Source organism: Salvelinus fontinalis, chromosome 34, assembly GCF_029448725.1.
Source record: "Salvelinus fontinalis isolate EN_2023a chromosome 34, ASM2944872v1, whole genome shotgun sequence".
Classification (NCBI taxonomy): domain Eukaryota; kingdom Metazoa; phylum Chordata; class Actinopteri; order Salmoniformes; family Salmonidae; genus Salvelinus; species Salvelinus fontinalis.
Window position 1 is genome coordinate 38,036,862 of NC_074698.1, and position 104,630 is coordinate 38,141,491.

General features: G+C 42.9%; 6 protein-coding genes and 1 non-coding gene across 16 annotated transcripts in view; 5 read left to right on the plus strand and 2 right to left on the minus strand.

Annotated features, from left to right (window-relative positions):
* Positions 1-1,540, minus strand: part of LOC129833837 (arf-GAP with dual PH domain-containing protein 1-like) — a 42,446-nt gene extending 40,906 nt beyond the window's left edge. The window contains exon 1 of one of the 3 annotated variants that reach the window (XM_055898664.1): positions 1,457-1,540. Coding sequence is in view for 2 of the 3 variants with exons in the window: in XM_055898661.1 (XP_055754636.1) it covers positions 895-985 (91 nt within the window). In the remaining variant the exon portion in view is untranslated. The other 2 variants (XM_055898661.1, XM_055898662.1) reach the window with 2 other exon arrangements.
* A 7,153-nt stretch (positions 1,541-8,693) lies between these two features.
* Positions 8,694-12,438, plus strand: LOC129833840 (uncharacterized). 2 transcript variants are annotated; one of them, XM_055898667.1, is made up of 6 exons: positions 8,694-8,814; positions 8,986-9,033; positions 9,143-9,165; positions 10,185-10,329; positions 10,500-10,670; positions 10,829-12,438. In XM_055898667.1, exons 2-6 carry the CDS (start codon positions 9,022-9,024, stop codon positions 11,453-11,455), a joined length of 978 nt encoding a protein of 325 aa, XP_055754642.1. In that variant the 5' UTR covers positions 8,694-8,814; positions 8,986-9,021; the 3' UTR covers positions 11,456-12,438. The 2 variants fall into 2 exon arrangements, with proteins under 2 accessions (XP_055754642.1, XP_055754641.1); XM_055898666.1 differs by having other exon boundaries at positions 8,694-9,033.
* Positions 12,439-14,794: 2,356 nt separating this feature from the next.
* On the plus strand, positions 14,795-30,396 carry LOC129833841 (uncharacterized). 4 transcript variants are annotated; one of them, XM_055898669.1, is made up of 6 exons: positions 14,795-16,207; positions 18,343-18,394; positions 18,645-18,697; positions 27,593-27,981; positions 28,220-28,348; positions 28,822-30,396. In XM_055898669.1, coding segments are annotated over exons 2-6 (942 nt in total). In that variant the 5' UTR covers positions 14,795-16,207; positions 18,343-18,392; the 3' UTR covers positions 29,191-30,396. The 4 variants fall into 4 exon arrangements, with proteins under 4 accessions (XP_055754644.1, XP_055754643.1, XP_055754646.1 ...); XM_055898668.1 differs by having other exon boundaries at positions 18,343-18,369; XM_055898670.1 differs by lacking the exons at positions 14,795-16,207; positions 18,343-18,394; positions 18,645-18,697 and adding an exon at positions 22,607-22,741.
* A 4,384-nt stretch (positions 30,397-34,780) lies between these two features.
* On the minus strand, positions 34,781-41,224 carry LOC129833845 (RNA-binding protein with serine-rich domain 1-like). The gene is made up of 7 exons (XM_055898677.1): positions 41,143-41,224; positions 40,412-40,558; positions 39,985-40,152; positions 39,563-39,668; positions 36,407-36,560; positions 35,673-35,814; positions 34,781-35,333 (listed from the first exon to the last, which is right to left on the minus strand). Coding segments are annotated over exons 1-7 (819 nt in total). The 5' UTR covers positions 41,145-41,224; the 3' UTR covers positions 34,781-35,233.
* An 11-nt stretch (positions 41,225-41,235) lies between these two features.
* On the plus strand, positions 41,236-49,188 carry LOC129833843 (uncharacterized). Of its 3 annotated transcripts, none has more exons than XM_055898674.1 (4): positions 41,236-41,432; positions 42,045-42,771; positions 43,869-43,997; positions 47,283-49,188. In XM_055898674.1, exons 2-4 carry the CDS (start codon positions 42,115-42,117, stop codon positions 48,312-48,314), a joined length of 1,818 nt encoding a protein of 605 aa, XP_055754649.1. In that variant the 5' UTR covers positions 41,236-41,432; positions 42,045-42,114; the 3' UTR covers positions 48,315-49,188. The 3 variants fall into 3 exon arrangements, with proteins under 3 accessions (XP_055754649.1, XP_055754648.1, XP_055754647.1); XM_055898673.1 differs by having other exon boundaries at positions 41,237-41,432; positions 42,016-42,771; positions 43,848-43,997; XM_055898672.1 differs by having other exon boundaries at positions 41,237-41,432; positions 43,848-43,997.
* trnaa-ugc (transfer RNA alanine (anticodon UGC)) lies at positions 44,437-44,512 on the plus strand. Its single transcript has one exon. It is a non-coding gene; the product is annotated as a tRNA-Ala (tRNA).
* A 15,169-nt stretch (positions 49,189-64,357) lies between the features above and the next one.
* LOC129833844 (cytochrome P450 2K1-like) lies at positions 64,358-94,926 on the plus strand. Of its 2 annotated transcripts, XM_055898675.1 has the most exons (8): positions 64,358-64,623; positions 71,231-71,393; positions 71,569-71,718; positions 71,818-71,978; positions 72,132-72,311; positions 84,620-84,761; positions 92,994-93,320; positions 93,521-94,926. In XM_055898675.1, the coding sequence occupies exons 1-8, from the start codon at positions 64,420-64,422 to the stop codon at positions 93,706-93,708; spliced, it is 1,515 nt and encodes a 504-aa protein (XP_055754650.1). In that variant the 5' UTR covers positions 64,358-64,419; the 3' UTR covers positions 93,709-94,926. The 2 variants fall into 2 exon arrangements, with proteins under 2 accessions (XP_055754650.1, XP_055754651.1); XM_055898676.1 differs by lacking the exon at positions 71,569-71,718.
* The last annotated feature ends 9,704 nt before the right edge of the window (positions 94,927-104,630 follow it).

A 104,630-nucleotide genomic window follows, 5' to 3' on the forward strand; every position in this document is an offset into this window, starting at 1 on the left:
ACTACCCTGAAAATAAATAACACTATTTGACTTCGAGCCTTGACTCGTATAGCATAGTAACTGCTACAGTGGATGGAACCAGGGGATTAATATAGCATAGATCGAGGTTAATGGCAGGGCACGTCAACTTGAATGAGTCATAGCATTAAGAAATCATGAATAGTCTGTAACGTACTTCCTGGTCAGTGGACACAATAAGCTTATGGAGACTGTATTACAACCTACATTATGATTAGATGCAGGTGTCACTCTGTTGAGGTAGATAAAGTTATAGACTGGCATTGGTCAGATGGGCAGTGTGCCAGGGAGAGAGAGAGAGAGCCTGGGGAACTCACACAGGGAATTAGGCCTAAATCCCAAAATATGATGTTATTCTGTCAGTCAGCCTGTCACTCTCTCAAGGTTCCAGTCTCTTGCTCTCTCTCTCTGATACAAACATTTAAATGTTCACCACATTTCACTCTATTGTTATGCAATGACACCAGGTTGACTTCACTAGAGTGTAAACAGACACATATAACTCTGAAAACAGCAAACAACTGAGCACTCCAGTAGCCTACTGTACTTGCATGTCAGCATCTCGGATTTACATACAGAATAATACGAAATCCTCTGAGACCAGGCTGTGCAGTGAACATAATCGCTAGACTCCAATCACCCAAATCAAAACACATTTACACCCTCAAGACAGATAATTCCTATATTAACCTACCCGCAACTTGATGGTATATGGTCTGTGATTAAATAATCCATTATCTAATGTGAGAAAGTAGCGCTGCTTGCGTGGCAAAACGCAACGATCTTGTTCATAGCCTACCTGTATGGAGATTCGCGCGCGCCATCTGACCTGACATACTTGAGACATTGATGCGACCATAGTAGCCTAGACTGTACCTGCAGCTCCGCAATCCACACAGCTCCCGTTCCCTGGTCTCTCCAACAGCTTTAACAAAATCTGTTTATTCTTTTCTTGATCCGTAGCCATGTTGAGAATGTATTTTCTAATTAAATTAATTGATCGACTCCAAAACCTCGAAAGTGAAGGCTGAAGGCTGTTCGAGCGTTGTTAAATAAAATCCACTGTAGTTGTCACTCACTGGACACCGGGGGCAGTGATGTGATGAAAACACGATCACATCTGAAACATGGGAAATATTGTCCACGTCGCAATAATTATTATGAAAACATATATCCAACGAAATGTACAGCTGAATATTCCGTGTGAATTCTACCCTACTCTTACTCCCAGTTCCTGCTCTCTACACATCAGTGTTCTCTATATCTCTCTCTCAAAAGTGAGACCTCAAGCGGACATTCAGTTCTTGAAAACATTTTCCAAGGCACTCCCATTACAAACAATTTCCCTTCCGTTTTGCTTAATCTTAATCGATAACTTTATTGATTTTCTGTAGCTCAGGCTGGCTGAAATGTCATGTTGGCAAAAACGGGCATTTACCTGTTCTGGAATGTTTAGTCCGCTGAAAAGTATAATGGAATTTGTGCAACCAACTGACTAAAATGTAAATTCGGTAGAAAAAGACTAATCAGTAGGTGCCCATTCACATCACTTGGGGGTGAGTGGGGCATCAGTCACACACTGTAAGGATACTACATTATTTATGGCTCTGCTCCCTCCATCCTTTCCTTCAGATGAATAATCCTGAACACTAGAGGGCGGTAGAGCTGCATTTTGGCGTTTTATTCCCGCTCTCTTGACAACTCACCGGCATCCAGCAAATTTAGTGACGTCTCCATTTCAAGAGAATGTAGACCTAAACTTTAAACCAGCAATGAATCCACAGAACACTAAAATGTCAGTATGAAGATGACTCTTTCTGGTCATCCTCAAGAGCTTTACTGCGCATCATTTTATTTATTTAGACTTTATTTAACCAGGAAACTACTGTAGGAACCTTGTTTGCAAGAGGTCACCAGGAAATAGTCAAAGTTGCATTGAATATTTGAAAAAAATTGTATTTTTGTTTGACGTTTGGATGTAGAGTGTTGCATTCAGAAGAATTAATACAAGTAGGCAGCAGGCCAACAATAATATATTTTATCATTCGGCAAACAGTGTTACGAAACCACCTAGCTAGTCTACTGATTTTGCTACACTCCTTATGTCTATGGATCCTAGGCATAGCTAAATGGTCTGTAACCTGATTGAATATTGTGTGCATTTACATGAGAAGTCAGAGTATGCAGGCCGTGTTGTATGCATGTGCCTCCATGAAACAGCAACCTTACCTAGGTCCAGGTCCAGCTCCGTCTCCTTGGTCGGCCGGCCCAAGCAGATTATTGTGTGTTCAGTTGATGGTGACAAAAGTACAGTGGGGTCCAAAATGATGGGATCCCTTGATAAAGATGAGTAAAAAAGACTGCATTAAATAAATAATACAAATACTGAGCTATATTGTACGCTCAATAAAATGGCAATGTTTTATTATTTTACACTAATACAATTGCTCAGAGAAAGAGATTATTTTAACAAGTAATTTAAAAAGAAGTTTCCAATCCATGTGCCAATGCCTTTTAGCAAACTCCAGGCGGTGCCATGGTCAGATGACATGAAATTAGAGCTCTCAGGCCACGAACACCAAGAGTGGGTCTGGCCTTCAAAAGAACAACGCATATGCAGAAAATTCTTCCTCCCTACAGAATACAAAGGGAAGCACAGCCGCGAGCTGCCCAGTGACACGAGCTTACCAGATGAGCAAAAATCACTTATATGCTCGCTTCGAGGCAAGAAACACTGAGGCATGCATGAGAGCATCAGCTGTTCAGGATGCCTGTGTGATCACGCTCTCCATAGCCGACGTGAGTAAGACCTTTAAACAGGTCAACATTTACAAGGCCCCTGAGCCAGACGGATTACCAGGACGTGTGCTCCGGGCATGTGCTGACCAACTGGCAGGTGTCTTCACTGACATTTTCAAAATATCCCTGATTGAGTCTGTCATACCAACATGTTTCAAGCAGACCACCATAGACCCTTTGCCCAAGAACACTAAGGCAACCTGCCTAAATGACTACAGACCCGTAGCACCTACGTCCGTAGCCATGAAGTGCTTTGGAAGGCTGGTAAGGGTTCCCATTAATACAATTATCTCAGAAACCTTAGACCCACTCCAATTTGCATATCGCTCAAACAGATCCACAGATGATGCAATCTCTATTGCACTCCACACTGCCCTTTCCCACCTGGACAAAAGGAACACCTATGTGAGAATGCTATTCATTGACTACAGCTCAGCGTTCAACACCATAGTGCCCTCAAAGCTCAACACTAAGCTAAGGATCCTGGGAATAAACACCTCCCTCTGCCACTGGATCCTGGACTTCCTGACGGGCCGCCCCCAGGTGGTGAGGGTAGGTAGCAACACATTTGCCACGCTGATCCTCAACATCCTCCTGTACTCTCTGTTCATCCATGACTACATGGCCAGGCACGACTCCAACACCATCATTAAGTTTGCAGACGACACAACAGTGGTAGGCCTGATCACCGACAACGACGAGACAGCCTATAAGAAGGAGGTCAGAGACCTGGTCGGGTGGTGCCAGAATAACAACCTATCCCTCAACGTAATCAAGATAAAGGAGATGATTGTGGACTACAGGAAAAGGAGGACCGAGCACGTCCCCTTTCTCATCGATGGGGCTGAGGTGGAGAAGGTTGAGAGCGTCAAGTTCCTTGGTGTCCAAATCGCCAACAAACTAGAATGGTCTAAACACACCAAGACAGTCGTGAAGAGGGCACGACAAAACATATTCCCCCTCAGGAAACTGAAAAGATTTGTCATGGTTCCTCAGATCCTAAAAAGGTTCTACAGCTGCAACATCAAAAGCATTCTGACCGGTTGTGTCACTGCCTGGTATGGCAACTGCTCGGCCTCCAACCACAAGGCACTACAGAGTGTAGTGCGTACGGCCTAGTACATCACTAGGGCTAAGCTGCCTGCCATCCAGGACGTCTACACCAGGCGGTGTCAGAGGAAGGCCCTAAAAATTGTCAAAGACCCCAGCCACCCCAGTCATAGACTGTTCTCTCTGCTACCGCAGGCGGTACCAGAGCGTCAAGTCTAGGACCAAAAGGCTTCTCAACAGCTTTTACCCCCAAGCCATAAGACTCCTGAACAGGTAATCAAATGGCTACCCGGACTATTTGCATTGTGTCCCGCCACCCTCCCAACCCCTCTTTTACGCTGCTGCTACTCTCTGTTTCTCATGTATGCTCAGTCACTTTAACTATACATTCATGTACATATTAACTCAATTAGCCGACTAACCGGTGCCCCCACACATTGGCTACCTGGACTATTTGCATTGTGTCCCGCCACCCCCCTCCCACCAACCCCTCTTTTATGCTGATGCTGCTCTCTGTTTATCATCTATGCATAGTCACTTTAACGATACCTACATGTACATATTACCTCAATTAGCCCGACTAACCGGCGCCCACGCACATCGAGTCTGTACCGGTACCACCTATATATAGCCTCGCTACTGTTATTTTCACTGTCATTTTAATGTTTTTTTTGTTTTTTTTTAAATGTCTATTGTTTACCTAATACCTATTTTTTACTTAAAAATTGCACTGTTGGTTAGGGCTTGTAAGTAAGCATTTCACTGTAAGGTCTACCTACACCTGTTGTATTCGGCGCACGTGTCAAATAAACTTTGATTTGATTTGAAATATGGTGGTGGATCTTTGATGTTATGGGGCTATTTTGCTTCCACTGGTCCTGGGGCCCTTGTTAAGGTCTACGGCATCATGAACTTTACCCAGTACCAGGACATTTACAAATACCTGGTTGCCTCTGTCAGGAAGCTGAAACGTGGCCGCAAGTGGATCTTCCAGCAAGACAATAACCCCAAGCACACATCAAAATCCACAAAGAAATAGTTTACTGACCATAAAATCAACATTTTGCAATAGCCATCTCAGTCTCCGGACTTGAACCTCATTAAAACCTGTGGTCTGAATTGAAGAGGGCAGTCCATAAGCACAGACAAATGATATCAAGGATCTGGAAGGATTCTGTATGGAGGAATGGTCTAAGATCCTTCCCGATGTGTTCTTCAATCTCATAAAACATTAGAGAAAAAGGCTCAACGCTGTTGAAAACAGGGGATCCAATCATTCCTATCCTTTTGAGATTTGTTTTATTACTTGTTAAACAAAATGTCTTTCTCTGAGCAAATATGTTAATATAAAAAATATAAAAATTAAATGTTGAGCATACAAGATAGCTCAGTATTTGTATTTGTTTTTATATAGTATTTTTTGCTCATCTTTATCAAAGGATCCAATAATTTTGTAGTGTCATGCAACTAATAACTAAACCGCCTAACCTATTCCATAACAGAATGTGTGTCTAGCTAGCCAATAAACTTAGGGTGGCATATAGACTTACAGAATCCACTGAAATTATTATTTAAATTATTTGAGTGTTTGTAAACTAATAATATTGTTATTTACGACAGAAGGAAGGGTCGACACTATCTGGCCAAGTTGCAAAGTCAAAGCGATTAACCACGTGTGTGAATAAAAACATTCTTACAAGCAGTTTATGAAAACAATTTCAGGGGCAACTTTAACCAGCAGCATCGAGTAAACCTTGCACCAGGGACATTAGGGATGTAATCATTATGCCGAAAACGTTTACTCCAAACGGAAAACGCAAACGATCGTTTATTGGACAAATCCAGGTAGGTTCCTCCCCGCTTCGTTACATTTGCTCTGTTTACTTTTGTTCAGTTTTTATTTAAGAATTAACCCAGTTTCATCAAGTCTGCACTGCTCTGTGTTTTCATTTTACACCACCTGATGGCAGTATCTTCCCCACTTGATATCTCTCCAAATTCACTATGAGCCCTGTACAAGTAGGTGAGATGAGATTAGCAGTTTCTTTGACACCAGAAATGAACTGGCTTTACGTTCTAATTCTGGAAGCTTTTTGGACCTAGACTTGGCGGACTGAGCACGCACACCTGAGAGGCCCCCGTGTTGAGATTCAGAGTGGCGGATGTGTTGATACCTATCACCTGGGGGGTGGCCCGTCAGGAAGTCCAGGATCCAGTTGCAGAGGGAGGTGTTTAGTCCCAGGGTCCTTAGCTTAGTGATGAGTTTGAGGGCACTATAGTGTTGAACGCTGAGCTGTAGTCAATGAATAGCATTCTCACATAGGTGTTCCTTTTGTCCAGGTGGGAAAGGGCAGTGTGGAGTGCAATAGATATTGCATCATCTGTGATCTGCTGGGGCGGAATGCAAATTTGAGGGTGTCCAGAGTTTCTGGGATAATGGTGTTGATGAGCCATGACCAGCCTTTCAAAGCACTGTAGTCATTTAGGCAGGTTACCTTTGTGTTCTTGGGAACAGGGACTATGGTGGTCTGCTTGAAACATGTTGGTATTACAGACTCTGACAGGGAGAGGTTGAAAATGTCAGTGAAGACACTTGCCAGTTGGTCAGCGCATGCTCGGAGTACACGTTCTGGTAATCCGTCTGGCCCAGCGGCCTTGTGAATGTTGACCTGTTTAAAGGTCTTACTCACATTGGCATAGGAGAGCTTGATCACACAGTCGTCCGGAACAGCTTATGTACTCATGCATATTTCAGTGTTACTTGCCTCTAAGCGAACATAGAAGTAAATGAGCTCGTCTGGTAGGCTTGTGTCACTGGACAGCTCGCGGCTGTGCTTCCCTTTGTAGTCTGTAATAGTTTGCAAGCCCTGCCACATCCGACGAGCATTGGAGCTGGTGTAGTACGATTCGATCTCAGTTCTGTATTGACACTTTGCCTGTTTGAGGGTTCGTCTGAGGGCATAGCAGGATTTCTTATAATCTTCCGGTTTAGAGTCCTGCTCCTTGAAAGCGGCAGCTCTACACTTTAGCTCAGTGTGGATGTGGCCTGTAAACCGTGGCTTCTGGTTGGGGTATGTACGTACAGTCACTGTGGGGACGACGTCCTTGATGCACTTATTGATAAAGCCAGTGACTGATGTGGTGTACTCCTCAATGCCATCGGAAGAATCCCGGAACATATTCCAGTCTGTGCTAGCAGAACAGTCCTGTAGCTGACCACTTTTTTATTGACCGAATTGCTGGTGGTTCCTGCTTTAGTTTTTGCTTGTAAGCAGGAATCAGGAGGATAGAATTATGGTCAGATTTGCCAGATGGAGGGCGAGAGAGAGCTTTGTACGTGTCTCTGTGTGTGTAGTAAACGTGGTCTAGAGTTTTTTTCCTATGGTTGCATATTTAACATACTGGTAGAAATGAGGTAAATGGATTTAAGTTTCCTGCAAAAAGTCCCCAGCCACTAGGAGCGCCGCCTCTGTATGAGCGTTTTCCTGTTTGCTTATAGCCGTATACAGTTCATTGAGTGCGGTCTTGTTGCCAGCATCGATTTGGGGTGGTAAATAGACAGCTACGAAGAATATAGATGAAAACTCTCTCGGTAAATAGTGTGGTCTACAGCTTATCATGACATACTTTACCTCAGGCTAACAAAACCTCAAGACTTCCATAGAAATCATGCACCAGCTGTTGTTTACAAATATACATAGACCGCCACCCCATGTCTTACCAGAGGCTGCTGTTCTATCCTTCCGATACAGTGTATAACCCGCCAGCTGTATTTTATTCATGTCATCATTCAGCTACGACTCTGTGAAACTTAACCCTCTATGGCATGGTGTTGCCCTCGGGCAACAAACCCCCTTTTTGGACCTCACACCGCCCCTTGAATTTTTTTAAATTAAATTATATTTTTGGGAACAGAAAAATGTATTGAGATCAGATGCTTCATCGATGAGAATAATAGCAGAATGTGGGCCCAGTTTCACCTACTTCCACCCTCTCCCATGCACCACTTCCACCTACTTCCATCCTCTCCCATGCACCACTTCCACCTACTTCCATCCTCTCCCATGCACCACTTCCACCTACTTCCATCCTCTCCCATGCACCACTTCCACCTACTTCCATCCTCTCCCATGCACCACTTCCACCTACTTCCATCCTCTCCCATGCACCACTTCCACCTACTTCCATCCTCTCCCATGCACCACTTCCACCTACTTCCATCCTCTCCCATGCACCACTTCCACCTACTTCCATCCTCTCCCATGCACCACTTCCACCTACTTCCATCCTCTCCCATGCACCACTTCCACCTACTTCCATCCTCTCCCATGCATTACTTCCACCTACTTCCATCCTCTCCCATGCATTACTTCCACCTACTTCCATCCTCTCCCATGCACCACTTCCACCTACTTCCATCCTCTCCCATGCATTACTTCCACCTACTTCCATCCTCTCCCATGCACCACTTCCACCTACTTCCATCCTCTCCCATGCATTACTTCCACCTACTTCCACCCTCTCCCATGCACCACTTCCACCTACTTCCATCCTCTCCCATGCATTACTTCCACCTACTTCCATCCTCTCCCATGCACCACTTCCACCTACTTCCATCCTCTCCCATGCACCACTTCCACCTACTTCCATCCTCTCCCATGCACCACTTCCACCTACTTCCATCCTCTCCCATGCACCACTTCCACCTACTTCCATCCTCTCCCATGCACGACTGGACTTCCTCTCACTACCGTAGATGTAAGGGCATGCTTCAGCTTTATAGCCCTGTGATGTTTCTGGGTTACAACTTCTATCTGTAATACTACTTGTCAGTGAGCACTGCAGTAAGGTTTGAAAGCGTAACATGCACCAAACGGCTACTGGCTTTCCGGAACCTTCACGTTAATTTATTCTTTTGGGTTTCATATACAAACATAAGTTAATGGGGTAAACTCTGCTTATTTTGTTATTATTATTATTTCATTTTGCCTATCGATTTACTATCTTACAGAAAAACATAACTGCAGCTGAGTAAGTTAATATGTTCAAATCTTTATGGATGTTACTTCATTCTTCTCTTCTTTTCTATGCCCCGCCCTAAAACATTTTAACTCCCAGTCATTAATTTGCTAGGCTTCAGCACCCACGGCAATCATGAGCAGCTCCGTAAGTAGAAATCAATAATACAAATTACAATATGAATCATCTAAATATTACTATTAATACCATATTAAAATTACATTAAGTTGTTAAATATTTGTTTTTCTATTTACAGGGGCAGGTACCACCTACAAAAAGGTTAGTGTCAATTGTGATCACTTATGATAGTGCAAGATACATATAGACTAAAATGATTTTTGCATTTGTGAGATAATTGTAGATATTATTAAAATAGTTAGTTCAGCAACTGTGTTGAAAGCAGTCTATGGACAAGTGCAGACTGCAATCCACACTTTTATTTGATTAACTAGCTCGTTACAACTAATGCTAATAAGCATTTTAGGACCAAAAAATAAAGATGGCCCTTTACCCCTTTCAGTATGTTTTAAATTTCATGTACAAATCATCTCTTAAACTGATTGTCACTCAATGACTTGGTTTTACAGTATTTTGCAATGATTATGGCATGATTTAATGCGATACTTAGGCATTTTGGCAATGCGGCCCTTTATCTACTTCCTGAGAGTCAGATGAACTTGGAGATACACATTTTATGTCTCTGTGTCCATCTAGTATGAAGGAAGTTCGAGGTTGTTTCGCGAGCTTGGAGTCTATAGGTATCGACTAGCATGGTAGTCGATACCCATGTGAGGTTGACTTGAATGTAAGGTAGTGGCAAATGAGAGGTTACTGTCATTTGTTATCAGTGGCTAGTTAATTGAAACCAAATTGTAGATTACAGTCAGTTCTTATTCACGTATTGCATTCAAGGTAAGAAAACAAATATCTAAAATGTAATTACGCTGAACTATCCCTTTAAGCTGTTCAGTAGTAGTTAACATGCAGATTTATTTCCAGAGTAAAAAGCAAAAGTTTGTACAGCAAGATTATCTAGTATTGTAGTTGATCAGAGTTGTTAAATTGCTTAACTAGTGAAATTGCACAACTATAACAAATGATGCCCATTTGTGTACTCAAGAAAACGAAAAAGACTGAAAAATAAAGAAACTCAACTTGCTTTCTCATTATGCAGGGGAAATGGGATAACACAGCTCAAACGGAGTAGGGCTGCTTGAATTGGGTTTGAACAGCATTTTAGAAATATATATTATTTACTGTACATTAACTTTATTACACTTTACAATACCACTTTTAAGGAGACCAACAGATACATACAAAAATTGGATGAAAAGAAATGATGGAAGCTTAAAGTCATCAGGTACAGCTTTCATTAGAAAGCTTGTGAAGACTTGGAGAGAACACCAGGATAAACATCACAAAATAAACATTTATATGAATAAGGTACATATCCCCTAATTAAAATGCATTAATCATCACCTAAAATACATTCCCACACATTGTGTATATTTTTAGGTTACTAAACATTTGATCATGTTACAAATGAATTATTTCTAGAACAAAAAGTTATTATTAATTGTTCAATGTAATTAATTATTCATGTTTGTTAAAAGTTGCTTCATAGCATCTTTTTCTTAGGTCACATTCATAAGGCCCGTCTTCCTCCAACTGCCTTCTTTGAGTCTCCAGAGGTGATGTACGATTTAAAAAGAAGATTTCCACAGGCATTCAATAATTACAAGTGTCCACCCCACCAGACTCCATTCTCCATTCTTCTGGATTTGGTAAGTGTGTAAATAGAATAGATTTAACTTGAAGCTTTTGTCCCTGACAAATTTCCACATCAACAAAATGAACAATAAACAATGACAATAAAACATGCATTTTCCATGTAGCTTATAATTTGTTGAATATTGCATGTTTCACTTTGTTTGTTTTTCAGGCTGTCAGGATTTGTCGATGTGAAGGGGAAGAGGAAAGGGGAATAAAAACATTTCTTCTAAGTTTCCTGGAAGCATTGAAATTGCCCCCCAAAATAAAAGGCGAGAGTAACTACACAAACTACTACACTCTGGAGGCTACTGTCATTGCTGTGTGCTACAACGAAACCCCTGGAGCCCTCAGACCAGACAAGTACTATGGAGCATCCCTGTCCTGTAGAGGGGAGAGAGAAAAGAACATTGTGATCAATTGGTCATGTCTAAAAGTGTGGCATGACTATGTGTCTTATGCAGTGTTGTCATTCAGACATGATGAACAGGGAAACGGTATCAGATTCCCTGTCTCTGTAAAATGCAGAGCATTCTACAGGAATCACCAGACCAATTGTTATGAAGACCGAAGGCCGTGCAAGAACTGTGGGGATCTTTTCTCTCTCTCAAACCCTGAGACAGACAGAAATGACTTTCCCTACGGAAACTGTGCCGAAACGGAGTGCCTGAGTAAACTTATTTTAAATGATCAGGATGTCCGGAGCAATATGATTTTGGGAATCTACTGCACAAGGGAAACCCTAAAAGGTCTTAGAGAAAAGGCAGGAATAGCTTTGGAACATGGTCTTAAGGCATAGGTCTACTTAGCACCTCTGAACAGTGTGCATTTGGCCGTCATTTTCAAACCAAGTCCAAACTGTGACTGTGTAAACTTCTATTATGTGATCAGGATGTCTGCAGCAATATGAGTTTTGGAGACTACACAAGAGAAAATGTCTTAGAAATATGGTACAAAACGCTTTTGAACATTTAGGTTTTGTTTCACATAGGTTTTATACATGGTGTTTTTACTGTGTTTGACTTGGAAGTTTCCTCTGCCTCAACTATAGGGGGGAGGGTTTTGTTTTTAACCCTCTTTCTCTGTGGTTACAAACTAAGGTGCTGCTGTTGGCTCTCTGCAGAACCCAATAACAATTGTCAACGCCCTCATGTTCTCTCCACTGTTGCACAGAGGAAACCTCAGAGCAGCCTCACATCCTGTTGCGAAACCATGTAATAACAACCGCCACTCTGAAAAACTGCCAGCAGTATGATGAGAAAAGTTTCCAAGTGTCACAATACACATCTGACTAGAATTTGTTTATAAGGTTACATTTTAAGATAAAATGCTACAAATTACAACTGGAATTGTAAAACATAAGTGGGGATGAGTGATAAAAGGCTGTGTTTGTGTTTGTTATGTAAATGTACTCTGACCTAGAGGTCCATATGAGGGAATTTATCTTTATTGACTCATCATATGAATGTACCAATATCCTGTGATGTACTGTAATCTCTTTCTAAGACCAAATAATAGCAGCCTCCACTCTGAAAAGAAACAAAGGCATCCCGAAAATCGGTCTTCTCACAAAATCGCATGCAGCATCCGAACGGGTTGACCTACAAACTTTTATGACCCCTCTCTGGAAAGATGAGACTCTCAAGAACATGATGGTGTTTGAATAGCACTTGCGAAGTTTGAATAGCACTTGCAAACAATTGCAACCAGTACATTTAGCAGGTGATCTACCAAAAAACTAAAATGCTACATACTCCAGCCACATTAAAATACTACAGACAACCTGTTTTGTTCACGACTATATCTTGCTGGGTAAACTTAAAAGAAGAGATATCAAGTTCAAGTTCCGAGTTTAACTTCATTATTCCATACTGAAATTTGGTTTGGATGATGAACACGAATAAAAAAAATATACACACTGTAAAAACAATAATTAAATTAATGAATATGCATGTGATCACATGATTACTCTCCAGAAATACATTCTCATAGGTACTCTTGCATATTGAATGCATATCTGACATTTTATTTTATCTGTATTTACATTTTTTTTAAATGGTTGGATTTTCTTCTGGAAGAAGCACAGCTGTGGTGGAACAATACATTTTAGTTTATCGTAGAGCTTAATTAACAGACCTTTGTCAGGTGCTGGCCCTGCAGATTTTAACATTTGACTTCCCCCTGAAACTGCAAAAACAATTGTGATCTTTGCTCACTCAACTGTGACTAAGGTAACTGTGCTAAAGTCACAATGCCTAGGCAAATGGTTATGAATTACAGCTTGGACTCCAAACAAGAAAAATATTACCTGTAATAGCAGACATAGAAAACATCAACCATGGGAATTCATTGTGAAATCGTTTTATTTTTGGTTTAGTCTTTTTTTTATTACTGTAATAAGCTATCAACTTTTTCCATTATCAAATACCCTGCCATGTGTTTTGTGTAACAGTGGAAATTGTATGCACATTTTTGATGTAACATGAAGTTGGAGCTGCAACGTGGTCCCAGAGCATTTAGAAATATTCTTTGCGTAAATCCTAGACACTCCATTTAGTATGATATGTTACGTTTCGTATGGTATTTATTAATTTGTTGATGTCCATCACCCATTTCATATGATATGTTATGAATTACAATTAGTATTATATGTTACGAATTTGCAAAACGTAATATATGTTACATATTTGAAAAAATTACAATATGTTATGATATTTCAAATTGTATGATATGCTACGAATTATAGCTAAGTGGCTAAAGTTAGCTAGCTGGCTAACATTAGTTAGGTTTAGGGGTTAGGGTTCATTTTAGGAGTTAGGTTAAGGTTAGGGTTACGGTTAGTGTTAGGGAAAGGGTAGAGCAAAGGGGTTAGGGTTAGGGACGAGTTAGCTAACATGCTAATTAGTATATATATTAACTAAAATGCTAGTTGTTCGTGATGAGATTCGACTTCGCAACCTTTGGGTTGCTAGACGTTCACGTTATGTGCCAACCCATCCACCCCGATAAACCATCCCACTTTTGTTTTTGCCTTAAGTACACATCTATTTTACGTGACCAAACCAAACGTTACATATCATACTAATTTAAGAGTCCCCGCATTTACGTTTACTATGATACCAGGCTAGCAGAAAGGGTGTGACACTGAACTTGTGTAACACCGGAGAATTATAGACAGCATGATTGATGTTATTTTATGAAAAAAACTTATATTGTAAATATTTTTGATCCATTATCAAAATAGAATTCCTGAAAGTTGGTTGGTTAAAATAAAATAAATAAGCAGATTTTGGGGCTTCCCAGCTGGACGAGGTGGCTAAAGGGGGCTTAGCCCTACTCAGTTCAAAATGTAATGCCCTCAGTTTTAGTTTTATGTCCCTATATAAAAATAGCAAAAAAGTAAAAAATGATTGAGTGCCAGGTTGACGCAAAAACAATCTGTATCTCCGATGCGCTGTGTCTGCGCAATGGACAAGGAGCCCCACGGTTATGTCTAAAATTGAATAAATTATTACTTTTTCCTCATCAATCTACATTCTACACACTATGACAAAGCGAAAACAGGGTTCTGGAATGCTTGCAAATGTATTAAAAACCTGAGCAATCGGGGGAGAAGGGCCTTGGTCAGGGAGGTGACCAAGAACCCAATGGTCACTCTGACAGAGGACAAATGTTTGTAAAACCTGTTTTTACTTTGTCATTGTGGGGTATTGTGTTTAGATTGATGAGGGAAAAAAACAAATTAATACATTTTAGAATAAGGCTGTAATGTAACAAAATGTGGAAAAGGTCAAGGGGTCTGAATACTTTCCGAATGCACTGTCTATTGCCAAAAATAATGGTTACATGTAAAAAAATATATATATAACATGTTTCCTGATTTTTCTTATATATCTCAGATATAGGACAAACACTTCAGAACAAACTTCCTGTAGATTTCTTGGGAGGGACTGTTCTTTCATGTAGTGACTCCGTTATTCAATGCATTTGTATGGGCTATTAGCAGTAAGGCCAAATAAAATGTTCACCAAATAATTTTATATATATTTTTTTATACTTCATGGTCTTAAGGATCCGCCCCCTTTTTATTTTTTTTCCGCCTGAAATGACCCAAATCTAACTGCCTGTAGCTCAGGCCCTGAAGCAAGGATATGCATATTCTTGGTATCATTTGAAAGGAAACACTTTGAAGTTTGTGGAAATGTGAAAGGGGTGTAGGAGAATATAACACAATAGATCTAGTAAAAGATAATACAAAGAAAAAAAAATGTTCTTATGTATTTTTTTTTTTGTACCATCACCTTCGAAATGCAAGAGAAAGGCCATAATGTATTATTCCAGCCCAGGTGCAATTTAGATTTTGGCCACTAGATGACAGCAGTATATGTGCAAAGTTTTAGACTGATCCAATGAACCATTATATTTCTGTTCAAAATGTTGTATCAAGACTACCCAAATGTGCCTAATTTGTTTATTAATAACTTTTCATGTTCAAAACTGTGCACTCTCCTCAAACAATAGCATGGTATTCTTTCACTTTAGTAGCTACTGTAAATTGGACAGTTCAGTTAGATTAACAAGAATTTAACCTTTCTGACAATATCAGATATGTCTATGTCCTGGGAAATATTCTTGTTACTTACAACCTCATGCTAATCGCACTAGCCTGCGTTAGCTCAACCGTCCTGTGGAAGGGACACCTGATCCCGAAGAAGTTTTTAAATTCCAAACCTAATAGCAACATTTTCTTTGGTATGACCTTCCTAAAATAATTCCACATAGCTTAATCGAACCCTGTTCTGAGCCGACTTCGCCATCCACTCAAAAGGGGCATTTGGTTCACACCCGGGGAAGCAGCCCAATTACAAAACGAAGGCAATAATTTTCACATTTTTCAGAGAAACAACATGTCAGCAACCTGTGAGCAGGCAAAGAGCTGCATTTCCAGGCTGGCCCAGGGTGTCAAAATCGCATTAACCGTTCTGGCAAGCTATACCAGTTGCACTTAAAAAGTCTCTAACATAGGTCAAGCGTATTAACACAGATAGCACAACATATCTATGCGTATCATGGTATCCAATTAATTTGTTATACTGGCATAAGTGGTATAAGAATAGTCTAACCAACATTTCTGTCAAATTAAATCAAACCAATATATTGTTGTACACAATAGATGGTTCAAAGGAGAAGCGATCCCTCAAAAGTGTTGTTTTATTGACAACTTAAAAAGTGCCTTTGCCTCCACGTCTTTTTCTAAAGTGAAAGTTGGTTATAACTAGTATAACTAGCTACTAGTCTAAAGCTCATGCCTCAGTTTATTTTTTAGTCATGAGCCTTTAATGAAATATGACGCACACAGCACATTGCCTACAGTAATTTTCCACTGAATTGTACTGTCGTCTCAAGCTCTTCCGTGTTCAGTCAAGAAGAAAATAACAAATACTTGTCAAGACACTTCTTACGCAACAGCCCAAAAGAAGCAATTCAAACGTTGTTTTTTGTTTTGTTGGTAAATTGCCTTTACATTTCTTACAGACTACATTTGAATCTGGTAAGCTACGTTACGATAGACTTGTTTGTAATATAAGCGTTTCATTGAAGGGGTGATAGCCTTCCGGAAATTTATGATGTTTATTTTGTTCTAATTACTATTACCAGAAATATTGGTCCTATGGTATCGGTTCCTCAGTAGGCTAATAAAAATAAAAATATGTCTGCTGAAGAAACGTGTCTTTGGTGAGAAGAAAGTGTTTTATAGTTTGGCTCGAGAAATCCATTAGATACATTAGAGAAGTAGCATATGCTGCGTTCTCGTGCTATCGGAGTTATCGGAAATTCTGACTGGGAAGTTTCACTTGAATGACCCTTCATATCAGAATTACAATTCGGGAAACTGTGTGAGCTACCCAATTGTGACAACTGACCTTTTACATTTTGAACAAAAGACGATAACAATCCGTTTTTGACAAGCACAAGATAGGTACGGCATAAGGTAGCTAGTTTAATCATATTGATCATATTATCAATGTTAATCAAGCTAGCTAACTTAATTATAAGCAACGCTAGTTAGCTTATCAAGGTAGTTCAAATACTTTTGGTTGAAGAATTGTTCCAACCAAAATGCATATGAATGAAACAAAGTCAAATTTCCAACATCGCATTTAGGAAATAGAACGCTCCAACGACTACATTAACGCAGCATTAACCTACGTGGAATTACGATCGCTCCCTCTACTCAAGCATGTGGAATGCGTTTATAGAAATAAATTACTATAAAAACGTGTCAAACTGTTGGGATGCAGAAACTACAATCCTTGCCAAATTAGGAGAGTTTTATCACGACTTCAAAATGGACTGGTTGACTGAAGTAGGGAAATATGTATTCCAGCAATGAGCTGCAGTTTTGGAAGAACTGCGTCCTTTTCAGTTTAGGTGACTTTGCGGGGGAACCTAGTTATCACAGTCACAAAGTCAGCATTGTCTATATCGTAAATATTCATATAAAAAAGCTTAAGGTCAGGTTTAGGCACAAGGTTAACAGTGTGATTAAGGTTAGGGTTAAGGGTTAGGTTTCAAATCTGATTTTAAGAAGCGAAGTGTAGAAACAAGCAGGGTTTCGGACTTTGTGGCTGTGGGAACTATTGTCGACCCTACATTGCGAACCGCTAGTGGCATTTAGAATTGGTTAGCCTTGGCTATCACCACCCTGCATATAGACAGCATCCACACTGGAAATATGCAAAAACATTAGTTTGATAAAGACAAAGAGCGTATTTTCATCAGAACCGTTAAGCCTACTCACCAGACAGACGGCCTACTCCCCAAACATATGTCGTGACCCTAATTCATCCCAATGCAGTGTTCAATGAAAATTTGTTAATACGTTTAGATCATTCCAAGGAACCGCATAATGAACTAAATTGAACGTCTGTATATCAATAAGAAGACAGATTTAGGTTTGTAACCCTGAAAAATATGTCTTTCAACTTGCCAAATTGAGATCCGTTTCAAATGACCATTCGTTGTGAATAACTCTGTTCAGACGCGAGATGCGAATCATTTCGCACTATTCTGTTCTATTTTAATCTCTTATATTACATCATGCTTTTATTATAAAATAAGTGTATTGACTGTGATAAGTGCTCGGGAAATAAGAGCGTCTATATTAGCAAAACAAGGCTGTCATTGCACAGCTATAGGCTTCTATAAGCAAGCTCCACTCTTCTGAGGTTACTACCTTATTGAAGATGTGTTCCAGGATACACAATAACTAGTTGATATTACAGTTTCAATAAATTAATCTTAAATGTGTTTTTTTATATGACTGAATTGACCTACATGAAACTATTTAGCTATTAGGATTCCTAACCTGTAATTGTTATGATAAATTGTACATTTGTACAAATGCCCATCCCTAGGTTTATACGGAATGTTTAGGTGTATGCAACTATTTAATGTAAGCCTATTTCAACTTTATTAGGTGTGTTTCACTCAAATAAACTATTTATTGGAATGACATTTAAAATTATAATTGTCATGTTGATTTGATGGGATGGTAGACCCCATAAATTGTTTTGATCTATATTATTCATGAGTAGTGTTTATTCATTTTGGTGTGGATTCTTCAAGTTGAAGTGCTTTTTTTGCCCTACTTGTTCACCAGCATTTGTATTGTTTTCCCAACAGTCATCGGGGAATCATCACATCAATGGGGTAAAGATATTTCAATTATAAAAATGTAAGAGATAATATATATATATATTCTATATATATATGAGGCTCCAGGTTATTTAAATGACGTTGGCCCACACTTTGTTTATTACATTTATTGACTTGCTGAATTTAATTTGTTTAAGAATTTACTCAGGGCATGTCTGGGTTCCTTACCTAGTTTGCAAATGTGTAGTTCTTGTTGTTTTAGTTCAATTAATAAATAATTGTACAGTTTAATAAAACAATACTTATATTGTTTTTATCATTTTATACAGGTTGTTGAAGAAGATAAAGACTGAGTTTCTTCTCTGTGAGAGGGGAAAAGAAGGTACCAGCCGACTTTCTTTATGTAGTGTATTGTCATCCAATGGCCTTTGTATTCAGACACTTTAAAAGGAAATGTCTGATTCAGTTGACATATGCAGCATTTACTGTGAATGCGATCTCCGTGAACTCGGGAACATTGCCTTTAAAAGCCGCATTGCCTATTACCCGCAATTGGATTGAATCCCGGGTTTAGACAACACTAGACCTCATATTTTATTTTTCAATAAACAATTTCCATAAACATTCACATTTCATGATAGAGAAATTGTCAGGTTCCTGACCTTATTTGCCTTTGTTTTACTTTGTTTCGTTGGTCAGGACGTGAGCTGGGTGGGTAGTCTATGTTATGTGTTTCTATTTTGGGTTAAATGTGTTGCCTGATATGGTTCTCAATTAGAGGCAGGTGTTTGACGTTTCCTCTGATTGAGAACCATATTAAGGTAGGCTGTTCTCACTGTTTGTTTGTGGGTGATTGTTTCCTGTCTCTGTGTTTGTGTTCTGCACCAGATAGGACTGTCTCGGTTTTCACGTTTGTTAGTTTGTAGTTGGTATAGTGTTCACGTTATTGTCTTTCTTTATTAAACATGTTGAACACTAACTGCGCTGAATTTTGGTCCGACCCTTACTCCTCCTCCTCATCCGAGGAGGAGGCATTAGACAGCCACTACAGAACCACCCACCTAACCCGGACCAAGCAGCAGCAGCAGCAGCAGCAGGAGAGGCTGCAGCAGCAGCAGGAGAGGCTGCACTATTTGGAGAAATGGACATGGGAGGACGACCTAGACGGCAAAGGACACTGGGCAGAGCCAGGGGAATATCGCCGCCCCAAAGAAGAGCTGGAGGCAGCGAAGGCGGAGAGGCGCTATTATGAGGCGCTAGCACGGCAGAGCGGCTGGAGGCCCGAGAGGCAGCCCCAAAAATGTCTTTGGGGGGGCACGGGGAGTGTGGCAGAGTCAGGAGTCAGACCTGAGCCAACTCCCCCTGCTTACCGTAAGGAGCCGGTCAGGGCGGAATTGGAGGTGAGTGACGCAGAGACAGTGAAGGAGTTAATGGGGAAATTGGAGGAGAGAGTTATGAGGGAGGTGCTGGTTTGGTGCATAAGGCACGACATCCGCCTGACTGAACGTGTCGGGGAGTTGATGTCGACGGGAACAGCTCTCCATACTCGTCCTGAGGTGCGTGCTAGCCGTCTGGTTAAGACTGTGCCAGCCTCACGCACCAGGCCTCCTGTGCGCCTTCCTAGCCCTGCACGTCCTCTGCCAGCTCGCCGCTACAACTCTCCCAGCCGTGCTTCCAGTGGAGAGAGAGGGCGTCGTCCTGGGCAGGCACCGTGTTATGCGGTGGAGCGCACGGTGTCCCCGGTGCGTGTGCTTAGCCCGGTGCGCAACATCTCAGCTCCCCACATCTGCCGGGCTAGGGTGAAGATCCAGCCAGGGCGGATGGTGCCAGCCCTGCTCTCAAGACCTCCAGTGCGTCTTCACGGTCCGGTCTGTCCAGTACCACCAGTGCCTACACCACGCACCATGTTTCCAGTGCGTCTCCAGAGCCCAGTTCCTCCTCCACACACTCTCCCTACGGTGCGTGCCCTCAGTCCGGTACCACCAGTTCCGGCACCACGCACCAGGCCTATAGTGCGCTTTGAGAAACCAGTGTGCCCTGTTCCTGCTCCCCGCACTAGCCTTGAGGTGCGTGTCTCCAGTCCGGTACCACCAGTTCCGGCACCACGCACCAGGCCTACTGTGCGCCTCAGCAGGTCAGAGTCGGCCGTCTGCCCAACGCCGCCTGCACTGCTTGTCTGCCCAGCACCGTCTGTACTGCCTGCCTGCCCAGCACCATCTGAGCCATCCGTCTGCCCAGCGCCATCTGAGTCATCCGTCTGCCCAACGGCGCCTGAACTGCCCGTCTGCCCAACGGTGCCTGAACTGCCCGTCTGCCCAACGCCGTCTGAGCTGTCCGTCTGCCAAGCGCCGCATGAACTGCCCGTCTGTACTGTACCTGCAAAGCCGCCAGTCTGTACTGAGCCTTCAAAGCCGCCCGTCTGTCATGAGCCTTCAGAGCCATCTGCCAGACAGGAGCCGCTAGAGCCTTCCGCCAGACAGGAGCAGCCAGAGCCTTCCGCCAGACAGGAGCAGCCAGAGCCTTCCGCCAGCCATGAGCAGCCAGAGCCGCCAGCCAGCCATGAGCAGCCAGAGCCGCCAGCCAGCCATGAGCAGCCAGAGCCGCCAGCCAGCCATGAGCAGCCAGAGCCGCCAGCCAGCCATGAGCAGCCAGAGCAAGCCAGCCAGGATCCGCCAGAGCCAGCCAGCCAGGATCCGCCAGAGCCCTCCAGTCATGAGCTGTCCTCCAGTCATGAGCTGCCCTCCAGTCATGAGCTGCCCTCCAGTCATGGGTTTCCCCTCAGCCCGGAGCTGCCCCTCAACCCGGAGCTGCCCCTCAGTCCGGAGCTGCCAGTAGTCCAGAGTTGCCCCTCTGTCCTAAGCTACCTCTCTGTCCTGAGCTACTTCTCTGTCCTGAGCTACCTCTCTGTCCTGAGCTACCTCTCTGTCATGAGCTACCTCTCTGTCCTGAGCTACCTCTCTGTCCTGAGTTATTTAGGGGGGACCTGTGTTAAGGTTCCTAGACCAGGGTCGGGGGCGAGGATTGCCACTCAAAGGACGCTAAGGAGGGGGACAAAGACAATGGTGGAGTGGTATCCTCGTCCTGCGCCGGAGCCGCCACCGTGGACAGATGCCCACCCAGACCCTCCCCTTGAGGTTCAGTTTTGCGGCCGGAGTCCGCATCTTGGGGGGGGAACTGTCACGTTCCTGACCTTATTTGCCTTTGTTTTACTTTGTTTAGTTGGTCAGGACGTGAGCTGGGTGGGTAGTCTATGTTATGTGTTTCTATGTTGGGTTAAATGTGCTGCCTGATATGGTTCTCAATTAGAGGCAGGTGATTCACGTTTCCTCTGATTGAGAACCATATTAAGGTAGGCTGTTCTCACTGTTTGTTTGTGGGTGATTGTTTCCTGTCTCTGTGTTTGTGTTCTGCACCAGATAGGACCGTCTCGGTTTTCACGTTTGTTATTTTGTAGTTGGTATAGTGTTCACGTTATTGTCTTTCTTTATTAAACATGTTGAACACTAACTGCGCTGAATTTTGGTCCTCTCCTTCATCCCAGGAAGAAAGCCATTACAGAAATTGAATGTCATAAGAAGATAAAGTTGCTTGCTTACTGGTGACTTGTGGCCACTAGGGCCCCTCCTTCACTATATGAAAACAGTGTCTTCATGTTTTATGATTGGTTGTCATTCTATACTATATAAGGCCCAAGGCCGATTCTTTAAAAATCCACAAGGAAATCAAAAAGCTAGCTGATCCCATAGATTTCCATTCGTTGCGCTGATTCTATTTAGCATTCCCTCCAGAAACAACCTTCAACTTCCTTCAAACTGCATGTAGAGACATAAAAATGGTATCCATGAGTTCATATGACTCTGGGTAAGTAGAACAATTGCCAAAATCTCAAACTATTCCTTTAAGTGGATTTCAAAGTTATGGGCCTTTCAGAATTCAGTGTTCCAAACAACCTCCATTTGTAATGTGTTCGTATCTCAGATGTCCTACTGTACATTTGGGACCCATTAAAACAAGCACTACTGACTAGTCATGGTTCTAAATGGGAACACATCAAGTCTATGAAGTTTGTCTGATTTATGCCACAACATATTGACAATTGTTTATAACACATCTTTGCTGCTATCTTTTCAGAGTTTTCGTCAGAGCTTTTTCTTCCTCTGTCGTATTAATGCATAGTGGTTGAATTCCTATGTTGAGATATACTAGTGATTCAAACATGTCCATTAAATCACCACATGTGCCTGTGTGAGACTTGTACGAGGTTTGAGAAGTAGTACATTTTTCAAACTAGGATTTAAGCCGTGATGCAAGACGAATCTCTCTGAAAGTCGGTGGGACCTGGACATCAGAGAAGACAGATAGCTATGGACACCAGATTCATCAGTGCCAAAGAAGAAATGTTGGATGAAGATATTTCATTATATAGGTAGGCTATCAAGTGTTCGATTGGTGTGACAGAAGAAACATTCAATCAATGTGTTTGTGGATCTGCAGGTGAATGCATGTGAGCAGTGTGACAGAAGAAAACATGAATGAAGGTGATGGGTGATGATATTTGGACTGATGTCTCAGCTGTGAGGAGGTTGTTTGGCTGTTGGTCAATGAGTGTCTGTGATACCCGGTTCCCTTTTCACCACCTCCATTGAAGAATCATTCCAGACTGGGATTTTACATTTCCAAAATGAAGTTTAATTAAGAATTGACTGTAATTACCTGCCCTATTGGACGTTAAAACAATATAGTTGCTGAACGTTTTGTGCTGCCAAACAAAGCTATATTTTCCCTATGCTAACCAACGTAGGCCTTTCAGTATGTATTACGCACCTCCAAAACATGTCACAACTCGGACCCACTATCACCGACCCCATTGCTGAAACCCTCATTCACGCCTGGACTATTGCAACACCGTTCTCTACAGACTCCCTGACAAAACACTGGACCATCCATTCAAACTCAGCTGTCAGTCCTCACACACACCAGACCTTGGGGCATCACAACCTTCATCAAACTTCACTGGCTCCCAGTTCAATACAGGATCATCTTCAAACTACTCTTGCTCTCCTACAAATAGACTGGCACCCACATACCTCTCTGACCTCCTGCAACCCTACACTCCCACCCATTTACTGCGCTCCTCTGACACTGGCCTACTCACCATTCCTCGCAACAGGCTCCGCTCCATGTGAGAACGTCCTTTTAGCAGTGCAGGCCCCCAGCTCTGGATCTCCCTCTCCATGTCAGGTCCTCACAATCCATACACATATTCTTGCTCACACTCAGACACCTCTTCACACAGGCCCACCCAAAATGGCTGTTGTCTAAGCTTTTATCTCTTGTTGTTTACTCCCCAGGTTCCCCATAATGTTTAGTGTGCTGCCTGGTTAGTCTGTCATCATGTTTAATGTTCTGCCTGGTTAGTCTGTCATCATGTTTAGTGTTCTGCCTGGTTAGTCTGTCATCATGTTTAGTGTTCTCCCCTGGTTAGTCTGTCATCATGTTTAGTGTTCTCCCCTGGTTAGTCTGTCATCATGTTTAGTGTTCTGCCTGGTTAGTCTGTCATCATGTTTAGTGTGCTGCCTGGTTAGTCTGTCATCATGTTTAGTGTTCTGCCTGGTTAGTCTGTCATCATGTTTAGTGTTCTCCCTGCTTAGTCTGTCATCATGTTTAGTGTTCTCCCTGCTTAGTCTGTCATCATGTTTAATGTTCTGCCTGGTTAGTCTGTCATCATGTTTAATGTTCTGCCTGGTTAGTCTGTCATCATGTTTAGTGTTCTCCCCTGGTTAGTCTGTCATCATGTTTAGTGTTCTGCCTGGTTAGTCTGTCATCATGTTTAGTGGTCTCCCTGGTTAGTCTGTCATCATGTTTAGTGTTCTCCCCTGGTTAGTCTGTCATCATGTTTAGTGGTCTCCCTGGTTAGTCTGTCATCATGTTTAGTGTTCTGCCTGGTTAGTCTGTCATCATGTTTAGTGGTCTCCCTGGTTAGTCTGTCATCATGTTTAGTGTTCTCCCCTGGTTAGTCTGTCATCATGTTTAGTGGTCTCCCTGGTTAGTCTGTCATCATGTTTAGTGTTCTCCCTGGTTAGTCTGTCATCATGTTTAGTGGTCTCCCTGGTTAGTCTGTCATCATGTTTAGTGGTCTCCCTGGTTAGTCTGTCATCATGTTTAGTGGTCTCCCTGGTTAGTCTGTCATCATGTTTAGTGTTCTCCCTGGTTAGTCTGTCATCATGTTTAGTGTTCTGCCTGGTTAGTCTGTCATCATGTTTAGTGTTCTCCCTGCTTAGTCTGTCATCATGTTTAGTGGTCTCCCTGGTTAGTCTGTCATCATGTTTAGTGTTCTCCCTGGTTAGTCTGTCATCATGTTTAGATGTCTCCCTGGTTAGTCTGTCATCATGTTTAGTGTTCTGCCTGGTTAGTCTGTCATCATGTTTAGTGTTCTCCGCTGGTTAGTCTGTCATCATGTTTAGTGCTCTCCCTGGTTAGTCTGTCATCATGTTTAGTGGTCTCCCTGGTTAGTCTGTCATCATGTTTAGTGTTCTCCCTGGTTAGTCTGTTATCATGTTTAGTGTTCTCCCTGGTTAGTCTGTCATCATGTTTAGTGGTCTCCCTATTTAGTCTGTCATCATGTTTAGTGTTCTCCCTGGTTAGTCTGTCATCATGTTTAGTGGTCTCCCTGTTTAGTCTGTCATCATGTTTAGTGGTCTCCCTGGTTAGTCTGTCATCATGTTTAGTGTTCTGCCTGGTTAGTCTGTCATCATGTTTAGTGGTCTCCCTGGTTAGTCTGTCATCATGTTTAGTGTTCTCCCTGCTTAGTTGTCACGTTCTGACCTTTATTTCCTTTGTTTTTGTCTTTAGTTAGTTGGTCAGGGCGTGAGTTGGGGTGGGCAGTCTATGTTCTGTGTTTCTATGTTTAGGTTTGTCATTTGGCCTGATATGGTTCTCAATCAGAGGCAGGTGTTTTTCATTGTCTCTGATTGGGAACCATATTTAGGTAGCCTGTTTTCACTGTTGGTTTGTGGGTGTTTGTTTCCTGTGTCAGTGTTTGTGCCACACGAGACTGTTTTCGGTTAGGATTACTTTGTTATTTTGTATTTGTGTCATGTTCAGTTGTTTCTATTAAAACATGGACACTTACCACGCTGCGTCTTGGTCCGATCCCTGCTACACCTCCTCTTCAGACGAAGACAGAAACACCCACCAACCAAGGACCAAGCAGCGTGGTAAAGGACAGCATCAGCAGTGGCAAGAGACACAGGATTCATGGACTTGGGAAGAGATTCTGGACGGCAAAGGACCCTGGACTCAGCTAGGGGAATATCGCCGCCCCAGGGCAGAGTTGGAGGCATCGAAGGCAGAGAGGCGCTGGTATGAGGAGGCAGCACGGCGGCGCGGTTGGAAGCCCGAGAGTCAGCGCCAAACATTTATTGGGAGGGGGCACACGGGGGGCTGTGGCGATTACAGGTAGGAGACCTGCGCCAAAACCCTGTGCTTACCGTGGAGAGAGAGGGCGTCGTACTAGTCAGGCACCGTGTTATGCGGTGGAGCACACGGTGTCCCCAGTACGCGTGCTTAGCCCGGTAAGATACATTCCAGATCCTCGTATCAGCCGGGCTAGAGTGGGCATCGAGCCAGGTGCCATGAAGCCGGCTCAACGCATCTGGTCTCCAGTGCGTCTCCTCGGGCCGGTGCACATGGCACCAGCCCTACACATGGTGTCTCCGGTTCGCCAGCACAGCCCAGTGCGGGCTATTCCACCTCGCCGCACTGGCCTGGCTACGGGGAGCATTCAGCCAGGTAGGGTTGGGCAGGCTCGGTGCTCAAGAGCTCCAGTACGCCTTCACGGTCCAGTCTATCCAGTACCACCAGTGCCAACACCATGTACCAGGCTTCCTGTGTGTCTCCAGAGTCCAGTACGCCCTGTTCCTGCTCCCCGCACTTGCCCAGTGGTGCGAGTACCCAGTCCGGTACCACCAGTTCCGGCACCACGCACCAAGCCTCCTGTGCGTCTCCAGAGTCCAGTACGCCCTGTTCCTGCTCCCCGCACTCGCCCAGTGGTGCGTGTACCCAGTCCGGTACCACCAGTTCCGGCACCACGCACCAAGCCTCCTGTGCGTCTCCAGAGCCCTGTACGCCCTGTTACTGCTCCCCGCACTCGCCCAGTGGTGCGTGTCTCCAGTCCGGTACCACCAGTTCCGGCACCACGCACCAGGCCTACTGTGCGCCTCAGCAGGCCAGAGTCTGCCGTCTGTCCAGCGCCGCCTGCGCTGCCCGTCTGAGCTGCCCGTCTGCCCAGCGCCATCTGAGCTGCCCGTCTGCCCTGCACCATCTGAGCCGCCCTTCTGCCCAGCGCCATCTGAGCCGCCCGTCTGCCCAGCGCCATCTGAGCCACCCGTCTGCCCAGCGCCATCTGAGCCGCCCTTCTGCCCAACGCCATCTGAGCCGCCCGTCTGCCCAGCGCCATCTGAGCCGCCCGTCTGTCCTGAGCCTCTAGAGCCGCCCGTCAGTCAGGAGCCGCTAGAGCCGTCAGTCAGGAGCAGCCAGAGCCGTCAGTCAGGAGCCGCTAGAGCCGTCAGTCAGGAGCAGCCAGAGCCGTCAGTCAGGAGCCGCCAGAGCCGCCCGCCAGTCAGGAGCCGCCAGAGCCGCCTGCCAGTCAAGAGCCGCCAGAGCCGCCCGCCAGTCAGGAGCCGCCAGAGCCGCCAGCCAGTCAGGAGCTGCCAGAGCCGCCAGTCAGTCATGAGCCGCCAGTCAGTCATGAGCTGCCTTTTAGTCATGAGCTGCCTTTCAGTCCGGAGCTACCCCTCAGTCCGGAGCTGCCTTTCAGTCCGGAGCTGCCCCTCAGTCCTGAGCTACCCCTCAGTCCTGAGTTACCCCTCTGTCCGGAGCTGCCCGTCAGTCCGGAGCTACCCGTCAGTCCAGATCTGCCCGTCAGTCCGGAGCAGCCCTTCAGTCCGGAGCTACCCCTCAGTCCGGAGCTACCCCTCAGTCCGGAGCTACCCGTCAGTCCGGAGCTGCCCCTCAGTCCTGAGCTACCCTTCAGTCCTGAGTTACCCCTCAGTCCGGTGCAGCCCGTCAGTCCGGAGCTGCCCGTCAATCCGGAGCTGCCTTTCTGTCCGGAGTTACCCCTCAGTCCGGAGCTGCCTTTCAGTCTGGAGCATGTTATTTTCTAATGTACACCTGTCTTTGCTCAATAGTGTCATATCTGTCTCTATATATAACAATAACTCCTACAACCATTACAATGTTAAATATATTTTCAAATTATTGTCAATTGTTGCCACAGATGCTGTAGAATTCCTCTGCCAAATCAAAGAGATTGTGTCAAAACATCGCAACAGCAAGATTCCTCTTGCAAAGCCGAAAAGTTACGAGTTGAGAATCGGTGGTCTGGAGGACACTGTCCACGCTGGAGATGGTGAACAGTTAGAAGTTTGGAAAGACTGCTACCTTCCAGAGAGAATGGAGATGGTGGTCATTGGTGCCCTGGATGACTTCCGATGTTCGGCAGCAGGATGGCAGCTGGTTCTCCTGTTATGTGAAGATGGCAATGTCTATGCCTACGAGTTTGAAGTTCTACACCTGGTTGCCAGAAGCTTGGAGGATCTCTTTAAGTCTGGAGCGGAGTTCCCAGGACTGGAGAAATTCAGATTTGGAGAATGCTTTGAGGAATTGGTAAGACCCAGCAATATTACATTAACTTAGCCAACTTATTAACGTATTTTGTGTTTAATGTTAATAAATTAGGTAATCATGTGTTGTTATTGTCAGAAACAGTAGGTCTTGCATATATTCGTCTACATGTTATTGTTCATGAATAATTCCAAAATGTAGACACACAGTGTAATGTGTCAATGCACTGAGTAAGTTGCTGGACTAGTCGGCTAGTTATTCCACAGTTATCTTTTTTCAGACTGAGGAAGAGATGGAGAAAGAGATGCAATGTGATGAAATAAAGAAAATCGATGACGAGCATATTCAGTTCCGAAGAAGATTGGAGATTGAGATGCTGGAGGATCTCAAAGCAATCAAGCAATCTGAGGTAATAATTACTGTTTGATTCAGACTGAGGTTATGGTACATATAGCAAAACATGACGAAAGTCTGTATATTGAAATCAGGAAAAGTTTAACACAAAAATATATTATCTAAGCTCGCCCTGTCACGCCCTGACCTTAGAGATCCTTTTTATGTCTCTATTTTGGTTTGGTCAGGGCGTGAGTTGGGGTGGGTATTCTATGTTTTTGTTCTATATTGTATATTTCTATGTGTTTGGCCGGGTGTGGTTCTCAATCAGAGGCAGCTGTCTATCGTTGTCTCTGATTGAGAACCATACTTAGGTATCCTTTTCCCACCTGTGTTTTGTGGGTAGTTGTTTTCTGTTTTGTGTTGCTGCACCTTACAGGAATGTTTCGTTTCGTTCACTCTCTTTGTTGTTTTTGTTATTTCAGTGTTCAGTTTATTTATTAAATTAACATGAACACTTACCACGCTGCGTTTTGGTCTCCTCCTTAGACGATCGTGACAGAACTACCCACCACCAAAGGACCAAGCAGCGTGGAAGAGAGGACTGGACATGGGAGGACATTCTGGACGGCAAGGGATCCTACACCCAGGGAGGAGATCCTGGCTGGTAGGGATCGCCTCCCATGGGAACAGTTGGAGACAGCCAGGAGAGCGGAGGCAGCAGGAGAAAGGAACCAGCGGTATGAGGGAACAAGGCTGGCAAGGAAGCCCGAGAGGCAGCCCCAAAAACGAGGATATTGGCGGAGTCAGGTAGGAGACCTGAGCCAACTCCCCCGTGCTTACGGTGACGAGCTTGTGACTGGTCAGGCCCCGCGCTATAGGGGTGATGCGCACGGTGTCCTCAGTGCGCACTCATAGCCCGGTGCGCTATATCCCAGCTCCTCGCATCGGCCGGGATAGAGTGGGCATCGAGCCAGGACGGAATGTGCCAGCCCTGCTCTCCAGACCTCCAGGACATCTCCTCGGCCTGGGTTAGCCCTACGCACAGTGTCCCCGGTTCGCCAGCACAGCCCAGTGCAGCCTGCTCCAGCTCCCCGGACTTGCCGGGCTACAGGGGGTATCCAGCCAGGACGAGTTGTGCTAGTGTCACACCCTGGCCTTGTTATCTTTGTTTTCTTTATTATTTTAGTTAGGCCTCCAGTGATGATCCATGGCACGAAGCCTCCAGTGATGATCCATGGCACAAAAGCACATGATGTCTATACATCAGTAATGACACAGTGCACATCAGGGACAAATATACCCTTAACCTTTTGTAAGAGTGAGAAGGCTGTTTAGTCAGTAATAGGTATAATATTATGTATCAGTTGGGGCATCAGTGGAGCACCAGTACCTTTCCCAGAGAAGTACAGAAAATTACCAAGACAAGTCAGACAGAAACTCAGGGGAAGTTGTGGATCACACATTTTCAGCGTATTCGACTATGATACTATTCATGTTTTCATACAGTATTTTTTTACAGTATCTTTCATACAGTATTTGGTTTCATTTGAACTGCCTGTTCTGGATTCTGTAAATGAGTCCAGTACAACACGGAATAACAACTTCCTCATACTTACAGATGAGAAATGTTACTGGTATGGCCCAACAAAAAAAGTGTCCATGTCATCAAGGTTTTTTTGTCTGAAGCCATTTGGGCTCCCGAGTGGCGCAGTGTTTTAAGGCACTACATCTCAGTGAATGAGGTATCACTACAGTCAGTTCCTGGTTCAAATCCAGGCTGTATCACATCTGGCCATGATTGGGAATCCCAAAGGGTGGCACACAATTGGCCCAGCATTGTCTGGGGTAGGCTGTCATTGTAAATAAGAATGTGTTCTTAACTGACTTGCCTAGAAAATAAAGGTAAAAAAACACCTAATAGTTATTGAGCAAAATGGAACAATAAAGAGACATTATTAACATCAGGTAGAGTTGATATGGTTATAAGAGGATATATTATATTAACACAAACAAGTGAGAAGATTGAAACAGTTGGGCTTATCACATTGATGTTGTAAATGTTATACGGTTGCATCCAATATGCCATCAGTTAATGTAATAAAGTTCATCTTGACAGAATAATTGTTTGTGTTACACCTTGATTTTCTGACATGCCTCAACCATAGGGTGGTTACAAACCCTTTATGTTTTAGTCTGCTGTGGTCAACACTCTGCAGCACAACGAGAACCATTGGCAACACCCATGTTCTCTCCAGTCTGTTGCAGAAACGAAACCTCAGAGCAGCTTCACATCCTGTTGCTAAACCCTGTAATAGCAGCCTTGTCAGTAAGAAAAACTGTCAGCACAATAAACAACCTGACAAAATAAAAGCACAAAAAAACAAGGTCAAAATAAAACATAATAAAAAGTATGTTTGAATGACACTGAGGGGCAGTGTTGTTACAGTTAATGCAGGTGTTCCTGAGGCTAATGCCATGCAGGTGTTTGTACACATGCATATACACACACTCTCATTCAAATGCACACATCCATGGACACACACACATACTGTAATAGTGCCAGACATGCAGTCAAACATATAAGGTTGGCCTTGCTGTTATGATGTTTGTTGTCATTGTTGTTTTCTGTTTTCCTTCATCTTTGTCTTTTTTCTCTTTTTGGTTGTTGGTTGGTTATTGTTGGTTGTTGGTGCGTTGCGGGAAGGTCTTGTGGGTGGGGAATGGAATTATTATAATATTTTTTTCATTGGATGGTTGAGGGGCAGTTCTTGGAGAATTGTGGGGGGGGGTTCTTGGAAGGCTGATGGGAGATCTGTCGATGTGTCCTTGAGCAGGGCATTGACCCTTGTTGCTACTGTGTGTCGCTCTGGATGGGAGGCTGTTAGATAACCAACGTGATGTAATTGTTGACCGGCTTCACTTCCAATATATTGTATGTTTTAAATATTCAATAAAAAAAGGAAAATATATATAAAAAATAAACAACCTGATTAATAGTCAGAATTTGTTTATAAGGTTACCTTTTACAATACAATGCTACAAATAACAACTGGAATTGTAAAACATAAGTAGTAAAATAATAATAACACAGGGATGATCACATTGGGCAGCAGGTAGCCGAGTGGTTAGAGCGTTGGGCCAGTAACTGAAAGGTTGCCAGATCAAATAGCTGAGCTGACAAGTTAAAGTCTGTTGTTCTGCCCCTGAACAAGGCAGTTAACCCACTGTTCCTAGACTGTTATTGTAAATAAGAATTTGTTCTTAACTAACTTGCCTAATTAAATAAATGAATGATAAAAGGCTGTGTTTGATATGTAAGTGTACTCTAGCCTAGAGGTCCATATGAGGGAATTAATCTTTATTGACTCATCATATGAATCTATCAATATCCTGTAATGTACTGTAATCTCTTTTTAAGACCAAATAGGAAAATAGTAAGTAAGTGCAGCAAGCTGTTAGTAGCCCATGTGCCTCACCCTAATAATTTGGTCCCTTTCACCCTCAGAACTTAGCCTACTGTTCTGACTTAGTGGTGCATAGGTAGCCTATACCCTGTTTTAGAGAAATGACATCATCTAATATTGTAAGAGCTTTCATTGTCTGCTTATATGCCCCCTTTATTTATCATACGGTTCTGACTTGGTGTACAGGGAGAATACTGGAAGAACGGACCATGTTCTGAATTCTGTCGCTGTACATTTCAAAAGTGCTGAACAAAAAGTTATATTGACTACGTCCATCTTAGCTCACTCACTGTCTTAATCAAAATTACAGACTGCCTCTTATGCGCTCATCGTTCCCTTATGCCATAGTTTCTACATCTCAATTGTTATTGGCCTATTGCTTATATAGGTCTATCTCATTAGTATCTTCTTCATTATTTTAGACAATGTTGGAATTATTCAATTGTTTTGCTTACTTTGTGTATTATAATTAGCTCATGTGCTTTTCTTGACGAGGAGGAAATACTATATAAGGTTGTTTGGTCTGTAACCATGTTTGCCAGTGACAGTCTCCTCCCTTTCAAATATTTTTTTTCAACAGAAATGTCAGTAATAGACCCATGTAATTCCAGTTGATATTGCGAGGGTTGTTTTGTATGTGCAATGCGCTGTCTGTGCGTCGGGATATTGTATATGAAAGTGGATCCTCATGATTGTACTTTCCTTCCTTTTCAGACAAAATAGGCCTAATAAAATACCTCAAACGGTAGGCTAACCGAGTCTCTCCCTCTCACTGTGTGGTGACTTAAACAAGAGTCAAGTTAAAGCCTCAACTTGTTGCTGAATTTATCTGAACTAACATCTATCTGAATTTCTGTCAGTGTTCATTTCTAAAGTGCTGAACCAATAGGCCTGCCTCGTCACAGCTCGTTTGCTTGCACTTGCTTATACTTAAAGCTAAGTGTTAATGATATAAGAATAACATTCTGAATTTACTGAATATACATTTAATAATGTTTGTGTGTGGTTCAAAAGTCAAAACTCATTTTTATTGAAGCACAATGCGGTTTTTATCAACTTACACAAGTCCACAAGGAGTCAGTAGTAAACACATTTGTTTAAACAAGTCGGCCATATCAGCTATGGTTTTTAAAAGGCAGTACATGAGGCTGAATGAACTGTTTCACTGCCAGACAAGGCTCCGCTGATAGCCAGGTGTAGCAGTGCTAAGGATTCACTCCATGCTGCTGAAAGGAAAGCTCTGCTGTTGCGACAGCTTTATGTAGGCCCTAACAATTTGGTGGGGAACCGTTTGTCACCGTGTATTGGCATGCATCTAAAAAAAAATATGTACGTTGAGTTTGCCCCACTAAGATTTACATGCTAAAATTTCCACTGAGAACAGCAATAGTGATTGGCAACACCCTCATGTTGTCTCCTGTCTGTTGCAGAAATGAAACCTCAGAGCAACAAGCCTCACGTCCAATAGTTAAACACTAGCAGTAAAACAGTGGTAAAATAATAAAAACGCAGAGATGAGTGATAAAAGGCTGTGTTTGTTATGAATGTGTACTCTGGCCTAGAGGTCCATCTTTATCTGCCTCATATCAATGTATCAATATCCTGCAATGTACTGTACCATGTGCACCATACATTTAGATCTGTTCATGTCAGAGTAAATAGATGTTTGCAACTTAACCTGTTTTATGTTGTTGCAGAACATGAGAGGAGGGAGACCTCAAGGTCATCTACCACTACAGTGTGGCCCACTGTGTGGTCATTGGGGGGTGTTGTCATCACACAGAATACAAGAGAAGAGCATGAGCTCCATCACCATCATTTTAGGCTGGGCATCACAAACAGACAGAGAACTATTGATAATCATTAAAGTAGATACTGATCATGGTGAAGCAACAAAGTTAAGGGAACACCACTGTTCAAACACCTTCAATTACAACCCGTGATGACCTTTTAGGTCAATTTCCTTGATTCATTCTGAAGTCAGATAGTAAGTGACGATCAGCCATTGTACCCCCATCTATGTTCTAAACCTGCACTTCGATTTCCAGACCAGAGGGGTAAACTACGACGCCAGCTAAACGCTATCTGAAGTGGAGTTAGTCTGGCCTGGAGCAGGTTAGAGCTGAACGATTCGTTGCCATAGAAATGTACCTGGCTAAAAGGTGAGCCAAATTGAGTTCAGAATTGACCAAAGTCAGCTGCTAAGTCCTCTATCCCACTTCGTAGTATAGCCCTCAGGGTGAATAACTACAATACAAACTTTTGTCGTATAAGTCAAAGTGAACTACACTAATCAGACACATGGTTATATGTTGAATCAATGGCTTTCCCCCCAATTACAATAACTTATTTCAACAGAAACGGACGGTTCTGAACAATCAGTTGAAGAATGATGTGATTATATAGCCCAGAGGGCGATTTAGTATGACGTGCTGCATACGTTTTGAGATTCAAATGGTCACACCCATATCAATCAGGTCATATCCCACTGTATATCACACCCACTGAACACACCCACTGAACAAGAGCAAACATACCAGTAAGACTGTTGAAGAATGGTGCAAAGCGTTCTGTGCTCGACTGAACACAGGTGTGCTAAAATAAACCAGTTGTGTATGAAGATAATGCCCTCTCCTGGAGAAGTTTAAACCTTACTACACTAATCATGGGAGAATCTCAATGAGATATTCTCCCTTCCTCATGTCCTCTACTCGCCTCATTTTGAAAAAAGTCAAAGGCAATTGAGGATCGGAGGCAAGGAACTGTAGAAACAAGTGCGCTTGTATGAAATGACACTGCTCCTCCACTAGTGCCATCAGGGAAAGGACGTTTACCGAGGTGGAATCCAAAAATGTGTAAAGTGTTCAAAAGAAACACAGCTAGATGTGCTAGACATTTTATCAATACAAGGACAAGTAGCGTACGGGTTTAAATGTGTGCATGTGTTTCTTATATGGCGAAATATAGAAATGTGTCTCTAGCTAGTCAATAAACGTAGACTGGCATATAGACTTAAAAAAGCCACAGAAATTGACAAACAGTTTGAGGTTGAAGTTTCTTCCTTTTTATTTTCAAAGCAAATCAGTACACAGTGGTGAAAAGACTGGCTACACATCTTGAGCAAATCATTAGTACTAAAACAAAGCCTGAGCTCTGAATGGATAACAAAGGATATGACGATCAACAAGTAATCTGAACGACTTTGTGGGAACCTTAAAATGAAAATTGGAAAAACGTAATGAGACAAACAAAAAAACTAGACTGTTCACTTCAGACAAATTCTTTTGAGGTACAAGCTCAATTGTATTTCCTTGATTCCTTTCATCCTCTCTTCTCGCCACCTCAAAGCACAATGGAGGAGAAGGAACATTACGATTTTGTCCTCCAATGCATTTTCAAGAAGAGAAGAGGGGACAGGATGCAAGTAATCATGGAAAATACATTCACCCTGGGTTGTTGGGGTGAGCAGCGGGCGGGGGGGTAGCGTTGTTCCTCTACCGCGAGGAGTTGGAACTGGAGCGGGAACGATGACGTCTGCGCCCCGGGGACCTGGAGCGTCGGCGCACGGGGGACCGTCTCCTTGGTGACCGAGACCTGCAGGTAAACAAAGCATCACGTATGTGTCAGTAAAGTACCTTTATATTGCATCACTTGAAGAAACTATCAACAGGTCAACATATTACACCACAAGGAGCTAGAGGCGCTAGGAGTAGAGAATTAAACACTACAGGAATGTTCTCAGGACAGTAGGTCAGATTGGAGGATTCAAATTACTGTTGAAATTGGTGATTGAAGCAAGTATTTGTTACCAGTATTGTACTATAAATCCAGGACGTCCAGGTCACCATAACAAGGGCTAGAGCTATCAGAGCAGGGCTATCAAACCACCAGACCCACCAGGGCTCGGGCCATCAGACCAGGGCCAACACTAACCTTCTCCTCATGCGAGGTGGGGTGCGGCGCCACATGGGGGGAGGTGGGGGCATTCTGCGTGGGGGTGACTGTCTGCGAGGGGGAGGGCGTATCCTTGGAGCCAGCACAGCAGAGGTGGTGATCTCCTGACCATCAATCTGACCTTGGAACAGAGGAAAGACAGAAATACACACAAACCTCAACGTCATGCTAGAAACATCTCTGTTAAAATGTATCTAAACTCCAAAACATTGAGATTTCAGACGGACACAAAGCAGTACAAGGGGTTAGCCAATAGTCCAACAAAGGCTCTGCACTGTCTTCCAGAAATGATACATTAGGGACGTAGCGTTCGCATGAAAGAACACAATCATTGTATGTTTTTAGCTGCTCCACTGGGAGCTGGTATCACGGACGAAGCACAAACCACTAAGCGTTTATCCTTTGTGAGTCACACATCGACTGGGAGAAAATTAAAAAGCCTCTCACAGCTAATCTCCAGTCACGTGCTGTTCGGGCAACCAGTGTAACAGCCAGGTTTAATTGGCTACAATGGGAATGTATTACTTGTAGCTCAAAAAAGTATGTACCAGGTCTGTTATTGTTACAGTCTACAAGGTTGTGTTCAGTAGGCACAAAATGACCAGAAACCAAGAGGAACTATCTGAACTTGTCCAATAAGAATTGCTCATTTTCATTTGCAAAACATTCTACTACGCTGTGGCCTTATGAACATGCCCAAGATGCCCTCGTACCACCATCCATGTGTTTCAGGGCCTTCTGGGCCTCCTCTGGAGTCTCGAACTCCACATAGGCGTAGCCCCGGGACAGGTTTGGGTGGAGCCTCTCCACTGGCATGTCAATCATCTTGATCTTGCCATAGGTGGCAAAGATCTCCTGGATGTGGTCCTGTTCAACAGAAGATAAAAATGACTTCCAACATTTATCTCTGATGGCATGGTCTCGACATACAACTCATTCAAAGAGAATAAGTAAATTTTTACTTTACGGCGCAACATGTAGAAATCACTCCGCTATACATAGCTGCTAAAATACTAAAATGGTCAACTCATTTCAGTTTATGTGACAAAACAAGCAATGTAGGCTATAGTGTAGAGAATCATTGTACCATCTAAACCGCTCTGAAATATATTTCAATATCCCAAAATATCAATATATACAGTTTTAGAACACCTACTCATTCATGGCTTCTTATTTATTTTTACTATTTTCGACATTGTAGAATAATAGTGAAGACATCAAAACTATGAAATAACATATGGAATCATGTAGTAAGCAAAAAAAGTAAAAAAGTAAATAGAAATATATATTTGAGATTCTTCAAATAGCCACCCTTTGCCTTGATGACAGCTTTGCACACCCGTGGCATTCTCTCAACCAGCTTCATGAAGTAGTCACCCGGAATACACTTCAATTAACAGGTGTGCCGTGTTAAGTTAATTTGCAGAATTTCTTTCCTTCTTAATGTGTTTGAGCCAATCAGTTGTGTTGTGACAAGGTAGGGGGATATACAGAATACAGCCCTATTTGGTTAAAGACCAAGTCCATATTATGTCAAGAACAGCTCAAATAAGCAAACAGAAACAACTGTCCATCATTACTTTAAGACATAAAGGTCAGTCAATACGGAACATTTCAAGAACTTTGAAAGTTTCTCCAAGTGCAGCCGTAAAAAACATCAAGCTCTATGATGAAACTGGCTCTCATGAGAACCGCCACAGGAAAGGAAGACCCAGAGTTACCTCTGCTGCAGAGGATAAGTTCATTAGAGTTAACTGCACTTCAGGTTGCAGCCCAAATAACTGCTTCACAAAGTTCAAGTAACAGACACATCTCAACATCAACTGTTCAGAGGAGGCCGTGTGAATCAGGCCTTCATGGTCGAATTGCTGCAAAGAAACCACTACTAAAGGTCACCAATAAGAAGAAGATACTGGCTTGGGCCAAGAAACACGAGCAATGGACATTAAACTGATGGAAATTTGTCTTTTGGTCTGGAGTCCAAATTTGAGAATTTTGGTTCCAACCGCCGTGTCTTTGTGAGATACGGTGTGGGTGAACGGATGATCTCTGCATGTGTATTTCCCACCGTGAAGCATGGAGGAGGTAGTGTGATGGTGTGGGGGTGCTTTGCTGGTGACACTGTCAGTGATGTATTTATAATTCAAGGCACACTTAACCAGCATGGCTACCACAGCATTCTGCAGCGATATGCCATGCCATCCCATCTGGTTTGGACTTCGTCATTCGTATTTCAACAGGATAATGACCCAACACACCTCCAGGCTGTGTAAGGGCTATTTTACCAAGAAGGAGAGTGATGAAGTGCTGCATCAGATGACCTAGCCTCCACAATCACACGACCTCAATTTTTTTTTATGGTTTGGGATGAGTCCGACCGCAGAGTGAAGCAAAAGCAGCCAACAAGTGCTCAGCATATGTGGGAACTCTTTCAAGACTGTTGGAAAAGCATTCCAGGTGAAGCTGGTTGAGAGAATGCCAAGAGTATACAAAGCTGTCATCAAGGTAAAGGGTGAGTATTTGAAGAATCTTAAATATAAAAAATATTTTGATTTGTTTAACACTGTTTTGGTTACTACATGATTCCATATGTGTTATTTCATAGTTTTGATGTCTTCACTATTATTCTACAATGTAGAAAACAGTAAAAATAAAGAAAAACACATGCAATAGTAGGTGTTCTAAACTTTTTGACCGGTAATGTGTGTGTGCATATATCTTTATTTATCCACTGTACAACAATAATATGTATTTTTACAGCCACAGTACCTAACCCCCTAATGTTCCTGGCTTATTTTGTAAAAGAACATGCTGTAAGCCTAACATACGATTGGTGCTTCAGAATTCGCTCGAGGCCAGTTACTCTTAACTTCAGAACTGCCTTCTCCCGGATATCTTCAAAGAGTTCATAATTCAATACAAAAATATTGACAATTCCAAGCACCCTGCAAAATTGTGAGATCATGAGAGGATACACAACTGCTACTGACCGCTAACACTGTGCTGCTCCCTGCCTGTTATGTCAATAGTGTGTCAGAGGGTTTGGTACAGTGGCACTAAAAACACACATTTCCATTGAACAATGGATAAATGAAGATCTATTTGATATTTTATTTTGAAAACTCCTTGTGAATGATAAAGGTGTTATGAATGTTTTCATGAATGATTGACTGCAACACTCAGAAAGGTGTTATGAAGGTTGTTATTAATGTTTGACTGCAACACTCAGAAAGGTGTTATGAAGGTTGTTATTAATGTTTGACTGCAACACTCAGAAAGGTGTTATGAAGGTTGTTATTAATGTTTGACTGCAACACTCAGAAAGGTGTTATGAAGGTTGTTATTAATGTTTGACTGCAACACTCAGAAAGGTGTTATGAAGGTTGTTATTAATGTTTGACTGCAACACTCAGAAAGGTGTTATGAAGGTTGTTATTAATGTTTGACTGCAACACTCAGAAAGGTGTTATGAAGGTTGTTATTAATGATTGACTGCAACACTCAGAAAGGTGTTATGAAGGTTGTTATTAATGATTGACTGCAACACTCAGAAAGGTGTTATGAAGGTTGTTATTAATGATTGACTGCAACACTCAGAAAGGTGTTATGAAGGTTGTTATTAATGATTGACTGCAACACTCAGAAAGGTGTTATGAAGGTTGTTATTAATGTTTGACTGCAACACTCAGAAAGGTGTTATGAATTCCTTGTGTATTATACCACCTTCAAGTAAAGTGTGACTTCAAAAATATCTATACATTTTACATACAGAATTCCCGTTGTTGAATTTGGGTTTATTTACACTTGCACACCAACTGTAGTAAGCCCAGAAACACAGCTAGGATGAGCCGTGTCGTGTAGTCCCTCACCTTGGTCACATTTCTGGTCAGTCTTCCTAAGTGAACTTTGGTGGGCTTGGGGCTCGGGCTCCTTCTCCTTCGCTCCTTGTCATCTCCCTTCTTCTGTGTTTTGGACCTATAGCACAATGGACAGTCATTACAAAACCATGAGAGTTTACTAAGTGAAAAGACACTGTTTAAAGCGGGACAAACTTGTAGTTTTTCCCACAACTGAACCATTTTGATCATGATAAAACGGCATTCTCAACCAGACCTAGGGTTCAAATAGTATTTTACATATTTCAACTATGTTCAGTGTGTGCCACTGGTTCCATTGTCCTAGACTAAGATAAAATATTTGGACGATTTCAAATACTATGTGAACCCAGGGATTGTCCTGATGAGCAGACACTGTTTAGCACCACAATCACAACGTATCAGCTAGTACTCACGCGGAGCGGGAGCGGCGACGATTGTCGTGGCGGCGGCGGCCGGGATCGGGCGACCCAGAGGAACTAGATGAGCTGGAGGAGCTGGACCGGGAAGACCCAGAGCGGCTGGTGCCAGAGGAACTAGAGCCGCTGGAGGAACCAGAGCTGGAGCCAGAGCTGCTGCTGGAGCTGGGTAGTAAGATATACGTACACAAACAGGCCAGCAACAAGGGTTGTGTTCATTAGGCACACAATCGAAGGAAACTGAGCAAAACAGGGAGGTACCATCTGAAATTCGTGTCCAATTAACCTCTTGGCCCACTTTGGAACATAGGGCATTCCAGCTTGGCTTAGCAGTGTGAAAAGCCCTAGCTAGTGTGTCCTAAAGCACTGTTTGAGATAGTTAAAGACTGTACATAGTCTGAAAGAGCAAGGGGAGGCATCTCACCTGCTGCTGCTCCCAGTGGATGCACTGCGTCGTTTGTGGCCCTTCTCCCTGCCTCTCTCCTTGTCCCCCCCTTCCTTAGTGGCAGTCTTCTCTTTTCCCCTGTCCTTTGACTTTTCCTCCTCCTTACGCTTTGTGGGTGACGGTGCCCTAAGTAAGTGAAAAAAAGATGTCAATTAAGTTAGTTAGATGCAATTAAAAAGATAATGAATACATGACAAATGCTGCTAATTTGCTAATAAGTTGCATTATAAAATAAGCCAGGGGCAGTTGCAGTATAACAGTCTTATTCACTCATCACCAATAAACTATCTAGCTTGCTCTCCAATGTTGGTTAAATACAATTGTGATTTAGTTAACGTTAGCGTTAGCTAAATAATCAGAATGTAGGGCTAATTTAGAGAACTAGCTAGTATGGACATAAACTAGCTCGTGCAGTGTGCGAGAAAGTGTAGACACAGTACTAGTAAGATCGCTCCGAACAGCATTAGTATTAAGTTCTTCGTCTTCAAACGCTATCTAACTGTTTATATGTTGCGTTTATGCGACCGCCATTGCCTTCCTCCATTCATAGAACAAGCAAGGCCAGAAACGATAGCTAATTAGCAACGTTGTGCCCTGCTCTGTTGATGTAGCTCAAGCGTTAAAATGTATCTAATGGAATGCCAAAATGGTCAACATTGAGAAGATCGTAATATGGAATAGAAATAGTTATATAAACCCAGAATACGTACATTTCGTTCGAGTCGGATGCAGTCTCAACCACTCGTTCCTCTGTGCTAAATCTGACGCGTAATGATGACGTAGTCGCCTAAATGACGTTTTCCACTTTTTCTCTTTTGTCAACATTCATATGAAAATCTTTAGCTAGCTATCAACCCTCGACCACTGGTTCTACCAGTAAGGTTAGCTAATAGTTACTTGATAAAAATGTATGTTTTCCCCTAACGATTTAGCTAGCACACTAAAGGAAACGATATGGGTTATTTTCAAATTAGCTGAAAACGTGCAGTATCGTATTGAGGTGAGTTGGCACCACGATCAAAAATTCTTAGCTAGAACTAGCTCACGTTAGTTAGCTATGTAGATAAAATAATTTCCTTTTTTCAACGTTAGGTTAGGACCGTTAGGCTATGTGTTCACATTGTGGGACAGGTTTGATGCTATCTAGCTCAAATATTTACTAGCTAGACAGTGGACAGTACACAGTGTCCCAACGTTGATGCTAGACTGCTGGTACCGGTGGAGTAATGAAGGTAGACTACGCTACGGTTTCCAAGCTTAGTTCAGGTGGAAGTCTGTGGCAGAGGCTAGGATACACTGCCAGCCGTGTTCTATTGGCTTATGTATTATGTTTATTTAGCTTATTAAATCTAGCTAATAATTTATGTATTTTGCCAAAAATAATCAGTCAATTTTGCCTGGAGTCCTGTCCTTCACAAGTTAAATTGCTTTTAATGTCAGTCTAGCTATCAATGTGAGGTTTCAGGTGAAGAAGATTATGTGATAGAATTGGTGCCATCTGTGTGATTTCTGATCAGTTTAACTACACTAGCCTAATGTATTTATGTTTGAAAGTCTAATTCCAAGTGCCCTATTTACTACAGTTAGTAGTGAATTCTCTGTCTCTCAACAGATAGAAGTAGCCTAAGTCCCGATTGGAGAAGGGCTCTTCCAGTGGAGCAGCCTGGAGTGAGTGACCAACCATGGGCCGTCTGGACGATGCTGCCAAGCGCAAGGTGGTGGAGCTGCGGCAGGCGGGCTTGAGCTTCCGCAAGATCAAGGCGGTGCTGGAGCTGGAGAACATCCGGGTGTCTGCCCAGGCCATCTACCTGTACCTCAAGGAGTTCCAGAGGAAGAAGGTCCAGAGGGGTGGTGAAAGTGCTGCAGCCCCAGACCCACAGACCACACCTGCGGTTGGGCCAGGGAGGGGAGATGGTGGAAGCCGGGAGGGCTGGAATGACCAGCAAATACGGAATCTACTGCGGGAGGCGTCACGCCACGCAGGCTATGTTGCGGCATCAGAGTTCGCCAAGCAGTGTCCTGGCTCCACTCCTCCTGAAGTCAGGGGTCAGGGGCCGTCTGGGACAGGAGGTGAAGGCGCCAGCAGAGGACAGAGCAACAGGACAGAGAAACAGGAGGAAGGGAACAAGAAGGAGGATGAGGATAAGGACATCCAGATTGTCAGTGTCACATCATTGGCTCAGAACTCTCAACAGAGGGGTCTTCCACCCGCAGGAGCAGCGGCTGTGACTGTGACAGGGGCCTACATGCGTAAGAGAGCCACGCCCTCTCCAGCTACTAACCCCATACTGGCAGCACGCAAAAGGCTTCTGGATAAGGCTTTGTCTCATAGAGCAAAGGTAGGCACGTCTCATAGTCGTGTGATTCACTAAAACCAAAAAGGGTGCAGAGACATCAAGTTTGAGTAGATATATACAGAAAGGGTTGGTAACTGGCAGCCGGTGGGCCAAATTGAGGCTGCAAGCAATTGTATTTGGCCTACTGTTTTTTATATTAAAAAAATAAAGATTTCAGAAAAATATATAAAGAAAATTTGATCCCAAATATTCAGACCAATAAATAGAGATGTGATAGTGTCTCAATGTAATGGAGGTATGTCATTATTCTGGTATTGTCAAATACAATATCGGTTTGGGATTACTTCAGGTCATTTTGCAGTGTACAAATGGATATAATTAGGCCTATGATCCTGTACTGAGTACAGCACATTGAGTTCATCAACGAGCCTCGGCATTTATGCGCTCTGCACAATTAGCCTGGGGATAGCCTCGGAAGCCCTAATATTCCAAAGCATGATCAATTGAGTTAGCCAGCTAAATTTGATAAACCAGAACTAACTTTCTGGTTCATTAAGAAATCTAAATTTAGATGTTTCTGGTTGTCAATTAGACGATGTCCATTTCAATCTTATCTTTCTAAATGTAACGTTATTTCAAAATATTTAGGCAAGTTGTTGGCTAAGTCATTAATCCTGCTTTGTAGTATACCACTCAGGCTTCTCACGTTCTGTTTGAAAGCCTGGGGAAGACCATTCATAAAAGGCCTGTAGTATGCTGGAGTCTACATGTTGGGTAAATCTTTCATTACACTAATTTACATAATCCAGAACCTGTTTTGCTTACATTACACTCCTTGTACTCTTTTTCTTATTTTGCATGTCAAGGATTAGAATTGTAGCAGAAACAGATGGGTACCCAAGCTCTAAATGTACATTTTTTTTAAAAAATGTTTCAGTAAAATAATTTGCATTTCTTGTTGTACATGTTCAGGTAGTACCCCCACACAGTACACTCAATTTCAAAATGTTTCCACTTCCTGAACAACCCTGGTTTGAAACAAATGATCATATGAGAGGTGTTATTACTGTGGTGATCATGTCATTTCTAGGCTTTGATTGGATCTTTATTTCCCCCAGATAAGAGACTCTTCTTATCAGTCCTACCAGCAGGTAGCAGCTCTGCTGAGAAGAGAACAGTCTAATGCTCCTGGTTCTGATGTCCAGAGACCTGTGGCAGCAGATCAACCACAGTCCTATGACCCAGTCGCTCAGAGGCTTACTCAAGTGGTGAGTACAAGGCGAAGGAAACTCAGTCATATACACAATTATTTTAAATGGTGTCGATTCATCAATGTCACAAACCGGCTCAAAGTTCGTAACAAAAAGGGAGACAACATGGAGATATTTATTAACTGACGTAAACTAAATACAATTAACAATTGTGTGTAAGTGATTGAGTGATTGCACGCATAAATGTGATAATGAGGGTTGTTGAAAGGTGCCAAATAAAACTGCCATAACCAAACTCTAACAGTGTGTCTGCATGGAGGGAGTCTCAATGAATGGGGAAGGGGTATATTTATCCCGGGACACACCCGAGCCCAGGTGTGTCCCATTTCGCTGACAACCCTCCCGGCTCCCACGGACATCCTATTAAGGAAAACAAGAGCAAAGAGAAAGAATTTGGCAGACAGAGTGGGAGGGTGGTCTTCACCCCCACACGGGGGGCCCCGTGTGGCTCAGTTGGTAGAGCATGGCGCTTGCAACGCCAGGGTTGTGGGTTCGATTCCCACGGGGGGCCAGTACAAAAAAAAAAAAAAAAAAAAAAAAGTATGAATGTATGTACTTGTAAGTCGCTCTGGATAAGAGCGTCTGCTAAATGACTTAAATGTAAATGTAAATAAAACCGGGGGCCAACAAGGACGGTCAGAATCAGGCCAACTCCTAGCATCAGCAACACGTTCAAACAATGAAATGAACTGTAAGTTTCCAACAATATCAAATGTGTCCGGGGCACAACCAAAAGAGGAACAACCCCTCTGTAAATCTGGGTCAACTTCCCAGAGCAAACTCTCCTGAGAGCTTTCCTTCCCTAACCAACTCAAGCCGCTTTGGTTGCAGCTTTATTATTGCACGCTCCAAATCCTGTTTAAATTGCAATTTTTTCATACTTTACCCAATCATCCTTTAGCTGTAACAGAAGCAGTTTTCTGCTGTTCAAAAAGAATACTAGGGCTAACAGACGGTGCAGCCGTAACGTTACGGGGAGACGGCGAGTACTCAGCAGAAGCTGCCCCAGTGGTAACTGCAAGAACATCACTCCAGAGGCCTTCAATATCAACCTAACAATATGACATTTCACTAATTTCAATTTTGTAGTGTTAAGCAATCTTCAACAGCTGTTCTTTAGTACATAATTCTAACAGTTCCTCTGATGGAAAGTGAATGACCGTGTCTACGTAAGATGCCATAGTCACAAATACAAAAAAAAAAAAAATCTCTTCCCCTCTGCTGAGAACACCAGACCACAAGAGAAATGAACCACACTGGGCACCACAGAAGAGATGATATATGGAGCTTCCCCAAAACATACAATAACTCAACCCTAGTCTTCATGCGGATTTGAGGTGGGTAATTACACACTGTAGCCCGCTGGCAAGGGGAAAAAATACAAAAAAGAGACACCCAGCACGCTGGCAGATTCCCCCAAGCCACAGATGTGCCCCCGAGACACCTGCTCAGTCCACGGACACCAAACAAAATAACCATGCCCAACATATTCCAAAGTGAAACGTCACTAAGCTTAACAGGGGGAAAAGAAAAGCTCTAACTCCTGGTAGCAAGTTTCACTACCCTACCCAAATCTTCCACTGAGGTACACAGCCAATTGTGCTCACCTCAGACCGCTGTCCCAACAGCAAGTAGGGCAAGAGTCTCCGGCCTGGAAACTAACCAATGTCCTCTCTCCAACGCAGCGCACAGCAAACTATCCACTGCAGTAGCAAGTTTACCAAATAAAAAAGGCAACCAACACTGGGCACCAAACATTACACCTCAAAAGCTGTTACAAAAGAGGCAAACAAAGCCCCTACGGAGTTCTCAAACATTAACGCCACATTTTCTCCCAAACACAACACACATACTAGTAAGCCCAACAACACGAGTGTTAGTCCATAATGCAGCAAAGTGCTATACGCCAAAATGTCTAGGAACCAACCTTCAGATCCCAGACGAGCCCCCACTTGTCACGAACCAGCTCGAAGTTAACAGAAGGGAGACAACATGGAGATAAGGAATAACAAAATATATTTATTAACTGACGTAAACTAAAAACAATTAACAATTGTGAGTGATTGCATAAATGTGATAATGAGGGTTGTTGAAAGGTGCCAAATAAAACTGCCATAACCAAACTCTAACAGTGTGTCTGCATGGAGGGAGTCTCCTCAATGAATGGGGAAGAGGTGTATTTATCCTGGGACACACCCGAGCCCAGGTGTGTCCCATTTAGCTGAAGACCCTCCCGGCTCCGCCCACTGACATCCTATTAAGGAAAACAAGAGCAAAGAGAAAGAATTTGGCAGACAGAGTGGGAGGGTTGTCACAATCAACTATTTATCTTTAAGTTGTCTATTGAAATGAACAGCATTACAAAAGTTTAACAGTGGTACATCTTTTCAATCAAACAAAAGGTTGAGCAAACACTCGTTTCGATCGGTTTACCTCAGGCAATGCAGTTCCTCCCAACACGTGGCATGCGCTGAGTGTTTGGTCATCCTTTTGTTGGATTTCTGTTCATTTCTTGGAAAGAGTATGACAGTTAAAGTGTTTTGTTACAGTATATGAGTAGGGGATGTCAGGGACAGTAGTAACACATTTTGAAGTTGTTTTAAACATCTTTATTGAACACTGTTTGATTTAAAGATTTCAGAATTTCACATGAACAACTTACATTTTGTCTGCTAACTAAAGGTAGGCTACAGTTACACGTATACTTTTCACAATTCGGGCTTAGACCCAAGGTATGAAAGTTACCCCAATAGCAGGGACAATTGTAACACTGTCTTTAATGGTAAAACATTAGGGGTAATTCAACAATGGTATGATTTAAAACAGATGGATGAAAATACAAAACATTTACAAAAAAACAAGTTATCTTTTAGGCTTGTCATATTGACCAGAAACTGAATAGCTGAAAAACTATATTTAGTATTAGCGTTCAAAAATAAAAAATGTGTCTTTTACATTTTTTTCAAAGGTTTTATCATAGTTGTATTGCCAACGTTGATGTAAAGAAGTGAAATTTGATATAAATATGTTCATGTGTCTAAATGCTATATCATTTTAGGTAAAGGGGTAAGTTGTAACAATGAGTTACAACAACTAACCCCAATCTTGGGAGTCTTGTGAAAAAATACAACAATTATTGTCATCAACTATACCAATCAAAAGGCCTTATCTTACTGATAAGATATGTGTCGATACATAGAGAATGTTCCAAAGGTCAATAATAGAAATAGAGAGGCAGCCTGTTACAACTGACCCATGTTACAATGGACTTGTACTCTGCAGAGGAATTTGGATGGCCAGCAAGGAGCCAGTGTTCCCAGACAGATGTTCCAGCAGAGAGTCGGTGGCCAAGCTGTCCGCTCCCCACACCCTGCTCCTCCCCGTGTGGGCATCCGGCTCCCCAACCCTCCACCACCGCCACCCACCTCCCAGGGTAGTAGCCCTGTCATCCGCCTCCAAAGCCCTGGGAGCCAGGGCATGAACCAGGGCCTTCTCAGGAGAGACAGGAACCCCAGCCCTCAGCAGGCAGCTCACCAGGAGGCTGGAGGGAGATGCGGGGGAGGGAGTGGTGGGGGTCTCCAGGAGCAGGTCCAGACCCTGGGCTCTGAGATCCACAGCCTGAGCCTGGCGGTGCGCATGCTGGTGGAGCAGCAGTACCGACTGGAGAGGGAGCAGGTCCAGCAGACCCAGGTCCAGAGGCAGATTCTCAGCACCCTGCAGACCCTGGCCTCCAGACTGGAGGCACCCTGTACCAGCCTCCACCAGCAGCGACAGCATCCCAAAACTCCCCCACCCCCGGTCTTACCTGCCTCAGGCTCTGCCTCCTACAGCCAGGACACGTTCCCCTTCAGCCAAGGAGGGTATGCTCAGTGTAGCCAGGCCCAGCCCAGCTACAACGGGATGGACAGCTCCAGTCTAGAGACCATAGAGACCTTCAAACTGTCCGGACAGAGCCCCCATGGCATCAACGGCTTCCAGACAGGCAGCATCAGTAGTACCACCGATAGCCTCACGCTCACACACACCCCGACATACACGCTGGCGCACACACAGCCTTACTCGTCAGCCTACACACAGCAGCCACACACTCAAACACACATGCCCTCATGCACACAGTCTTACGCCACCACATACACGCAGTCACACACACAGTCCTATAGAGGAACAGACAGTACAGACTATCCCAGCACCTGCACAGAGGGAGCTCTCCAGGACTGTATGGCCCCCACCCAGGCCTCTGTTGACCTGGACTCAGACATCACAGTCTCCCCACAGGAAACCCAGCTCAACATCATTAAAGTAGAGGCACTCTAACATGTTGACCAGACCGTGCGTGTGCGTGCGCCATCGTGTGCATGTTGATTTTGTCCACCCACACCAGACGCAATCAGGACACGCAGGTTGAAATATCAAAACGAACTCTGAACCAACTATATTCATTTGGGGACAGGTCGAAAAGCATTAAACATTTATGTCAGTTTAGTTAGCTAGCTTGCTATTGCTAGCTAATTTGTCCTGGGATATAAACGCAATCGGTGTGGTCAGCATGTAAGGCTTTAGTTCACTCATATCCAGACTTATAGGGACAGTTTTCTGGACACAGATTAAGCCTAGTCCGAGACTTAAAAGCATGTTCAATGTATAATGGAAATTCTGGAAAAGGAGCTTTAGTCCAGAACTATGCTTAAATTGGTGTCTGGGAAACCAACCCCATAGGGTTCTGTTCCATAGTTTAAATCCAAAGTTGCTTCTGCTCTGTTCACATTTGTACATTTAATTATCCACTACCTCTCCTTTAGCCAAATGTTTCAGTACATGTTATGTCTTGGGTTTTTAAGGGATTTCTTATGTTTTTGAAGCATGTGTCATTATTTTAGAACCATGATATCCCCATAGAAATGAATACCACTTCATTGTCCATTCTGAAAGGAACATTTGTCCTCGAGACTATCTACCATTTTTACATGAAACACTTATCAAATCACAAAGAGCAATATAGAAGCATGTCCTATCATTTTAATAATGGATTTTGATTCTGTTGCCATCAGTCTTTACAGAGCATTAAAGTCTTCACCAATGCAAGGTCTCTGCTGCCTTCTGCTAGATCAGCCTTAAAGTGCAGAATGTCCTGTCTGTGTACAGAACTAAATGTACTTGAATAAAGTGCTACATAATATCCAACAAATTAGGAAGTTATTTTGGTTGTAATATTTATGGCAGTGTTACAGTGGAACTGATAGCCTTTTAGCTACTTTGCAGATATGAAACAAACGGTCATATCAGTCAAAAATATAACATTCCCAGTTCATGCTTCAAAACCAACTTTACAAGACTTTTTAAAAATAGGTTATATTTTACTATAAAATCCATGGCCTAAGGCATTGTTTGCAGAATATGAATGAGGTTCAATGCATAATTAATATAATTCACCAGTACATTTCTTGGTAGTCCAAAACATATTGCTATCAGGTTGTAAATGACAGCTGGTCTGGTACATTGTTCGCTGCCTCCATTCAGGATGCACCGTTTCAGTTTCAATGACTCAATATTTTTTTAGCAAAAACTGACGACTGTAACTAAGGCTGGGAATGTCAATACAATCAAACTAGCAAGGGCAATGATCACAAGTCAGTCATCACGTGGCTAATAGGCTATCGTACATGTGTCAAACAAGGGCCGCGGGCCGAATGGGACACATAAGCGAGTCTAAATGAGTCAAGAGCTGTCATTTACTTTATGAAATTACAGCCCGATGAGCTCGCATTGGTGTGTCCGGTTTACAGTGCGCATCGGGGGGGTGTACAGACATGCCACAGTCCTAGCTAGACTTCTAAAATGTTGCAGTCTGACTTCGGTTTTTAAAGCTTGACAATGATTAACAAAAAAACTAAACAATCAACAAAACACAACACGAAAGATTAACATGTAGGCAGGCCTATTACAGCAACATTTGAGCAGTAACCTCGGTTGGCTACTCAACTACAATATCCTGTTGGGGATGGGGGCGCTGTTTAGACTATTTATGCTAATGTGGCTAATTTTTTAAACGGCTTCCCACAAAATCCTTGATCGTACAATATGCATATTATTATTATTATTGGATAGAAAACAGTCTATAGTTTCTATAGGAGTTGAAATTTTGTCTCTAAGTGGAACAGAGCCCATTCTACAGCAATTTCCCTGACATGGAGTCAGATTTGAGAAACGTTGGCCACTTTTCTGAAGTCATTTAAAAGGGCTCTGTCGTTGCTATGACTATACGGACACTTCTTACGTCTTCCCCTGGATGCCTTTACGTGATGACGATTCCAACGGGCTCGATTGCTCGTTCACAGGCCCTACAAATGAAAAAAACCTTTAGCTAGCAAGTCTTTTCTTGCTGCGTAACGCGCGTGGAAGACACCGACCCTCTCCTGTTCCAAGCGTTAGTTTAGCCTGTTATATTTCTCCGGTCATCTTTTCACTCGTTATAGGAGTTACAAACATCACAAAGTAGTTAATTTAAAGCGTTTTATAGCAATTTATATCCGTTTAGTGCGATTTTGGGACATTTATTTTTGCAACGATGTGAAAAGTTGGGTGCGCTTTTCAGTTCATCCCGAACGTAGTTGACATTTCCACATGGCAAGAGGACAGCTTTCCACCAAAAGACGATTTCTCCCAAGAAAGGATCCTTTGCCCAAGATACTGATGGAAGAACAGCTCAAGGTAGGACATTTTTATTATGATAAATCGTGTTTCTGTCGAAACATTTTAGTGGCTTAGGACGCCATGTTTTTTGACGTAGCTTCGCTTGGCGCAAACTGTATTGAAAAGTAAGGATAAATTAAAAAATGTAATAACGCAATTGTATTAAGAATTAAATTGTCTATCAATCCCTGTCCACCCTATATTTTTTAGTCACGTTTATGAGTATTTATGTATAAGAGTAGATCACTGTCTAAGTGGCGCAAGGACGTTTTCTTTACCAGCTTGTCTACATTTCACATTGTCTAACCATGATTTTGGTGGCTAAATATAAACATTTTCGATCAAACTGTATATGCATGTTGTAATGTGATGTTACAGGAGTGTCATCGGAAGAATTCTGAGAAGGTTAGTGAAAAAATTAATATCTTTTGGCGATGTTGACTTTTATCGCTCACTTTGGCTAGAATCAATGCTGGGCTGCTAATTGCTATGTGCTAAGCTAATATAACGATTTATTGTGTTTTCGCTGTAAGACACTTAGAAAATCTGAAATATTGTCTGTATTCACAGGATCTGTGTCTTTCGATTCGTGTATGCTGTGTATTTTTACGAAATGTTTGATGATTAGTAGTTAGGTAAACACGTTGCTCATTGTAATTATTCTAGTCCATTTGTGATGGTGGGTGCAATTGTAAACTATGAAGTCTACCTGAAATATGCACTTTTTTCTAACAAAACCTATCCCATACCATAAATATGTTATCAGACTGTCATCTAATGAGTTTTTTTGTTGGTTAGGGGCTATAAATATCTTAGTTTAGCCGAATTGGTGATGGCTACTGGTGTTGGTGGACAAATAAAAGATGGTGGAATATGCTAATGTGTTTTTAGGTAATAGATGTACATCTTTACATATTGTGTCTTCCCTGTAAAACATTTTAAAAATCGGAAATGTTGACTGGATTCATAAGATCTGTGTCTTTCATTAGCTGTATTGGACTTTAATGTGTGAAAGTTAAATATTTTAAAAAAATATTTTTTTTGAATTTCGCGGCACTGGTTTTTCAGTGGGGGGGGGGGGGGTGTGCCGCTAGCGCCACGCTGATCCTAGACAGGATATACAGTATTTTGAGTGCTGCAATCAACTGCACCGGTGATCCATGCAGTGCAAAAAAGGAAAAACATGTTTTAAGTTTAAATGTTACAACAATCCAAAGCTAAGTTGTTATTTGGAGTTAATACTTTTTGATATTGGTTGCAGCATATTGTGCACATCTCTGCAATCATAGTACAACGGCTGGAATAATATTATTTATCTCTGGTTTTAATATGCGACAGCATCCTATGTACATAAGTGGACATTATAAAGGGCCATATTTCTCCTAAGAAAACAATGGCCAGTTTGGGGCGCAGTTGCACGTACAAAACGAAAAACAAATAGGCTTTGTCTTGTCCGTGATTTCATTGGAGGAGTGGGTGAGTGACCGACTTTCCCCCCTCATGTTGTTTTTCGTTGGCTACAGCTAGAGATGCTGCAGCTGTCATTTGGTTAGCTAGCTATGCTGAACGTGAACGACTGTTATCCACAGTTAGCATATCTCTGAGTTGTCAATCAAATGTATTTGACATCGATCAAAAGGGTGGTCAGGCCAGTTCCCATTCCGTTGTCAAAACGAGGGTAGGGACATGCTTGCATTGACAGGCAAGCTGCAGAAGGACGAGCAGGCTACTATTCCCCAACTTTTATCAGGGCAATTTTGACGGCCAACTAGCTGAAAAAGTTTGAGAGGGTTTATCTAATGTTCCCTCAGTAGATTTTAGCTCATCTCGCTGTGGCTAGCATTAGTTGTTGATCTTGTTGATGTGCATAGGTAATTGAGGGAGAGCGAAAATACAGTTTCATGGCTGTTTGATCAAAATGATTGTTTAGTTCCCTAATGTAAGAGGACACCTTTGGTATTTACATTTTTCCAGAAATCCATTCAGTTGCATTAGGTGGCTTTTGGCGAATGTGTTCAAATGATCTGAAGTCGTGCTGTTGCTACTGCCTGTAAACACATAGTTACGTTCAAAGTGAATGATTGTAGGCCCTTGCAGTGTTGCCAACTCCTCAGTAAGGAAAGTAACTATTGGCTGTCCTAAAAGTCGCTAAATGACGTCAAAACAGAATTTGCATAATTGACCATGTGCATGTAATTGTGATGGACGCTGTAGGAGAGAGGAATAATGTCGTGGGAGAGACAAAAAGTGAGTAAAAAACACCCTAAATATGTTTAGAACTACAAATGAACTTTCACAATTCCAACCCTCCTCCTTTATCTGGGCTTGGGACCGGCAAAAGTGACCCAAAAAAAGACACTCTGGCAGTTACTTAGTTTTAATTAAATTTTTTGTTTTTTGTTTCTTCAATTTAATTTGGTTTTTAACCTTATGGTCCACTTAGGAGCCTACAACAAGTCACAGTAAAACATGAACATTTTTAACCATAACTTTTTTGTATACAATCTACATTAACAATCTAAATGGACCAAAAAGAGACAATAGAATAAACTGTCAATGTGAGAAAATTATGGTAACTAGTCTGGCCCTAATTCAGGTTAATTGTAAAAATAAATAAATAAATAAAATGTAAGCCAGGGCGGGATCAGCCAGCGGCGGCTTCCCACATGCGTGATTCATAAGCATCTCCTGCTCTGACTGCAGCTGGGGGGTGGGGCCCACGGCAGCACCCGCTGCTCATTGAGAAGAGTAACACCTTGCCCAAACTGGCTGCGCGCGTGCGCTATCGTGCACAAATGTATTTTGCCCCCCCACAACAAACGCGATGACGACATGCAGGTTAAAATATCAAAACAAACTCTGAACCAATGACATTAATCTGGGGACAGGTCGAAAAGCATTGTGGTCATTTAGCTAGTTAGCTTGCATTTGCTAGCTAACGTTAATTTGTCCTATTTAGCTAGCTAATTTGTCCTGGGATATAAACATTGAGTTATTTTACCTGAAATGCACAAGGATCTCTACTCCGACAATTAATCCACACATAAAACGGCCAACCGAATTGTTTCTGGTCATCTCTCCTCCTTCCAGGCTTTTTCATCGTTTAAATTATATGGGGATCGCATCTAAACTTTCATTGTATTACCACGACTACCGGCAAAACAGTTTGTCTTTCTATCACCCACGTGGGTATAACCAATGAGGAGATGGCACGTGGGTACCTGCTTCTATAAACCAATGAGGAGATGGCACGTGTGTACCTGCTTCTATAAACCAATGAGGAGATGGGAGAGGCGTCAGAAATAGGAACGACATCTATTTTAGCCCTTGGTGTCGCAGACGCTTGTTGGCGCGCGCAAGCAGTGTGGGTGCAATAATTGAATAACATGGGTTTCTAAAAAAAAAATCGACACTCGCGCACGCGACATGTCCGGTCTGGTCAGCATGTCAGAGTCTCCAATAACACCTGAAAAAGTTGCTAGATTTGTCGCTAGTCGCTTTTTTGAATATTTGTCGCTAAGTTGGCAACACTGGCCTTGTGGCAACTGGCTTATTTGCATATAGGCCTACTGTAGCTCTGATTGGCTATGGCGCACGGGTCTGTGTAGAATCCGGTCCTGGACAAGACAGACGTTTTTATTCGGTTAGTGTTATATACATTTGGTTGGCCCGTTTTGAATAGGACAAGAAAGCTTTAAGGTGCTATATTGGATTTTTGTGCCCAAATGTATTATATGTAAATAGTAATTAGTAGCTCATACTAACCACTAGCTAATGTCAATGGACAAGGAGAAGATTAAACTAGTGTAACGGATGTGAAATGGCTAGCTAGTTAGCGGGTACGCGCTAGTAGCGTTTCAATCAGTTACGTCACTTGCTCTGAAACCTAGATGTAGTGTTGCCCCTTGCTCTGCAAGGGCCGCGGCTTTTGTGGAGCGATGGGTAACGATGCTTCGTGGGTGACTGTTGTTGATGTGTGCAGAGGGTCCCTGGTTCGCGCCCGTGTCGGGGCGAGGGGACGTAATAAAGTTATACTGTTACATTGCAAAAGCCGAATGTCACATCCGTTACACTCACCCCCCTTTCAACCTCCTCCTTTTCCGCAGCAACCAGTGATCCGGGTCAACAGCATCAATGTAACAGTATAACTTTAAACCGTCCCCTCGCCCCGACACGGGCGCGAACCAGGGACCCTCTGCACACATCAACAACTGACACCCACGAAGCGTCGTTACCCATCGCTCCACAAAAGCCGCGGCCCTTGCAGAGCAAGGGGCAACACTACTAATAGGTTTCAGAGCAAGTGACGTAACTGATTGAAACGCTACTAGCGCGTACCCGCTAACTAGCTAGCCATTTCACATCCGTTACACTAGCCACCAGACAGCTAGAGAACAGTTTGTAAACAACTTTACTTCAAGCAAGACTTTTTGGCTGCGTTTTCACAGGCAGCCCAATTCTGGTCTTTTGCCAAATAGTGGAAAAAGATCAGAATTGGGCTGCCTGTGTAAATGCAGTCTTTGTTTTAAGTGTCCTTTCATAACTGGTACCGCTCACGGAGGGAAAGTAGGCAGCCAAACTTCCACTCCTACTGGAGCTAGATAGCTAGTTAGTGTTAACCATATTTGCTAGCTAGAACTAAGAAGTATGCTTGCTAGTCATATATATATATATATATATATATATATATATATATATATATATATATATACAGTTAAAGTCGGAAGTTTACATACATAAGCCAAATACATTGAAACTCAGTTTCACAATTCCTGACATTTAATCCTAGTAAAAATTCCCTGTTTTAGCTCAGTTAGGATCACCACTTTATTTTAAGAACGTGAAATGTCAGAATAATAGTAGAGAGAATTATTTATTTCAGCTTTTATTTCTTTCATCACATTCCCAGTGGGTCAGAAGTTTACATACACTCAATTAGTATTTGGAGGCATTGCCATTAAATTGTTTAACATGGGTCAAACGTTTCGGGTAGCCTTCCACAAGCTTCCCACAATAAGTTGGGTGAATTATGGCCCATTCCTCCTGACAGAGCTGGTGTAACAGAGTCAGGGTTGTAAGGCCTCCTTGCTCGCACACACTTTTTCATTTCTGCCCACAAATGTTCTATAGGATTAAGGTCATGGATTTTTGATAGCCACTCCAATACCTTGACTTTGTTGTCCTTAAGCCATTTGCCACAACTTTGAAGGTATGCTTGAGGTCATTGTCCATTTGGAAGACCCATTTGTGACCAAGCTTTAACTTCCTGACTGATGTCTTGAGATGTTGCTTCAATATATTCACATAATTTTCCTGCCTCATGATGCCATCTATTTTGTGAAGTGCACCAGAAGCTCCTGCAGCAAAGCACCCCACAACATGACTCTGCCACCCCCGTGCTTCACGTTTGGGATGGTGTTCTTCGGCTTGCAAGCCTCTTCTCCCTTTTTCCTCCAAACATAACGATGGTCATTATGGCCAAACAGTTCTATTTTTGTTTCATCAGACCAGAGGACATTTCTCCAAAAAGTGCGATCTTTGTCCCCATGTGCAGTTGCAAACCATAGTCTGGTTTATGGCGGTTTTGGGGCAGTGGCTTCTTCCTTGCTGAGCGTCCTTTCAGGTTATGTTGATATAGGACTCGTTTTCCTGTGGATATAGATACTTTTGTACCTGTTTCCTCCAGCATCTTCAAGGTCCTTTGCTGTTGTTCTGGGATTGATTTGCACTTTTCACACCAAAGTACGTTCATCTCTAGGAGACAGAACGCGTCTTCTTCCTGAGCGGTATGATGGCTGCGTTTTCCCATGGTGTTTATACTTGCGTACTATTGTTTGTACAGATGAACGTGGTACCTTCAGGCGTTTGGAAATTGCTGACTTGTGGAGGAACCAGGCTTGTGGAGGTCTGCAATTTTTTTTCTGATGTCTTGCCTGATTTCTTTTGATTTTCCCTCGATGTCAAGCAAAGAGGCACTGGAGTTTGAAGGTAGGCCTTGAAATACATCCGCAGGTACACCTCCAATTGACTCAAATGATGTCAATTAGCCTATCAGAAGCTTCTAAAGCCATGACATAATTTTCTGGAACGTTCCAAGCTGTTTAAAGGCACATACACCTTAGTGTATGTAAACTGGAATTGTGATACAGTGAGTTTTAAGTGAAATAATCTGTCTGTAAACAATTGTTGGAAAAATTAATTGTGTCATACACAAAGTAGATGTCCTAACCGACTTAGAATAAAAAGAAACGCACACCTATTAGGCGAGGTGCTGGCTAGCGGAGTGGAAAACTTGAAAATAAAGGAGAGCCGCACACTCTAGGAGCTCAGATGCAACTTGCTAAAACTATAGTTTGTTAACAAAACATTTGTGGAGGGGTTGAAAAACGAGTTTTAATGACTATAACCTAAAAGTGTATGTAGACTTCCGACTTAAACTGTATGTAAGCCAGTCGTTGTGTTGGGCACTCACTTTTCCCAATACCACATCACTGTCTGATCTTACAGCACTGCTTGTGGAGATCCATGGCTCTTATGGTAGGACTTCTACTCCAGGCTCCCAGCACGGTGACACTGCTCGGTACTGTGCTGTTTCTGCTGGTCCTCTACCTCCTCTACTCTGGTTCCAACTCTGAGGAACAGGGAAAGAAGCCTCCAGGCCACTGCCCCTGCTTGGTAACATGCTCCAGCTGGATTTCAAGAAGCTCTATCACTCTCTCTGCAAGGTAAGATGACGTCCTCCGTTGCTTTCAGAGAAAACTAAGTTGAGGTTGTTGATTTGATCTGTGAGATGTTATCTGTTTTATCTCACATATAGTTTTCTTGCCATTTCACCAGGTTTGAAAAGTACATTAAGCAAACTGATAGAATGGACTTCCGCACATTGTACATGCTTTAAGCTGGTGAATGTTGTTTAATGTTCTGTTCTGTAATGTATTTCAATAGATATGTCCTGTCCAAGTAGCCTGGTCAAAGATCTGTTTTTGCTGGGACCAGGCTATGGCCAAAATACTTTGACAGTGACCAAAGCGTTGCAACGTAAGCGATGAGGCCACTTTAGAATATTGAGATGCACCCTAGGAATATTCATTCAGGGATCTTGGTAACAAAACAGACCTGGGTTCAAATACATAGTGTAAGAAGATTTGTCTAAATACATATTTTGAAATGTTTTTTAAAGTCTTTAAAATGCAGTGAATAGTATTTGAACCCAGGTCTGACCTCAACTGTAAACCCCTGTTTAACAAGCCATATGTGTTGTCCTATTTTGTGCTTATTCATACAGTATATGACTACGAGGCATAACTGTGTACTCTATGTATGCTTTATCTGTCCAGCTCTCGAAGAAATATGGCTCCATCTTTACGATTCACTTTGGACCCAAGAAAATGATTGTTTTGGTAGGATACAAGATGGTTAAGCAGGCGCTGGTCAATCAGGCAGAGGACTTTGGGGACAAAGACATCACTCCTGTGCTCAATGAACTAAACCAAGGACATGGTAATGATATTTTACTTATTCTGGCTTTGTCACATTCTTAAAGAGATAGTTCACCAAAATTACAAAATCACCTATTGGGTTTCCTTACCCTGTATGCAGTCTATGGACAAGCTAAGACAGAAATCCATGCTTTAGTTTTGTTTACCTGGCCACTTGTAGACAGCTAATCCAATACAAGTCAATGTCCCCATATATTAGCTTGTTTTGCGTTTTATGTCCAAATCATCTAAAAGTAATTGTCCAGTGTTTCCAGATATCTATGAAATATGACCGATAATTAGTTACAATATGAGTGACATATTTTCCATTCCAAAACAAATGTAATTAAGCATGTTAAAAATAAGCTTTTCTGTGTTGGAATGTTGTGGACGTACCACAACAAAATTGTGTGGGCGTATACCAAAATATTAATGCGAGTCAACTACTTTTTGGCATTTTTATGTTAGGCCACAAGGAGGAGTCAACAACATTATGTGGGTATAAGTTAACAGAATATTAACTTTTAAAAGTGGGATTTTCACTGGAGAGTTACTTTAAAGCTGCAATAGGTACGTTTTTGGGCGACCTGACCAAATTCACATAGAAATGTGAGTTATAGATATGTTATTCTCATTGAAAGCAAATCCATCAAAGGTTCTTATACTAATCCTCTGCAAATAATATAAATGTCTATGCTTAATTAGCATTTACAGATGGTCATGCCCAGAAAGGATGCATAGATCATTTGGCAGATTATTCATTTTCTTGGTATATGATAATTATTATGAATGAGTCAATTATGAAATGGCAAATTAAATGTTTTTTTGTTTTTTTTTCACTTTGAATTATCATGGAAACAAACGACCTTCTTTACAGGGATGTTTGCCAATTATGTTTGCCAATGGAGACTCATAGAAAGAGAAGAGACTCTGTTACAACTTCCACCGAAGGTGGCTCCTCTCCCTGTTCGGGCGGCGCTCAGCGGTCGTCGTCGCCGGGTCTACTAGCTGCCACCGATCCCTTTTCTTTTTCGTTTGGTTTTGTCTGTCTTGTGTTCACCTGTGTCTAGTTTAGGCTAATCAGTGGGGTATTTAATCTCGCCCTACCCGCTAGGTTTTGTGCGGGATTGTTTGTGTACCTGTCGTTGGTTTGGGTGTCACAGGTGTTTTCACGGGACTGTTTTCCTGCACGTTAGTTTAGTCAGAGGAGTGTGTTCCTCCGTGTTTGACTGGACTACGTTCCTGTTTCTTAGTGGCTGCTGTTGTGGTCCTGTGCCTGTTCTGTTGATGGACTTGTAATAAAACGCCCTTCTGGAATTCTTACTCTCCTGCGCCTGACTCCAAACCCACATCTCCTAGGGAGAATCTGACAGGCTCTTTGCCTTGACAAACCTTAGAGACTTTGGGATGGGCAAGAAACTTAGCAAGGAGAAAATCTTAGAGGAAATTCACTACCTGATTGAAGTGTAGGAGAAACCTGAGGTTAAGAGCAATACCAGTATCTCTACACTGTAGTAGTAGAATTAGCATAATATATTTAAGTGATGTGTAGCCCTAATTGCCTGGTTATTTTTAACCATATTATTAGTAAATAGATTAATTAGTTAGGCTTGTTCAGTGATCGTTTCGGTTCTGGAAAGCTCATTTAGTAATTGATTAGATGTTTTGTCTATTACAGGTAAGGCAGTTGACACCACACAGCCTGTGATGTATGCTGTCTCCAACTTAATCTCGCCCATTGTCTATGACAGCAGGTTTGAATACACTGATCAGAATCTGCATCTCATGCATATTTAATAACTTGTTGCATTAATATTGCTCAGTGTAACTACAGAATCCTATTAATCGATAAGGTCCGAGGGGGTGTGGTATATGTCCAATTTACCACAGCTAAGGGCTGTTCTTAGGCGCAGTGCCTGGATACAGCCCTTAGCTGTGGTATATTGGCAATATACCACAAACCCAGAGGTGCCTTGTTGGTACTATAAACTGTTAACCAACATAATTAGAACGGTAAACTAGTAATTTTGCATCATACCGGCCAATCAGCATCCAGGATCCAAAAAAAGAAAAGAAAACCAGCCCCGTCGCAGACCACGATGTCTTGCTCCCAAACTAAATAACTTATTTTCTCGCTTTGAGGACAATACAGTGCCACCGACACAGCCCGCTACCCAAACCTGTGGGCTCTCCTTCACTGCAGCCAGTGAAGTGCTTTGAGAGACTAGTCAAGGACCATATCACCTCCACCCTACCTGACACCCTAGACCCACTCCAATTTGCTTACCGCACCAATAGGTCCACAGACGATGCAATCGCAATCACACTGCACACTGCCCTAACCCATCTGGACAAGAGGAATATCTATGTGAGAATGCGGTTCATCGACTACAGCTCAGCATTTAACACCATAGTACCCTCCAAACTCATCATTAAGCTTGAGACCCTGGGTCTCGACCCCGCCCTGTGCAACTGGGTCCTGGACTTCCTGACGGGCCGCCCCTAGGTGGTGAGGGTAGGAAACAACATCTCCACCCTGCTGATCCTCAACACTGGGGCCCCACAAGGTTGCGTTCTCAGCCCTCTCCTGTACTCCCTGTTCACCCATGACTGCGTGGCCATGCACGCCTCCAACTCAATCATCAAGTTTGCAGACAGTGGTAGGCTTGATTACCAACAACGACGAGACAGCCTACAGGGAGGAGGTGAGGACCCTCGGAGTGCGGTGTCAGGAAAATAACCTCACACGCAATGCCAACAAAACAAAGGAGATGATCGTGGACTTCAGGAAACAGCAGAGGGAGCAGCCCCCTATCCACATTGACAGGACAGTAGTGGAGAAGGTGGAAAGTTCTAAGTTCCTCGGCGTACACGTCACGGACAAACTGAAATGGTCCACCCACACAGACAGCGTGGTGAAGAAGGCGCAGCAGCGCCTCTTCCACCTCAGGAGGCTGAAGAAATTCGGCTTGTCACCAAAAGCACTCACAAACTTTTACAGATGCACAATCGAGATGAACATTGAGGTCTGCACAACGCATCACCGGGGGAAAACTACCTGCCCTCCAGGACACCTACACCACCCGATGTCACAGGAAGGCCAAAAAGATCATCAAGGACAACAACCACCCGAGCCACTGCCTGTTCACCCCGCTATCATCCAGAAGGCGAGGTCAGTACAGGTGCATCAAAGCTGGGACCGAGAGACTGAAAAACAGCTTCTATCTCAAGGCCATCAGACTGTTAAACTGCCATCACTAACATTGAGTGGCTGCTGCCAACATACTGACTCATCTCTAGCCACTTTAATAATTTAAAATTGGATGTAATAAATGTATCACTAGCATTAAACAATGGCACTTTATAATGTTTACATACCCTACATTACTCATCTCATATGTATATACTGTACTCTATACAATCTACTGCATCTGGCCTATGCCGTTTGGCCATCGCTCATCCATATATTTTTATGTACATAATCTTATTCATTCCTTTACACTTGTGTGTATAAGGTAGTTGTTGTTAAATTGTTAGGTTAGATTACTCGTTGGTTATTACTGCGTTGTCGGAACTAGAAGCACAAGCATTTTGCTACACTCGCATTGACATCTGCTAACCATGTGTATGTGACCAATAAAATTTGACTTGATTTGAACCCAGTTTATATTTCTTATTATGCCACCATGTGGTGCACTTGGATACTGCAGCAAAACACAATTAATTTCAGTTGTCCACCACTAACATACCAATGTGCACAGATGTCAATTCAACGTGTATTTGTCATTGGTTCAATCTAATTTCATTGCAATTAAGTAGAAACAACGTAGATTCATCCAGTGTGTGCCCAGTATACATATGACTGAATGCCAGCTGAGGGAGGATAGAATTACAGTTCTCCTTATCAGCAGAATTTCATGTAAACTCACAGACTCTAAAACACTTCTTCTAGCTGCTTTAATAGAATGTGTTGATTATCTGTGAATAACTTACAACAGCTCCTTAAGTAACTGTTGTACATAACTCATGTCATCTGTGGGTCTGTTTCTGTTAGGAATCTGGCAATATGGATTCTTTCTACCATGACGACAACCTGGTATTTAGTGTTGCTAACCTGTTTAGTGCTGGTACCGACACCACCGGGACAACCCTGCGCTGGGGTCTGCTGCTAATGGCCAAGTACCCCCATATACAGGGTAAAGATTGATATAAATCCCCACAGTTCTTGCCATACAGTCGTGGCCAAAGGTTTTGAGAATGAGACAAATATTAATTTCCACAAAGTTTGCTGCTTCAGTGTCTTTAGATATTTTTGTCAGATGTTACTATGGAATGCTGAAATACAATCATTTCATAAGTGGCAAAGGCTTTTATTGACAATTAAATGAAGTTGATGCAAAGAGCCAATATTTACAGTGTTGACCCTTCTTTTTCAAGACCTCTGCAATCTGCCCTGGCATGCTGTCAATTAACTTCTGGGCCACATCCTGACTGATGGCAGCCCATTCTTGCATAATCAATGCTTGGAGTTTGTCAGAATTTGTGGGTTTCTGTTTGTCCACATGTCTCTTGAGGATTGACCACAAGTTCTCAATGGGATTAAGGTCTGGGGAGTTTCCTGGCCATGGACCCAAAATATTGATGTTTTGTTCCCCGATCCACTTAGTTATCACTTTTGCCTTATGGCAAGGTGCTCCATCATGCTGGAAAAGGCATTGTTCGTCACCAAACTGTTCCTGGATGGTTGGGAGAAGTTGCTCTCGGAGGATGTGTTGGTACCATTCTTTATTCATGGCTGTGTTCTTAGGCAAAATTGTGAGTGAGCCCGTTCCCTTGGCTGAGAAGCAACCCCACACATGAATGGTCTCAGGATGCTTTACTGTTGGCATGACTCAGGACTGATGGTAGCGCTCACCTTGTCTTCTCCGGACAAGCTTTTTCCGGATGCACCAAACAGTTGGAAAGGGGATTCCTCAGAGAAAGTCACTTTACCCCAGTCCTCAGCAGTCCAATCCCTGTACCTTTTGCAGAATATCAGTCTGTCCCTGATGTTTTTCCTGGAGAGAAGTGGCTTCTTTGCTGTCCTTCTTGACACCAAGCCATCCTCCAAAAGTCTTCGCCTCACTGTGCATGCAGATGCACTCACACCTGCCTGCTGCCATTCCTGAGCAAGCGCTGTACTGGTGGTTCCCCGATCCTGCAACTGAATCAACTTTAGGAGATGGTCCTGGCGCTTGCTGGACTTTCTTGGGTGCCCTGAAGCCTTCTTCACAACAATTGAACCGCTCTCCTTGAAGTTCTTGATGATCCGATAAATGGTTGATTTAGGTGCAATCTTACTGGCAGCAATATCTTTGCCTGTGAAGCCCTTTTTGTGCAAACCAATGTTGATGGCACATGTTTCCTTGCAGGTAACCATGTTTGACAGAGGAAGAACAATGAATCCAAGCATCACCATCCTTTTGAAGCTTTCAGTCTGTTATTCAAACTCAATCAGCATGACAGAGTTATCTCCAGCCATGTCCTTGTCAACACTCACACCTGTATTAACGAGAGAATCACTGACATGATGTCAGCTGGTCCTTTTGTGGCAGGGCTGAAATGCAGTGGAAATGTTATTTGGGGATTCAGTTCATGTGCATGGCAAAGAGGAACTTTGCAATTAATCTGATCACTCTTCATAACATTCTGGAGTATATGCAAATTGCCATCATACAAACTGAGGCAGCAGACTTTATAAAATGTAATATTTGTGTCATTCTCAAAACTTTTGGCCAAGACTGTACCTCGGCACAGTGATCTATCAACCAGTGGTCACACACACTGGTTGAATCAACGTTGTTTCGACGTCATTTATATTTATACACCCCACTAAAGTATCAAATGTGAAAGTCCCCAAAATGTGTGCATTTGAGAAAAAAGATTGGAAATATGTATGTAATAGTTGCTAAATGACATTCAAAAGATAGTGGTTAACACAGTCAAACCTCAAAGGTCTGTAAATGTTTCTTTTTACGCTTGCCTTCAATTGTATCTAGTGGTGATCAAGGTCTAATATGATACATCCTCATAGGATGATGACCGGTAGTAACCTTCGCATAGATAAGAGCACATTTTTTCCCAGAATGTTTAGCCCCTCCCCTGAGGCTGTTCCATGCTCTATAAAAGGTGAGCCTCCATTGGCAGACAGATCAATGAGCTGGAAGTAGTCACTATTTTTAGCCCTGTGTAGGTATAAGAGCTGTTTGAAGATGTCTCTTATAGAAGGTCTTCTCCAGACATCGAGTACGGTGACACTGCTGGGGGCTCTGCTGTTTCTGCTGGCTCTTTACCGCCTCTTCTCCGGTTCCAACTCTGAGGAACAGGGGAAGGCGCCTCCAGGACCCAGGCCTCTGCCCCTGCTTGGTAACATGCTCCAGCTGGACCTCAAGAGGCCCTACCGCACCCTCTGTAAGGTGAGAGCAAGTCCTGAGATTAAACTATGTTATGGTTGTTGATATGATCTGTGTCATTGTTTTATCTGAGTAAATATTTTCAAAATGTTTACTTTAGCAGGTTTAAAATATCCAGTTAGTTTCAATAGGCATGTATTGTCAAAGCAACATAGTGTTTCAACCAGTTAGCAATAGTTTTTGTCAACACAGGAGCCCTCTAAAAGTTTTTTATTTTGATGTGGCCCTACTTACCACACTCTCTCTGAGTTTATGAATGTTTTCAGAGAATGTTCTCCATTAATGTTCCATTTCAGTTTTTTTAATTGCAGAATGTTATCAAATAATACAGGTGAAATGATGACCACTGTGCATTCACTCACATAGAGGCATTTGGCTTGAAAATCGTATCGGTCATAAATGCTTAAAGGGATAGTTTTTGTGAGGGGTAAAAACACAATCTTAATAGTTTTCTTGTCACAGACCAAACAACTCACCCAAATAGCTCACACATACTTCAATCCAACTTATATTGCAAGGATATCACTCCAGAAGATGTGTCAACATAGAATTATACTTTATTTGTTACAGAACTGCTTCCAACAACCTTTAGTTAAAGTTTTTATATTTACATTTCATGCATTGTTTACTTCACAGGACTTTTCATAACACCTGCATTTTCTAAAGTAACACACTGATCTCCATAGTCTGTGTTTGGTTGATTTATTTTGAATAGCTTCTAGATACGTTGAGAGCTTAGTTAAAGGGACAATCTGCTGTTCAGCTGTAGAACCTTTTGTGGAGCTGGGTACCCATGTCAAATATTTTCAGTATCCTGAGAGGGAAAAGATGTTGTCATGCTCTCTTCACTAAAATCTGCGTCCAGTTCGAGGTGAGTAATTGCTGTTCTGATATACTGAAGCTCCTTTCGGTCATAAAGAAACGGTAGCAGGAACATTATGTACAAAATTACCAACAATGCGAAAAAACAAACATTGTCTCTAATGAAAGTATCTGGGGCAGGAACTCTCGAAAATCCCATCTGCCGCTTGTAAAACAAATATTTTGTCTATGTCACCACACAGCCACACTTAATTCTGTCACTTATCACCCCCCCCCCCCCCCCTCCCGCCCCCATAGGGAAGGCCAGAGGGGTGTTGAAAGAGCACTGCAGTTATTGTCCGAGCGAGAGATAAGAGAGCAGTGCACATTGTGACAACTTTTTACCAGTTGTAGGTAGGCTATTTAAATAGTCATTATGGAGACACCTACAGTGGGGCAAAAAAGTATTTAGTCAGCCACCAATTGTGCAAGATCTCCCACTTCAAAAGATGAGAGAGGCCTGTAATTTTCATCATTGGTAAACTTCGACTATGACAGACAAAATGAGGGAAAAAAATCCAGAAAATCACATTGTAGGATTTTTAATGAATTTATTTGCAAATTATGGTGGAAAATAAGTAGTTGGTCAATAACAAAAGTTTATCTCAATACTTTGTTATATACCCTTTGTTGGCAATGACAGAGTTCAAACGTTTTCTGTAAGTCTTCACAAGGTTTTCACACACTGTTGCTGGTATTTTGGCCCATTACTCCATGCAGATCTCCTCTAGAGCAGTGATGTTTTGGGGCTGTTGCTGGGCAACACGGACTTTCAACTCCCTCCGAAGATTTTCTATGGGGTTGAGATCTGGAGACTGACTGAATGTGATTTTCTGGAGAAAAAAAATTCTCATTTTGTCTGTCATAGTTGAAGTGTACCTATGATGAAAATTACAACCCTCTCATCTTTTTAAGTGGGAGAACTTGCACAATTGGTGGCTGACTAAATACTTTTTTGCCCCACTGTATTTCCAACCCTTTTTCCATAAAACTTGTTAATACGTTTTTAACTAGGCAAGTCAGTTGAATACCTACCAGTATTTAAGAACACATTCTTATTTACAATGACGGCCTGCACTGGACAAACCCGGACGACATTGGACCAATTGTGCGCTGCCCTTTGGGACTCCCAATCACAGCTGGTTGTGATACAGCCTGGATACATCAATAAATAATGGAGAGGAAGCTCTGGGAAATGACTCGGAGGGGGTTTAAACTGCATTCTAATGTTGACTGCTTAGAGAAAACGATATCAAGTGAAGTGCTTTATGCATGCTCAGTTCTTGGGTCTCGGCTGCCCAAGTGGAAATTAAATGGAAGTTTTGGAACTCCCTCGCGTGGTTCTTTTTAATGGAAATCCTCAATGAAACTGACATTAAATATGGAGAATGATACATTTGCCTCTGTTGGCCATCAAGTAGCCTATTCATGTATATGCCATTATAGGCTACCATTTTGATACAATAAATATGTGGAAATGATGATATCACTGGAGTCATTACAAATCAATGTGTGCCACTTGTGACGCCTATCTGGTCATGGAAAACCAATTAATAGAAAAATTGCCCGTAGGCGTGTGACGATGGTGACAGGTGTGAGGGATAATGAGCTGCCTGATGACCTAGAGGCCAGAGAGGGAGCACACTTGACACTGCATCTTGTCTAGGCTACTGTAGACTATCGGAAATGAGATGTAGGCCCATCATAGGCTACCTGCCTTTTTCTAAGCAAACCATGGCAAAATTTAATTACAACCATAAACCCAGATTTTAGTCTGTAGCCTATGCCTACTGAAATGACAAGTCAATCTCGCAAATGGGCCGTTGAACGGTTTGTAGTCTTAACATTTGGCACATAGTAACAGCACAATGGCCAGAAAACAGCCTAACATTCTTTTTTCATGTTAATCCAAGTATTTCTTGCTTAGAGATTTCAAGATCCTCTGGCCAATTTTCATCACTCAAACTCTCCTGTCAGATTTATCCATAGTTATGCACATGCGCAAAGGGGATTTATTTCCAATTCTTAACCTGGTTCGAGCATTGACTGCTGATTTGGCTGAAAGCTGTGGAATATCAGACCATGTACCACGGGTATGACAATTACTTTTTACTGTTCTAATTAAGTTGGTAACCAGTTTATAATAGCAATAAGGCACCCTGGGGGTTTGTGGTATATGGCCAATATACCACGGCTAACGGCTGTATCCAGGCACTCCGCATGCATAAGAGCAGGGAGACAAATCCAGCTATGGCCTCCTACTTGTCAGGCCTCTCACACTGGGCAGATAGGGGTTCCTGGGATGGACAGCTCGCACTACTTCCCCACAAACGCTGGATCAAGGGTGACCTCGTTGATGAGGAGATCCAGGAGCTAATCTATGTAGCCTGTAATGTTCTTTTTTGTGATATTTTTTTTTATTGAGTTTATTTATTTTTCAGAGGGTTACAGATAAAAAAATATATATATAAATATAAAGATGTAAAGATATAAAAATAAAGATGGCCACGACCCATTCCCCCCTTTAGTCACATCCTCCCGCCCGTGTACCCCCCACCCTAATATTAAGCACATTGCTTATCTTTACAACAGGAGTACAGACTACCTGGCTGGCATGAAAATGAGTCATGGGAAAGCGCTCTCCATCCGCTCTAAGTGCATAGATGAAATGTATTTATTCTGCTGCCCCTTGTTTGGAGACAGGTGTATGATAATGGTCCATTCTAAATCAAAACAAATTTCTCACATATTATTTAGTATATCTAAAGACAATATTAAATCAAGAATAGTCTGATAGGCGACAATATTAGCCTATCACTTGTGCGTTATGTATTATAACTTGTGAATGATGCCCAGCATAAGAAACAGCCTTTTGTGCGACTTTTTCGAATCATAGTTGCACACCTCATGTAGCTGAGCCCATAGGCCTATATGTTTTGATAAGTTTTGTATCACAATTAAAGTTGCTAAATAACTTCTTAAATTTGAAGCACATTAATCCACTTTACAACGGGTGTAGAGCCTAACTGGCATACATAAGCAGCGTAAGTTTGGGGAAGATCATTTTCTCCAAATAAATTCAAATGTATAAAAGCATTGCATGCGTAATTGTATTTGCGGTCACTTTTGATAAGGTGTTTTCCCACTAATGGAACATTCCCACTTATAGCCTGCTGCCATGAGCGCATTTTTTAAATATTTTTTTATTTAACCAAGTAGGCCAGTTGAGGACAGGCTCTCATGTGCAGGTCGCAGTGGTGGGTGGAATATGGGGCTTTGGTGACAATGGATGGCACTGTGATAGACTGCATCCATTTTGCTGAGTAGAGTGTTGGAGGCTATTTTGTAAATGACATCGCCGAAGTCGAGGATCAGTAGAATAGTCAGTTTTATGTTTGGCAGCGTGAGTGAAGGAGGAACAGCATTGCTGTGCTTATAATGTGAAGAAATAGCCTAATGGTTTAACATTTTAAGCTAAACGTTCTGATCTGTTGCGTCAGCCACATTGCGTAAAAAAAATGTTTTTGTTAGTGGTTGTATTAATTTGGGATCTATTCCATCCCACAACTGTCCAGAATATTTATTTCTCACACATAATAGGTTGACTTTTGTGCTATGGGGATAGTAGATTGACATAGGCTAGTACTTTTGCCATTCCTTAGGCCTACTCATCTTGTTGGCTGACGAAAAGTAAATGTGGACAGTTCTTCCAACATCTAGCCTGTGAGAAAGACCCGATCATGTGATGGAGAGCATGCAGCACTCAGAAGGGCACAACAAAGCCATGGATTTTTTAGGGTGCATTACGGCCACAAAGGGGATGCTGCTGTGAAATTCAAAGTATTATCAAGTGCTTGTCAAATTGTGAATGAGAACCTAATGAAGTGTGCACAAAGCAGAGCTCATGCCTTTCAAGCACCTTTCTTCAAATCATCAGTCTCATCATGCAGCCTTAGTGTATTAAAAATCTAAACCTATAGCCCAACGTTTTGTAGAACGACTAAAGAACATCTAAATTAAGCATATAGGAGTACCTATTTCTTTGTTAAACACTCAACACAGAATATCCACGTGTGCACTACCTGAAATTGTTTGGAGAAAATATTTATATTCAGCTTTGTTCAGTTGTATTCTTCGTGCTATAACATATTCTAAAATAATGCCATGGAATTCTAAGCTAATCTTGTCTGCTAAATGAACTAGTGCAGCCCACAGCCATATGGCATAGCCATAACAGGGCCTAACATAAGGACGACTCAGAGTATGCTATTCTGTTCTTCTGAATTAGACTACATTTTCTTCATATCATGCTTCTTTAGACCTGTTTAAAGTACATAATGGATTTATTGTGAAGGTGTAGGCTATATTACATGGATTTATTAGACTTTTTTAAAATGTAGATGTTCCAAAGGTTTGCATCAGTGGCTTATAGGCTGTGTGGAAGCCAGGAGATGCTAAATGTGTTTATGTAAATTAACGGTCCATTACCATGAGACCTACATTTACTTGTGTGAAAATAACCGGCTGTAGCCTACTCTATATAATTGATACCACATGCGCACCTGATCTCGCAGTATTGGCTACTGAACTGGAAGCAGCAACAATGACAGCGACACTTGCTACGTTTTGCATAGTCCCATAGGTTACAGTCTACCTTTTCAGGAGAACAATTTGCAGGCAGAGACAAATGGGTAATCGATACTTATTGAAAATTAAAAGGCGCAACGCTCGCTCACCATAGTGGCCTAACCTATGGTCACCATAGTAACCTAACCTATGGTCACCATAGTAACCTAACTTATGGTCACCATAGTAGCCTAACCTATGTGCACATTGTCCCTTTTCAATGACATTGTTTTTAAATGTTGTGTCCCCCTCACTACTTAAACCCAAGTTGCATTCCTGACTATGCTCCTTTTGTGGACAACATTCCTTCATGTCAGCTGTATGTTGGCAGTTCTCAGTCTCAATGCAGGGGGCTTAGTCTATATGGTTTTTGTTCTTCCATCTCTATCAGGTGTGTTACAGAAAATATACAGTTCACAAGTCAAAACAGTTACAGCAACCGCATCAGACTACATTATGGACAGCACTTGAAAGATCCACTGTCAATGATGGTACAGCATCTGTCTTCAGGAGTAGCATCCTGACAAGACCATTGAATGTTCTCCCCAATAGATAAAGCAACTTCGCTCGAAATGTGCACTGCACTCCTGTGACATGATTGTAACTTTCGGTGCAGCCAATGCTGTTGGATGTCTTCATTATTTGGAAATCAGTGTAGTTAAATTAACACTGACATGTGGAATTCTGGTAAGTAGCTTGGTAGCTAAAAGCCACAACGCAGGTGAAAAGGGGTTAGTTACCAGTTTAGTTCTGCCAAGTTCCGCTTATTAAGCTATGTTACTGTTTGTAAACAAAGCCGTATGATGCTTACATGTGATGATGGTTTTAAGGTGTTACATATTTAAATAAGTTAAGATTATAAGACTCTACCATTGGTGTATAACATCTCCGGCTACATGACATGGCATAAAGCCAGAAGTAATGCCTGCTCATGAATCCAAGTGTTTGACATGGGGGGAAGGGACCAGTAACTTTATGACCAACTTTGTCAATGTACCAGCTACAGGTCAACCTACTATGAACTAGTTACATCCAAATATCATCTAATTTGACCAACCACATGATTTTCACTGTCCGGGACCTTTAATAAACCATGCATTTAGTCTTATTTTATGTTTTACAGCTGTCCAAGAAATATGGGTCTGTTTTCACGGTTCACTTTGGACCCACAAAAGTGGTGATCCTGGCAGGATACAAGACGGTCAAGCAGGCGCTGGTCAACCATGCAGAGGAGTTTGGGGACAGGGGCATGCTTCCTGTGTTCTATGACTTCACCAATGGACATGGTAATGTTGGATATGTGAAACTTGTAATCCGGTTAACTGTTGCATTCGACAATATTCTGCCAAGCAAGCATATTTGGTGCTGTAACAACAGCCCAAATATTTGACCAAATTGTTATTTTCTCCTTACATGGTTAATTCCTGACACCTGCACAATATTACTTTTCAATACTGGTAGGTATTCTGTTTGGCAATGGCGAATCATGGAAAGAGATGAGGCGCTTTGCCTTGGCGAACCTTAGAGACTTTGGGATGGGCAAGAAAGTGATTGAAGAGAAAATCTTAGAGGAAATTCACTACCTGATTGAAGTGTTTGAAAATCACAAGGGTAAGAATTTGTAGTTCTGATTTGAAAACCAAAAAACAGGTTGCATAATTTTTTCCCCTTAGGTTTGCTAATTCAATTTCTGATGACCTTTTGTAACAGGTAAAGCATTCGACACAACCCAGCCATTGAGTTATGCTGTCTCCAACATAATCTCCAACATTATATACGGCAGCAGGTTTGAATACTCTGACCCCAAGTTCAAAGCAACTGTAAAACGAGCCAGTGTCAACCTCCGAATTGCTGGCTCCGTTTCAATACAGGTACATTATGTTTAATTTGTTTCTCACTCAGAGAATAATGGCAAACGGGTCACACTTGATAAACCAGGAAAATTAAATAATTGTTCAAATTTGTTCTATGCTACTGGAATAATAGAGGTTAATTCATGCTTTACTTTTTTTATTGGGAGATAGTTGTACAACATGTTCCCCTGGCTGGGCCCTTGGCTGAAAAGCAGGAAGCTTTTGTTGAAGAATATTGAGAACAACAAGAAGGAGATGGAGGAGCTGGTGAGGGGGCTGAAGGAGACTCTCAACCCTCAAATGTGTAGAGGCTTTGTGGACTCGTTCCTTGTCCGAAAGCAGACCCTGGAGGTATGAAATCTCACTACAATCATCTCAATTAAAAACAAGAGAACTCATGTAAAATATACTGTGTTGGTAAAATGTATACAGGTTCAGAACTTTTGTGAAACAGCAGTTAGAAATATATGGCAAATAGAAATCAAACTGAATGGTCTTCAGAGATAGATGGGTGGGGTTGAGGGTAGCTGAAGGATAGGATTAAAAACAAACAAAATATGACTATTTTAAAATACATTGTGTCCATAAAAATGTATATATTATGTACTGTCTAAGCTGGAAGTAGAAGCCTAAGTGTTGTTGTCCATTAGTTTACTTCAATTAGGGGAGGGATGGTAGGGTTAGGGGAAATAATAAAGCAAAATGTATTTCAAAAAGTTCCTTGCTCTCTCTCTCATATACACTACTGGTAAAAAGTTTTAGAACACCCACTCATTCAAGGGTTTTCTTCATTTTTACTATTTTCTACATTGTAAAAATAATAGTGAATACATCAAAACTATGAAATAACACATATGGAATCATGTAGTAACCAAAAGTGTTAAACAAATCAAAATATATTTTATATTTGAGATTCTTCAAATAGCGACCTTTTGCCTTGATGACGGCTTTGCACACTCTTGGCATTTTCTCAACCAGCTTCTGTCACACCCTGATCTTTCACCTGTCTTTGTGCTTGTTTCTACCCCCCCTCCAGGTGTCACCCATCTTCCCTAGTATCCACTGTGTATTTATACCTGTGTTCTCTGTTTGTCTATTGCCAGTTTGTTTTATTCATTCATACCTACCAGCATTTTCCCCCTTGCTCCTGTCCTGTCTACAGTGCCTGTTTTCTAGTTTTCCCGGTTTTGACCTTTCTGCCGGCCCCGACCCTGTCTGCTATCCTGTACCTTTGCCCCGCTACTCTGGATTACCAACCTCTGCCTGACCTGACTCTGATCCTGCCTGTCGTCCTGTACCTTTTCCTGCTCGTGTTCAAATTAATAAACTTTTGTTACTTCAACATTGTTTGCACCTGGGTCTTACCTTCAAACGTGATTGTACGAACTGGCCATGACTGACCCAGCAGCCCCGGGCCAGCTGCGCAACGCCATCTCCTCCCAAGGAGCCACCATCGATAGGCATGAGGAATTGCTTCGTGGCCTTATGGAGGGGGTCCAAATGCTGTCTGAACGCCATGACAGGGCGTTGGACATGTTGCTGGGGAAATTCCACGGGTTGTCTGGGAGGCAGCCTACTACGGCGGTAACCCCACAGCCCCTCAGTAACTCAGCTGGGAGTAGCGCCGTCTCATTCTGCCACTCCACCTTCTCGGGACCACCTCCGGAACGCTTTTAATGAAGAGCCAAGCACCTGTCGGGGGTCTCTAGCGCAGTGTGCCCTCATTTTCCAGCTTCAGTCCTCTTCCTTCCCCTCGGACCGCTCCAAGTTAGCCTACCTCATCACGCTGTTGTCCGGGAGGGCTCTCACCTGGGCTACTGCTGTATGGGAACAACAGCTGGCCATATGCGCTAGTCTGGAGGGGTTCGTGGGAGAAGTGAAGACGGTTTTTGATTCCCCGTTTCCCGGGAGAGAGGCTGCCCTTAAGTTAATTCAGCTTCGGCATGGCTCCCACAGTGTGGCAGATTATGCGGTGGATTTCCGCACGTTGGCAGCGGAGAATGCTTGGAACCAGGAAGCGCTGTTCGATATGTTCCTGCACGGCGTCTCGGAGTAGGTCAAGGACGAGCTTGCTGCTCGGGAGTTACCTACGGATCTCGATTCCCTCATCGCTTTGACAATCCGAATCGATGGGTGATTACGGGAACGACGGAGGGAGAGAATTTGAGCCTCCGAGTCATCCTGGAAGTCCCCGACGGTCTCGTTGCCAAGAGAACCCAAGGCTTACCGACCTACCCCGGGAGTTGTCGAAGACGGCCGATTCAGCGCATCCCGAGCCTAAGAAACTAGGCAGAGCTGGGCTTGCCTTGCACGCACCCCTTTTCATGCCATTCTGCTGTGGGGAGACCAGTACAAATCTTTCCGTGTCCTCATTGACTCTGGGGCCGATGAGAGCTTTTTGGACGCTATCCTGGCTTCCGAGCTGAACATCCCCACTCAGCCCCTCTCCATTCCCATGGATGTTAGAGTGCTGGACGGGTGCTCTATAGGCCAGGTCACGCATAATACCATTCCCATCCACCTACAGGTGATGGAATCACAGCGACAAGATGCAATTTCTGCTCATCAAGTCTTCTCAGATTCCCATAGTTTTGGGATTCTCCTGGCTCCAGCGACACAATCCCCTCATCAACTGGTCTACTGGTGCCATCATGGGCTGGAGTCCGTTCTGCAACGCACATTGCCTGAAGTCAGCGCAACCTCCCCTGGGACGTCTTCCTGGGGGCTCGGAAGGTGCCACGGACCTCTCCACCATTCCCGCGGAGTACCAGGACCTCCGGGAGGTGTCCAGCAAGGCCCGGGCCACTTCGCTTCCGCCGCACCGACCCTATGACTGTGGGATTGACCTTCTCCCGAGCACCACGCCGCCCCGGGGACGGCTGTACTCTGTCGGGACCGGAGACCAAGGCTATGGAGACTTACATTGGGGACTCCCTAGCTACAGTATTCATCCGTCCCGCTTCCTCTCCCACCGGCGCAGGGTTCTTCGTGGAGAAAAAAGAAAAGACCCTGCGCCCATGCATTGACTACCGGAGACTTAATGACATTACTGTGAAGAACAGTTACCTGCTACCACTCATTTCCTCAGCCTTCGAGCCCCTCCAGAGGGCAACTGTTTTTCCCAAGCTGGATCTACGGAATGCCTACCACCTGGTGTGGGTACAAGAGGGGGACGAGTGGAAGACCGCCTTCAACACGGCCAGCGGCCACTGAGTGTTCGAGGCACTGGTAAATTATGTTCTCAGCGACATGTTGAACCGGTTTGTCTTCGTCTACATTGATGACATCCTCGTCTTCCCCCGCTCCCCCCAAGGACACGTGCTCCACGTCAGACAGGTTCTTCAATGCTTTCTGGAGAATCAGCTGTTTGTGAAGGCGGAAAAATGTGAGTTCCAACGCTCCACCATCCCTATTCTGGGTTACATCATCGCTGCTGGGAGTGTCCAGATGGATCCCGGGAAGATGAGAGCGATGGTGGATTGGCCTCAGCCTACGTCCAGGGTGCAGCTGCAATGTTTCCTGTTTCCAGCTGCAATGGGTCTTACCTTCAAACGTGATAGCTTCACCTGGAATGCTTTTCCAACAGTCTTGAATGAGTTCCCACATATGCTGAGCACTTGTTAGCGGCTTTTCCTTAACTCTGCGGTCCGACTCATCCCAAACCATCTCAATTTGGTTGAGGCTGGGTGACTGTGGAGGCCAGGTCATCTGATGCAGCACTCCAAATCAGTGTCACCAGCAAAGTACACCCACACCATAACATATTCTCCTTCATGCTTTACAGTGGGAAATACACATGTGGAGATCATCCGTTCACCCACACCTTGTCTCTCAAAGACACGGCGGTTGGAACCAAAAATCTACAATTTGGACTCCAGACCAAAGGACAAAGTTCCACCTTTCTTGCTTGTGTATCTTGGCCCAAACAAGTCTCTTCTTATTGGTGTCCTTTAGTGGTTTCTTTGCAGCAATTCGACCATGAAGGCTTCATTCACAGTCTCCTCTGAACAGTTCATGTTAACTCTAATGAACGTATCCTCTGCAGCAGAGGTAACTCTGGGTCTTCCATTCCTGTGGCGGTCCTCATAAGAGCCAGTTTCATCATAGCGCTTGATGTTTTTGCGACTGCACTGAAATTTTCCGTATTGACTGACCTTCATGTCTTAGAGTAATTATGGACTGTAGTTTCTTTGCTTTTTTTTTAGCTGTTCTTGTCATAATATGGACTTTGGTCTTTTACCAAATAGGGCTATCTTCTGTATACCCTACCTTGTCACACCACAACTGTTCAAACGCATTGAGAAGGAAAGAAATTCCACAAATGAACTTTTTAAGAAGGCACACCTGTTAATTGAAATGTATTCCAGGTGACTACCTCCATGAAGCTGGTTGAGAAAATGCCAAAAGTATGCAAAGCTGTCATCCAGGCAAAGGGTGGCTATTTGAAGAATCTCAAATTTGAAATATATTTTGATTTGTTTAACACTTTTTTTGGTTACTACAGTCGTGGCCAAAAGTTGAGAATGACACAAATATAAATGTTCACAAAGTCTGCTGCCTCAGTTTGTATGATGGCAATTTGCATATACTCCAGAATGTTATGAAGAGTGATCAGATGAATTGCAATTAATTGCAAAGTCACTCTTTGCCATGCAAATGAACTGAATCCCAAAAAACATTTCCACTGCATTTCAGCCCTGCCACAAAAGGACCAGCTAACATCATGTCAGTGATTCTCTCGTTAACACAGGTGTGAGTGTTGACGAGGACAATGCTGGAGATCACTCTGTCATGCTAATTGAGTTCGAATAACAGACTGGAACGGTTCAATTGTTCTGAAGAAGGCTTCAGGGCACCCAAGAAAGTCCAGGCTGCCAGGATCGTCTCCTAAAGTTGATTCAGCTGCGGGATCGGGGCACCACCAGTACAGAGCTTGCTCAGGAATGGCAGCAGGCAGGTGTGAGTGCATCTGCACGCACAGCGAGGCAAAGACTTTTGGAGGATGGCCTGGTGTCAAGAAGGGCAGCAAAGAAGCCACTTCTCTCCAGGAAAAACATCAGGGACAGACTGATATTCTGCAAAAGGTACAGGGATTGGACTGCTGAGGACTGAGGTAAATTCATTTTCTCTGAATCCCCTTTCTGATTGTTTGGGGCATTCGGAAAAAAGCTTGTCCGGAGAAGACAAGGTGAGCGCTACCATCAGTCCTGTGTCATGCCAACAGTAAAGCATCCTGAGACCATTTATGTGTGGGGTTGCTTCTCAGCCAAGGGAGTGGGCTCACTTACAATTTTGCCTAAGAACACAGCCATGAATAAAGAATGGTACCAACACATTCTCCGAGAGCAACTTCTCCCAACCATCCAGGAACAGTTTGGTGACGAACAAAGCCTTTTCCAGCATGATGGAGCACCTTGCCATAAGGCAAAAGTGATAACTAAGTGGCTCGGGGAACAAAACATCGATATTTTGGGTCCATGGCCAGGAAACTCCCCAGACCTTAATCCCATTGAGAACTTGTGGTCAATCCTCAAGAGGCGGGTGGACAAACAAAAACCCACAAATTCTGACAAACTCCAAGAATTGATTATAAAGAGAAATCCTTGAATGAGTATGTGTTGTAAAACTATTGAGTGTGTGTATGTATATATATATATATATATACAGTTGAAGTCGGAAGTTTACATAAACTTAGGTTGAAATCAATCAAACTCGTTTTCAAACACTCCAAAGATTTCTTGATAACAAACTATAGTTTTGGCAAGTCGGTTAGGGCATCTACTTTGTGCATGACACAATTAATTTGTCCAACAATTGTTTACAGACAGATTATTTCACTTATATTTCACTGTATCACAATTCCAGTGGGTCAGAAGTTTACATACACTAAGTTGACTGTGCCTTTAAACAGCTTGGATAATTCCAGATATGATGTGATGCCTTTAGAAGCTTCTAGTCTAATTGACATCACTTAAGTCAATTGGAGGTGTACCTGTGGATGTATTTCAAGGCCTACCTTCAAACTCAGTGCCTCTTTGCTTGACATCATGGGAAAATCAAAAAAAATCAGCCAAGACATCAGAAAAAAAATTGTAGACCTCCACGTCTGGTTCATCCTTGGTAGCAATTTCCAAACGCCTGAAGGTACCACGTTCATCTGTAAAATTAATAGTACTGTGGGGTACAGCAGGTCAGCCACCAGGGGGAGACTCGTCAAGGCCTAGTGACAGATGGAGTATACATCACGAGGCGGTGGCTCCATCTGTTGGACGTGCCAGTTCTCGATGGGCTGGAGACGATGCGGTAGCGGATGACAGCCATATGGCCAGTCATGAGGGAACATATGGAGAAGGCCCAATGCGCCCAAGCCCAGGTCTACAATCGGGGAGCCCAGCCCCGAGAATTCCAGGTGGGAGACAGGGTGTTGATATTGATCCCCACAGCCGAAAGTAAGTTCCTGGGAACATGGCACGGACCATACGAGGTGGTCGAAAAGCTGGGACCTGTCAATTACCGCGTACGACATCTGGGGAGACAGAAACCTCAACAGATTTACCACTTGAACCTGTTGAAGAAGTGGCACGAGAGGACAGCCTTGGCCTTGTTATGGTCGGGACCCAGGACGCCAACGGTACCAGTGGTGGTCCCAAGCAATGAGGACCACGACCCAGCCCAGAAGCAAGAGCTCAGGGAGCTTGTCGATCGGAACACGGCGGTGTTCTCCGAGAAGCCGGGCCGCACGACCCTCATTGAACACCACATCCATACCCGGCCCGGGGAAACGGTAAGAAAGAGGCCGTATCGGATTCCGGAGGCTTGACGGAAGGCCGTGAAACAAGAAGTGGAGACTATTCTGAGGATGGGGGTCATTGAAGAGTCCCACAGTGCATGGTGCAGCCCCATCGTGTTGGTGCCCAAACTGGACGGTAGCCTCCGCTTCTGTAATGATTTCCAGGGTGTGAACGACATAAGCGTATTCGACGCCTACCCCATACCAAGGGTGGATGAGCTCATCGACCGATTGGGAAGGCCCGGTACATCAGCACCCTTGACCTGACCAAAGGACATTGGCAGGTGCCATTGGCAGTCTCCTCCCGGGAGAAGACGGCGTTCTCAACACCAGACGGTCTGTACCAGTACCGGGTGCTCCCGTTCGGTCTCCACGGAGCCAAGCCACATTCCAGCGACTGATGAACAGAGTGCTTCGACCCCACCAGCAGTACGCAGCGTCCTATCTGGATGATATCATCATCCACAGCCAAGGTTGGGAAGAGCACCTGACGCGCCTCCACGTGGCTTCTGGAGGAAACCTGGCACCATCCCTATGGTGAAGCGTGGTGGCAGTATCATGCTGTGGGGATGTTTTTCATTCGCAGGGACTGGGGAACTAGTCAGGATCGAGGGAAAGATGAATGGAGTAAAGTACAGAGATATCCTTGACGAAAACCTGCTCCAGAGATCTCCGGACCTCCGACTCGGGCCCGGATTTGAACCCAATCAAACATCTCTGGAGAGACCTGAAAATAGCTGTGCAGCAACGCTCCCCATCCAACATGACGGAGCTTGAGAGGATCTGCAGAGAAGAATGTGAGAAACTTCCCAAATACAGGTTTGCCAACCTTGTAGCGTCATACCCAAGAAAACCCGAGGCTGTAATCGCTGATTCAAGAAAGTACAGAGTAAAGAGTCTGAATAATTACGTTCAGTGCCTTGCAAAAGTATTCATCCCCCTTGGCGTTTTTCCTATTTTGTTGCATTACAACCTGTAATTTAAATTTATTTTTTATTTGGATTTCATGTAATGGGCATACACAAAATAGTCCAAACTGGTGAAAAGTTAATTTTTTTCATTCCATGTGTCAAATTCTAAAAAATAAAAAACGGAAAAGTGGTACGTGCATATGTATTCACCCCCTTTGCTATGAAGCCCCTAAATAAGATCTGGTGCAACCAATTACCTTCAGAAGTCAAATAGTTAGATTGTACACAGGTGGACTTTATTTAACTAAGTGTCACATGATCTGTCACATGATCTCAGTATATATGCACCTGTTCTGAAAGGCCCCAGAGTCTGCAACACCACTAAGCAAGGGGGACCACCAAGCAAGCGGCACCATAAAGACCAAGGAGCTCTCCAAACAGGTTAGGGACAAAGTTGTGGAGAAGTACAGATCAGGGCTGGGTTATAAAAAAATATCCTAAACTTTGAACATCCCACGGAGCACCATTAAATCCATTATTAACAAATGGAAAGAATATGGCACCACAACAAACCTACCAAGAGAGGGCCGCCCACCAAAACTCACGGACCAGGCAAGGAGGGCATTAATCAGAGAGGCAACAAAGAGACCAAAGATAACCCTGAATGTGCTGCAAAGCTCCACAGCGGAGATTGGAGTATCTGTTCATAGGACCACTATAAGCCGTACACTCCACAGAGCTGGGCTTTACGGAAGAGTGGCCAGAAAAAAGCAATTGCTTAAAGAAGAAAAATAAGCAAACACGTTTGATGTTCGCCAAAGGCATGTGGGAGACTCCCCAAATATATGGAAGAAGGTGCTCTGGTCAGATGAGACTAAAATGGAGCTTTTTGATCATCAAGGCAAACGCTATGTCTGGCGCAAAACCAACATCGCTCATCACCCCGAGAATATCATCCCCACAGTGAAGCATGGTGGTGGCAGCATCATGCTGTTGGGATGTTTTTCATCGGCAGGGACTTTGAAACTGGTCAGAATTGAAGGAATGATGGATGGTGCTAAATACAGGGAAATTCTTGAGGGAAACCTTTTTCAGTTCCACAGATTTGAGACTGGGATGGAGGTTCACCTTCCAGCAGGACAATGACCCTAAGCATACTGCTAAAGCAACACTCAAGTGGATTAAGGGGAAACATTTACATGTTTTGGAATGACCTAGTCAAAGCTCAGACCTCAATCCAATTGTGAATCTGTGGTATGACTTAAAGAATGCTGTACACCAGCGGAACCCATCCAACCCTAAGGAGCTAGATCAGTTTTGCCTTGAATGGGCAAAAATCCCAGTGGCTAGATGTGCCAAGTTTATAGAAACATACCCCAAGAGACTTGCAGCTGTAATTTCTGCAAAAGGTGGCTGTACAAAGTATTGAGTTTGGGGGGGTGAATAGTTATGCGCTCAAGTTCAGTTTTTCTTGTCTTAATTTTTGTTTGATTCACGAAAAATATTTTGCATCTTCAAAGTGGTAGACATTGTGCAAATTAAATTATACAACCCCCCCCAAAAAATCTATTTTAATCCCAGGTTTTAAGGCAACAAAATAGGGAAAATACCAAGGGGGTCAATACTTTCGCAAGCCACTGTAAATCAAATCAAAGTTTATTTGTCACGTGCGCCGAATACAACAGGTGTAGACCTTACAGTGAAATGTTTACTTACAGGCTCCAACCAACAGTGCAATTTCTAAGTAAAAAAGGCATTAGGTGAACAATAGATAAGTAAAGAAATAAAAAAACAACAGAAATATAACAACAGTAAAAAAGACAGTGAAAAACAACAGTTGCGAGGCTATATACAGGCACCGGTTAGTTGGGCTGATTGAGGTAGTATGTACATGTAGGTATGGTTAAAGTGACGATGCATATATGATAAACAGAGAGTAGCAGTAGCGTAAAAGAGGGGTTCGCGGGTGATGGGTGGCGGGACACAATGCAGATACCCCGGGTAGCCAATGTGAGGGGGCACCGGTTAGTCAGGCTGATTGAGGTAGCATGTACATGTAGGTATGGTTAAAGTGACTATGCATATATGATAAACAGAGAGTAGCATCAGCGTAAAAGAGGGGTGGGCACACAATGCAAATAGTCCTGGTAGCCATTTGATTACCTGTTCAGGAGTCATAGCTTGAGGGTAAAAACTGTTGAGAAGCCTTTTGTTCCTAGACTTGGCACTCCGGTACAGCTTGCCATGCGGTAGTAGAGAGAACAGTCTATGACTGGGGTGGCTGGGGTCTTTGACAATTTTTAGGGCCTTCCTCTGACACCACCTGGTGTAGAGGTCCTGGATGGCAGGCAGCTTAGCCCCAGTGATGTACTGGGCAGTACTCATTACCCTCTGTAGTGCCTTGCGGTCCGAGGCCGAGAAATTCCCGTACCAGGCATTGATGAAACCAGTCAGGATGCTCTCGATGTTGCAGCTGTAGAATCTTTTTCGTTTCCTGAGGGGGAATAGGCTTTGTCGTGCCCTCTTCACGACTGTCTTGGTGTGTGTGGACCATTCTAGTTAGTTGGTGATGTGGAGACCAAGAGACTTGAAGCTCTCAACCTCCTCCACTACAGCCCCGATGATGAGAATGGGGGCATGCTCAGTCCGCCTTTCCTGTAGTCCACAATAATCTCCTTAGTCTTGGTTACGTTGAAGGATAGGTTGTTATTCTGACACCACCCGGCCAAGTCTCTGACCTCCTCCCTATGGGCTGTCTCGTCTTTGATCAGGCCTACCACTGTTGTGTCATCTGCAAACTTAATGATGGTATTGGAGTCGTGCCAGGCCACGCAGTCGTGGGTGAACAGAGCGTACAGGAGGGGACTGAGCACGCACCCCTGAGGGGCTCCAGTGTTGAGGATCAGCGTGGCAGATGTGTTGCTACCTACCCTCACCACCTGGGGGCGGCCCATCAGTAAGTCCAGGATCCAGTTGCGGAGGGAGGTATTTAGTCCCAGGATCCTTAGCTTAGTGATGATCTTTGAGGATACATTGGTGTTGAATGCTGAGCTGTAGTCAATGAATAGCATTCTCACGTAGGTGTTCCTTTTGTCCAGGTGGGAAAGGGCTACGTGTCTGTAGTCATTTAGGCAGGTTGCCTTAGTGTTCTTGGGCACAGGGACTATGGTGGTCTGCTTGAAACATGTTGGTATTACAGACTCAATCAGGGACATGTTGAAAATGTCAGTGAAGACATCTGCCAGTTGGTAAGCACATGCCCGGAGCACACGTCCTGGTAATCCGTCTGGCCCCGCAGCCTTGTGAATGTTGACCTGTTTAAAGGTCCTACTCACGTCAGCTACGGAGAGCGTGATCACACAGTCGTCCTGAACAGCTGATGCTCTCATGCATGCCTCAGTGTTGCTTTCCTCGAAGCGAGCATAGAAGTTATTTAGCTCGTCTGGTAGGCTCGTGTCACTGGGCAGCTCGCGGCTGTGCTTCCCTTTGTAGTCTGTAATAGTTTGCAAGTCCTGCCAAATAAGATGCGCATCGGAGCCGGTGTAGTACGAATGAATCTCAGCCCTGTAAATGTGATATTTCCATTTTCTATTTCATTATAAATGTGTAAAAATGTCTAAACCAGTTTTTGCTTTGTCATTATGGGGTATTGTGTGTAGATTGAGGAAAAAAATAAATGTACAAAATAATGAACAAAATGTGGAAAAAGTCAAGGGATCTGAATACTTTCCGAATGCACTGTACATATTTACAAAAACAATATGGGGGATTGGAAATGATGCTGACATTTACATTGATAGATTGTAGCTTCCATCTGCAATATTAAAACTGATCTACCCCCCAAAAAATATATTTATTAAATTCTTTGAATGAAAACATCTAGGGATTTAGTGGGTTTTGAGAAATGCGTAAATGGCCCATGTGATAGAGAATGGAGAAAATATAGGAGATATTGTGCTGAAATGGCATTGGGCCCAGGCTGCAGCGGTATACACTGAGTGTACAAAACACTAGGAACATCTTCCTAATATTGAGTTGCACCCCTTTTTGCCATCAGAACAGCCTCTATTCGTTGGGGGTATGGACTCTACAACGTGTCAAGTATTCAACAGGGACGCTGGCCCATGTTGACTAGACTGCTTCCCACAGTTGTGTCAAGTTGCCTGGATGTCCTTTGGGTTGTGGACCATTCTTGATACACATGGGAAAATGTTGAGCGTGGAAAAACCCAGCAGCGTTGCAGTTCTTGACACTCAAACTGGTGCGCCTGGCACCTACTACCATACCCCATTCAAAGGCAATTACGTATTTTGTTTTGCCCATTCACCCTCTGAATGGCACTCAAACACAATCCATGTCTCAAGGCTTAAAATGTTTAATTTAACCTGTCTCCTCCCCTTCTACACTGATTTTGAAGTGGATCTAACAAGTGACATCAATAAGGGATCATAGCTTTCAACTGGATTTATCTGGTCAGTCTGTGAGGCTTCCCCAACTGGCAGCCCGCAGACCGAATTTGGCACGCGGGTGGTTTTCTTTGGTTTATTTTTTATTTATTTTTATTTTATTTTACAAAATACTAAAACCACCAGGAAATATGTTCCAACTGATTTTTAATTTTGGAAATCTGTTCCCAAGTATTCCCATGCATAGAGAGACACGTGTGATCGTCTACAAATGTAAGAAAGGTTTGAGAGAAAAAAATTGGCCCGCGGGTGAAACTAGTTGATGATCCCTGATCTAATCCATGGAAACATTTGTTTTGTACACTAAGTATGTTTTCTGGGGGCTGCAGCTAAGACTGCTACACCATTTGTGTAGAAGTTACATGTAAAAACACATTTTTGAAAGCAAAATTTTGACCTTTGAAAAAGAATGCAAAGACTGCTAGACCATGACTTTTCAGGGGAAAACAAATATTTTCTCCCCTTTTTTAAAATGCTTTTTCTGTCTATAAGGAATCTGGCAACAAGAACTCTCACTACCATGACAAAAACCTGATATCCTCTGTGGGCAACCTGTTTTCTGCTGGTACAGACACCACAGGGAACACCCTACGCTGGGCTTTGATGCTAATGGCCAAGTACCCCCTTATACAGGGTAAGTATCAATGTGCACACAGACACACGCCTTTGTACAGACATTGCAAGTGATTGTAGTAATGCACAGACATTGCAAGTGATTGTAGTAATGCACAGACATTGCAAGTGATTGTAGTAATGCAAGACAATCAAGGTGTTACTTGCTGTAAACATTTCCAAATTGCCCACTTGAACCACAGACCAGTTTATAGTTTGTTTCAAATGCTTGAACACTGTTAATGAAGCTGCAATCTACATGAATGTAACTAAATGTGTAGAAATGACGACATTTCAACCAGATTTTCTCATTGGGATAACCTACATGTGTAAGGCAGCCAAGTTATTTATATATATATATATATATATATATATATATATATATATATATATATATATATATATATATATATATATATATATATATATATATATATATATATATATATATATATAATGGAATTGTACTATGGTGTGGTATTTATGTGGCAATATAGGATACTTTAGCCACAGAGGACAACAGGTTCTTAACTTGGGATGGAGAGCAGTGGCGCAAATACCTGGAAAGATGCATGATTGGAGTAGAATACACAGTTATAATATTTATTATTAGAACAGAAAGATAAATAAAAAAACGAGTCCATAAATTGTCTGCAAAAAGTCTTCAGAAAGATTCTCAGAAAATTACACTCGAATTACATCTGTTCGACATCCTTCAATGTCGAACAGATAATGCACTTTCCCCACCCTCCAACTTGACTTCCCCACCCTCCAACTTGACTTCCCCACCCTCCAGCTTGGACAGGTGTATATTTTTGGTGTGCAGCTTTTCCGTATTTGCGTATAAGCATTTTTTGGAACATCATTTTAGATTTTCAAGACACGGAACTCAGTGCCATTTTTCATTACACTAAATGCTTTTTTAAAATATACACTGACCAAAAATATAAACGCAACAACTTCAAAGATTTTACTGAGGTACAGTTCATATAAGGAAATAAGTCAATTGAATTAAATTCATTAGGGCCTAATCTATGGGTTCCACATGACTGGGAATACAGATATGCATCTGTTGGTCAGAGAGACCTTTAAAAAAAGGTAGGGGTGTGTATCAGAAAACCAGTCAGTATCTGGTGTGACCACCATTTCCCTCATGCAGTGCGACACTTCTCCTTCACATAGAGTTGATCAGGCTGTTGATTGTGGCCTGTGGAATGTTGTCCCACTCCTCTTCAATTGTTGTGCGAAGTTGCTGGATATTGGCGGGAACTGGAACACGCTGTCGTACACATCGATCCAGAGCATCCCAAACATGCTCAAAGTGTGACATGTCTGGTGAGTATGCAGGCCATGGAAGAAGTGGGACATTTTCAGCTTCCGGGAATTGTGTACAGATCCTTGCGACATGGGGCCGTGCATTGTCATGCTGAAACATGAGGTGATGGCGGCAGATGAATGGCACGACAATGGTTTCAGGATCTCGTCATGGTATCTCTGTGCATTCAAATTGCCATCAAGAAAATGCAATTGTGTTCGTTGTCAGTAGCTTATACCTGTCCATACCATTGCCCCATGGTGGCGGTGGGGTTCTCTGTTCACAATGTTGACATCAGCAAACTGCTCACCCACACGACGCCCACACTGTCTGCCATCTGACCGGTACAGTTGAAACTGGGATTCACCTGTGAAGAGCACACTTCTCCAGGATATAAGTGGCCATCGAAGGTGAGCATTTGGATTTTTGTTCAGTTTAGTTGCCTTCTCCAAACAGCCAATATATTAATTCAAATCAAATCAAATTTTATTGGTCACATACACGTGTTTAGCAGATGTTATTGCGGGTGTAGCGAAATGCTTGTTCTTCTAGCTCTGACAGTGCAGTAATATCTAACAAGTGATATCTAACAGTTTCACAACATACATTTGAAATCAGAAGTTTACATACACTTAGGTTGGAGTCATTAAAACTCGTTTTTCAACGACTCCACAAATGTCTTGTTAACAAACTATAGTTTTGGCAAGTCGGTTAGGACATCTACTTTGTGCATGACACAAGTAATTTGTCCAACAATTGTTTACAGACAGATTATTTCACTTATAATTCACTGTATCACAATTCCAGTGGGTCAGAAGTTTGCATACACTAAGTTGACCGTTCCTTTAAACAGCTTGGAAAATTCCATAAAATGATGTCATGCTTTAGAAGCTTCTGGTAGACTAATTGAAATAATTTGAGTAAAATAGAATGTGCATTTGTGGATGTATTTCAAGGCCTACCTTCAAACGCAGTGCCTCTTTGCTTGTCATCATGGGAAAATCAAAAGAAATCAGCCAAGACATCAGAATTTTTTTTGTAGACCACAAGTCTGGTTCATCCTTGAGAGCAATTTCCAAATGCCCGAAGGTACCACGTTCATCTGTACAAACAATAGTATGCAAGTTTAAACACCATGGGACCACTCAGCCGTCATACCGCTCAGGGAGGAGACGCGTTCTGTCTCCTAGAGTTGAATGTACTTTTGGTGTGAAAAGTGCAAATCAATCCCAGAACAACAGCAAAGGACCTTGTGAAGATGCTGGAGGAAACAGGTACCAAAGTATCTATATCCACAGTAAAACAAGTCCTATATCGACATAACCTGAAAGGCCGCTCAGCAAGAAAGAAGCCACTGCTCCAAAACCGCCACAAATAAGCCAGACTACGGTTTGCAACTGTACATGGGGACAAAGATCGTACTTTTTGGAGAAATGTCCTGTGGTCTGATGAAACAAAAATTGTTTGGCCATAATGATCATCATTATGTTTGGAGGAAAAGGGGGGAGGCTTGCAAGAAGAACACCATCCCAACCGTGAAGCACGGGGGTGGCAGCATCATGTTGTGGGGGTACTTTGTTGCAGGAGGGTCTGATGTACTTCACAAAATAGATGGCATCATGAGGCAGGAAAACGTGGATATATTGAAGAAACATCTCAAGACATCAATCAGGAAGTTAAAGCTTGGTCGCAAATGGGTCTTCCAAATGGACAATGACCTCAAGCATACTTCCAAAGTTGTGGCAAAATGGCTTAAGGACAACAAAGTCAAAGTATTGGAGTGGCCATCACAAAGCCATGAACTCAACCCTATAGAAAATCTTTGGGCAGAACTGAAAAAGTATTTGCAAGCAAGGAGTCCTACAAACCTGACTCAGTTACACCAGCTCTGTCAGGAGGAATGGGCCAAAATTCACCCAACTTATTTTGGGAAGCTTGCGGAAGGCTACCCGAAACATTTGACAAAAATTAAACAATTTACAGGCAATGCTACCAAATGCTAATTGAGTGTATGTAAACTAATTACCCACTGGGAATGTGATGAAAGAAATTAAAGCTGAAGTAAATAATTCTCTCTACTATTATTCTGACATTTCACATTCTTAAAATAAAGTGGTGATCCTAACTTACCTAAGACAGGATTTTTACTAGGATTAAATGTCAGGAATTGTGAAAAACTATGTTTAAATGTATTTGGCTACGGTGTATGTAAACTTCCAACTTCAACTGTGTACCCAAATACACACACATCTACGTAAGGAATGGATTAAGAATATATACATACATGTCAGAGCGGCATTGGACTAAGATACATTGGCATAGTAAAGAATACAGTATATACATATGAGATGGGTGATGCAATATGTAAACACAAATAAAGTGGATAAGATGCCGTAGAACAGTGTAGAGTACAGCTTATGCATATGAGATGAGTAATGCAAGATACGGAAACATTAAAGTGGCTAGTGTTTAATTTCCTTCAAGTGGCCAGTGATTTCTAATATATGTCTATAGGCAGCAGCCTCTGATGTGCTGGATATGGCTGTTTAACAGTCAGTGGCGTAGTATAGAATACTATACAGTATATTCATATGAGATGGGTGATGCAATATGTAAACACAAAGTGGCTAAGATACAGTAGAATAGTGTAGAGTGCAGTTTATGCATATGAGATGAGTAATGCAAGATACGGAAACATAATTAAAGTGGCTAGTTATTTCTAATCTATGTCTATAGGCAGCCGTCTCTGATGTGCTAGTGATGGCTGTTTAACAGTCTGATGGCCTTGAAATAGAAGCTGTTTTTCCAGTCTCTCGGTCCCAGCTTTGATGCACCTGTACTAACCTCACCTTTTGGATGATAGCGGGGTGAACAGGCAGTGGCTCGGGTGGTTGATGTCCTTGATGATCTTTTTGGCATTCCTGTGACATCAGGTGCTGTGGGTGTCCAGGAGGGTGGGAAGTTTGCCCCCGGTAATGCGTTGGGCAGACAGCACCACCTCTCTGGAGCGGTTGTGGCCGGTGCAGTTGCCGTTCTAGGCGGTGATACAGCCCGACAGGATGCTCTCAATTGTACATCTGTAAAAGTTTGAGGGCTTTAGGTGTTAAGTCAAATTTCTTCAGCATCCCTGAGGTTGAAAAGGCGCTGTTGAACCGCCTTCACCACACTGTCTGTGTATGCCGAGGAACTTAACTTTCCACCTTCTCCACTGAGGTCCCATCGATGTGGATAGGGGGTTGCTCCCTCTGCTGTTTCCTGAAGTCCACGATCATCTCCTTAGATTTGTTGATGTTGAGTGAGAGGTTATTTTCCTGGCACCACACTCCCAGAGCCCTCACCTCCTCCCTGTAGGCTGTCTCATCGTTGTTGATAATCAAGCCTACCACTGTTGTGTCGTCTGCAAACTTGATTGAGTTGGAGGCGTGCTTGGCCACGCAGTCATGGGTGAACAGGGAGTACAGGAGGGGACTGAGCACACAGCCTTGTGGGGCCCCAGTGTTGAGGATCAGCGAAGAGGTGTTGTTTCCTACCTTCACCACCTGGGGGTGACCCATCAGGAAGTCCAGGACCCAGTTGCACAGGGCTGGGTTCAGACCCAGGGCCTCGAGCTTGATGATGAGCTTGGAGGGTACTATGGTGTTGAATGCTGAGCTATAGTCAAAGAACAGCATTTTTACATAGGTATGCCTCTAGTCCAGGTGGGTTAGGGCAGTATGCAGTGTGGTGGCGATTGCATCGTCTGTGGATCTATTGGGGCGGTAAGCAAATTGAAGTGGGTCTAGGGTGGCCGGTAGGGTGGAGGTGATATGATCCTTGACTAGTCTCTCAAAGCACTTCATGATGACAGAGGTGAGTGCTATGCTGCAATAGTCATTTAGTTCAATTACCTTTGTCCCTGTACCTAAGAAAGAGATGGTGGCCATCTTGAAGCATGTGGGGACAACAGACTGGGATAGGGATTGATTGAATATATCTGTGTACACACCAGCCAGCTGGTCTGTGCATGCTCTGAGGACGCAGCTAGGGATACCATCTGGGACGGCAGCTTTGCGAGGGTTAACACACTTAAATGTCTTACTCACATCGGCAACGGAGAAGGAGAGCCCACAGTCCTGGTAGTGGGCCGTATCAGTGGCACTGTATTATCCTCAAAGTGAGCGAAGGTGTTCAGCCTGTCCGGATGCAAGACGTCGGTGTCCACGTGGCTGGTTTTCCTTTTATAATCCGTGATTGTCTGTAGACCCTGCCACATACGTCTCGTGTCTGAGCTGTTGAACTGAGACTCAACTTTGTCCCAATACCGACGTTTAGCCTGCTTGATTGCTTTGTGGAGGGAATAACTACACTGTTTGTATTCTTCCATTTTCCCAGTCTTGCCCTGGTTAAATGCGGTGGTTCGCGCTTTCAGTTTTGAGCGAATGCTCCCATCTATCCACAGTTTCTGGTTGTGGTTGGTTTTAATAATCAGTGGGTACAACCTCTCCTATGCACTTCCTGATAGACACATTTACCGATACGGTGAATGAGATTATTATTTTCTAAAACTACTCTGAACATATCCCAGTCCGCGTGATCAAAACAATCTTGAAGCGTGGATTCCGATTGGTCAGACCAGCGTTGAATAGTCCTTACCACGGGTGCTTCCTGTTAGAGTTTCTGCCTATAGGAAGAGAGGAGCAAGATGGAATCATTGTCCGATTTGCCGAATGGAGGGCGGGGAAGGGACTTGTATGCATTACGGAAGGTAGTGTAACAGTGGTTGAGCGTTTTAGCCGTGCGAGTACATAGAGTTGAAAGAATTTCGGGAGCCTTTTCTTCAAGTTTGCTTTGTTAAAATCCACAGCTACAAAAAATGCTGCCCCAGGATATGTGGTTTCCAGTTTGCATAAAGTCCATTGAAATTCTTTAAGGGCCATCGTGGTATTGGCTTTAGTGGGGGATATAGACAGCTGTGGCTATTATTGATGTAAATTCACTCGGGAGATAGTACGGTCGGCATTTAATTGTGAGATATTCTAGGTTGGGTGAACAGAAGGACTTGAGTTCCTGTATGTTATCACAGTTACACCATAAGTCGTTAGTCATAAAACATATACCTCCACCCTTCTGCTTCCCGGAGAGATGTTTATTCCTGTCGGCACGATGCTTTGAGAACCCAACTGGCTTTCTGGAGTCAGACAGAATATCTTGAGAGCCATCTTTCCGTGAAGCAGAGTATATTACAATCCCTGGTGTCTCTCTGAAAAGCAACTCTCGCCTTGAGCTTGTCAACTTTATTATCCAGCGATTGGACATTAACGAGTAAAATACTCAGGAGCGGTGGGTGGTGTGCACGCTTCCTAAGTCGGACCAGAAGACCGCCCCGAGTACCTCTCCTCCACCGGCATTGTTTTGGGTCAGCCTCTGGAATTAATTTAACTGCTCTGAGGAGAGCAAACAAAGGATTTGCTCCAGGTCGTAATCCTGGTCGTGATGCTGGTAGTTCTGGTGAGTTACCGCCGCTCTAATATCCAATAGTTCTTCCCGGCTGTATGTAATGGCACAAAACAATTATAGAGCTAATTCCGTAAAGAAATAGTACATAAACAAACAAAATACTGCAGTTTCCTAACAGCTAGTTGCAATGCTGCCATCTGTCGACGCCATCAAAATTAAAGATAAACTAAAAATGCAAATACATCCATCAAAATAACAAGACTACCTGCAAAAACTGGGATCCGCGTGGCCAAAACAATCCCCTTTTATGCACAACAGTATGTCATTTCTCATTGTTTTCACATTAAATGCAAATGATAAGCAGTGTTTGGCAAAACACTAGACACAACTCTCTACACAGGAAACAAACCTATTGTGTACATAATGTCAAACAAAACTAAATTAATATCACAGTCAATAACAAGTACTCCCATATCTTTTAACATGTAAACTCTCTTTGTACTGTGACTTGTTTTACAGTACTAAAGTCACAATTGCACTTTCAACATCTCTTCTCTTTGATTTATCTTCAATGCATTGTAAACATTTACATCGTTACAATATTCTAAACAGTATCAATTTAGGTTTATTGAAATTCTTCCTGCTTTAGTATTGGATGCTAATTCAGAGAACAGCTGTCTATGAAATAGTTGATTACATTCTCGTACCATTTACTCTATTTAATAGAAAAATATATTTTATTGATGGTCATAGTATCACACCTACTCCTGCTCTCTCCCCCAGCACTCGACAATGCCGGTCTACTATCCACCGGTCCTGGCCACCCACATTGCGCACACCTGGCAACCATCATTGCGCACAGCTGCTACCATCGTTAAGCTCGCCTGGACTTCATCACCACCCTGATTACTCTCCCTTCTTTTAGCCCTCACCAACCTCGGTCATCAGGCAGAATTGGTTCTGTTTTCATGTCCTGATGTGTCTCTTGTTTTGTACTTGCGATGGTCGTTATTATTAAACTCACCATCTGCACCTGCTTCCTGACTCAACGTTACAGATAGTTAGTATTTGTTGAGCCATTATGTGATGAATGGTGAGATGACCTTGTCATTCTATGACAAATTATACTGTTTGCGTGGGCTGCGTTATCCCTGTTTTGAGGAAAGTGTTCAAGCAATTGAGAAACTAACAGTGTTGTTGGACATGATTTATACAATTTACTTTGTCTTGTGTAGCTGTTGTCTACTGTTTTGCAAAAAGTGTCTTGTGTACAAGTGGGACTACTGTTTTACAAAAAGGTGTTATGCATCAAGTGTGAACATTGAACTGTGCAGAAAAGGTGACTGTTTTGGTACGTAGGTTAATAAAGGTATCGTTCACATGGAGCCGCGTTTAAGTTATCAAGCCATGTTGTAAAAATTATAAAATGTCCAGGGTAAAGATTATTAAGATGACGTTTTCTCTGAGGGTAGTAACTTTGGTCCTCCCTCCTTTCTGTCTCAGACCGGGTCCAGGAGGAGATCAGCAGGGTTATAGGAAGTCGTCAGCCCTTAGCAGAGGACAGGATGAACCTGCCCTACACTGATGCAGTGATCCATGAGACCCAGAGACTGGCCAGCATTTTACCCATTGCCATCCCTCACACCACCAGCCGAGATGTCACCTTCCAGGGATATTTCATCAAGAAGGGGACGCTTGTGTTTCCTCTACTGACGTCTGTCCTACAAGACGGAAGCGAATGGGAGAGCCCACACACCTTTAACCCCGCCCACTTTCTGGATGAGGAAGGTCGATTCGCCAAGAGGGATGCCTTCATGCCCTTCTCTGCAGGTGAGTTCCACTGTTTCTGTATCCATACTGACTGGGTAAGTGAATCCTTCTATGGTACTCTAAAATTAAGAGTTTGGGGAATTGCTTTGACCAAGGGAGAGTTTATGGTATGGAAATGTGTGTACAATTTATGTCAACTATAGGAAATCTATGTAGACCTAATTGTCATATGTTGTCTCCCTCATTTTATCTTCTTCCAGGTCGTAGGGTGTGTCTGGGGGAGAGTCTGGCCAGGATGGAGCTCTTTCTCTTCTTCACCTCCCTCCTGCAGCGCTTTCGTTTCTCTCCTCCTCCTGGAGTAACAGAGGATGATCTGGACCTCACACCGGCCGTGGGGTTCACCCTCAATCCTTCACCTCACCAGCTGTGTGCTGTGAGCCGGGTCTGAGATGAGTCTGGGCCTAATGTATATTATACATGACTTATTATACATGAACAAATGCTCCACTTTAGACAAACATGCTGAAACAGCTTACCTCACCGGCTGTGCTGTGAGCCAGGTCTGAGATGAAACCAGTCCCTCAATGGTTTTGGTTGAATTTGATTGCTCTACATTCCAACAATGTAATTGATTGATACAAAGCACCGCTATTATGTATGTACAGAATGCTTGTTGTTTTAGCTTGCTGTCCTGCCTTGTCTGGGACTGGACAGCTGTTGCCAAGCTTAGCAAAGTCAATCAGTTTTCTAGCTAATGTTATCAGTAGTTGACATCAATATATACCCTTGTGGGCATGTTTTTATATGACTAGCAAGCATACTTAGCCATATCTGCTAGCTAGAACAAATAACTACCACTAACTAGCTAGCTCCAGCAGGAGTGGAAGTTCAGCTGCCTACTTTCACTCCATTAAGGTTCCAGTTGTTGAAGGAGACTTGAAACCAAAAGACAGCATTTACACAGGAAACCCAATTCGGATCTTTTTCCACTGTTTAGTCTTTTGACTTACCAGATCAGCACTTTTGCCTACAATTGGACAAAAGACCAGAATTGGGCTGCCTGTGTAAAAGCAGCCAAAAGGTCTCACTTAAAGTGAAGTTGTTTACAAACTGTTCGCTAGCTGGTGGCTAGTTTAAGCTACTCCTTGTCCATTGACCATAGCTAGTGGGTAGCTTGAGCCACATTAGCTACTAGTGACTATTTACATATAATATATTGGAACATTTGGGCACGAAAATCTAACTTATTGCACCTTTAAGCTTTCTTGTCCTATTCAAACGGGCCAACCAAAGGTACATAACACTAACCGTGTCAGTTATTGATAACAGCTAGATGATTGACTCTGCTAAGCTTGGATACACCCCAAAGATAAATAAGCTAAGATGTAGGCTTCTGATTAGCCTTTGACTATTTGATTAGTAGCGTGTCAGAGAGCTCCATATGTATTGCTAATCAATAAACCCGTTGATGAGTGTGCTTGACATCGGCACCAGTTCGTCAAATTTTGGTCCATTTTGTCAACTTGGAGTCGGGGTTTTGAATAGAATAGAATTTGAATTACTGTCTGTGCTCAGTGGGAACCAATCACTGTGCAGCAATGTAAAACGTTCAACTTGTAGATTTCACCAAAACTTTTAATAAAGGCTTAAAGTGGAACTGACAGTATTTTAGCAACATGAAATGGTATTAACATCTGTTCATATACACCCCCAGGAAGAGTGACACCTTTTCGTTTATATCTTCAGACAAGTGAGTACTTAGATATGGTCATTTTCAGGTTATCATAAATTCATTAAATGTTTGGGAATGACGTATAGTAAGGCATTTGTGCTTGCGGCCGTGCGTTTGGCCGTGCGTATGGACAATGAATAGACACTGCATTAACAGAGCAAATTAAATGTAACCATACTTTAAAAGTAATATATTTAAGCAATAAGGCACGAGGGGGTGTGGTATACCATGGCTAAGGGCTGTTCTTAGGCACGACCTTAACCGTGGTAAATTGGCCATATACCACAAATCCCCAAGGTGCCTTATTGCTATTATAAACTGGTTACCAACGTAATTAGAGCAGTAAAAATATGTTTTGTCATACCCATGGTATACGGTCTGATATACCACGGCTGTCAGACATTCGGCATTCAGGCTCGAGTGACCTAGTTTATAACATCAATTATACCATTTATTTGCTGCGGGTGATTCTTTGATCCACCTCTACACAGACAACACCATTCTGTATACATCTGGCCTTTGGACACTGTTAAACCTCCAAACGAGCTTCAATGCCATACAACACTCCTTCCGTGGCCTCCAACTGCTCTTAAATGCTAGTAAAACAAAATGCATGCTCTTCAACCGACCGCTGACTGCACCCGCCCGCCCGACTAGCATAACTACTCAGGACGGTTCTGACTTAGAATATGTGGGCAACTATAAAGACCTAGGTGTCTGGCTAGACTGTAAACTCTCCTTCCAGACTCACATTAAGCATCTCCAATCCAAAATTAAATCTGGAATTGGCTTCCTTTTTTGCAAACAAAGCCTCCTTCACTCATGCTGCTCAACATACCCTCGTAAAACTGACTATCCTACCGATCCTTGACTTCGGCGATGTCATTTACAAAGTAGCCTCCAACACTACATCCAGTTTGCTATCACAGTGCCATCCGTTTTGTCACCAAAGCCCCATATACTACCCACCACTGCAACCTGTATGCTCTCGTTGGCTGGTCCTCGCTACATATTCGTAGCCAAACCCACTGGCTCCAGGTCATCTACAAGTCTCTGCTAGGTAAAGATCTGCCTTATCTCAGCTCACTGGTCACCATAGCAACACCCACTCGTAGCACGCGCTCCAGTAGGTATATCTCACTGGTCATCTCCAAAGCCAACACTGGCTGCACTTGAACTGCATTTGTAAAATCTATCTAATTTAATACATTTTGATACCTCCTTTGCTTTCTCATTTTTGACCTTCCTCTCTTGGGCTCCACTTTTCTGTTGATACATTGCTGATTTTTAAATCCGTAATTTTCTATTTGCGGCTTTCTCTCAATTTTTTGGGGAGGGCTGTTGTCTCTTTTTAGCTAGCTCAACTGTTGCTTAAAACGATGACAGAAACAACAACGCTTGGGAGAGTATTTGCACAATGAATCCCAGAATGCATTTCATTATCTTAACATGGTATTGAAGCTATTGAATAATATGAGTTATTTAGCAAATTAATTAGATTTATTGTCATCAAGACACTAAAATATCATACTGACTTATGTAGTGGCAAAAAACCTTTGTTGGTGAAACCATCAGTGGAATCATTTATCATATAGCCTACATTAAAGAAATAAAGAAAGATCTTCTCATCAAATTGTAGATGTGAATGACCTGCATCAACAATTAATACTTGGGCGTGGTGGGGAGTTATTCAGATCCGGGCCCATCACTGGGCCCATGTATGTTGTGGGCCCTGGTGCGACCGCATCAGCTGAAGTTACGCCACTGGCCACCAGTCTGCTTGCTGTTGTCAGTTATTGTCGGGTATGTGGATGATCACGTCTTTATTCTTGAATGTTGAGATGTCTGAGTTTAACTTCATAGAGAAACTCGTCCAAACCTACGATGGCGCAGCTGTAATGGAACGTATCTGCTATTTGTATTTACAGCTAAGTCCCCGCCTGTTCCCTGATTTAAGAGATGATGACCTCTCCACTCCACTAACATTGTCAACTTTCTCCTGACATGAACTGAAGCCACAACGTCTCATGTGCCCTCTCATCCACTGCCACATTGAATGTTTCCCTTCCAAGCACAGTGAGTACCCCTATCAATTTTCTCTCATTACTGTATGTAAAGTCAATCGCATACACATTCACATTATTACACATCAAAGATTTTACTCCTTGCTTGGACCAACTCATTCTTAGCTCTTGTCTAACTGTGTAGTGTCTTGTGTTATTGTTTTTTATCTTCCCAGTAAAATCCTGTCCTGCACTGGTCAAGCCTCTGAACACCTCAACTCATGCCACATACCCTCTTTCAATCACTGCTGTGATCCCTTTCCAACACTGTGTGTAGCTCTCTCATTCCCTGTAATATTGTACTATAAATGTTTTTATTAAATGCTTTAGGTTAAAAATAATTAATCATTGATGATTTTTGAAACACACTTTGTGGTCTCCACGTGTTACGCGCCTACACCATGGGTCTCCCATCTTCCTCAATTTCAAATCAAATCAAAGTTTATTTGTCACTTGCGCTGTATACAACAGGTGTAGACCTTAGTGAAATGCTTACTTACAGGCTCTAACCAATAGTTCGAGAGAGAAAAAAACAATTTTTAGGGCCTTCCTCTGACACCGCCTGGTGTAGAGGTCCTGGATGGCAGGCAGTTTAGCCCCAGTGATGCACTGGGCCGTACGCATTACCCTCTGAAGTGCCTTGCGGTCGGAGGCCGCAAGGCCCTAAAAATTGTCAAAGACCCCAGCCACCCCAGTCATAGACTGTTCTCTCTACTACCGCATGGCAAGCGGTACCGGAGTGCCAAGTCTAGGACCAAAAGGCTTCTCAACAGTTTTTACCCCCAAGCCATAAGACTCCTGAACAGGTAACCAAATGGTTACCCGGACTATTTGCATTGTGTGCCCCCCCCCCCCCCCCCCCCCCCTCTCTTTTACGCTGTTGCTACTCTCTGTTTATCATATATGCATAGTCACTTTAACTATACATTCATGTACATACTACCTCAATTGGCCCGACAAACCAGTGCTCCGGCACATTGGCTAACCGGGCTATCTGCATTGTGTCCCACCACCCGCCAACCCCTCTTTTACACTACTGCTACTCTCTGTTTATAATATATGCATAGTCACTTTAACCATGTCTACATGTACATACTACCTCAATCAGCCTGACTAACCGGTGTCTGTATGTAGCCTCGCTACTTTTATAGCCCCGCTACTGTATGTAGCCTGTCTTTTTACTGTTTTATTTCTTTACTTACCTATTGTTCACCTAACACCTTTTTTTCACTATTGGTTTGAGCCTGTAAGTAAGCATTTCACTGTACAGTCTACACCTGTTGTATTCGGCGCACGTGACAACCTTTGATTTGATTCGTTTTGGCTTTTTCAAGAGAGGCTTTATTACTGCCACATTTCGTGAGTTTGGTACACATCCGGTGGATAGAGAGACGTTTATTATGTTCAACATAGCAGGGCCAAGTACAGGAAGCAGCTCTTTCAGTAGTTTAGTTGGAATAGGGTCCAGTATGCAGCTTGAAGGTTTAGAGGCCAAAATTAATTTCATTGTTTCAAGAGATATAGTATTTAAAAAGTTGAGTGTTTCTCTTGATCCTTGGTCCTGGCAGAGTTGTGCAGACTCAGGACAACTGAGCTTTGGAGGAATACATAGATTTAAAGAGGAGTCCGTAATTTGCTTTCTAATGATCATGATCTTTTCGTCAAGAAGTTCATGAATTTATCACTGCTGAAGTGAAAGCAATCCTCTCTTGGGGAATGCTGCTTTTAAGTTAGCTTTGCGACAGTGTCAAAAATAAATTTGGGATTGTTCTTATTTTCCTCAATTAAGTTGGAAAAATAGGATGATCGAGCAGCAGTGAGGGCTCTTCGATACTGCACGGTGCTGTCTTTCCAAGCTAGTCGGAAGACTTCCAGTTTGGTGAACCGCCATTTCCATTCCAATTTTCTGGAAGCTTGCTTCAGAGCTCAGATATTTTCTGTATACCAGGGAGCTAGTTTCTTATGACAAATGTTTTTAGGGGTTTGACTGCATCTAGGGTATTACGCAAGGTTAAATTGAGTTGGTCAGTTAGGTGGTTAACTGATTTTTGTACTCTGACGTCCTTGGGAAGGTGGAGGGAGTCTGGAAGGGCATCTAGGAATCTTTGGGTTGTCCGAGAATTTATAGCACGGCTTTTGATGATCTTTGGTTGGGTTCTGAGCAGATTAATTGTTGCGATTGCAAACGTAATAAAATGGTGGTCAGATAGTCCAGGATTATGAGGAAAAACATTAAGATCCACAACATTTATTCTTACGGGACAAAACTAAGTCCAGATTATGACTGTGGCAGTGAGTAGGTCGGGAGACATGTTGGACAAAACCCACTGAGTCGATGATGGCTCCGAAAGCCTTTTGGAGTGGGTCTGTGGACTTTTCCATGTGAATATTAAAGTCACCAAAAATGTGAATATTATCTTCCATGACTACAAGGTCCGATAGGAATTCAGGGAACTCAGTGAGGATGCTGTATATGGCCTAGGAGGCCTGTAAACAGTAGCTATAAAAAGTGATTGAGTAGGCTGCATAGATTTCATGACTAGAAGCTCAAAAGACGAAAATGCAGTCTTTTTTTTGTAAATTGAAACTAGCTATCATAAATGTTAGCAACACCTCTGTTAGTAAAACGTTTACTGTTGACAGGAGAACAAGAGGAGACAATAGGACGAGGTGGATAATTTTATAATAAGGCCGTTTAATTACATGTAAAGATATCTTAGTAAAATCTTGCAGCAAGGCTCTTTCAGTCTGACTCCTAGTGAATCGTCCGGCAAAGAGACAGTTTCCAGAATTGTTCAGTACTATACAGACAACAAGCAAAGTAGGTAGATCTGCGAGTCCGGCCTTCCGATTGGTCGATCTGGGTCTTGGGTAGTCCTGATCAGGCCTGGTGTCCACGTTCCATTGGTTCCTGAGAGTTCTTTGTCCTGAGGTCCAACCATGGGTTGGGTGTGTCTATGGTTGTCATGGGGGAGGGGAATTGTGGGTGCCGTGTATATGTCCTATGTGTCCAGCATATGTCCAAGAGAAAGAGGGGGTGTGTATGTTGTGTCAACTTATAGGTAATGTTGAGAAGTTGTTAAAACAAGTTACCAATATCTAATACAATTTCTTACACCTCCGCCTTTGCGGGATGCGTGGGGGATATGGTCACTAGTGTAACCAGGAGGTGAGGCCTCAATTAACACAGGAAATTCATCAGGCTTTAGCCATGTTTCAGTCAGGCCAATCACATCAAGATTATGATCAGTGATTAGTTCATTGACTATAACTGCCTTGGAAGTGAGGTATCTAACATTAAGTATCTCTGTTTTGAGATGTGAGGTATCACAATCTCTTTCAATGATGACAGGAATGGAGGAGGTCTTCATTCCAGTGAGATTGCTAAGGAGAACACCGACATGTTTAGTTTTGCCCAAACTAGATCGAGGCACAGACACTGTCACCATTGGGATAGCTGAGCTGACTACACTGACTGTGCTAGTGGCAGACTCCACTAAGTTTGCAGGCTGGCTATCTCATTGTGGAGCTAGGGGAGTTAGAGCCCTGTCTATGTTCGTAGATAAGATGAGAGCACCCCTCCAGCTAGGATGGAGACTGTCACTCCTCAGCAGGCCAGGCTTGGTCCTGTTTGTGGGTGAGTCCCAGAAAGAGTGCCAATTATCTACAAATTCTATCTTTTGGGAGGAGCAGAAAACAGTTTTCAACCAGCGATTGAGTTGTGAGACTCTGCTGTAGAGCTCATCACTCCCTCTAACTGGGAGGGGGCCAGAGACAATTACTCGATGCCGACACATCTTTCTAGCTGATTTACACGCTGAAGCTATGTTGCGCTTGGTGACCTCTGACTTGTTCATCCTAACATCGTTGGTGCCGACATGGATAACAATATCTCTTACTCTCTCACTCGCCAGTTTTAGCTTTAGCCAGCACCATCTTCAGATTAGCCTTAACGTCGGTAGCCCTGCCCCCTGGTAAACAGTGTATGATCGTTTTATGATCCGTTTTAAGTCTTATACTGCGGGTAATGGAGTCACCAATGACTAGTGTTTTCAATTTGTCAGAGCTAATGGTGGGAAGCTTCGGCGTCTCAGACGAGAGGAGGAGAGACCAGAGAAGGCTTGGCCTCTGACTCCGACCCATTGCTTAATGGGGAGAACAGGTTGAAAGTTTCTGTCTGCTGAATGAGCGACACCGGTTGAGCATTCCTACAGTATTTTCTTCCAGAAGCCATGAGAAAATTGTCCGGCTGCGGGGACTGTGCGAGGGGATTTATACTACGATCTGTACTTATTGGTGGCACAGACTCTGTTTTAGCCTTTCCTACACTTAAATTACCCCTGCCTAATGATTGCGTCTGAAGCTGGGCTTGCAGCACAGCTATCCTCGTCATAAGGCGATCGTTCTCCTGTATATTATGAGTACAGTGACTGTAATTAGAAGGCATAATGTTAATGTTACTACTTAGCTTCGGCTGGTGGAGGTCTTGATGAACCACGATAAAGAGTCCGGGGTGAAAAAGTTGAATAAAAAAAGTTGAGCGAGGGGAGAAAATTGAAATATAAAACGATAATTTAAAAGTAAAAAACGTTAAGTTTGCAGGTAGCAAAGTAAGGTTAGCAACAAACCGCACAGCAGCACGTAAACAAGTCTACAAGTTGTGACCGGAAATGACAGCAAACAAAAATGTGTTTGGATGGAAGCTTCCATCCACCGGTTGGAAGTTTCTGTCGGCTGAATGAGCGACACCGGTTGAGCATTCCTACAGCATTTCCTTCCATAGCGAAGCACCTGAGTGAGCTGGGTGCGCAATTACGAAGGTACTTTCCCGAAATGGACGACACAAACAACTGGATTCGTTATCCCTTTCATGCCCTTCCTCCAGTCCACTTACAGATATCTGAACAAGGGAGCCTCATTGAAATTGCAACAATTGCAACAAGCGGTTCTGTGAAAATGTACTTTAATCAGAAGCCACTGCCAGATTTCTGGATTGGGCTGCACTCAGAGTATCCTGCCTTGGCAAATTGAGCTGTTAAGACACTGATGCCCTTTGCAACCACGTACCTATGTGAGAGTGGATTCTCGGCCCTCACTAGCATGAAACCTAAATACATGCACAGACTGTGTGTGGAAAATTATTTAAGACTGAGACTCTCTCTAATACAACCAAACATTGCCGAGTTATGTGCATCCTTTCAAGCATACCCTTCTCATTAACCTGTGGTGATGAACAAATAAGGTTTTATATGTAAGATGGCTAAATAAAGAGCAAAATGTTTTATTATTATTGGTGCCCTGGTCCTATAAGAGCTCTTTGTCACAATCCGGCTCATAGGAAGTGACAAACTCACACTCATTCTTATTAATAAATGTATCGTATACTGTGTGTTTGGCAGGCTACAATGATGAGAGTGTGCTAACCCTGGTGATAGAGGGGATATGCAGCTGGGGGTGGAATGTTTGAAGGGTTACGGAACTATAAAAGTTTGGGAACCACTGCTCTACACTATTTCTTGCCACATAAACTGAAATTAGGTGAACTATTACAGCGATTTCTGCATATTGCACCTTTAAACATTATATTTTCACATACTTTCACATACTGTTGTCAAAACAGAAATTAGTATGACATCCAGGCATGTAAAGTATACTCTAATTTCCTAAATGTTGTATACTATAAAATAAACAAATATTGCGTACTCAAATGGCAAACTATACTGAAGAAAAATATAAATGCAACATGCAGCAATTTCTAAGATTTTACTGAGTTCCAGTTCATAGAAGGAAATCAGTCAATTGAAATATGAATTAGCCCTAATCTATGAATTTCACATGACTGGGCAGGGGTGCAGCCATAGGTGTGCCAGGGAGAGCATGGGCTCACCCACTTGGGAGCCAGTCCCAGCCAATCGAAATGAGTTTTTCCCCACAAAAGGGCTTTATTACAGACAGAAATAGTCCTCAGCACCCCCCCCCTCCCCCTCATCAGATGATCCCGCAGCCAAATTGTACTGCCAAAATAAGGCAGCTTATGGTAGAGTAATCAACATTCAATTCTCTGGCAACAGCTCTGTTGGACATTTCTGCAGTCAGCATGCCAATTGCATGCTCCCTCAAATCTTTAGACATCTGTGGCATGGTATTGTGTGACAAAACTGCACATTTTAGAGTGGTAATTTATTCTCCCCAGCAGAAGGTGCACCTGTGTAATTATTATGGGGTTGAAACAGCTTCTTGATATGACATACCTGTCAGGTGGATGGATTATCTTGGCAAAGGAGAATAGCTCACCAACAGGGAGGTAAAGACGTGTGCTCAGAATTTGACCAGGGACTGTAGTGATGCCTCTGGCACTGAGATGCAGTGCCCTAGACCGATGCGCCACTCGGGAGCCCAGGGATGTAAACACATTTGTGCTCAGATTGAGAAAAATAAGCTTTTTCTGCGTATGGAACATTTCCGGCATCTTTTACTTCAGCTCATGAAACATGGGACCAACACTTTACATGTTGCGTTTATATTTTTGTTCAGTATATTTAGGATGCAAGTATGGGTATTCAGACACGTTCTATTATTTTTATTTAAGGGATGTGGGGAGGGGGGCAAACTCCAACCTTGAGGGGGGTTAGGGTTAAAATGTGTCAGAGGTCTCTTCTGTCAACAAACATTTATTTGTAAAACTGTAGCAAATGGAACACTATGTACTTGCCACTTCAACATTTATTAACAAATGCAATGCTTGAGTCATGAAGTCCTTTGGAAAGAAAACATTAGCCAACTAAAAGCAGGCATAATGTGCTGAAGTCCATTCTATAATTTTGCTTACTGAATGTTTGAAACCTGATAAATGAAAACATTTGAACAACATTAGCGAGATAAAACAATCTTACAGATCACATCAACAACCTATGGCTGAGTGATATGGCCAAAATATATATTATTATATAAATTCTAAATTTGCTGTATAGGTTGTGGCCACATACATTCAAATTGATTTCAGTGGGTGCTTTTCCATTTGGATTATTTTATACTGTTCAATTAAACTTCAACCAGAAGTTGATCTCATTTGAGATCATTCCCACACTGCCACATAGTGCTGCACTATATAGGTGAAAAATCTAGGCCTTATTTTTACAAAATATTGCAATTGTGATTTGACTTGCGATTTAGATCAAAACACTTGGTTGAACTGTTGGAATCATGGACATATAATACCTGTTCTAATTCTATAGTTAGAATGTGATAGTGGGCAAAAAGCCAGGAGGTGTTCAAAGAATTAGAATACTAACAGGATCTCTATGGAGGAAGTACACTATATATGCAAAAGTATGTGGACACCCCTTCCAATTAGTGGATTCGGCTATTTCAGCCACACCCATTGCTGACAGGTGTATAAAATCAAGCACACAGCCATGCAATCTCCATAGACAAACATTGGCAGTAGAATGGCCTTACTGAAGAGCTCAGTAACTTTCAATGTGGACCGTAATAGGATACCACCTTTCTAACAAGTCAGTTCGTCAAATCTCTGCTAGAGCTGCCCCGGTCAACTGTAAGTGCTGTTATTGTGAG

Coding starts and splice junctions, on each gene's coding strand:
- LOC129833841 (XM_055898668.1), top strand. Junction 18,698..27,592: donor CTGTGAGAGGGGAAAAGAAG/GTACCAGCCGAC, acceptor TTGTTGCCACAG/ATGCTGTAGAATTCCTCTGC. Junction 28,349..28,821: donor AAGCAATCAAGCAATCTGAG/GTAATAATTACT, acceptor TCTCCTCCTTAG/ACGATCGTGACAGAACTACC.
- LOC129833840 (XM_055898666.1), top strand. Junction 9,166..10,184: donor CAGGTACCACCTACAAAAAG/GTTAGTGTCAAT, acceptor ACCACTTTTAAG/GAGACCAACAGATACATACA. Junction 10,671..10,828: donor TCTCCATTCTTCTGGATTTG/GTAAGTGTGTAA, acceptor TTTGTTTTTCAG/GCTGTCAGGATTTGTCGATG.
- LOC129833845 (XM_055898677.1), bottom strand. Junction 40,153..40,411: donor TCCACTGGGAGCAGCAGCAG/GTGAGATGCCTC, acceptor CTTACTACCCAG/CTCCAGCAGCAGCTCTGGCT. Junction 35,334..35,672: donor CCACCTCGCATGAGGAGAAG/GTTAGTGTTGGC, acceptor GTTTACCTGCAG/GTCTCGGTCACCAAGGAGAC.
- LOC129833843 (XM_055898673.1), top strand. CDS start 42,115: ATGGGCCGTCTGGACGATGCTGCCAAGCGCAAGGTGGTGGAGCTGCGG. Junction 42,772..43,847: donor CTTTGTCTCATAGAGCAAAG/GTAGGCACGTCT, acceptor TATTTCCCCCAG/ATAAGAGACTCTTCTTATCA. Junction 43,998..47,282: donor CTCAGAGGCTTACTCAAGTG/GTGAGTACAAGG, acceptor TGTACTCTGCAG/AGGAATTTGGATGGCCAGCA.
- LOC129833844 (XM_055898675.1), top strand. CDS start 64,420: ATGTCTCTTATAGAAGGTCTTCTCCAGACATCGAGTACGGTGACACTG. Junction 71,719..71,817: donor AGTGTTTGAAAATCACAAGG/GTAAGAATTTGT, acceptor CTTTTGTAACAG/GTAAAGCATTCGACACAACC. Junction 93,321..93,520: donor CTTCATGCCCTTCTCTGCAG/GTGAGTTCCACT, acceptor ATCTTCTTCCAG/GTCGTAGGGTGTGTCTGGGG.